At 41.2% G+C, this 121,460-nt stretch overlaps 10 protein-coding genes across 14 annotated transcripts in view; 1 reads left to right on the forward strand and 9 right to left on the reverse strand.

Moving 5' to 3' along the window:
• Positions 1-8,482, forward strand: part of arhgef12b (Rho guanine nucleotide exchange factor (GEF) 12b) — a 51,438-nt gene extending 42,956 nt beyond the window's left edge. For both annotated transcript variants that reach the window (XM_076274709.1, XM_076274710.1), the window contains 14 exons: positions 1-98; positions 851-965; positions 1,372-1,472; positions 2,115-2,192; positions 2,299-2,374; positions 2,840-3,007; positions 3,166-3,253; positions 3,442-3,519; positions 3,917-4,014; positions 4,247-4,513; positions 4,842-5,066; positions 5,529-5,713; positions 5,844-5,916; positions 6,098-8,482. The exon at positions 1-98 is cut by the window's left edge and continues 28 nt beyond it. In XM_076274709.1, coding sequence (XP_076130824.1) covers positions 1-98; positions 851-965; positions 1,372-1,472; positions 2,115-2,192; positions 2,299-2,374; positions 2,840-3,007; positions 3,166-3,253; positions 3,442-3,519; positions 3,917-4,014; positions 4,247-4,513; positions 4,842-5,066; positions 5,529-5,713; positions 5,844-5,916; positions 6,098-6,108 — 1,661 coding nt within the window. In that variant the 3' untranslated portion in view covers positions 6,109-8,482. The remainder of the gene's footprint in view (positions 99-850; positions 966-1,371; positions 1,473-2,114; positions 2,193-2,298; positions 2,375-2,839; positions 3,008-3,165; positions 3,254-3,441; positions 3,520-3,916; positions 4,015-4,246; positions 4,514-4,841; positions 5,067-5,528; positions 5,714-5,843; positions 5,917-6,097) is intronic.
• On the reverse strand, positions 8,476-11,599 carry cenatac (centrosomal AT-AC splicing factor). 2 transcript variants are annotated; one of them, XM_076274712.1, is made up of 11 exons: positions 11,398-11,599; positions 10,985-11,151; positions 10,789-10,887; positions 10,626-10,692; positions 10,461-10,523; positions 10,183-10,244; positions 9,892-10,006; positions 9,773-9,803; positions 9,275-9,373; positions 9,029-9,161; positions 8,476-8,940 (listed from the first exon to the last, which is right to left on the reverse strand). In XM_076274712.1, the coding sequence occupies exons 1-11, from the start codon at positions 11,512-11,514 to the stop codon at positions 8,823-8,825; spliced, it is 1,071 nt and encodes a 356-aa protein (XP_076130827.1). In that variant the 5' UTR covers positions 11,515-11,599; the 3' UTR covers positions 8,476-8,822. The 2 variants fall into 2 exon arrangements, with proteins under 2 accessions (XP_076130827.1, XP_076130826.1); XM_076274711.1 differs by having other exon boundaries at positions 9,892-10,009.
• Positions 11,600-22,541: 10,942 nt separating this feature from the next.
• upk2 (uroplakin 2) lies at positions 22,542-23,863 on the reverse strand. The gene is made up of 5 exons (XM_076273950.1): positions 23,682-23,863; positions 23,294-23,437; positions 23,024-23,147; positions 22,878-22,936; positions 22,542-22,727 (listed from the first exon to the last, which is right to left on the reverse strand). The coding sequence occupies exons 1-5, from the start codon at positions 23,731-23,733 to the stop codon at positions 22,585-22,587; spliced, it is 522 nt and encodes a 173-aa protein (XP_076130065.1). The 5' UTR covers positions 23,734-23,863; the 3' UTR covers positions 22,542-22,584.
• A 1,152-nt stretch (positions 23,864-25,015) lies between these two features.
• Positions 25,016-37,555, reverse strand: pou2f3 (POU class 2 homeobox 3). The gene is made up of 13 exons (XM_076274545.1): positions 37,119-37,555; positions 36,713-36,769; positions 35,167-35,201; positions 31,041-31,142; positions 30,798-30,903; positions 30,386-30,474; positions 29,320-29,502; positions 28,274-28,415; positions 27,855-27,988; positions 27,369-27,533; positions 27,055-27,097; positions 26,476-26,590; positions 25,016-26,344 (listed from the first exon to the last, which is right to left on the reverse strand). The coding sequence occupies exons 2-13, from the start codon at positions 36,759-36,761 to the stop codon at positions 26,302-26,304; spliced, it is 1,206 nt and encodes a 401-aa protein (XP_076130660.1). The 5' UTR covers positions 36,762-36,769; positions 37,119-37,555; the 3' UTR covers positions 25,016-26,301.
• Positions 37,556-40,680: 3,125 nt separating this feature from the next.
• On the reverse strand, positions 40,681-46,096 carry oafb (OAF homolog b (Drosophila)). The gene is made up of 4 exons (XM_076274392.1): positions 45,559-46,096; positions 43,361-43,495; positions 43,055-43,232; positions 40,681-42,345 (listed from the first exon to the last, which is right to left on the reverse strand). The coding sequence occupies exons 1-4, from the start codon at positions 45,814-45,816 to the stop codon at positions 42,083-42,085; spliced, it is 834 nt and encodes a 277-aa protein (XP_076130507.1). The 5' UTR covers positions 45,817-46,096; the 3' UTR covers positions 40,681-42,082.
• A 2,435-nt stretch (positions 46,097-48,531) lies between these two features.
• Positions 48,532-54,887, reverse strand: pde9ab (phosphodiesterase 9ab). The gene is made up of 19 exons (XM_076274391.1): positions 54,819-54,887; positions 54,481-54,551; positions 53,896-53,973; positions 53,516-53,559; positions 53,301-53,355; positions 53,087-53,157; positions 52,486-52,573; positions 52,090-52,171; positions 51,926-52,000; positions 51,643-51,729; positions 51,331-51,435; positions 51,150-51,232; positions 50,761-50,917; positions 50,494-50,607; positions 50,280-50,384; positions 49,998-50,126; positions 49,811-49,906; positions 49,601-49,675; positions 48,532-49,015 (listed from the first exon to the last, which is right to left on the reverse strand). The coding sequence occupies exons 1-18, from the start codon at positions 54,885-54,887 to the stop codon at positions 49,625-49,627; spliced, it is 1,560 nt and encodes a 519-aa protein (XP_076130506.1). The 3' UTR covers positions 48,532-49,015; positions 49,601-49,624.
• A 1,821-nt stretch (positions 54,888-56,708) lies between these two features.
• Positions 56,709-70,001, reverse strand: slc37a2 (solute carrier family 37 member 2). Of its 2 annotated transcripts, none has more exons than XM_076273704.1 (18): positions 69,335-70,001; positions 68,615-68,696; positions 68,321-68,411; positions 68,085-68,163; positions 67,807-67,942; positions 66,607-66,683; positions 65,946-66,112; positions 65,637-65,674; positions 65,333-65,482; positions 64,925-65,015; positions 64,512-64,574; positions 64,152-64,237; positions 61,086-61,134; positions 60,464-60,537; positions 60,253-60,331; positions 59,326-59,423; positions 59,153-59,217; positions 56,709-57,255 (listed from the first exon to the last, which is right to left on the reverse strand). In XM_076273704.1, exons 1-18 carry the CDS (start codon positions 69,391-69,393, stop codon positions 57,240-57,242), a joined length of 1,500 nt encoding a protein of 499 aa, XP_076129819.1. In that variant the 5' UTR covers positions 69,394-70,001; the 3' UTR covers positions 56,709-57,239. The 2 variants fall into 2 exon arrangements, with proteins under 2 accessions (XP_076129819.1, XP_076129818.1); XM_076273703.1 differs by having other exon boundaries at positions 65,333-65,485.
• Positions 70,002-71,186: 1,185 nt separating this feature from the next.
• On the reverse strand, positions 71,187-77,922 carry ccdc15 (coiled-coil domain containing 15). Its single transcript, XM_076274650.1, has 10 exons — positions 77,396-77,922; positions 77,009-77,158; positions 76,203-76,388; positions 75,948-76,064; positions 75,606-75,779; positions 75,251-75,370; positions 74,901-75,004; positions 73,009-73,203; positions 72,466-72,614; positions 71,187-71,946 (listed from the first exon to the last, which is right to left on the reverse strand). Exons 1-10 carry the CDS (start codon positions 77,579-77,581, stop codon positions 71,828-71,830), a joined length of 1,500 nt encoding a protein of 499 aa, XP_076130765.1. The 5' UTR covers positions 77,582-77,922; the 3' UTR covers positions 71,187-71,827.
• Positions 77,923-80,033: 2,111 nt separating this feature from the next.
• Positions 80,034-87,446, reverse strand: hepacamb (hepatic and glial cell adhesion molecule b). The gene is made up of 7 exons (XM_076275000.1): positions 87,359-87,446; positions 83,201-83,542; positions 82,580-82,861; positions 81,934-82,024; positions 81,718-81,803; positions 80,888-80,961; positions 80,034-80,354 (listed from the first exon to the last, which is right to left on the reverse strand). The coding sequence occupies exons 1-7, from the start codon at positions 87,444-87,446 to the stop codon at positions 80,034-80,036; spliced, it is 1,284 nt and encodes a 427-aa protein (XP_076131115.1).
• Positions 87,447-90,861: 3,415 nt separating this feature from the next.
• nrgna (neurogranin (protein kinase C substrate, RC3) a) lies at positions 90,862-99,779 on the reverse strand. Of its 2 annotated transcripts, XM_076274612.1 has the most exons (6): positions 99,668-99,779; positions 99,145-99,456; positions 98,824-98,865; positions 95,710-97,810; positions 92,773-92,919; positions 90,862-91,444 (listed from the first exon to the last, which is right to left on the reverse strand). In XM_076274612.1, the coding sequence occupies exons 4-6, from the start codon at positions 95,722-95,724 to the stop codon at positions 91,424-91,426; spliced, it is 183 nt and encodes a 60-aa protein (XP_076130727.1). In that variant the 5' UTR covers positions 95,725-97,810; positions 98,824-98,865; positions 99,145-99,456; positions 99,668-99,779; the 3' UTR covers positions 90,862-91,423. The 2 variants fall into 2 exon arrangements, with proteins under 2 accessions (XP_076130727.1, XP_076130726.1); XM_076274611.1 differs by lacking the exons at positions 90,862-91,444; positions 92,773-92,919 and having other exon boundaries at positions 95,967-97,810.
• Positions 99,780-121,460: the final 21,681 nt, after the last annotated feature.

Below are 121,460 nucleotides of genomic sequence, written 5' to 3' on the forward strand. Positions count from 1 at the left end.
AGCAGGCGGTGGGCACCTTCTGCAGTAATCAGCCCTTTGCTCTGGAGCTCATCAAAAGCAGGCAGAAGAAAGACCAGCGCTTCATCTCCTTCATGCAGGTGAGCAGGGAGCCATTCTCACCTGGAGGACAGCAGCGTAGAGATGTGGGAGTTGTAGTCTTTTAAAGTTAGAAGGAGAATCGCATCCTGTGACTCTTACAGGCGGCCTACACCAGGCACGTAACTCAAGCATTCCGTTCGCGGAGTGTAACAAATATTTTAGAAGACTGATCTAATTTTTCGAGTGTACACGCTGCTATCACGTCTGGCCAGTTTCATTGATTAAAGAGAAAGCTAATTATTGTAGCATACGCTCTGCAAACGGACGTTTTCTCCCTAGTGTAGCCTGCCTGTTATTCAGAACTTCTATGAGGCATATCTGGTAAAAAGCACTTGTTTTTTGTTAGTAAAGGTTATTCCGATGCTGCAACCAATCAATGTCTCTTTTGATTACATTTAGTCCTTACTGAAGGTGCACCTGTTGACCTGAATGGCCATAAATGGAATTGAAAATGGAAGGACAGGTTGTCTTCATCATTGTTGTGGGTTGTAGGGTGGCTGACATGAATGATTAGTAGATGGTGTTTCCTTTTTTAGTATATTTGTTTGCCTGTATTGATGGGGCAGTGGAGAGCCTGACAGGGAGCGAGTAGGAGAGAGAGATGGGGTGGGATGGGGAGATCTCCGGGGTCAGACTCCAGCCCAGCTCCGCCGTGGCCACTGCAGCCAGTGACGCCACAGTGGCCCCCACATGCTGTTTGTTGGTTGCTGTTTGATGGTGTGTGACCCGGGCGACTGCTTTGCGTCCACAGGAGGCCGAGAGTAACCAGCTGTGCCGTCGGCTCCAGCTCAAAGACATCATCCCCATGGAGATGATGCGGCTCACCAAGTACCCTCTGCTGCTGGAGAACATCGCCAGAAACACCGGTGCGGTACTGCCCCCACACACACACACACACACACACACACACACACACACGGCTCCTAACAGCAGGGCCACACTACACACAGAATGGAGACACTTTTTTTTCAAACCTCTAGGGTGCATACGCCATCACGTCCGGCTCATATGTCATGTCTGGTGTAGCCAGTTTGTGTTTGAGAAAGGGTGAAAGCGTAGTGTTGCAGAGTACGCTACGCAAAGCACTCCACATATGTTCCGTGTTCCGTGTTCTTATGCACCACAGAGTCAGCATTTCCATCCTTATTGATATTTACACCACTCCATATTTGCCCTGTTAGTTTAACACGTGACAATAAACACAAACCCCACTTAGCGTGTTTATCCAAAGCTGGGTCTTACTTACGCTTGTGTTGCCTGTGTGGTAAACAGAGGACCTGGAGGAGAAGGACAAAGTCAAGAGAGCTGCCGAGTGCTGCAGGAATATCCTGAACCACGTCAACCAGGCGGTGAAGGAGGCCGAGAACAAACAGGTTATTACTATGACTACTACTACTCCTACTATTATTATTACTACTACCACCACTACTACTACTCCTACTATTATTATTACTACTACCACCACTACTACTACTCCTACTATTATTATTACTACTACCTCCACTACTACTACTCCTACTATTATTATTACTACTACCACCACTACTACTACTCCTACTATTATTATTACTACTACTATTACTACTACCACCACTACTACTACTCCTACTATTATTATTATTACTACTACTATTACTACTACTATTACTACTACCACCACTATTACTACTCCTACTAATACGACTATTACAACTACTACTATTACTATTACTACTACCACCACTATTACTACTACTACTATTACGACTATTACGACTACTACTATTACTACTACTACCACTACCACTAGTACTACTGCTACTATTACGACTATTACAACTGCTACTACGACTACTACTACTATTATTATTATTACTACTACTACTATTGCTACTACTACTACTACTACTACTACTACTAGCACCACTACTACCACTAATACTATTATTATTACTACTACTATTACTACTATTACTACTACTACTACTTAGTAAGTTGGTCTTATCATAACTGCATGTCTGCCTTATTCATCCCAGAGACTGGAGGACTACCAGAGACGGCTGGATCTGTCCTCGTTTAAGCAGAGTGAGAATCCCATGATCTCCGAGTTCAAGGTAAGGAAATGGGGATGACGCAAGTTAAGACCAGGCTCTTTCCAGAATGCCATTTCACTGTGTGTCTGTTAACATCTGCTGTGCTCTGTTATTGTTCTCGGGGTAGAATCTGGACTTGACCAAGAGGAAGTTGGTGCACGAAGGGCCACTGTCATGGAAAGTCAACAAAGACAAGACAATAGGTATGACCCAAACCACTGGCAGCGGTGAATAAAATGTTTTTTAGTTGTGTCATGCTGTCAGACCTGGTATCTCTTGAAAGGAATAGTTCCTTCCTGCTGTTTCAAATTCCTTGCATGTGTGTAGGAGTAGGAGCAAATATATGAAGTATGAAACATCTATTTTTACACCAATTCTTTTCATTTACATTACATTGTTGTACATCCTATGTTAAATAAATCAACACATATAGAAAAGAACAGGAACCGACAAAAATATGGAGCAAAACAGTCTCATGCAGTGAATACTGAGGTGGGTCACTGCCTGTCCCTGTTACTGAGTGTGTGTGTGTGTCAATGTGTGTGTGTGTGTGTGTCTGTGTGTGTGTGTGTCTGTGTGTGTCCGTTTGTGTGTTCGTGTGTGTCCGCGTGTGCGTGCGTGCGTGTGTCCGTGTGTGTGTCTGTGTGTGTGTGTGTGTGTGTGTGCAGAGCTGTACACACTGCTGCTGGAGGACATCCTGGTGCTGCTGCAGAGGCAGGACGAGCGGCTCATCCTTAAGTGCCACAGCAAGAACCTGGCCGGCACGGCCGACACCAAGCACATCTTCAGCCCCATCATCAAGCTCAGCACCGTGCTGGTGCGCTCCGTCGCCACAGGTCACAGCAGCTCACGCCGCAACCACACAATTAGAATAAACACTAATGTACATGACAAGGTGGTGGGAAGGGGGAATCACATGGAGGTTTTTTTGTATTATTATTTGTTTCCGAAAGTTCTATTAAGTCAAATAATACTGTAACTTTTCATTTGACAGACAACAAGTCCTTCTTCGTGTTGTCCATGTCGGACAGCGGTGCCCAGATCTATGAGCTGATGGCACAGACCGTGTCTGAGCAGAGAACGTGAGTGTCAGTAGTACACCAGTAGTGCACCCATCCTACCTCTTCCTGTACGCGTCCCCATTCACTGCCCAAAGTGCGTTACCAAGATGGCCGCCAAATGGGGGGACTTGCATATCAGGACTTTGCTGATAGTACACGATCCTCAATCCTGTGAGTGCTCATCCTGCTGTGCTCTGCTCTACCTGCAGGTGGCAGTGTCTCATCACCCAGAGGGCAGACTCCATGAAGATGAAGCAGCACAACATCATACCTCTACCCCAGACCGAGTGAGTGTCTGCATCTACTAGTTGCTGTGGTGGTCCTCTCTAACTAATACATTATCTGATTTGGACTTCTATTGGTTGTGGCTGAGTCTTGCGTAGCAGGCAGTTTGACACATTAATCTCACGTGCACGTTTCAATATGGACTAATGAGTTCCCTTGTAGAAGACAAAAAGATGATTGACTGTCATGATTTTAATTGACATGATAATGCACCAGTGTGAAACAGACATTAACTGTGAATGCAGTCAATTTTAAGCATCTTTGCAGGACTCGATGCCTGGAAAAGGGTACTTTGTGTACCTAATAATCAATATGTCTATAACCATCTCTAACGCATACTGAAAATAAAATGATTGCATATGTAAAATTTGATGCGTGATTTTGTGACTGGTCCACCAGTGGTGACCGCGAGACTGTGGAGATTATCAACTCCGCTGGCGTTCAGAAACTCAACAAAGATTCCGACCGCATCTCGACTGGCAGCATCCAGTCCCCAGGTAAACCTCTCCATCTGCTGGCCTTGAGCCCTCTTCTGTTCTGCTGGCCTTGAGCCCTCTTCTGTTCTGCTTGTTTCATTTGTCTCATGAGAATACATTTAGTATGTATGTTGACATAGTTGTAATAGATGAAAGTGATTGGTCCTGTAAGTCTCTGTTACTGTCTGTCTTTGGCATAGTAGAGATTGTTAATGTTTCATGCCTGCCCACTCTTACTCCTCATGCGTCACAGAAAAAGACGTAGCATCCACCCAGGGGGTTCTGGACACGCCTCCTCCTGGGTCCAACCCCTTTGAGAGCAGTAAGTCAGAAGATGAGGAGGAGGAAGAGGAGTCACTAACAGTGCCACTGGAGGAAGAGGGGCCATTCCTAGACACTGACTTAGCTGACAAAGAGGCCTTCATCAAGCCCGGGTCATGTCCGCCGGTTGTTCTGGACGATGAAGAGCCTGAGGCCTTTGGCTTTCCCTCCTCCAGAGCTGATGAGGCCCTAAAAACATGTGAGTATGCCCCCTGCTGGTTGAGTTAGATAGCACAGCAAACACAAGCCATTATTTATCTCTGTGAGAAATAATACATTGGTCCTGAAAAAGGGACTAATGCCTTTTGTCTCCAATAGGTTTACATACATGTATATTTAGATTTACATTTATTAGTTCTTATCACAATATTTTATTAGAAGGAGTCATTATGTGCAGTTGCTGACCTAAGCTTCAGCGAAAACATTGCTATGAACACAGCAGAAGAAGAGCATGTGTTAGCGATCCCACACCTGTGTGTGCTGACGTGGCCGCTGGCCCTTCTGTCCATCCTCTGTCCATCCTGCAGTGGCAGCGCTGCGGCAGCTTCTCATCACCCACATGAGTGCTGAGGAGGGGGAGCGGGCCGAGGGGGCAGGGGAGCGCACGGACATGTCCGCACCTCCGCCAGGCCCCAAGGACAACGGGGGCCCGGCACCACCTGCAGAGAACAGCTCTGAGAGGACAGCGCCCTCGCAAGCAGCCGCAGAGTTGCCGTCTACCAACACAGCCCTATTTGAGACGCCCGAATACGGTGAGAGAATCTTTTATCTCTGTTCATACAGTATGTATATATTTGTTGGAGTCATGCTTTTATTAGGGTAGGCTGATCCGAACTGAACTCAGTGACCTGGGCATAGCCAGAGGCTGATTTCATCAGCTGAGCTTTAGGAACAAAAGCCGCCGTTTAATTGTGAAACTGTTTCAGTAAAGTGAGTTAAATCCAGAATCTAATTTAAACTCTAGCGAGTTGCTCTGTCATTGCAGCTTCAATGTGATTTTTATTCTAGTGTTAAATGCCCATAGCAGGCTCTTTTTGAAAAGATGTTCATGTATGTGCATTATTAAACTATGATGAGGCATTCTATACTGCGGTCATAAATTAAAGAGAGACAATAAAACCGTTAGCCCCAATTTTTTTATTACAATTAAGTCGTACAATTCAGATGACCAATAAATGCTCATCCAAATGACTAAAATGTCATGCTTGTGATAGCTCTTCTCCTAGAGGGATATGGGGGGTTTGAGGAGAGCAGCACTGACGATGACATCCAAGGGGTCGACTCGGATGTTGATGTGACGAAGCTCCTCTCATCGTCACAGACAACAGGCGTACCCAACCTCAGCCGGCAGGTCATGACCCACATCCGCCTGCTCCAGGCCAACCTGCAACACCTCAAGGTTTGGGCCACCCTGCATTTCCAGCTTTGAGGCTCTTGGAGTTTAATTGGTTCATCTGTCCATCAGTTGTTCTATCTGTTCCATTCCCTGCCTTTGCCCAACAAGCTTGTTTCTAAAACTTGTTTTGCAGGAGGTGGAGATAAAGTATCACGAACTTCGCCAAAGCCTCGTCGAAGCAGCTACTGACACAGTGGAGAGCAAAGGTACTTTTCTAAAAAAGTCAAATATTGGAGTGTGCAGACTTTTTAAGCATTTACCAAATTATTTTTTCCCTACCAAAGGGAGATTGTCTCTGTCATTTCTAAAGATGAGCTTATGTTTCAGTTCTGGCTGAGAGCATTGTTTTTTTACGCAAACCCGCTTTGTTCTTCTCTCCTCTTTTAGACCAGAGTTAGTGATTCAGGGAGACGCTCCTCTGCTCTTGGCTGGAAAGACAAGCGTGGGAGGTCGGGGGGGGTGTGTGGTGGACATTCCTCTCCAGTGTGCCCCCCCCCCCCCCTCTCCCCTGTGTTAACACACTGACATGGACACAGCCCGCTTGGAGGAGGTAGCCACGGAAGATGGCAGTGTAGTGCGTCACAGGTCCTCTCCAACTCCCCTCCGCTCTTCCTCCCAGATCCTCCACTCAAACGGAGGAGCGCATCCTGTGAGCATCTTATGTGCACATCTACCAATTCAACAAAGAACAACGTTACTCAGCGTAGCCTGCTTTCTCAGAGATCTTGGGGTTATATTTATTGGAATTGATGTGAATGTTGAGATTTCCTGATGCCTAAACTCACTGGTGATTTTCAGGAGACTTCTCCCATTTTATTTGAACCAGCTGTATTAGCACATAGGGAGAAGACTGTTGCGCTCCATGGTCTCTAGTCTATTCTGCCATTCCTTGGGCCTGTTCACATCGCTGATCCCTCTCTCCAATGGTGTAGAGAGTTTCAACAGGGCCTCTGTTGACATGAAAGGGAAATCTTCAGAAAGTTATGAATTCATCACTGATATAAAGACTTGTTACAAGGCCAAATCAGAAACAAAATGCTGAATAATGCTGTCCCAGATTTCATATTGAACTGAAAAAAAAAGAGGTCAGGAGTTAATTGTTTTTCAAATATGACCTCAGTTGTGTCTATATCACGTCTCGGTAGAATTGGGTAACTCCTTTAGTAGTCTGTCCTTTATAAGGACTACGTAACAACTTAATAAGCACAGCATAACACATTCATGAGGATTATGTTAACAATCTTTATCCATATTGTCATGCATGCTGCACTGTATGTATGGTGACCTAATCTGCCCTTTTCCACATGAAATACCTTGAATGTTAATGTTTTGTTAATGAGCACAATATCATGCCTAGGAAGAAAAGGTTTGGGTGTGAGTGGAGCTGTAATAAATGGCCTCTTTCCACCACAAAAAGCCTTTGATAGACACGATCATATATCTCCTCGGCCTCAATAACCATCAATCACTGAATTGTAAACACAGGAATTAAGGAAGACAATGTGCTCATTTGATGTGGTTGGGATGTCTGTTACAGCGGAGATGGTTGTTCAGGTAGGCCTAATGCATTTACAGCAGTGTTTCCCGCTCTTGGTCAGCATGTGTTCAAGCCTACCTTGCATAGGCTACTGTCTAAACTCATCTTGAATCAGGTAAAGGTAAAGGTAGGTAAAGGCGATTTTAGGCCAATACAATTTATGTCAAATTCAGCGCATGTTCCGCATGCTTCGCTAGCGATCTGTTCAATCCCGTCGCAACAATTGTGAAACAAACATGATCCAATCATTATGTGAGCGTTGTAATTTGATTGGCTGTTGACTTAAATGTCAGCCTTTCACCAAAATCGCAGACTCTGCTTTTAATGACCGAACATGTGGACTACTCTTATTTCAGTCAGATGTGCAGAACAGCATTCTGAATTGTTGGGTTTTCCCAAAGGTACACAACGTCTCAAGTAGTGCCCAATGAATAGAGGATAGTGACGCTCTATACTCCAGCTCCACACAGAGTTTCATGATTGATTTCTTCTTATTCTTAAAAAGGATATCCAAAATAGGCTAACAGCACAGAGTAGTCAGATTAGAATGTGACTGGCACCATTTCAACATTTTTCATCAGGTATGTTGAAAGTAATGTTCACCTTGTAGACGGACAGACAGATTCTGCTAACATGCTGTGGAGCAATGCATTTTTCTCTTTCTCAACACAAATGGCTTGTTAGCTGTGTTTTTGAGGCAACGAATCCTTCACCACAGCATCCTTTGGAATTGAAGCTACTGAAGATCTCTTCACCTTCACAGGCGAGGACAAACAAAAAATCTGTAAAAACGTGTACAAACATTGAAACGGTGTTGGCCGAACATGCAAAAGTCCCCATATTTGCAGGACCTGTTCAACCACGAGTTATTGGATTTCATATATGAAGAAACAAACACCAGAGCTTATGAAATGATGGTGTATGGTTTATTTTAAATGTAAAATTGTAATTATGAACACTGCCATCTCTCACCAGAAGAGTCCTTGAATATGGCTCTTCTGCTTTCTACACCTTATGTATTGTTTTAACATAAACTACTAAGATGAAAAAAAGACTGCAAGGTATTCCCTAAATATTAATGTTACCTGTATTTTTATTATTTTGTCTAGATGTTCATGAGGTATTATATTTTATGAAGAACACTATTATGATCTTTGGCTTTCTGTTGAAATCATTAATAACTTTTAGTTGAGAGATTCTATTAAATTTGAAACAGATACAATGTCAAACATAAACCAGACTTGTGTCCTCTTTTTCTTCACTTCATCTCAAGATTGATCTGAATGAACACTGCCACTGCATAACATTACATTCTTTAGAAAAAATACAATAAAACTGATGCCTAGACATCACTAACTAAAAAAAAACACTGCAGGTATGATACATGAAAAACATTTCATATGAATAATTTCAAAAAGTAATGAGTATCTAATAACCAAAACAATAATCCAGTAAGTAAGACAGATGAGGAATCTTGACCTCATATGCTTGGATCATAATCACACTATACACTATAAACAAATGGATTTTAAGCCACTGGGGGGGAGGGGCATACATTTACTGAACAACTACGCATTACTGGGAGTTAGTGTCAGTGTTGTTTGACTTCTTTGCCCTCTTTCCACCTTTCCCCCAAAGGCCGCCCTTTCTCTTTCGCCGGCCTGCCGTCCCCTCCTCCTCTCGAAACTGATGCCTGAGAGAAAAGACAAGCAGATCACTCAATCAATCACCATCACATTCCTTTAAAACAATACAGTGAGGAACTGGAAAGGTTTCCCAACCTGGACTGCCATCGTCTACCATTGTTCCACACGCGACCAAAAGATGGTAGCCAGTTAGGATCTGTGTGTGAACTGTGGTCAAAATTGGCTCCAACCCGATTTGGTGGAAGTTTCTTTAGCTTGTCTTGCTCTTCTAGAGAGGGCGAGAAAAGTTGTTGGTGGTGTAAGTATGACATTCAAAGAAGAAGGATGATTGGGTTAATCTGCCACGTAAACAGGGCATGAAATAAGTCAGTAAAGGTTTACTTTGCTTCAAGAAGTCTTGTAGCGATGGCCCGATGTCCTGAACTGTCGTCTCTGAGCGACCCTCCTGAGGATCCTCTTGCATCCACGGGGGAACGGCTCCTACAAGGAAAGCCAAAGTTGTATCAATTGATAAGATCTTTGACAGGATGGACCTTTCCGGTATATTATTGTGGTGCTTGTGAACTCGTTTCTATCATTCAATAACCAAAGTTATTATTAAGATTAGCATGCTTCTTTTACATGGCAAAAAACTGAAGTGTACTTCCGCTAGACAACTCTTGCATGTATGTGTGAGACTTGTAAAATGCTTTCAGTGTTTCATTGAATAGAAAAGCGCTATACAAATGCAGTCTACAGTATTTGTCATTCAGATATTGGCCAACTTTGTCCTGAAGATCTGTGTGCGTGCTACCTTCACGTATTGAAGGTTAGAATTTTATCAAATGATTTTTAACAGATCACACACAGTCTCCACAGCCTTTATGATGTCATCCTCACCTGTGTGGACATTTCCACTGCCCGAGGAGTCCTGGGAAAAAATAAGAAATAATGGCATTGACTTTTCTAATACACTTCTTAAATGCCTACGTAACACAAACTCACTAAGAGAGATCTACCTGATAGCCGATGAAAGTCAAGCTGCTCTCTGTACCGCTCCACCGACTCTCCACCACTGGACCAACCCAGCTGGGCCCTGGCTGGATGTTCTGCCCTTGAGACCTTGAACAAGAGCTTCTTGCCCAATCAAAACCCATGGGATTCAGAGGGTGTGCTTGTTCTGCCCATGAGGGCGTTGCAAATATGTGCATGTGACTTTGGAACGCCACTCATTTCATTTCATTACATTACATTATCATGAGGCTTAACACAAAGTATTGATAAAGTAACCTAGAGTCTTGTGTCCTTACCTTCCCAAGGTCTCAGAATCCTGTTGGGCTTGCTCAGTGGATTGCTCCAGTTCTGGGTCACACTAGGTTTTATTCAGGAAAAGTCAACAATGGTTTGCAAGATCCTACCATACTGCATTCTAGAAAACCTCTTTTCCAGATCCAGCATTCACAAAAGAATAATAGATCGATCTCACACTCACAGGGTTGATATTCTACAGATCGCATTCCATGACACATATGAACACACAACACCGCTTATGATGTGGATACTGTTGTGGAATCCTGGAAAAACAAACCTCTATGACCGCATGAAGAACCTCACAGCGATGTTGCTCCTGGGCTCTTATAATGGCTGCTTGCTGTGAAAGAACAGGGGTAAAAACACAATGTAAGCATCACCATAAGTAGCTCAAAAAATGCATACGACTCATTCATAAACCCCACATCAGTGCTCAGTTTACCTCTTTGATGTGAACATCCTCTTTCTCCTCAAAGTTTTCAAGAGCCTTGGCAACCTCTTCCTTAAACCTGAGAGAAACATTGATATATAAATATATCTGTCTGAGACCAGCAGTTACAGTAGTTTACTTATGAGGATCAAGCAGTCAGGCATCATGAATTTACCTATCAATGTCCTCTGAGGGAATGATACATTTCTCCCTGAGCTTCGAGTCAGCTTTATTCTGCCACCAAAACTTGAGTGTATTTTTTCGGTGCTCTGGACTGAGGAAAGACAAGGCAGCTTTATAATAACTTATATAAACTTCTCAATGCGATTTCCAATCTTAATAAAACATTTCAGATCAACAGATAGGCTTACGTGCTCATGTGCTCCAGCAAACCGCCGAACAACACGGTGATATTTCCATTAGTAACATGCTTTGGCACCTCGAGCTCACAGCAGTAACACCAGAAGTTGCAGTGGTGTTTAGTACTGGAAAACTTCTCCACTTGAGGGACCTTGATGGTCCGCCTCGCTTCTTTCACCTTCCGTTAGAAAACAAAGTGCATGACAAATATGTTCAGAGTAATTTCACAATTAAGAAACCTGACAGCCTATCATCAAAATGTAGCCTACTGCACTGACTGCTAACGGCATTAGGTGAATGATGCTTGCCGTGTTGCTATCACAAGACATACCAAAGCCTAAGACTGGTGTGGGTTCATTTCTTTTACCCAGCGAATCCATCATATGTGCATGACATTTTATTTAAGCCTAACTGACAACGTTACCTTTTCCAAGAACTTCACGAGGACCACTTTTAGTTTAGCTTGATGACTTTTCCCAAAGACGTGCCCTCTGCCAGTGAAATCGGTCTGTCTGCATACAGCACAATAAAATGCGCCCATTTTATCTGCCAACTCTAACGTTATCTGTTATTGCACATAATTTCAATGTGGCGACATCATTTGGTTTTGCAGCAGCCAGAGAATGTCTAGCAGCAACTTCTTCTTTTTTTCTTTGGCGGTTGGCAAACAGCTTTTAGGTGCATTACCGCCACCTTCTGAATAGGAGTGTGGGTCTGAATACTACATCCCTCTAACTAAATTCTATGGAATACACCTGTTGTTTTCAAGTATTGAAAAACACATCTAAAACATTGTTCCCCACAATTTCTTTGCAGTATATCTGTTATGTCCAGACTTATTTTTTCTTGTGCTAGCTGCTCTATAAGTGTCTGTCGTTCCTGTTGGAATTTAGGACACTGGACATGTTCTACGGTTTCTTGATTGCCACACTCACAGTAACCATCAGCATGCTTTCTCATTAAAACTAGTGTGCTGTTCAACCCTGTATGCCCATACCTCTTTTTTGACACAATATCCTCCTCCTGTTTGCTTCTGCTGGTACTCCTACTCCTACTCCATCCTACATTCTTTTGAATTGAATACAGATGCCTGCCTGTAACTTCATTATCCCATAAATATTGCCATATTTCCTTATTCTTAGCTTTAATCATGTTTTTAATTTCAGCTTTGCTATATTGTACCTTAATACCTATGCTATCATGTTGCCTGTTTAGCATACTTGTCTGCCACTTCATTCCCCACTACTCACATGGGCTGGAACCCACCCCAGAAGGACGCTGACTCCTGAATTGGTAAACCTATTTACCAAATGCACTCTCATAATATCCTGCCTGCATTCAGAATGTACATTCCTTATACTTAATAAAGTTGAACTTGAGTCAGACCATATTGCTACACTTTTAGATCTATACTCCTCCACCCATAATAACGCCAACCATATTGCAATTAATTCAGCTGTATATACAGCAAGATCATCACTAACTCTCTTAGCCTTTACCAACTGTAATTCGGGAATTGCATATGCAACTCCTACTCTCTTGTTTATTTTTGATGCATCTGTGTACACATGAATATTATTTCCATACTTTTCTCTGACATATTTCAAATGCATAATTATCAATAGTAACTCCACTCTCCCTTTCTTCCAATAATGCTAAATCTATTGCTACTTCTTTAAACATCCATGGAGGAACACTTGAATATGCTACTGTTGGACTTACACTTAGTATTGTAATTTCCATTTATCTTGCAACATTTCCTATTGTCCAACCAAAACATGAACTTTGTTTTTTTTCCTTCTCTTGACAGGGCATTAGAACCCTCTGACAAGGATGGTCATCTTTGTGGCCCTTCAGGTTTGCCCAGTAAACAAGGGCCAACTGCTCTCTTCTTAGCTTAAGAGGCATCTCTCCCATCTCTACCTGGATTGCAGCCACAGGAGTAGTCTTATATGCCCCACTACATAATCTCAAAGCCTGATATTGTATTGCATCCAGTTTACTTAACTGAGTTGCAGAAGCAGACCCATATATAAAACATCCATAATCCAACACTGACCTCATTAATCCTATATAAATAGTTTTCATAGCTGGTCTGCTTGCACCCCACTCTACTCCCCTCAAACAACGCATAACATTTAAGACCTTCTTACACTTTTACACTACTTTTTGGACATGAATTGCCCATGTAAGCGTCTTGTCATACCACAGACCTAAATACCTAAAGAAGTCTACTCTTTCTAATTCTGATCCATATAGCCTATCCTAAGTTTTAAATCTGGATTTATTTTCTTTCTTGTAAAAAACATGGTCTTTGATTTATCCACTGAGAATCTAAATCCCCATTCAAATGCCCATCTTTCAATATTACTAATTGCTTGTTGCATTTTATTAACAACATATTCAACATTTCTACTCTTCTTCCACATACACCATCATCTGCAAACAGAGCTACATCGACTGAGCATCCAACATCTTTAAACACATCATTAACCATTATTGAAAAAAAACAAAGGACTAATGATGCTCCCTTGAGGAGTGCCATTCTCTACTTCATAATAACTACTTAATACTTCATTAATTTTAACTGCTATTTTCCTTTCTGTTAAGAAATCCTTACACCAGCTAAAAACTCTTCCTTTTATTCCCATTAGTTTTAACTTGATAAGCAGCCCCTTCTTCATATCATAAGCCTTTTCAATATCAAAGAACACCACTAATACTGTCTCTTTATTTGTCTGAGCTCTCCTTACGTCATACTCTAAACACACCATAGGATCCATTGTTCCTCTTCCTCTTCTAAACCCACTCTGATAATTTTTTTATCAGACCTCTAGTCTAGTATACCATTCTATCATTGACCATCCTTTCCATTTTTTTTATATGGCGGTTGGCAACCAGCTTTTTGGTGCATTACCGCCACCATCTGTACTGGAGTGTGGATCAGATGGTCAACCTACACTTTCCTAAATTCTTTTCAATAAACCAGTTACCTTCAAAAAAGAAAACAAAATAGAAAAACAAACTTCATCTGATTCTCTTTGCAGTATATCATTCAAATTTAATGTCATCTGGATTTCACCAAGTTGTGAGATCAATCTTTTTTCTGGCTTGATGGTAGGCTACTCAGGACAATACATAATTACATGCTCTATGGTCTCTTGACTATTGCAATATTCACACATTCCATCAACATGCGTTTTCATGGTAAACAATGTTCTATTTAATCCTGTATGTCCTAGCCTCATTCTGGACACCACACCTTCTTGCTTACTTCTGCATGTATTCCTGCTCCTCCCCACCTTTCCTTGAATACTATGCAGGTGTCTCCCAGACTGTTCATTATCCCATACAAATTGCCATTTTTCATTTATTTTAACTTTAATTTTACTTTTGACTTTAGCTTTGCTGTATTTAATATTCATCTCTATATCAGACTTCCCTGCTGCTTTCTTCGCACATTTATCTGCTAATTCATTACCTCCTACACTTATATGAGCTGGTACCCATATAAATGTAGTACTAATACCAGACTTAAGCAGATTGTTGGCTAATTGCATTATTTCATATACTATGTCTAGACTCAAAGTGAAAACGTTTAAGGCTTATTAAAGCTGAGCTAGTCTGACGCAATCACAGCTTGCTTCTATTGCTCTCTACCACAATCCATATTCCTATCATTTCTGCTGTGTATACAGCTAAATCATCATTGATTCTCGTTCCAGATTCAATGTTTAATTGAGGGATAACATAAGCAACTCCCATTTTCTTATCAGTCTGCTTAGATGCATCAGTATATAAAATGACTGTTTCTTTATATTTGCTCGCAATGTAACTAACTCGACCCTGTAATCATCCACTTCAACCAGGGGGTCAGGATTTGAAGGGTTAGCTTCAGCCACTTAGTAGAGGTGGGTCGGTCGCGAACGAACTAGTTCCTTCGAACGGGTCTTTAAAATGAACGACCTGAACTAGTTCGCCTTTCCAGTTCTTGTTCGTTCTTTCGTTCGTCGCTGAATCACACTGACCTAGTGCTGCTGTGAATGCCTCTGGCCCAGCTTCCTAAGGCGAGAGCCAAACCAATCGTATGCTGTTGTCTGTATTGTTTCTAAAACGTTCTCATCGAATTAGCCAATGAGGGGCATGAAAGCATAGCAACCGTTTCCATGAAAAAAAACGAATGGGCTAGTGAGACTAGTGGGAGAGCATACGATAAAAAATAACGATAATGTACATTAACAATTCCATTTTGCATTTCAATATTGGCATTTACATTTAAATATCTGTCTAATGGTAAATGCATGCTGTCTTTGTATTTTCTGTGTCATGTCAGGTTAATAAATGTATCTTCAATCTGTCTCGTTCGTTCGTTCTCACGCCAAGACCTGTTTCACTTCGGTCTGTCGTTCTCGTTAAGTCAGTCACTCGTTCTTGGCAGAGTGAAGCAGAAGAAGCAGAGTGATTATGGCTCTGTAGCCTGGGCAAAATGGGGACTTGAAACCTTTTCATCAATATAATCTTTCTGCCAAGCCTTTAAACATGTTTGTCGGCATAGCCTACTGGGTCTTTGTTCCTTTATGAATGAACACATTTTTAAAAAAGAAATTAGCTGATCTAGCCGTAGTCTACTTCAATATGTCAATTTAATGTCAAGATGAATGAACACATTAGCTACTGCTGTTTTGTCTAAAAGTACACATAATCATTTAGTTGCAGCTATATTTGCCGCTACAATTACAGTGTTGTGTTGACCGTTTTCACAAACGAGGAGCTGAGAACCTGCATTCCATGATTCACCGCTGAACTACGTTGTAGGCTACCGGAAATGCGACTGAACGAAAGAACGAACGATTCAGAACGAATCATCTTGGCGAACTGAACGACGCGAACTGTGTCATGAGAACGAACGACAAAATCCACCTCTACCCATAGACAGTAAAAGAAATGGACGAACAGACTCCGTCGTTTTCAATGGGAGGGCACTGAGTCAAATAGAAAGATTTTTCAGTTGGTCCCCCCAGTACTGCGCAGACTCATACTTAACTTTGTGACGTTAGCCATATAACTGAATCTTGTAACTCATATGATAGATACACAGAAATTCTTCTCACACTTCCTTCGCCTTCAAAGTCATCAAAGTTAAACATTTATTTATGTATTATTATTAATATCATCCTCACCAAGTCGTGTTAATGTTGAAGCTACCATACATGATCATCTTCAAAAACAGTCATGAATGCTAAAACAAAACAAAAAAGTTATAGCCTTGAAGCTAATCTTCTTTCCACTTTTCCGACCTACGGTCAATCCATCGAAAACCTCTGAAATGATTAGTGCCGTTTATTTTTAAATTAGGTTTACTTTTTTATTATTATTAGGTTGCCTCTGTGTAAAGCTTTACCTTAACATACGGTCGTGTATGCTAGGTTTTGCTTATGAGTTACCGTCATAGACAGTAAGGTGGACTGAGCTTCTTATCCAAACAATACGGTTATCTCCCTACAGCGCGAAAGAGAGATTACGTCAAAGCTAGCTTCCATCCAACCGAACAAGCTAACCATTCTTCTTACGGGTAACCAACGTTACGGACGAGGTAGTGGAGTCTGTTTTGCCTTTGTAGTGTTTATGTGGATTACACAGAAGCTACAATATTGGCACAGGATATATGTTATATGAAGTTATGGTATTTCAAAAAAATCCTACAATGAATGGACTTCTATGGGAGTTAGCAGAGAGGTGGTCCCTCCAGCCTACGTCGATTCTTCTACTTCCGGGAATTCGCCTGCCCCCTTGCCTCTACCACTTAGCATGGCATTTGGCCGCCGACATTTTTGAAAACATGGCGTTACATGGTTGCAACTTCCGGCACCAGTTTTTACATGGTGATTGGTAGATGAAAGCTCATGCACGAGTTTAGTGTTGGGCACGAGCGTCCTCGCGCGTCCATGTTGGTTTGCATTTCTGGAAGACGACAAATAAAACAACTAACTACTTGGATTAAGCTACTGATACTTGACTTAATGCCTACATGGTTTAGGCTGTATTACCGGACTTTGTGGTAAATAAAAGAAAAATGTTAATGTTGTCATATTAGGCTATTATTTGCCGTATATGCGGGGTGCCAAGTAATTACCTTAAAGTAACTGACTATGACCATACACTTTGGCAGATGCATAGCAATGACCTATATCCAGTTATTAGCCTAGTCATTGCGTTGTGTATGAAGACTATTTTAAAACGCACAGGCTGTAGTTCTGTAGAACGCAACGTCTGGATCATATAACCTGTCTCCCCAAGTGATTTAAAACGAAGCTTTCTTGCAACATTGACATGATTAGGCTATGCATTTGATTTAAATGTTCAGGCTGCCAGTCGAGGCAAAAGCCAAATGTCCAACAACAGTTGCAGACTCTATGCCTGCTCGAACCACAATACCCGAGGGATGTGCGCTTCTATCGGAAGTTTAACTTGCGTTGGCTTCATTTCGTCTGCCTGCAAATGTAGCCTAGGCTTAACAAGCTGCAAATTCACACTGTGTGCAGCAAAAATCCCAGCTATCCACACGTTTCTTACATACCATGTCTACTTAATTAATAGTCATTTTCGTTGGATAGCCTATTGCGTAATAGGCCTACAACCTGTCCAAATAGTATTTAGGGATCATTATTTGTGAAGCCTAAAGTGACACAATATTGATTCGCATCGTTTATTATCACATATGAACATCACATTAAATAACCTAGGACTTCAGAGACAGGGCAAACTTTACCACCATTCCCAAAATGTTATCCCAACCAATTAAATGAATTTGCGCTTATAACGAGGTGAAGCGCGTTCCCGAACAACTTCTTTTCCTCTGAGGGAATGTCCAATCTTCATCAACGACATACCGTTGTACCTTACGTTGTCTCCGTCTGTAACGTGGAATCTAATAGGCTAATTCGAGCTGGTGCCGGAAACGAACACCCATGAAACGCCATTTTCGTAAAGACGGCTGCGGTCAATTTCATGTTTTTTTGGCTGAAGTAGCTAGCCTAGCATGGGCCATTGAAATGAATGGGGGCGGGACTTAGTCACTCTCTCCAGTTATATATAATACCTCCATGACTTCAACATCCTTCTTTTCCTCTAATAAGCCCAAGTCTACTGGAACCTCTGACATCAGCCAAGGAAGAAACAACACCTCTTGTTCCGGTTAATTCGTGACGTTGCGCGCAAGAGTGATAGTAAACTGAAATCTTCACTACCGCCATCGTCAGGCTTGGAAGTTGTTCTTATCAGCCAAGCTAACCATTTTGAGCCGAGTTCATTTTATGGAAACCCTGGGGTCCAGTTTACATTTATTTTAGACCTTCATTTAATTGCAGTAGGCCTATGAAAATGCACTGTAGCCTACTGTTATCACTAGGCTTCTTATTACAGTGCATGAAAAATGTTCTATTATCCAAATTGTATTTTTCATTTTTGTAAACTTTATAGGCCTACTTTTTTTTAATTTTATTTTTAGTCTTTTATGGGGCAGCCGTGGCCTACTGGTTAGCGCTTCGGACTAGAACCCCGACCAGTAGGTTGCCTACGGCTGAAGTGCCCTTGAGCAAGGCACCTAATCCCTCACTGCTCCCTGAGCGCCGCTGTTGTTGCAGGCAGCTCACTGCGCCGGGTGTGCTTCACCTTACTGTGTGCTGAGTGTGTTTCACTAAATGGGATAAATGCAGAGACCAAATTTCCCCCACGGGATCAAAAGAATTTATATACATATACTTATACTTATACTATACTTTTGAGATAGGCTATTAACTATAAACTGATGTGCACCTGTATCAATTGCCAGCTGCTCAACTAGGCCCCCCTCAAAGAGTTAATTAAACTGATTGCATTGCTGTATCAATTGCTTTCTGCTCATCTATGCCAATTATCTCTGTGTCTCTCCATTCTACAAGGATAAGGCACATTCTATCCAACTTTCTATCCATCCATCTTCTTCAAACCATTCACTCATCCACCCATTAATCTTGAATTTCCCCTGCATGGGATCAATAAAGTATCTAGCTATCTATCTATCTATCTATCTATCTATCTATCTATCTATCTATCTATCTATCTATCAACATCCATTAAATAATATGCCTATCAACATCCATTAAACTTTCTGTCTACATCCATTACACTATCTACATTCAACTTTTTTTCAACTATGTTTTAGCCATAGCCTACAATCTGGCTCTCTACAATCAGATCCTGTTCAACTGTTTCCTCTGCTCACAACTTTTTAAAAATAAAAGTCTTCACTACAATAATTCACAATTTTAACTATTTAAACTATCCAACTATTTAAATGTTCAGCCATTCCAACTGTAGTTGTCATCAGGGGTTTTATCATTTACTTGATTACTTTACTTATGATTTTTGAGTAGCCTATAGGGCCTATCTGTGGTTTACTTGAGTAGCCTATTAATATTTTTAGAAACTTGTGACTTTTACTCCACTATGTTTGAAAGACAAATACTGTACTTTTTACTCCACTACATTTGAAATATGAGCATGAAGTAGGCCTACTCTTTACTTTTAACCACATATGATTCTTTAAATGCAATAATGCGATAGACCATCAAGTTAGTTTTTTTCAGTAGTTTAATTTGAAAGTGGCTGAATTGGCTGTGATAATGATGGTGACAACAGATTCTTCATCAGAACATCCTTCATGTAGCCTGGGAGAACCCAGGCGAACCTGTTCGCAATTGAGTTTTGAGAAGTCATCTGGTTTTAACCAGGCTGTCATCCATAATTGTGAAATTGAAATTAAATTAAACAATCACTTGACACTCACCACATAGCTCTTTAGCTTACAATACATCATTAAACAATAAATAATCTGAGTTATCTGGTTTTATATTCGGTAGTGAAAATGTTTTAGATTTGTGAACAGAGAATGAATCATTATTTAAAATTATATTATTGCATATGTGCAGGCGCGTAGCAAGCGTGGGGGATGTGGGTGTTATAACGTACACACTTTTGCTGGAACACGATTCTATCCCCCACACTTTTTGTCAGATTAAAATTAAAGTAAAATATGGAAATAAACGCTCCCGTAAAGAGTTGGAACCGTATCTACTATAACGCACACACAGAGAGACACAAATAGGTCTGCTGATTTGATTGAACGGTCATCCAGCCAATCACATCAAGTTAGCCAGTGAAGAACCAGAGCCGCTCTGATCAAATTCAAAGTGTTCGTCTTTCAAGGCTGTGCTGCTGCTTTGGGTCTGCATTATAACCTCTGCAGTGGTCAGATTTCAGGTAGAATTGAAATGATAATTGTTACCGCATTATGCTAGTTTAGTAAACCAAAATCCACTGTCTGACTGACCGTTTTTGTCACAATGTAGAAATGCAGGGAGTCGAAGTGAAAGCGGGGGTGCGCGCACCAAGGCACTTGCTGTTTCTGCAGAAAGACCTTTGGCTACTGTTCTCAGAACATTATGCTTTCTCTGTCTATGATCTGCAGCTTTTCTCAAACTATGGGCCTCCTCAACAATTAACCTACATGGTCCACGTAGCCCGGTGCTTAACGTCTGATCATTTACAGCAAGATTGTATGGAACCGCGGACTGAAAAAAAATAAACTAGGCTAAGTTTCCCCAATCAGAAATACTTATTAATTTGGTGTCATCAACTATATAGACATAGCCCATTCAGCACACATACGTCTCCAAGACGCTTGGAAAAGATCTGAACAGCTTAATTACATCGCCATTTAGAACGTCTTATTTGACCTGATCTTTACAAACGTAGGCGGCATTCACTGTCAATGTGTGTAGTGCTACATCTACTGGAGATCGCATTCCATTTAGAACATCTTATTTTGATCTTACACGGCGGCGTCAAGACACATTTGAGTTCTACATCTGAGAAGTAATATTTCCAGCATGAACTCAAATAGAACGCTTATGAGCGCTCATGCAATGTGCCCCACTAACACAGAATGTGTGCGTCCCTGCAGCAAGTGAAACTGGAGGTAACGTGGGCTAGAAGCAACAATAGTTTAAACCAGTGTTTTTCAACCACTGTGCCGGGGCACACTAGTGTGCCGTGAGAGATCATCAGGTGTGCCGCAGAAAATCACCCAAATGTCACTCACTGGTCCAGAAAAGCAACTGTTGCATCAAAGAATTTATAACCACATGCTCTCATTAATTGTATGATTGCACTATTTGTGGTATGCAGGCATTGAACAACGGGGGCCCCAAATTCCAGTATTCACAGAATCATCACATATCCAGTTCATAACAACAATTAAATTAGATAGCCTAGTAGTCACCTAAAAATGAAACAGAGGGCGTTTGTTTTATTGAGCAGGTCTTGCATAGAAGCCATAATAAGGCCATATCTGTGTATTATTTGAAATTTTAGGCTATAGTATGGTTATTTTTTCTTCACACAGGATGTTAGTGTGCCGTGGGACATTTTACGTGTTAAAAGTGTGCCGTGGCACAAAAAAGGTTGTAAAACACTGGTTTAAACAACAACGTGGCTTCCTGTAACTATCAATGGAAAACCCATAGAAACTGCTAATCATAATCTTTAAATTGACATTAATTAAGCTGGCTATATGCAACACAATTTATTTATATTCCCTTTGCATATGTTTGGGTAGACTTCAAACGGTTTTGAATTTGAGCTTACAGTTCTGCCACTATTCTGTGTCCTTTACATTTATTTAATAGGTATTAGTGATACCACGAAATTAGGCTGTTTTCTGTTAGGCAATTTATTGTAGCCTGCTAACCCATATGCACAAAAAATTATTTCTGAAATAATTTCTTGATTTATAACATGAGATATGTCTCCATGTAGGGTAGTGTCAAATAGTGAAGTGATAGCAGGTAGATCATGTAGGCCTACATGTCACATGAGCCACGCATAGGCGCTGCTTCTTCTGTCCCTCCCAAACTGCATTAAAATGGTGTGTTAAGCAATCAGAATCTCAATTTTTTTCGGGGGAGAAACTCCCGGACACCAATATAGTCCGCACCCCTCTCAGAAAATACTTACAACGTCCCTGTCCCACAACCCCCACACTTTTAAAAAGCTTGATACGCCTCTGCATATGTGAACAGTTGCAAAGTTATAAAAATAGGTTAAATGTTTTTGTTGGATTTAAGGAACTAAAGGTCTGTTCAAGTCCTATTAAAGACCAAATAAACATTACATTAAAAAGGAAAAATACTTGTACTTCTGTACTTTAACTTAAAGGAAAAATCCGGCCATTTTAAACCCCAAAATCGTTTCCCTTAGGGTCACCCCGTGTTGGGGGAAGCAAAAAACCTGACAAAAATGAATTCGACCAAGCCAGAGATCAGCCTTGGCTGCCCTGGCTGCTATATCAACAGTAAAAGCTAGTCTCTCAACTCTACACATAATAACCTGCTGCATCAGATTATTATGTTGTTTTGCTTTATTGGGAACCAAAATTGAACCACTGACACTTAGACAATAAAGCATTCTGCCACCACAGACATATACACCTATTTTTAAGTTGGACAGGCACGCATGCATAGACAGAAAGAAAAGCATCAATGTTTAATGTTTATAAATTAATTGTTTTGCTTCAATCCTCATCATTTGATAAGACGATAGTGACGGTGAGGGCCACCATCAGAATGAACATGGCAACAGACAGTATCACAGTAATGACCACCATGGCTCCACTCCGGGCTGGAAGTCCGGTGTCTATTCCACTATAATGCTGTCCTGTAAATAAGATACCACATGGTTATCAAATAGTGCCAACTATTTGTGTTTAATGTTGCTGAGACTACCACACTATTAGAGTGTAATAGCCTACAGTGAGCCTAGGCCTACAATAACACAAATGATGGGAGTAAAACTGCATTAAATTACCTGCTTTTGTAGTAGCTAACACAGTATTGCTCTTGTTTGATCCAATCTGGAACTGAAATCTGGCAAAGAAGCAACATGGTACATCAACTTTTACCCATGTAATTAAAACATGAAATACAATTGGAATATTCCAGAGAAAATTGTACCTATATGTAGTTCCACTAGCCAGATCTGACACTTTGTATCCAATCCTCCTTGTGACCAAGGAGTTTCCCTCTGTCCCAGTTGTTTTCTCACATGGGGGTACAGTGAATATGTTTTTCAGGGTCCCTGTGGGATAATAAAAATACACTGCATATATTAAGCATAATACAGTACATTAATATTAATTTTACTTAATGCACATTGTACAGTAACTAAGCAATGCGCAATTTAGGCTACCTTTCAGGTTTTTTAAAGGGGATGTTTGTACTTACAGGTGTCCACGGTGTTGTTGATTGTGTATTGCAGGCTCACATTCTGACCTTGGAAACTGCATGGCGGCAGACGCAGCAGCACAGAGTCGCTCAGTATTCCTGATACAACCCCATGCTTTTCATTCAGGACATCTGTATCGAAATCTACATTTGGAAATGTAAATATTTTGAAGAGTATTCTAAAGTCAGATGAAAAGGGTTATGCCATTTTTGTGATAAGCTACAGATATGTGATAACAATATTAACTTGTGGATTGTTGTTAAAGCCTTAAGACTTTTTGAATTCATTTTAACAATTGAAATCAACACTTAAAGATATAACATGACAAAAAAACATGAAGGTATAATCCCTTTCATTACACTTTATCCAATTAAAAAACTCACAAACCTGCATTGGCGTGCATTAAAAGTGTTCCCACGAAGAGGAGTATGGTCAGCATAGTTGCCCAAGGTGAGCCAAACTGAGTATGTTGTTGGAAGATAACGGTGTAAAATGATATTGGAGCACAAATGGAACTGGAACAGCAGGAAGAGAGTCCTAGACACAGTGCACTGACACCGTCTATAGAGGTACACACTAAAACAGGTTTGGCAAGGTGCTGTGAGTTTTCATTTTTTTACACACCCGCCTTTGTCCACTGTTTGTTCAGTTAAACTGAATTTAGGAGACTTGGCTGGTTGAGATTGTTCCCTGTCAGTAAAGTTTTTGAGAGAGTTCTATTCCTGATGCGTTACTTGCACTGCCATTATCTTCTTGTCTTGGTCATGGTTATCGGATTTGGCAGACGCTGTCCAAAGCGACATACAAACACAAAACAAAATAACAGCCTACTTAAATTTAACAGGGAACAATTTAAAATGTTGGTCAGAATACATTAAGGAGATTAGCAATAATAAACAACAATATGAATTCAATCAATAGCCTAATGAAATAAACAATGAAAATGAAGAAAAATAGCAATAATAAACAATAATGGCCATTCAATCAATAATATAATAACAATAACAATATCATGGTAAGACTACATTAAGGAGAATATCAGTAATAAAAAACAATGTCAAATTAATCAACAGCCCAATGAAAATAAACAATACTATAATATACAAATAACGCATAAGAAGCGTTTAATAAACTAAGTGCATGTTGAATAGGTATGCCTTTAGACCCCTCTTGAAAAACCCAAAACTATCACAGGAACGGAGAGCACTGGGCAACTCATTCTCAACTCATGAAGTAAAGAGTCTTGAATTTGACTTAGCGTTTATGACTGGTCGACACAACAGACACTCATCAGAAGACCGCAGTGGGTGGTTGGGGATGTAGGCTACATCTTGATCATTGAATTAAAATAACAGGGAGCAGATCTAGTCAGTGTTCTATAGGCCAAAGTGAGAGATTTATAGAGACTATAGGGAGCCAGTGGAGAGTATAGGAGAGGAGTTACATGTGTCCTCTTTGGCTGATTGAAGACCAGGCGTGCTGCAGCATTCTAAATAAGCTGTAACGATCTTACTACACAAGCAGATAGGCCAGCTAATAGTTAATTACAATAGTCCAGCTTGGAGATGACCATGGCCTGAACAAGAAGTTGTGTTGTTGTGATGTGATTTTGCAATTGAGGCTACATGCTCAGAGAAGTTAGATCGGTCATCAATCTAGTTGGGGTCAGTGAAGATGAGTCAGGCTGGATGTTAATCTGTTAAATACACTTATCTCAAAGATAACAACAACAAATTAGAATTTTATTTAGTTTAAATAAAGAATGACAGTAGAGGTAAGCATTTTCACTCATTTCATGCAACATCAATGGCGTAGTAGCCTATACAGCATTTCTTTACAAACAATGAAAAGAGGACAGTTTATTGAATGGAAATTCCATATATGTCCGTTGCAAATGTACTAACATTCACTCAATGGTAACCTCTTTTGAGGCCCAATTTACTATCAACATTTTCTCTCTGGATTTAAAACCACAAGCAAAAAATAAAATAAATATATAAAAAAACATTTATTTTTCTGGAGATTTTTTATTGGTGGCACATTGCTCTACCATTGCTCATTTTCTCCAGTTTTAAAAGTCCTGCCATCTATATCTTGTTTTCCTTCATCTGATGTAAATATATTAAATCCTATATCTGTTGCTCTCATAACAATTCACCTGGAGTGGCTAACATGCTAACAGTGGAGAGAGGACAGTAGAGGAATAATTGTAATTGCAGACATTGGACAGACATGTTGTGTGTGTGGCTATGGAGCAGTTTCATTATACTGGAAACATGATAAGCAAACCTCAAATATGTGTCAAATATTCTGCTGAAATCAGGCATTACAATATAGTCATTTAAATGAATTACATCTTGTGCTACATGTGGATTTTCTTATGAGAGCACATTTTAATTTCAGGAAATGTTATGTCTACTTCTTAGATATAGCACATTCCTCCACATGTTAGTATGTCCACATCTATTTGGCATAAATATATACACAAATATGTGTCTGCAATGTATGGGGTCTATTTACCCCTGACAAACAAGCACAGGAGCAGGAACATAAACAAACAGCAAAAAATATCATGTAAACACACTGGTGTCAACGGACCTCCAAGGCAGCTATATATTTACATTTCTTTCCAAAGGGGTTGCTCATTCTTCTGTCCTCTTCTCGGTTGGCAAGACACCAAATGTCCTTGAGGAATTGGTTCTATTAAATGACATATGCTGATGTTGAACTCAAACTTGTTTACGTGGCACATTGTTTTACCACAAAATATAGGCCTACTGCGGAGAAGAGGAAACAGGAGACTTTCCAATGAGTGGAGAGCCGAGGGTGGTCCCTGCAAACCCCATTGTCAAAATCCATTTGACTTCAGTGAACAAAGGTCTTCATGATTGAGATTTAAAATGCATCGCCAAAATCCATTTGACTGCAGTGAAACAACGCAAAGGCCTCCATGTACGATGACAGGACCTGATCCACAAGTTCCAAAAGGTCCAGCTGGCTTGATCTTTTAGTGATGATAAGATGCATGACTCCACGAACGATACCAGGGCCTGAAAAGACAGCAAACACAGTGTCATAGGTGGCTGTATGGAGTCGCAACATGGCTTGATGTAGCTTGATGTAAATGTAAAATGGTATTGTGACTGCTAACGTTAAACGAAAGCCGATTGGGTGTGCATACCCTGCAGAGCTGAAGGACTGATTGACCCCCTGAGAGGTCAGAGGGTTGGACGCAGATGAGAGGCCGCTCGGAGACGACCCACGGCCCGGGCTGCCAGGAGACGAGCTTGAGGAAACTGAAATGATGAAATAAACAAACAAGTTAGTTTTCCAGAAAAGAGGGGAAAATATAACAAAAAATGATTCTGACATCAAAAATGCAGGTCCAGACACTCTGTTGGTTTGAAAATGAAAAGGCCTTTACTTTAATTGACTAGAAGCATTAAAAACCATCACCTGTATAAACAAAGGTCCCGGAAGACGAAATTCAGTTCCAAAACACTATATATTCCCCTTCATGAATTACATTCCATAATACAAATACTAGAGCAACACTCAGCAAACAGCACGCCTCAGTGAACAGGAACAACAGAAGGACATGAACATGAACGCACATATCAGCTCCACTGCATGAGACCAGAGTCTCTCTCAACTCTCTCCCTTCATCAGGCTGTTTGCCATCACATGTGTCCTGCTCCATGATAAACAGTTCTATGTTTTGGTGCAAAATGCATAAATTGCAATGATGGACAAGACTCACCTCCCCCTGTTGCTAGAGGACTGTAAGGCCGGGAAGTGGTGGGCTGAAATAGGAACAAGATGAAGAGGTTGGTGTCATGGTGGAAAAGCCCAACTTCAGAAAGTAAACGTCTTACCACATACAGTAGCCTATCTGTGCCAACCGTTCACTTAAACCAGCTGATTCTAATTAGCACAACTATTCAGCCAGGTGGAGCAGCTAATTGGTGAGATCACCTGTGTTAAGTGTAGAACATGGTTGGACTTGTACTCTTTGAAGCTGGACGCAGCTGCAGCTGTAGTACTGACTGACATTGAAGGTTCAGAGAGACTCACCACTCTAGAGTTGAAGTTGTGTGGTTTTATGGGTGAGGTGGACACTGGGAGGTAAATTCTCTTCTCTTTCTGCCGGCGGTTGCAGAACCAGACACGCACCACCTCCTTCTCCATGGACAGCTGCTCGGAGATCAGTGAAATCTCCTCAGAGTTAGGCTTAGGGTTCTGCAAGGTCAGCGGCACGTTAGCTTGGTAATATTTACATGGTCAGACAGTGACAACCTCTTAAACAGAAAACAAAGAAATCCCTTGAGTAAAAAGAAAGAAAGAAAACAGCGGTAGTCCTGCAGTAAGTGTCTAAAGTCCTTATGTAACACTGGCCATAATAAATAAAGGCTTTTTAAAGCCTACTTGCTACAGGAAGTGCCTACGCATGTTTTGAATTTGTTTTTTTTATTCAAATGATGTTTAGAGGCCCAATCTAGTGATCACACACAAAACAAAACAAAACAAACAAACAAAAAAGAATCAGTAGATTTCACCTACATCTAAAAAGCGCTTCTCCAGGGTGAGTTTGATGTTGGTCTCGATACTCGTCCTCTTTTTCCTCTTCCTCCCGTAGCCCTCCATGAGCTGGGGCAGCGTGGTGGGGTTGGGGATGGAGTCGGAGGGGGAGTTCTCTGAGCAAAGACAACACAGTTGAGGGAGTTTCATGCAGACACAGAGGGGACTGTCAATCAGTCTATTTCTACGTCATTGATAGGTGAAGATGATTTTTTTTCTGCAGTAAAACATGCCATTAAACAAACGCTTTATGACATTAGGGGAAAAAAGCACAAATAGGGCAAAAATAGTGACTGCTCTTCAATCTCTCTTGATCTGCCAGCATTTACTGTAGAATGCCTTGAAGAAAAATAAAGATTTGCCACTGAGGGGCTTTATCTGAGGTACACATTCAGACTCACCTGCATCACTCAGCCACTTCTCCAGCAGCGGCTTCAGCTTGCACATGTTTTTGAAGCTCAGGTTGAGCGCCTCGAAGCGTGAGATGGTGGTCTGGCTGAAGTCATTCCCATACAGTTTCCCCATGGCCAGCCCCACGTCACCCTACAGGTGGAGAGAGAGAGAAACCCCACGAGTCAGCCCCAACACACAAAACTACAGACATTCCCCACGCGTCAGCCCCAACACACAAAACTACAGACATTCCCCACGCGTCAGCCCCAACACACAAAACTACAGACATTCCCCACGAGTCAGCCCCAACACACAAAACTACAGACATTCCCCACGAGTCAGCCCCAACACACAAAGCTACAGACATTCCCCACGAGTCAGCCCTTAGACACAAAACTACTGACATTCACATTTACAGCATGCATCTAATTTCATCATAAATAACGGTCTAATAACAACAGCGTCCCCATACATTCTGAGAAGAGTCCAGATGAAACACTCGAGTGCAATGCAAATGCTCATACTGAATCATGATGAGGTCATAAAGGTCAGGGTATCACAGGGTGATTTAAAGCGTATGTAAAGTAGGCTTCCTCCTGTGCTTTACATATTTCACTCCAGTAGAATACGGCGGAATTTCAGTATCTGTGATTTAAATGCATATTTGAAAGACCTCAAATGAGTTGTGATGAGATGAAAGAAAACCGACTATACCTGTTTCGGTTTAATCAAAATTGCCTATTTATGTTGTTTCAGCTAGTTTTAAATGAGAAGGGATTGATCCGTACTACATTATTTAGCACTAAGCATCAAGATGACCAAGAACCATGACCAATGGTAATCTGAAAAGTTGTGGGTTCAATACCCAACTTCCACCGTGGTGCCCTTGAGCAAGGCACTTAACCCTGAGTTGCTCTGGCCACTGTAATATAATTGACATATTATATTATGTGGGTAAAAGCGTCTGCTAAATGAATAAATGTAAATGTAATCTGTGTAATCTGTCCAAAGGTGTTTGTCTTTAGGTGACCAATAGCCCCTGGTGCCTGCTGACCTGCGTGAAGCCCAGTTTGATCCTCCTCTGCTTGAAGGACTTGGCAAACTGCTCCAGCTCCTCGAGGTCATTGGGTTCATCCTGCGGCGAAGGGCCCACGTGCGTGTGCTTGGGGACCTGCAGGTGAGACATCTCAAGGTGGCCATCTACTGCCGGCCCCGCCAGGCCTGCACGACTCATGCCCTGAGGGAGGCAGCAGAACATTACCATTACTTGGCTCAAGGCAACATCTCAGATGTAAATTAAGATTCTGCATGAACATTTGACTGCTTTGCAGTTACAACTGTTCTCTGACACACAATTTGATTAAGAAATCCATCTCACAGAAAGAAAATGTTGGTTTGATGCTCCTACACTTGTTTTTGTCCCCATGCAATTTAACACTAATGTTATGCAGTCATTGAGACCATTCTTCTATTTTGTTGCTGTTTTGTGTTACTTTAACACGCTAAAGCATACGATCAAAGGGTGAACAAAACAAAAGGATGTGTTCAATGACTGTAAAATAGTGTGATTATAATGTTGAAGGTTTCATTTAATTACTGAAGTGGCTGTTTTGAATGGCAGTTAATGAAAATTCCCAAACTGTACAGTGTCCTTCCGGAATGACTTGCAAAAAACCACCTCCGTCAAAAATGAGATAACGATGGTGAGTAAATGCTCTCCACACATAGTACAAATTCGTCTAGTAAAAAATAGTACAATCTTCAAATTGATGCATGCGTTCATTTTTTGAACGTTTTTTTCTGTGTTAGAGAGAGTGTGATCACATGAGGGAACATTGCAGGTCTACATTGACTACGTATGTGTGCATGTGTGTCAAAGTTATACATTCAGGTCCAAAGGGACTTCCAAAGAGCAGAGCGTGTGGGTGTTGTGGTGCACCTGTACCTGAGGAGTGAGTGGGTGTTGTGGTGCACCTGTACCTGAGGAGTGAGTGGGTGTTGTGGTGCACCTGTACCTGAGGCGTGAGTGGGTGTTGTGGTGCACCTGTACCTGAGGAGTGAGTGGGTGTTGTGGTGCACCTGTACCTGAGGAGTGAGTGGGTGTTGTGGTGCACCTGTACCTGAGGAGTGAGTGCGAGGCCAGGCTGGTGGGGCAGCAGGCCTGCCTGGGACTGGGACGGTAAGGACAGCAGGTTGGGCTGCAGCAGTGCTGCGGGGACAATCACAGCTTTAGCACACACACAGTAAACAACAGATCTGCTGACAAAAGGCTTTGGGATTCCAACAAAACCCCGCTAGTGTAGACATAGCCCAAGTCAAGTCATCTTGTTGCTGTGACTAGTGACTGTGAGTTAAGGTATGCGTAGTGTAATGTAAACACACTGGCATCACTAAACTCAGTCTAAGCAGCAAGATGCATTTTCGAGAGTGTTCTGTCATCAAAAAATGATGAAGACAGTGTCAGGAATTCTACGGAATAGCCTCATCCCCACAAAGTGTGACATGTCTTTCTGCGCATAGCTGTTCACTGACCCTGATGTGAAGACTGAGGCTGAGAGAGGAGGAAGGAAGGGGGCGAGGAGAGATGAGAGCCCTGCATCAAAACCAGCTGTGGAAGACTATGTAGAGAGTGGACGTCCTGCAGAGGGACAGACAACAACTTAACAACTCACAAAGCCAAGATTATTTATATTCATAACATAACATTAATAATTCATATTTTTATTTTGTCAGGGGATTGTATGTGTTGGATTGCTAAGAGTAGTAGTTCCTTACTCCAGCAAGTGACCCCCCAGGCAGGTAGGAGCCTTGCGTCAGGTGGCATGTCTTGTGTGATACAGCTGAATGAGGAGAATCATTCAGGTCCTCTGTTTTGATCTGGACACGGGAAGATGACTCAGGTTAATAAGATGATGAGATTGATGTAAGATAATATGAGCCGCTGACAAACAAACAGATAGGCATGCACTGAAAGAATAGTCTATAGCAGTGGCATACCCCAACACTCCCGTTTTCCCCGGGTTTCTCCCGTATTTCAAGGTCATCTCCCAGCACCCTCCCGTTTTGTTATTTCTCCCGGAAAACTCCCGTAATTTGCATGGCCATCAAACTTCATTTTAAAATCATTGATCCATTCAGGTTGCCAGATTGTGTATGAAATACACCCTACACATACACGATCACTTAGTTTCAATTTCAACCGTTTTGTTATAGGCTAAAACCTGGCAACCAGTGTTGGGGAAGTTACTTTTTAAAAAGTAGTGTTTGCTCGTTCCTTGTTACTTCTCAAAAAAGTAACCTGTTACTTCACTTACCCTCTATGGAAAGTAACTTTTTATGTTACTCGTTACTTTTACGTTACTTTTATGTTGCTCAACTTTGGGCAAAACCCAATATCTGTTCCTAAATGTGTAGGCCTACATAAAGTTCTACCATGGAGGACATAACAGGTATCTCTTTTGTGCTATTTATTATAAAACAAATTCCACAAACAGAGCACTTGACAAGAAAACATTGGGCTTATAGGCTTCAACACCACAACTAAAGCCCTATGAAACAATATCAAATAGCATAGCCTCGATTCATCTTGGGCATATAGGTGAACACAAAATATATGAGGGCTTATTTTATAGCCTTATACTCTTTCATTAAACAGGCGCTCCTCCGAAATTTTTTTTAAGAATGGAATGAAGTTGAAAAGAGCTTTAAATTACATAAAGTATATGATGTTATCAACCAGCAAAACCAAAATTAGACAATATAAGATTTGGAGTGCAGCGACAAATGGGAAAACTTTTGACAGCTGTAACCATATAGACTGTACAGCAGTTGTAACCATAGACTGTACATATAGAGCAGTATATGGTTGTAAAGCTATGACACTCAGATTTTTGGCGAATACCTATTTTAACTAGATGTACCGCATAGCGGTACAAAATATAACCGCCGCTCAGTCCTGTACATCCGTTCCGCGAAAATAAATCACACTTCAATTTGTCTCCGTATTTTACTCCATCCCCCACTCTTGAAACTTTTGTGTATGCTTGTTTGGCATGCCTGAGTGTGTGTGTGCGGCTGCACAGAAAGTAGCCTACTGGTGCTGAAAAGGTGAATAGATTGTAGAATTGCCAAAGAAGATGTAGCATTGTTATAAAACCTTTAAAATCTCTAAACAATCACAAGTAGGGCAGTTCATCACAGTTCATCCATTGCAACTGGATTGATGAAAGGTCACTTACACCTGTAGGCTACATTGTATTTGGGAAAAGCAAAAGGTATCAGCATAATGTTATTTATTTATTTATTTATTTACAAAAACATCTCTGTCAGTTCCATGCCGTTTTCAACAGCTATCAAAAACAAAGGTCATTTTTGGATGGATGGATTTTTTTGTGAATGTTTCTTCTTCTACATAAGATTTTAGTCATCTTTAGTTCATGTAATACTTTATTGTCAATGCACAAATTAAGTAACAGTAGTCTGAAACGTTATTGTTAATGCACAAATTAAGTAACAGTAGTCTGAAACGAAATGCTGTTTTACACCTAGTGGTGCAAATAACTGACATGTCCAAATGGGCATTGATGAAATGCGTCGCTAGACTGTTCATACACATTTTAACGGGCCAAAGTTGAAGAGCTGTTGTCCGTTATTGTTCGTGCAAATATAGGCTGATTCATGTTCCCTTGCATTGTGTAACTGAGGTCCATGGCTAGTCTGGCTTTCACCAGACCAAGCTCAATCTTTTAAGAAATCAAAAAATAAATAGCGGGCAGATCAGGCTGCGTTCACCAAGCCTAGTCCATAGGCACCCGATATTGTTCACGCTCTGGCTATTCTAAATGCAAAAATGCATCAGGGAGTTATGACAAAACTGTAACTAACTAGATCCTAATAGAAAGCTGTTAGCTTCCCTAAGCTATACAGGTAGGCTTATAAGGTAGGCCTATTTACAACATAAATTGTCAATAGGCTACGCTGGCGACACAAATAAAATCTCCTTTGGAAACCAATGGCTTACGCCTTACAGTATCAAGCGGACTTAAATTGCCATATCGTGGCGAAAAGTTGTAATAAAATTCACGCAGCTCCATGAGTCAAGGAAAGCGCGAATGAAGTAGCCACTTCTAAATGGGACCCACTACACCATAGACTATATATACAGTCTATGCACTACACAGCTTAAGGTGTGTTGCTAAAGCAGCCATAATGAAATTAAGGTGTCATTGTTTGGATACTTCACACACACGTGCTTTTTAATTTCACAGACTACAACTACCAAGCTGGAATCAAAGCACATCGATTCCCCTCTCACACCCTGCACGCACTTAAAACAAAATAAAAAGGCGTCTCAGTCTCACGCATGTATAGGCAAAACTGTATCAGACCGGTGTAACGTTGGTAAATCTTCCATTGCACAGAATGATTTTTGTAGCACGTGCAACAAATGACATTCGAAAGATACAATTACAGTGCTGCTATCAATTTGCTTGGTATAACCGCATTTATAGTTTTCTACAAATGCAATCAATCAAATTGGCCTCCATCACTCAACCAACGCTAACGGTAACATTACCTAGGTCCTTATTAAAAACCAAGCATGTCCGATAAACATCCTCAGATTTATTTCGGCTTCAAGAATAAATGGGAATTACATTTCATGTGAACATCATCCTATCCTTATTAGATGTTCTCTGCGGTAAACTATAGTCCTTGTAGTAGGAAGCGTCCATTGTTATTCCAACCCACGTTTAACTTTCAACAAAATTACGTCTCACTGCAACGATGCGCCATCTAGTGGACAAATGACTACTTATCGCCAATACTGGAAATGCAGCCATGATGATGATGATGAATATTTATTTTGGCTTTCTTTTAATCCTACTGAATTTGTAATTATGTATCGGCCGTTCTAATACCGATAGTATGTGGGTGCCTGTGTGTGTGTGCATGTGTATATGTGTGCATCGCCATCTACAGGCCAATGAGTGTACAGTCACTAAATTTACACATAATCTAATTTTTTTAAGACCCCCCCATGGATGAAATTCTACGAAACTTGGCATACCCCCAGAGAATGCCAGGTAAATCATACACATGGTATGTCTAGTGGGGCTACATACCCACCAAATGTCATGTGCCCCGGTGGTTCGGTGTCCCGGGTATCGTTGACCAAAAATTCAGGAAGTAGATGACGAAAAAAAAAACGAAAAAAAAAAAAAAAAAACTTTGAAAATCCCTATATGACCGCTTCGATGGCTTCGCTAGCGGCGGTCATAATAATGTAATAGCCCAAGAGAAGTTTGAAGAAAAAGAAACATGAAATTCATTTACGGACGTGGTACCACTCTTGACATGGAATGTCTCAAAGGTTTGTTCCATTTCTGAGGGATGCATTGGTGGGAAATCAATATCAGGTGGGCAGAGTGGTGTGATAGCCCTCAGGTGTGTGTGTGTGGACTGCTCGATCAGTTGGCAGCTAGACTCGTTAAACGAGATAGAAGCTTTGACAAACACACACACCTTCCCTGTCCCCCGGCAGCCCAGTATGCAAATGTTTCCCTAGGCCTGGGGCCCTTTCCTGTACGCTGGGATTATCCTCCCGCCTAGGAGCCCTTTTCAAAGTTACATACAAGTGCTGTAGTATGCTTCTGATGTGCAGATAGTGGAAAAACAGCTAAAAGTATTGTGTCCTTTTCATAAAGAAAGTGTTTTTTTTATAAAGATAAGTCAATAGCATTCACCAACCACTAGATCTATAAAAGGATAACCAGTATCTACTACACCTTTCTGGGAAGCAGTATCTTAGAATCTGGATGTAAATATGATAGCCCTCAGGCTAACTCGGTGAAGCTCAGAGGAAAACAGCTGAAGGAGAGCAGTTAAATATGGCTGGACTTACTTGTCTGGTGAAATCAATTCCATTTTGTTCAATGTCTGAAATGTAAAAAAAGAAGATAAAAAAGATGGAAAAAATGAATGTATTGGATATACAAATGCGTTTTCAATGGATAGAAGGATAATACTAATTGCCGAAGCATACAATGAAGTCATCAAAAATATATACACACATCAAAAAAGTTTAACAAATTATACAATGATGAAATATAAAACAGAGGAATTCAAGAGTCGGCCTAGCCAGGTAATCTTTCCTCATTTGGCATTCAAATGAAGGGCCAGTGAGTTTGCGGTGAGCACTGTGCTTGTTCATCCCACAATATGGAAATCCTTCTCCTCTGGAGCCCAACTTCCAGTATGGAAATGAGCTCTGCATGCAAATGAGCAGGTCTCCTTGGCAACCCTTGAAGGGCTGGGCATTTGAAGGCTTGTAGACCCCCTAGTCTTTCACCATTCAACATTATGACCTATATTTGTCATTACTTAATTTGTTTGACATGACGTTAATTTGTGTAACACTGTACATTTAAATATCTTAGACTAGTGTGTCAACCCTTACTTCATATCACCCAATAACCTAATATCTGAAGTTGAAGTTTTTGTTTCTTTTTGCTATTTAAAAAAGAACACAAAACTTTCTTAGGTGTGTTATGTTTCTGTGGATGACTTTCCAAGAAATGTTCAGTATGTCAACAAATGTAATAGAACAGTTTTGGGTACAACTGGCAAGTTTCAGTATAGCTGTTGGCTCAATACAAACACAGACAGGGACATCCTGTTAGACTGAGACGGTAGAAAGAAAAGAAAAAGAAGACAAAAACAATAACAGCCCCAAGTTCTCCGCTCCTCATACTTTTCTGCCCTTTCCCTGCCCTGGGGCCAGCTGTTGTAACGTCATGTCAGATCTATTCTTAAGATCTTTTCCAAGTTCATTGGAGCACCTGTCAAATTGATTGTCTTGTGATCTATGGCTGATGAGTCAAGAGCCAGTGTCATGGAGAAACAAGCCTGGACTTGGCTTTTGCCAAAACCATACAAAGAAAAAGTTCAGAAACAACTTTACCCAAGCCAGTGTTCCAGCTCAGAAATGATTTACAGCAATCAAGTTGTGGTTAAATTTTTACAGTTCTTATTTCTTTTTTTTTACAAAACTGTCAAGATTTGAGAATTAACATTGAGGACCACTATTCAAAAATGCCTTGAGTGAAAAATATATATGTTTTAGCAATAGAGATGTTTTCTTTTCCCAGTTTATTTTTATAGTTTCAATTAAATTCAATTCATACATGCCATTACATTAGTGCCTACTAACACATGGCTAATAACAATGTCCAACAATTCAACTTTGACCAAAGTATTTTTGAGCAAAAGCACTGCTTATCCTTGAGTGGGATACGGGCACCCTGCATCAGATGCATCAGATGAGAAAAGCTGTTTGAAATTGGTGGCAGAATCAGGACCGACAGAAGAGCAGAAAAACACATGAATTCAACAGAGAGCAGCGTGGCTCTCAGGCGTGACAGTAAAACAAGGAGTTGTGTCTGCCTTACCAGCTCGTTCATTCTGAGTTTCTGCTGCCTCCACATGCTCTGTGCTCATCTTAATATCTGTAATGATAAATACAGCTGATTTTCCTACTGGATCACAACTTTAATGCGGGCACAGGGCAATTCAGCCAGCGCTCACAGGAAAATGATCTTGAGGTTATTCTAATGTGTCCAACTTTCAAATCAACTCCCTCATATAATCACTGTTGTAATATTCATAAGTTTGGAGGATATCCCCACTCAGTGAGCGCCACAGTCTGACCTCACCTCTCTGGCCACTCACACACACGGGCATGGAGGCATAATCAACCAGTAACTTGCTGAGAACATCAATAGTAACATATGGAAGACCAGAAGGGCATAGATGTATTACATGCATTAGAAGTATTTCTGAAAGAATGCCACTTACCTGGACTTAAATCTGCTGTAAAGTCACAGAGATGATTGTGACTAGTTGTTTCCAGGCTTTCCTTGATCCTCTCTGTGATAATGAACGTGTGTATTTCCACTTTATCTTGTACATCTACAGAGAAACTTTGACATTTCCCAAACTAGGTTAGTGGAGAGGCATTCACCTTTTGAGTATACTCCAGCACCAGATAGATAGGCCATTTGCATAAGTCCCCTGGTTTGTCCTATCCAGACTGTGATGTTTTGCATAAGACAACAATGGACACTGTCGGCAGCAAACTTCGAAAAAGCTTCTCTGACTGTGTGACAGCATGCCTATGAGAGAGTCTGTGCTGGACTGCTCTTGTCTGTGTGGATCTTGTGCTAATCTTGGAAATGCTCATAGATAGATGTGAGTCTATGGGGGAATTTAGGGAGTGGATCCAATCTAGCTACCTCTAGGTGTGTTCCTATCCTGCTCTGGCTCTCTGCACAGGGACTGAGTGCGCCTGACGCTGGGTGCATGCTCCATGGCCACCTGATGTATCAGTTGACTCACATGGCTTGTATTTGCATTATCAGAGAGATTATTGTGTACAGATGCAGCTCTCATTCCTAGGCTTGTTTACAGCCACATTATGTTGCAAATTGAATCTAAAGTACACAGTTGTTCTTAAAAAAACAATTAAGAAAAACTGCACTTTATCCTAGCACATTATCACTATTATTGAAAACTAGGTGATTTTCATAATAAATTGTACAGTTAAGCACACTAAGATTACTATAGATTACTGCATGTCATAACACACACACAGTAAAATAGTGGTGGTAGTAGTAATGAGTAGTATAACATAAGATAACATCCTGATCAATCATCATTCTTGAATTTTATTCAAAACCAAAGCAATGCTCAGGGACACTGTCAGTATAACACTGTAGCCTCTACATGATGTTTTCTTTACCTCTAGTATCAGTTGAAGTCTTTTCGGTTTTCCTATCTGACAAATAGCAGGCTTAATGTACCAGCCTGTCATTGTTTTCTGGTGACTTGAATATCCTTCTGCAGAAATAGGCCCATAACCAGCACACCAGAGTGTGTGGGTTACTCATCTCCCAAAGTGATCTTTGTCATGCTGAATATGAATGGTGGGCTATAAAACCAAGTTGGTGGCTGTTACCTACCTAAAAATAATCCTTATATCATTATTCAAAACTAAAGCTCAGGGATATTGTGAAAATAACTTTGTATCTTCTATGTGGTTTTCCTTACTTCCAGTATCAGTTCAAGGCTGTTATTATTTACTGGTTGTGACAGTCTTCCTATTTGTGTCATTGTGTTTTGGTGACATCAATATTCTTTTTCAGAGATAAAGCCCATAAACAGCACACCAAGGATGTGGGTTATTCATCTCCAAAGGGGTCCCTCATTGTTATGTGAAATATCAATGGTGCTATGAAACTGTGATGAGGTTGGTGGACATTACCTGTGCTTTCTGGGCATTTAAGAGGGCTACAGCTACTTTCTTGACACTCCTATCTGCACACCTGTACCCACTGCATGTCACAGAATGCTTCATATCATGCCACCCTCCTCAGTAGTGGAATGCACCACATTTCAGCATCATCCCAGATGTCAGTGACAGCACTAACACCTTCAGTGTTCAGATGACTGGAAAGCACAAATGGTTTTACATCACGGGAGATCCTGTCACTTGTTATTCATAAACTTTGATGCATGTCTCTCTTGGAATAACAACATACAGTATAGATTTTTATTATTTACTAGTTGTGACAGTTGAATACACTTATTTGCATATAGTATGCAGGTGGGTCTCAAAAAATTTGAATATCATGGAAAAGTTCATTTTGTCCCCCTAATTTAGTTCAAAAACTGTATCTTTCATATATTCTAGATTGTGGAAGTGAAATACTGCACCACATTTGTGCAAAAGCAGCCCGACAAGTATTGAGTGTATAAATGAACTATTTCAGATGAGTCAGATTAGCTCATTCTTTTCAAAAGGTAGACTTTTCTGTATAACCTCTTTATTGATACTCATTTTTGGTTTTCATTAGCTGTAAGCCGTAATCAAGATCAAAACAAAAAATGGCTTGAAATCTAGAATATATGAAATATCTTGAACTAAATAAGGGGGGGGGGGGGGGTGAACTTTTCCACAATATTTAAATTATTTGAGACCCACCTGTATTTGAGAGTAAAATGTTTCAGTAGAGAAGTAACAGTGATTTTAATGAACACACCGTCAATTTTAGATGACTGTAGTCATTTGCATACATTTGTTACGCAATTCAATTTATGTGAAATAACAGCAAATGGCTGTTCTGCTGATGCAACATAATGGCTTTGTATTGGTGTGCAGGCCATAGTACAGGCATTATCATTAATGATGAAAAACAGAGAAAAGGAAGTGAAAATAACACCTCCACTTACAATGTAAGAACCAGTTTTGTTCTTAAGTGTTTATGCATGTCTAGCTGGTCTCTGTGCTGGGTATTTGCCATATAGGCTATAGCTTAGTGCTTTTGGGACTGTAGCACAGTGATTTATTTAAGATAGCGTGAATACCATGGATCTGCCCCTTTCACTGAGATACAGTGTAGCTCTCATGTTCATTGGAGTGAATAAAAGTTTGTAGGCCTACTTTTATCCTTGTTACACTAAATAGGCAAGGCAAGTTTATTTATATAGGGCATTTCATACACAAAGGCAATTCAATGTGCTTTACACCATCAGAGAATAGGAAGCAGTATTGTGTAAAAGCATGGTGGACAAAATAAAAAATAAAAATAAACATAAAATAAAACAGAATAAGAAGAAATAAGAATATGCTAAAAAGGCTTAAAAATACAAAGTTCTAAAACACATCATAAGAGTTGTAAAAAGATTGTTAGAAACCATAAGAACACAGGTGTAGTGAGTGTTTGTTTACATAAGGAATAAAAACCTATGAATGTCTGTAATCCTTTTGGTAGTCAAAGAAACACACAAATGTCCAAAGCGCTATATAAATAAAGTTGACTTGACTTGACAAGTGTGCATACAACCAACAAAAATAAGGAGTTATGATCTAAAACTAGCGAGGTAGCTATATTGAAAAGGCATGCAACAAACCCAGCAGGAACAATAGCGCAGTTGGCAAGCATGCCGAGTTGTGTGTTGTGGTCATATGGTTGGTGATTTGCTGTGAGAGCTTTTCTCACATTTTTGTGGAGGGTTCCGATCTAGAGCACTGAACTAGCCTGCACGGGCCTAGTGCATACCCTGTACAGCTAGAGGAAACGACAGGTGTGTCTATCTGTTTCACATGGCTATTAACCATCAAAATTAATCTGAAGAGGAGTCCAAGGCTAACTGCCTACAAAAACCTACACAATGCCAATTAATGCAGATTGTTGTTACAAGTGCATATTGTCCATGGTCTCAAATACAAATTACAACATTGAACCACCAGAGGGCAGTATTCAGCTATAAATCAGAAACACAAACAACAGCCCCTGGCCCTCACTGCAGACATATGGGAGTAGTGTAGTGTGTTGAGACATCACTTGTGTGGGTGAGAAGTATGCCTACTTAGTGTAATACAGCAATTTCTCAAATAAGCCAGAACAATCTTTGTAAGAACAGCATTTTATTTAACCATCACAAATGCAGGTAATACCCTTAGATTTAGTTGTAAAAAAATAGTTAAAGATTTATATCTCAATATTCTACATACACGTATGTTGCAACTTGGACCATATTTGGCTTGTGTCAGTTCACAGTAATATTAGCATCACGTTCATGTCATTAATGGTGAATATGATCACCAGTAGTGATGACAATAGGGCATACAAACAATGTAGAGAAACCCCTGGACATCTACTACACGTCCCATTACCATCCAACAGGGACATTCTGTCTGTGAGTGTCAACAGATGCGTGCAACATGTCTACATATGAAAAAAACATCTTTAAATCAAAGGATACGGTGCAAAAACGGACACCCTTTGAGGGACGGTTACCTGAACATAGACACCTAGGTCTAATACCCAAGTCTGGGGTATGTAGCATTTTCAACTGGCGTGAATAATCTCAGTCAATAATAACCTTTACAAAGGACAACATTTTATCAACCTCAATATAACACATTGAATTAACATTTAACACCAGAGACACATCTAGCACAGAATGCCTCACTACCCAAGCATAACAAGATCAGCTGGTGGCAAAACAGCTCAAGCACCTCTGTAAAAACAAGTGAGGGCCCTAGGACAAAGGCACTGAGAATACATTTCATATACTGTGAGGCTTAAAGCCCAGCATGCCATAGTGGGCCAGCATACTTAAGGCAGGGCAGTGTGTGTAATTGTAAATGTCAATTATGATCATTATGAAACTGAACAAAAAAAAGACACTTGTATGAGGTACAGGTTCACTGCGAGTGCTACGACCAAGTTGTGATCTGAAGTTTCCAATCAGATAATCTAATCCAAACTTGTTTATTTTAGTGCTATAAAGATATTTTTAGCTTCATGGATATCTAACCAGCTACTGTTGTTCATAAATAATACAATAACAATAATAATAATAATAATAACAATAATTAAAAAAAAACTGCATATGTAAGAAAGTCAAACTAAGAGACCGGCAGGTCCTCGGGGGTCAAGGCATCCAGCATGGGACTTTGGGACCACTGGTCACTAGATCATGACACCACTGCACAGCATACTAATTATCCCTTAACACAGTGAGTGGGACGGGTCCCCGTGACACCGTCTTCCACATACTCTGGCTCTGGAGCACGCACACACAGCGTGTCAGAAAGGCACACATCTTTTGACGTTCACAGATTCAGAGAAAAAAAATATATCTCGACTGTTGGTGAGGAGGAGAACATCTCGAGCTTTGCACACTTGGCATGTGAACATATGGGCATACGGCTGGGCACTGTTCCTCCGCAGGCTGGGCGCGGGCACAGCTTCCTACGCCTCCTCGTCCCAGAGGCAGAGCTGTCTGTGTGGCGTGTGGAAGCTGAAACGGAAGCTCTTGCTGCAGCTCCGGATGCCGCACTTGTAGGGGCTGGGGCCTCTGCCGCGGCAGTACTTGAGCAGGCAGGGGTACCACTCCAGACTCAGGCGGTACGAGCACAGGCAGGGCTCCCACAGGCCTGTGGCCACTGAGCAGGCCGGTGGAGTGGGCACATCTGGATCGGAGGGCTGGACCTCAAACATGGATCTCTGCAGTCCTGCAGGGAATAACAAAACATACTTGCTTAAAGGTGTAGTCTGTGATTCTCATTTAATACACAATTTTAAATATGTATATATATATTTTGGGGCTTTTTTGCCTCTATAGGACAGGACAGCGAAGAGACAGGTAGTGAGTGGGAGAGAGAGATGGTGTGGGATCGAGAAATGAAATGAAATGTGTGCCCTTTTTAAAACAATACGGTGTTAATACACAATCCTGACTCCAAATGGGAAACAAATAAAGTAGCGGGGGGCGTAAGAAACTCTCAGACTGAACAATACAGTCTTCCAGCCAATCAAGATGTCAGACTGAGCCATACAGTATTCCAGCCAATCAAGATGTCAGACTGAACAATACAGTATTCCAGCCAATCAAGATGTCAGACTGAACAATACAGTATTCCAGCCAATCAAGATGTCAGACTGAGCCATACAGGATGCAAGCCATTGCAAGCTGTTGCTTTAGAGGCAGAGAAGGGAAGGGTGTGGTTTGATAGGCTATTGTGCTCACCTATACTTCCTTCAAACCTTTGAGCAAAATGATGGTCACTATTTAATAGGGAGAGATTCATATCTAAAGGCCAAACTTACTGCACTGCAACAACAACTACTACACACTGAACTCTGTGCATGTGTCAACAAAGCCCATACTCCTGGAACTAGAAGGACTGTATTCATCCCAAGGCAAATGGAGGCACTACCCACCTCTCCCAGTCCAGCGGGTCACATCTGCCTGGCTGGTGTAGGCCTGCTGGGCCTCGCCACAGACGTTGCGGATGTGGGCGCTCAGTTGCCAGGCCTGGGTCAGGTTGACGGCCACATCCATGCTGAGCTGCTCTGGACCCCGGCTCTCGTCGGCCGAGCGCACCACGTGGGAGTTTTTCTAGACGACAGGAAAAGAATGGAAGGGATTTTACAGGTGTTGATTATAAGGGTGTGGGGATTAAGTCCGTGCTCCATGCCCCACCCATGTCTAGAGCAAGATTTCACTCCTCAGGTGAGGTGACTCACTTGTCGGAGCCTGGCCATGGATTCAGTGGGGATGAACTCGCGAGGGTCGAGGTGTGTGATGAAGCAGAGGGCTTGGTACTGCGTCTGGCCCCGCTCCGGTTCCCCAAGAACAAGGGCACGGAAGATCTTCACATGCTATGAAGAACATAGAATGATGATAGGAATGAAGGATGAGAGGAGAATAGACTAACAAGCAATGCAGGCCTTGCCAGCCATCTCTCCTTAACCTCAGAATGAGTCACTGAACACAGTAAACACTATATCATAACCTAGACAGTAGGTTATTGTTACCAAATAGACCATTACAACATGGTCGGTAAGTAAAAAGTCCTAAAAGGATCTACAGTATTCTTTAATAATGACCAACTGGTTGGACCTAATCCAATTTATTCCATGGATGCTAACTAAACATATCAACAATTTCACTACCGCAATTCAGAAGTATATTTTTTACTGTTTTGTTGTTAGTTTAGATTCTAAATAATCTAAAATAACTCCGAAGCTGGCAAAGTAATAGACACCGGTCATCTGTGGTAGCAGGCGGTTAGGAAATACCCTTTAAACTTAATAGACCAAAGTTAACCTGCTAACTCATAGAGTAGATTATTGTGAAAAGGTTTAACCTCAAATTGCTCATAACATGGCAGGCATTCAACAGCTTTGAGTTTCACAATAAAAGTGCAATCTGACCTACTCAGCTAAAATGGGTTGTTCGTGACGCAGGACAAGACCCAGAAATGTGAACCTGCTGTCTGACCGCTCCGCCTCCAGCAGAGGTCTGCATCAATCAGCTGATCCCCTAACTAACCCACTGACCCACACGCATACCACACATATGCAAGCCCAAGCGCCTTGAAAAGGGAACAAATGCTCAAATGTTCCAACAGAGCTTCTTTATTGGCCAATAGTAGTCTTTTCATTTCAGTCGCCTAATGATCAGCGTCATAACATGTTGAATTTCTGGCATTAGTAGCAGCAGCAGGCATCAAGAAGTGATCATGTCCACTGTCCAGACTGGAAGATATTCCAAAATGTAAATTGTATAAAGAAAGACATGAATGTACATATAAGTACATGGACCTATGACACGATGGCCTAATAACACTCGAGACGCTGAGTCAGGCACAGGCATGGGTAACCTCAGGGAAAGTGAGAAATATAATGCTTGTGTATTTGTTGGGGAATGTGCGGTGGGGAGGTTTGGGGGTCAAATCTAACCTGACCTGCACGGCACAAGCTCCCTAGTGTTTCACAGCGCCCGACGTTGCATCGTAAATCACACTTGCTGACAGATAATGTGAAAATAATAGGCCTACAAAGACTCGGAGGGTTCAACGTGGAAGGATGTAGTGCAACTTATTTGCCCTGTTTCATACCCAGGTGAGTAAGCTGCGCATACAGCAACCATGTTGTTGATAGGGCATTCGAAATATTGTTAGCAAGTTGTTCATCAAGTAATTTGTCTTCATAATTGGCCATTTGCAATTTTTTGCACAAGTGAATGCTGCCTTACTTGCCACTTGGTGGTGGCCCATATGCCTACTCCTTTATCTATTTTTCCACAGAAAAAAAAAGTGGAAAGCGGAAAAAAGTGGAAAAAAGTGGAAAGCGGTGATTGGAAGCACATGGAAAGAGGCAGGCCCCTAAATTGAGTTGACGAGCTCTGGCAGAAGACAAGATGCTCTTCATGCATACAGTAGGCCTGGTATTTGAGAGAGCCTCACTCTTCTTCCCAGTGGAGACTAATAGATTCTAGGCTATATCACATACAATTTAGAGCTTGGTTGTATTCGCAGATGAATAGCTATGTAACTTATAAGTTAGTATTTTACGAACTGAGTCATTTCTGTGTCGGCATTGCATTTGATGCTGCTTATTAAAGTTATCACAAAATGTCTTTCACGAGCTATTAAGAGCGCTATTACGCAGCTCAATTCCTTGGAGAAGTGAAAGAAAACACTCAACCTGAATATAAAATAACCTGTCCACACAACCTTAGATTATTCATAATTATTAAGATAATGAATTGCAGTCTACGTTGAGTTGCGCTATTTCACGCCAAAAACCACTAAATATACTGCGATTCAGTGGAAGCTAGAAACCATATAAAACTATGATGAACTATGAAGTATTCACAAGGTATGGGGTACAATCTAAAATGTAGGCTATTATTAAACGAAGACGATATCAACACTCACCCGTTTAAAGTCAGCCAAGACTGTTATGAGAGTGCCATCTCCTTGCTTGAATTCCACAGTGATAACATCCCTCTCACTGTCTGCCTCCAGAGTTTCCTCTGTAATTTGCCCATCACTTAAACGAACTAATACTTTAAGGTCTGTGCAAATACCTACCGTTAAAAATAATGTAAAAATAAGGAACAAAATCGTAAGTAGGGCTGACAAATTCTGTCGTGCGTACATTCCAAAACCTCTGGGGAATTCCAGCAAACTCATTTAACGCAGCTACAAAACATATCTCCGCAACGTGTGTTCTCTTTAATAGCAAAACACAAAGGTAAAATGGAAATCTTAAAGAGGTCTGCCACAGCCACAGCCGTTCCTGTCGTTTAAGTGTTGAATATCACTCCGTTGTTTAGAGTTCCGACTCAATCCAAAATTAAAAATCCAAGTGTTCAAAAATCTAAGACGCGAGATGATGCGATATGAGACGACATGTAACAATAATATACTTGTTTTATCAAGTCAGCTTTCCCCCCATTGTCCCCTTCTTGAAGTCCCATTACTTCCTCGGAAGTTCAAACCAACTTTCCTGACTGCCGAGACTCAAGTGCTTGAGTGGGGGGCTACTTCTTAAAGGAACATCGCCCTGGGAAATATTTCCCCATGAAAAACACAGATGTAAGAGAATACCACAGAATGTAAATTAACTAATTATATGATGGACATACAAAAAAAAAAAAACGAATCACTTTAATGTCCATTTTTACCAAACCTATCTTATCTTTGGCTTATTTAAGCTGCGTGATTCAGTCTGTGCCAGTAGGTTTGGCGTTCGCTCCGCCTGGGGCAATTGTGTGGCTTTTTCATCTTTCTTGTGATAATTTCCTTACATTCACCAAAATGCTTTTCTTGGCAACATAGGACTACAAATCATACATACTGTCGCCACATTTTGTTTTCTGCAAAGGCGTTTGCTTTCATTTTGGCAAAATGCTAGGTACAACTGAAATTAAAGGCGGTTTGCAATGATGCTGTTTTTCGCAGCTAGAGGGCTGCCTTACATCAATGTTTTCTATGCGCACTGATTTATCTATGTCCTACAACATGATCACTCCATTGACAGATGGAAACAGCATTTGGGGAATTGTATAGCTGAACACAAAATGCACATGAATTTCAAATTACTTTTTTGATGGTGCATGCAAAACTTGAGTGATAGCTTATTTGTGTTTTGTCAAAGATACTGCCTGCTCTTGTTGATGAACACCATCCAGAAATGTTATGGTTATCTGGAGATGTTGACAAAGACTACACTAAAAAAATGAAATCAGACATCATACTGCCAAGATTGTCATGATTGAAAGTTTGCATGGGGATTGCCATGGATGGCCCTCGCATCCTGAAAGCCCTTTTCATTTGGGCAAGAGAGGGGCCCCTCTCTACAGTGGCTAGGGTCAGAAGTGACACACAACCCCAAACCAGCCCCCTTTGTAAAGCAACACATGCAAACGCCAAAGGTCTGGAAATCACTGTTATGTTATCTTACACATCCAGACATGCAAATATGGATCTATCTTTCAGACATTGTTTCAGACATTCAGAGATATACACATAGTGTTTGTTAACTGAAAACCGGCCTCTACTTTCAATGCTACTGCAATTGTGTTATCTTGGCTTCAAAATAAAACGCCTAAACCAGTCATGCTTGCGGAACAAAGCCGTGGTATACTTGGCAGTGCTCAGCACCTCTTGGCTTTGAGAGGGGGCGTTGGGATGGGTGCTGCGACTGAACCACTTGTATCTGACCCCAGTGGGCTGCTGTGGGTGACCTTGAGGATATATGAGCTGGTGTCATGTGTCTATTTCAAACCCCAGACTCTCTGGAGGTTCTGAAAATGTGCTCCTCGTGGAGGTGAAACACCAGAGAATGTGTATGTGTGTGTGTGTGTGTGTGTTGTGCATAAATGAACAGCAGCAAACACATGTTGTTTGTAGGTAAACAACAAGTACCGTAGGCATATAGATCTGACATTCTTCTCTTCCTCATGCTATATTATACACACTGGGGAGAATCATTTACAAAACATAGGAAACAAATTCAAAGTCTGTTTACATAAATGACATAATAATAAACATAATGACATAAATGACAATCTTTTCTTTTCTTCCTTTCTTTTCTTTTTTTTCTCTGATTGTCTACATTCTGTAAAGCGCCATGATACATGTGTAATGTTTTGGCGCTCTATAAGCACAATAAATTGAAATTGATATTTTTGAGAAGTAGATCTTAAATATCACAACACTGTCCCCCATGTAACCACTATGCAATTTGTAGCATGAAAGTTCTCATCTTCTGTATAGAGACATGCAATGAATTTCTAACACATTAAATCTGAAATATGGAAATATGTGCAGTGGTAATGACACTGGTGAAAACACGGAGACCAACGCAGAGCACACATCCCTCTTTTGAAAGAGAATCATTTGAGACATGTCCCTATTCCTCCATCTGTGCACACAACACAACAGGGACAGAAATAAAGTGCCTCCATAGCAGCGCTGCTTTGTGACTTTAGTCCCCCCCTGCACCTTGGGCCATCAGATTAAAATCCACTGCCAATAGCAGGCCCTCTAAAGTGGAGGTGTCGCTCTCACCTGTGACCAAGAGGAACACTTCCAGATCACACACACACACACACTCACACACACTCACTCACACACACACACACACACAGCGGAACAGGTGCCTCTGACACTTGGTCTCAGGGACACGCTGAGCTGTGCTGACAGGAGAGGATGTGAGGATGTTAGGCGACGCTCTGATCTGAGTGTGTCCTCTATGAGATAATGCACAACCTTCATTTAATCGCTTATCAGCACTTGTATGGTTTCTGAAAGGAAATAGGGTTGCTATGCTTTCATAAGAAAGTAGGTGTCAAATGAAGCATAAATGAAAAGTCAGCTGCTATTTAATGAATTCTCCTAATACAGAATTACAAATGTGTTTATTTGTTGCCATACAGGCACGGATGCCATGGTGCTTAGTAGAAATCAAAATGGTGTATTTCATCTACACCATACTGTGATAACAACATTGTATATATCAAACATTTGACACTGTACAATGATCACAAGGATTTAAGTTTGGTATTACTGAGTATGTGTAGCTGTAGTTTTTCTTGGTAACAGTTTGTGAAAGTATAAATTACAAGTATGCAGCAAAAAAAAAAAACTAAACAGAATCAAAAGTCACAGTCAAACATTCTAACATCTATACTGGAATGTATACATCTATACTCGACTCGAAGTCAAACTGCCACGTTGGATCCTGTAGACAACTGGAAGGCCTCTACTGAATAGAATAAGGTTGTGTGAACAATTCACATGTTTTGCAAGATCGGTCTCAGTGGCTATAGCTGACGTGGACAGGTCAGTTAAGACTGTAGTCTGGATCCTCAGTGAAGCACAGCCCCTACAGAGCAAGAAAATCCAAGCGTTGGAGGTTAACGGGAGGTGCCACAGTGGCTGGCCAAAGGTAGAACCACACAAAGTACAGGCCTAGCACAAGCTATGATAATGTTGTGGTTGTGGAGAGAGAGGAACCACAGGAATGTGACCTAAACGGTTCCAAACAAGAGCATGTGACCTGAAGAGAATCTTATCTAGCGTGCAAGGGTCAGGGGAGAGGAGGGACTCAAGGACAAAAGGTTGTGCAGTCAGATGCACGGCAGCAGGAAACAAGTAAATCAGAAGATGAAATAACTAAAATAACTATGTTATGAAGATATAATAGGTTATAAAGACTAAAGAATAAATAACTTACTAGAAAAAGTAATCCACAGGAAATAAAGGGCATTACTCTCACATCTAATATCAGCACATTATATTCAAATAAACACATATTAGATCTATAGATTAGTTGCATCAATTAAATCTCGTAACATTCTTATGGGTCGAGAGGGCATCTATATTTTACCTGATATTGCTGTGAAAATGCTTAGTTTGTACTGAGATTGTATATACTAATACATTCAGGACACATTTTCTCACTACTTACTTAAACACAAGTAGAAGATAGTTTTTATTTTTTCTTTCCTCCCAGGGGCATACTGTCGGACTTTTTCTTCTGTGCCTAGAGAAAAAAGAGAAAAGAGAAAAGAAAGAACCATTAGCAGAAAATGTAGCAACCTCCTCTATCACACATGCACATAAACAGAGCAACCTGTCACTGAAATCAGCTGAGAGTTTGGAAATAATGTGTTGCCACCTCAGTCATGGCGTCGTCAATCGTTTTCAGTTCTTCATAATGGTCACGGGAGTCCCGTAAAGGTTGCACCATAATTTCCTCAATCTGAGGGAAGAGCTGGGACAAAGAGAGGAAGCAGTAGTATGTGACCACAAAACACCCACTAGCACCGCAAATTCAGCACATCTGAGACAGCAGACCTCCATACCTTCATGACTGTCTCGAACATGGGTATCAAGACAAACTTGATGAAACCGATCTGCGCGGTGGGTTTGGTCACCTTGTCCCGGTCCATGAAGGGAGCAACTGGAAGCCCTTCAGATTTCTCTCTGTCACTCTGGTGAAGAAAACACACACGACTGAACATGCGATATCAGTGCTTCCTGCCCCCCAGCCCAATGAACCTACTCATCACAGCTGTAGCCTACATATAACACATTGGTAGAAATGTGGAGGTAACCCTTTGTAGGAACGATATACATGAAGTTACCTGCATAAAGTATTCTTCAAGCAAACAGTCCACCCATGGCTCAGCTACTTCAGTTGGCCTGACTTCATTTGAGATGTCACAGCACTTTATCAAAACCATCTTCAGCTGCAGAAGGAAACGCAAAAAGACCTATGTTGAGATTGTTGTAGGGAGTGGCTGTAAGAAATTGTAATTGGGCAACGTGTAGTGAACATACACCTATATGAATACATACACATTTGACATGCTCCTCATTGGTGAAATCAAAGTTATCCACTTTCTTTTTAAACGAATCAAGTATCTCCCCATGCCTCGCCATATCAGTGGCCAATATGAGAGTAATTATAGCCTGTAAAACAATGAATGAGCACAGCATTATTAGGTTAGAATAATGGCATAAAATATTGGAAAAAGATCAGAAAATTGGCAAGACACTATTGATCGCTTGGTAGATTGTTTCTGTTAACAGTTGAGTAAGTTAATACTGTTTGTAGACACAGACCTGTCGTATCTGCTTGAAAGCCTCTGGCTCGGTGTTGGAAAATATGTTGCACTCGGGCAGTGAGAGGATCTGGAAAGCCACTGCACAGTGATGGTTCTCCAGAGGGGAGATGTCATTGTAGCGCACAGCCAGCTCAGTGTGTGCATTGATCTGATATCTGATTAAAGAAAGAATTCAGGTATGAACATCCTAACATTAAACTAAATACATGCATTTCAACTAATCATTATTCTTCAGCTAAGTACAAGGGCACTCGTTTTAATTGACAGGCAAAGTCTAAAGTCTAACATGTCAAATATATACACAGACTATACAAATGAAGTCAAAAGACAGCCCCTGATGTTAGGGTATATATAATATATAGGGTATATATAGGGTTGGTGACATACGTGTTATTATATCCTGGGTGGTCTAGATCATGGCAGACTGCTGCTGTCATGAGGATGCACATGTCTGTCATTGTGAGTGTTTCCTAAATAACAAATGGCACACAGTTTATAGAGATTTAACAGGCCAGTCAAATCATTATGTGTATATCAGGACTGCATAATAATGTTTACATTGGCTCACCAGAAGGTTAGTGAGATGAATCATTCCATACATCATCTGGCTAACGCAGAAACAGTGGCGGAAGTTATGAAAGGGGTTTTCACGATAATGCTCCTGAATACTCAGCTGTAAACAGAGAAGACATAAAAGTAAGATTGGGTTTAACAGCAAGCAATGGGCTGACAGAGTGCATGGAGACTGTTCTAACAGTCAGTGTATCCACAGAAACAGTCCAATTTTCAATGCTAGGTTTGTATGATGGAAGTGTGACACAATTAATGCCATATGTGGAGTAAACAGTAAAGTTGATTTTTTTCATAATGAATATTTTACCAGCCATCTTTTCAGTGTGATTGGATTCATGTTAAACTCTTTCACCAGCCCCAGGTCATGGTACATGTACTCTAGACAGCTTAGCATCTACAAACAGCAACAACAACAACAACAACATCATTAATGAACAGAACAGAACATTTACTGTCATTTTTGGAGTACATTTGCAGTCTCTTGCTGTCTCTGTGGGGTTCACATTTAAAGATTTCGCTAAAAGATAATGTGTCCCAACCCCGAACAATTCTTGCAAACACACAGAGACAATTCATGCTGAGTAAAAGACCTCATTATGCTCCCAGTGCCAGACGTCAAATGTGGGTTTCTTCAGAGCCTCAATAGTCTCTTGAGATAGCGTGTACTGTGAACAAAAGAAGGAAATGACACCATGAGATCTTGTCTCTTTATGACAAATTTCACGTCCAAGTTCACTTTCACGCTTTCATTTACCTTTGGATAGCTCGGAACGTCACGCCTGGGAGACAGTTTTTTGGCATCATCGGAGAAGTTGTATTTACAGGCACAATTCATTCTGAGAGAAGAGATGAGACATTACACAGAGTACGCACAAATACGCACACTAATGAAGTATATTCACACATTTCATTACACCATTTGCCAGTGTGGATTCAGGCTTAGATTGGATTAAACTTACCTGATACATATCTATATTAGCAAGGGCATATTGAAAGCTAAGATGCTGCAATTTTATTTCGCTTTGAATAAAAGCGAGAAAAAATACCATAACTATAACTATATGTTGAGGGATAACCACTTTGCATTAAATCATGTCTGTCAATTAAGTGTGTGTAAATTGTGGATTTTGTTTGCCCATCAACATTTTACCTTCCCCCTCCCCTTGAAGTCATTTCATCTCGTAGCCTTCTGAGGTCATTCTTGCATTTCTCAATCTCAAGCACCTTTAGGCCTTCCACTGAAAGAAACAGGCAAGACATAGTGGGGCCTAATTGAAATGCTCGGCAAAGTGTCTAGAGTCTAACTAAAACTGGCTTAATAACTTTACAAATTGAATACAATGAGATTGTAAGCACAAACAGAGGTGGGTCAGCTCAAAGCTGTCTCACGCTACATGATGTTAGTTCAGGCAAGAGAACTTTGCTCATAGACTGACTTTGCTCTTTGCCTTTAAGCTAGGACCCGTATCTCTGCTTAAGAAACTAATTTTGCACCTTTGCACAGCTTAACTATTAGCTGCTATTTGTCTAGTTATCACAGGTGACACTATTAGCTGCTATAGGTCTAGTTATCACAGGTGACACTATTAGCTGCTATGGGTCTAGTTATCACAGGTGACACTATTAGCTGCTATAGGTCTACTTATCACAGGTGACACTATTAGCTGCTATAGGTCTACTTATCACAGGTGACACTATTAGCTGCTATAGATCTAGTTATCACAGGTGACACCTAGCAGAGAGAAACTCACACTCAACTCTCTTCTCAAGCATGGCCAATCGGTTTGTGACTTCTGCTTTCAGTTCATTGATCCTGAAGGCCCTGACACATTCCCACACAAAAGAAGGAAGAAAAATAACATAACAATCAAAATATTTATCAGCAGTGATACAAGCATACAGTTATCTGTTGAATACATTTAGCATTTTGCATTAATGATTCCCTGGAAAAAGTAGCTTTTTTACCTGCTGAATTGCTCTGCCACCTGAGCCAAGACGTTCTGGAACATATCTTCTTTCTCTGGAGAGAAGTACAAGACATTGGTCATGTTGAATAAACGGTGAATATGTTGAATGAAATGTAGAAATAAAAATACAATAGACATATAGGCTTAACAATCTATTGAACTAAAGAGCATATACAGTAACCACAGTGAATAGAGTAAAGAGTCTAATCTTACCTCCGACTTGACTTGTGGCCTGTGGCACTACTTTATATAAACAACTGAGAAAGGAGAAGCATTCAGTGTATTGTGAGCAGAGAACTCTATGATGTTGAATGTAGCTTTCATATGTGATGCGATCAGCGAAATCAATCATGGTGCAATTTTGCCAACTTATGATTCTGATACCATCCTAGCAACATCCAAGATTTTGGGAGGATGGTATCCAGGATTTTGCTAGGGGACAGTGTCCAGAATGTTGCCAGGATGGTATCAGAATCTTAAGTTGGTGAAATTTCACCAGAGAGGGTTGAAACGGAGCAAAAATCAAGGATTTTTGAGTGCACCATGTGAAGGATCGCATTACATATGTGGAAAAAAAAGAAATAGCTGCTCACTTGGGAGAGTTGGTTGGCATGGTGGGATAGATAGAAATCATGGCCCCTTCTGGATCAACTAGTGATATGGCTGTGTTCCTACACGGATGTAAAAGAAGCTACTATTAGAATGTATTTACTAAAAACGAGGCAGTTTGTTATTGAAGTGATAAATACTATTATTCATAGAATAAGTCATGATGAAGAACCACATTGTTTGTGAGCCAACATTTGAGTGTGCTTATAGTAAATGATATGTAATGTTATATTGTAACTTTTCAGGAAGGATGAAAAATAGTTGCTATAATTCTGCAGTTGGTATTCCATTTTCAATCTTTTTACTGTTTCATTGAGCATTAATGATTTATCACTAACTCTGTTGCATTATTTCCCATCGCAGCCTATGTCAGCACTTGCCCAGAACTGTTGATTGCTGGCTAAATATATTTTAGACATTAATTATTGTTTACAAATTATATTTACAACAATAATCAGTTATTTGAAGGTTTGAAGCATATTCAAACCAAACAAGTTTGTGTATGTCTAATGTGAAGGATGTGCATCATTACTATTAGTCTGGTATTGTAATGAGGAGAGTGCAGTTACCTTGCAATGTTTGATGAAGTACAAAGAAGTTCTCTGATATCATAAGGGCTGCAATGTTGACTAAAAATCACCTAAAAGTACCGTGAACAGTAATATCACAAACTCACTACATCTACAGAAAAAACTGGTACAGAAATAAAATAAGACAAATGACAGAGTTCTTATTTCAGTCTGTTTTACTAAGATTCTTATTAAGTACTTTGAAGGGAAGTTCCAGGTTGTTAGTATGTTGTCTGCATACCATATGCAAGTGATTAACCATAATAAAAATAGTAGAGAATGTGTAATTCTTGAGTAAGTATGACTGAGCTGCTGGTCATTTATGCAGCTGGACTTGCCTTCTGCATTTTGCCATCTACGTCAAGGTAGAGAGCTCGTGGACGATATGATGAGGAAGCGGAGCCCATGGTGGTGTTCTCCAGTGACTGTGCTATACCAGCTTGCGTGTGTCAGGGCAGACAACTCTGTGAATACAAATAGTCAATAGTCATGAATAAAAAGTCATTTGAGAGGGCATTTATGTATAAGAGGTAGAAGCCAAATCATAGACCAGTCGGAGACAGAACATTAATCTCAATGATATTGAGTGTTTGTTTACAGTTTGAAATTTGTATTGTTCATCTTAAACAAAATGTAGGCTGTTAGTGAATAATTACACAGAAGGATCATTACCTCCATAAGTATGCATCTTCACTACAGGGAAAGCTTTGTATCTCAAATGAATCCACCTCCCAGTAAACTTGCATATAGGTCAACACAGATTAAAACTAACAATACACAAATGTTAATGCATAATTTCCTTCTTGCCATGCCTGCCATGGAATCAATGATAAACCTGTGCAAGAAATGATAATAAGAAAACTTACCACAGCAATGGCCGTGCATGCATCCTTAGTACAGATGGGGATGGAGGTACAGCAGGCAACTAGGTAAAGGTGTGTTACACATCACTGCCAGACCCTTAAATATGAGCCCACTCCTTGAGGTTGCTAAGGAACCGTTTCTATAGTAAGGCAAGCTTTGGCTTGGGTTGGAGGTGAGGTCATTGATCCATCTCTGATATGTTCATTTTCATCTCAGTAAATCTCAAAGGGACAATTCAGATCTGCTAATTATTTAAGAAATACATGGTAGTACATCAAAGTCCATTTGGCAATCAAGTAATCATGCTACCATTTAGTAATTTAAAACTTAAAATGCATGTTTTCCAAAAGAATATTCACCAGTTACAGTAGCCTGTATGTTGTGAGATATGAGTAGCTTGTCAGCAGCACCTTAGCTTTGTCCACAGATGGGTCTGTCAGCTTCTGACCTCTCACTGCATTCACTTCCTGGACCTCCTGTAAGGCTTTTTATGCTGATAGCTAGCATGATGGCTTTACCTCACTCAGGTCTACTCTGATGCAGCAGCTGGTAGATGTGTTTAGATGTGTAAGTTAAGTTTGATTTGTATTTCATATCACAGAGAGTGCATTCAGAGTCATTTGAAATTATGTTTGGGCCATAAAACACCAATTATGAACAATTTGTTAGTAGTCGGTGGAAATAAATAGTTCAGTTTGATTTATTCAATTTTCTTAATCATGGAAAATAATGACTGGAGTGACGACAACCTTTTTCCATTACCGTCACACCCACCTAACATTAATCATCACATGGTGATCCATGCAATGTCCACATGCATGGGCACATAATGTACAGACATAAACACCGCTGGAAGTAGGCCTACAATTACTGAAAAAAATGTTGATGGGTTCAATACTTATTTGGCCCGCTGTATTTTGACCACAAATACGATGTCATGAAGCACTACTTTAAATAATTTCATGCATTATGGAAGGTAGCCAACATGTTCAGCTATAAACCATAAGCACCAACGTAATTATTAAAGCAAGCCAATTAAGCAATTATGATTTTTCAGCACCTTCCTTTGCCTCATAATCAATATGAAGGTAAGTGCACCACTTAGCATTCACACTGAGCCTTTACAAAAATAATTGCCATGAAAGCTAGATCTGGCTATCTAGCTCTGTTTAGCACAAAACATGTTGTCTCTTCGGTTTTAATGACTTGTCTAAATCATGGGCTTTTATGCAGTCATGTACAGTATTACATATAGCTAGGGGGTAGGGAGTAGCCCAAATAGTTAAGAGTGCTGTCAATACAGGTGAAAAAATAATTAATTGATAGCATAACTTGGATTGAAAAGAGAAAAACAGACACCAGAGTTTAAGGAAACGCACAAAAAGGCAATTTTAATGACAAAAGTACAGCTGGATTTGAGTCAGGTAGAGAGAGGGAGGCAGTTCAAGAGAGATAAATTACTTTGTAAAAACACTCATTAATAAAAACATTAATAAAAAACCTTTTGTCCCCCTTTTCTTAAAGTCTTTCAGGATGTTGACGACTTAAAATCTTCTAAACCCCCCCTCACCTGATTGTACCAAATGAATTTGTTCCAACACCAATTTGAAGTATGAAAGTCTCGAACATATTGCTAACAAGGACCTGCAGTGTTACAGATATGAAGCACCGTGGTTGCGTAACATCCCCCAGTCCCCTGCCAGAGTCAAGCTCCACAGTTTAGCTCAAGGGCCAGGATGTGGGAATGAGTAAGTGAGAGTTGCAAGAGAGCTGTATGAGGTATTTGGTATTCACAAATGGCCTGCTGGTGCTTTAAAATGTGGTCCCTTCGTCTGTTCTGCTGGTGATAGGTAGTCCTGTGCTGAAGTGAAGGCCTCTGTTGTTTGCTTAGTGCCTCAGATTTCTTTAAACCTGTAACACAGGAGACAGGAATGTGAATTACTATGCCCCTGTTGCATTCCCCGCGTTTACAGAGCGGATAGCCATTTTTAACCCACAAACATTAACAATTTTCTTCCTCCTCTTTGAAAATAATAACCCAAACAAGTAGAGACAGCTGGACAAACAAATCAAAATTCCCAGCAGCATCCTTCTAATCTCCTTTGGTAGCTTACAAACACGCTCACGCTAACTTCCAACTCAGCAAGAAAATTTTCCACTTTTTAATTGTTTGTTCAAAGTAGTCAGCAATGCTTCCAGGCAGTGGCCGGGATCGTGCAAGTTGTGCAGCATAATTGCGAGTATGGTGGGAGAAGATTGATAGTGGGTGGGGCTGGAGAGACAGGATACTGAGGATAACTCCATATATTTACTGTCTGCCTTAGTCCTTCTGGCCGGCCAGGTGGCTACACATAATGATATGAATGAATTAGCTTTTTATTAGGACTTTAACCAAGTCCATCAAGACCCACATTCAGTTCAAATAATAGCCATGCCTGCATCGGCCATTGTCTGAAAGGCACTCTTGTATGCTGTGTGCACAGGCCATTATTCCACTGGTTCAAAATGCACAGCAATGAGTGACATTGTGCATTAGGGCTAGAATGGCTCTGCATGGGTTTGTTTCTACATGCTCATGCATGCCAAATGAACAGGGGTCATTACCCTCCAGCAACAGTGACAGCTGACTTTTGAGGCATTTTTAGGAAACTGACAGCTTTATGATAAAACATCTATCTGTACACTTCTCCTTTGTGTGCAGAGACACCACTTGTGAGGATCTCTCAGAATTGTATGTTGATGGTCATAAATATAACTGTATGATAGAGGAATGAATTAACAGTGCTTGATCAAAAAGGCAGGCCATTTTAAACAATGGTAATATCAGGCATTGGCTAATTGGAGCCTATACAAGCCTAGTCCACAGGATAATGGGCCAATTACTAGTTACAACATAATGAACACACACTTATCATAATAGAGGAACAAGGCTATTTTGGGGCTAACAGGAGGACTCTCAATCATCCCAGTACTGGCTCCTCATTGAGTGTTTCATTACCAGGCATCACCTATGCTGTTGCTTGAGATGTGACTATTAATGGGTTGGGGGCTCTACCCATCTAGTTCATGATCAAAATTAGACACACACTTCAGGACTTGTTTATCGGACCCTCACCTAGGTGAAGTAAATGGCACCCTGAAATGCATCCCCTGCAAATGTGTTTTGATATCTGAATAGCCTGATTAAAATAGTTACAGTAGGCTTGTGTAACATTAGATATTGGGGTTCTGCAGAATGGTATGTGCTAGTGGCTAAAGGGGTCTGTGCTAGTTGGCTGCCTCTTTTCAGGAGAACATAGAGAGGCTGGTCTCTATCCACAAGCCACTGCTACAGTAACTCCAAAGACCTACTGTACAGAATGGTTCTTAGTTTATTGAATGAATGCATGTGAGTGATATTAACACTTTTCTTTCCCGCCAGTGAAGACTGCCTGATGACTATCTGATGTGTCTTTGTGACAGATGTTACATTGACTGTTCAAAGGCCCCTTGGCCCTCACAGAACTACTCAGTGAAATGGACTTTGCACTTAGGTTAGGCTTTCGTTAACACAGTGCTGCCTTGGAAAAGTATTGGATCACACTACATCCATGCGTTCATCTCATGTGGACGCTCATGACTGCACTTTCCTGTGCAGTTCAACTGGGTCTATTCAGTCAGGTTTTGGTCAACCACACACCTTCTAGACAGGAATCTCCCATGGGGTTTGGGCAGACGGCCCTACTGTTTCCACTACTCAAGTCATGATGTCCACATCTGCTATGGCAGCTCTATTGAGGAGATAAGTGAAGGAGGCGGAAGTGCTTACCCTCTCATCCTTGTGTGATATCCACACCATCCCCTTATCTCCTTATAAACCAGGCGCGAGAGCAGCTGAAACATACACACAGCCAGAGTTACATGCATTTCAGCAATTTCAGACACAGACACAGACACACACAAATACAAATGAAGAGAGAACATTTTCAAATGGTCCCTCACCAAACAGGCCAGGATGTCGGAGGTGATGAGCATGTAGAAAACGTTGTTCCAGCCCGTAGGTGAGATGACGCCGGCCAACAGAGGGCCGAGGGCAGCACCTGGTGGACATTCAGGAAACAAGGAGAGTCGAAGTGAAGACGTTGCACAAGGGGAAAAGTCTTGGCACATTACAACCAGTGAACTAGGTGTGGTGCTCAAACACCATATTGTCACAATACAAGACACTGCATCAAATATAGTCACTGTTCCTGCCGAGCAATTATTAAGCATGAACAGGATTTGTGCAGAAAACTAGAAATGTATCTAACTATGTGTCAGTAAATGGACATCATAGTAATGGGTAGAACCAAGACACAGCTCAAGGCCAAGAAAGTCTATATGGGCTTTAGGACGTGCAAGCATGAATGCTTGAAAAGAAGTTTTGTAAAACAAATAAAACAACAATACAAGAAGATCACTATAACAAGCCTGTGTTCTCCATGCAATCCATGAAATGAGTGAAAGAGAGAGAAGAGAAAAAGAAAAAGAGAGAGAGAGAAAGAGAGAGAGAGAGAGAGATGGCCGTGGGTTGGATTTGAACCCGGGTCACTGTGGGCAGTTGGACCTGAATGTGGAGCCACTTGTGCCAAAGCTCTGTCATTGATATAGATCTTTTTTTATCAATATATGAAAGCAAACTTTCCTGCTTCCTTTTCTTTTAAATACAATCTGAGGTGCGTCTAGGTGCGTCTAGACCAATTATGTGAACTGAACTGCGTAACCCTATGGTGGCTCAAATGGGAAACTGGGATAACTGTGAAATTAGTAGACAAACGGACAAACATATTAATTGGTGTATTAAGAACCCTCTTGGGTTTCATGTCCCAAGCTCAAGATTGGAGCAGGGAACAGGAAACAGACCTGAGTGACCCATTCTGTCCCTCTTACCTATGGATCCCGTTCCGTCAATAATAGCCGTTACTGTTGATAAAGCTCTGGAGTTTCCTCTCAGACACTCGTGGGTTCCCTGCAGATGAGGGAGGGGAAAAAAGAGAGACCCTTAATCTGAGTCCAGTTCAAACAGCCCAAACATTAGACATGAGCTGACCTATCGGGTCCTGCTCAGGCGTTCACATGGGACTCAGGCGGCGGAGCTTACCAGGTCAGCTGACACGGCCGTGGTGATCAGGGCGTAAGGGCCATTGACCAGCGCTCCACACACAAGCAACATGCCTGACACAGAGAGAGAAGAGCAGTTGCCATTAGACCAGAGCTTGGAGTGGAGAAAAGATCATTCACATGCATTGTGTGGTGTATCCATATCAGCCAATGGATCAGCTGGTATCCAGACATCAAATAGGCCATTGTATTCTTAATTTTCTCAGTGAATAAAAGATACTAAGAGATATTGGTGATGCAGGTGCAGGTACGCTTAAGAGTCAAATGTAGAAGTGCTGGTACTGTGTAGCGGCCCACTTGGAGCACATTAGACACCAGTCAGTAAGCACATGGGTCAAGCATGCGGTGGGGTCATTAACAACACATCATTACAAACACTAATACCTATACACATCACTTAGGGATGTCACTCAGGGAATGCATGACCAATCAATAGCAACATTATTGTTATGTTGCTGTTACATAGCAAAACTATTGCTATGTAACAGCAACATAACCCTTGACTGTTACAAATGGGTCGGTGGAGCATAGTTGATTTGACTGATAAACAGTTGATGGACTAACATATTTTTAATACCAATACAAAAAAAGAGAGAATTTACCGATTGTGGTTGGCACACCGTTCTGGCCGACGTGGTTGTACAGAAAGAGCTGGAGTGGGGAGAACAGAAGGTGTTAGAGATCTCTCGGCCTGACACAAGCCCACACATCCTCCTCTCAGTTGTGTGCACAGAGCGGCTGGTAAACTGAGGCGTGCGTTCAGACCGGCGTGCCACTCTGCAGCTGGGCTCTAATCCCAAGGCAAACTTGAAGCGGAGGTGAAGAGTGTCTGGCGCGCTCCTGCGGGGCCTTGACACCTGCCCTTGAAACTGGGCCTGCTGCTGCTGACACTAGTCTTTTTCTTCTTCTCTCTCATTCATGCCATTCAGCTAGTCAGTAGTACATCCCTCACGTTCACCACAGACCATAAAAGAGTTTGCTTTCCATGTGTCAAATATTTTGCAGTAAAAGTATAAAAGGCTTTTTGATGCTAGACCATAATGATCCATGAGATCACATGCTCCTTCATGATATCACATTACTACTAACAATTTTTGGCAACTGGACTTTTGTTTTATATCAATATGAACATGTGACTGATACATTTTCAGTAGGGTGCATCAAATTTGAATGGGAAATTTTAATTTCAAAATATCGATTTGGCTGGCATTGCATTTTGTTCCAATTAACATAAAAATGACTTTTGCACCGTTTTGAGTAATTCCATTGAGATTTAGGGGTGCCACCTAACACATGAACTTTGGCGAAATTTCGAAAAATGTGCAATTTTTAGTCTAATTGCCAAGAGTTGACCTGGAAATGTTTAGTACAGTGAACTTTTATACAGTAACATGTTCTATAGGGTTATCAAAGTAAAAGTTGTTTGTTTGCCCTTTGGGTAACTTGGGCATTTCTCAGAATTCAACTTTCAAGATTCTCCATTCACTGTCCTATAGACAAAATGAATGGAGGTCAATGGGACATGTGGCCTTACCCTGAATTCTGTGCAGCAGTGATGAATGTCGGACACACATATAAAATTTAATTGACTTTATTGTGGCTATATATAACTCACTGACTAACAGGGCCTAATGGTAAGAGCTGACACTCCAAACTTAACTGCTCAGTCTGTGCCAGAGTCTCTGCTCCACTGAGCAACATCACCAGGGAGAAAGAGAGAGGGAATGGAACCTGAACTCTGAACCTAGCCAGTGTGTCTCCCCCCAGATATGTCTCCCCCACCCGCCACCCAAGAGTAACTGTCCTATTCAGGGATTAGCTTGGGTTTGCAGCGGCAAAGGTTTGGCTGTTGGTTGCGGTCATGTTCAACTCACACACACACACACACACAAAAACACACACACACACACACACACACACACAGACACACACACACACACACAGAGACATACACACAAAGACTCAGACACACACACACACACAGACACACACAGACACAGACACACAAAGACACAGACACACACACACACACACACACACAGAGAGACATACACACAAAGACACACACACACACACACACAAAGACACACACACACACACACACACACAAAGACACACACACACACACACAAACACAAAGACACATACACACACACACAGACACACACACAGAGAGAGACATACACACAAAGACACAGACACACACACACAAACAGACACACACACAAAGACACACACACACACACACACACACACACACACACACACACACACACACACACAGACAGACATACACACACACACACACACACAGACATACACACACACACACACACACAGACACACACACACACACAAACACACACACAAACAAACACACACACACACACACACACACGTTCTCCACAGCCAAAAAGATAAATAGAGAGAGAGAGAATAAGGGATACAAAGGAGAGAAGAAAGACACACCCAGAGACAGCGGATGAAAAAAGGAGAAACAGGGCCAGATGTATGTTTTTGTGTCCACGTCAGACATATTTCATTCGCAAAGTGCACGTAAAAGCATGGCGAGGTATGTACAAACAGGCCGTACTGAGAAAAAAAGCATATACTGCCTGTCGTGGGAGCTGCAAATGGCTATTTGTGTTTTTCCGTGTCATGCATATGCATTCATAGGAGGGTCAGGGGAAAGTGGGAGTATCGCGCAAACACAGGAGACGACAAGAGCTAATAGCATTGATTAGGTATTCCGCCATATGTATGAAAACAGCGCATGTCTGTTTTGCGGTGAAAAACTTGCGCCTGTTAAAAGCAGGTGTAATCAAAATTGGTTGAATGCGTCAATTAGAGAAACTTTTAGAGACAGCTGAATAAGTATTCAGAGCATCAGTTTTCTTCATTGTGCAATAAATAGTTCAAGTATTTTTAAGTAGATTAGTAGAACTACTAGGCCTACTCTGTATGTCGCTGCTCGTTGACATCTTATTATCATGTATGATCGCTAAAGTTTGTTTCTTTTTAATGTCACAATTGGTTAACTATTCAACTGCGCTTGTGGTTCAGCTGTGGGCACGCAATTAGCTTTGCAGAGGGGGCGGGGAAACAACTACAGATATGATAGTAATATGTAATAACACATCCAACACAGATCAAGATCACCTCAAATAGAAAGATCACCTCAGTTTTCTTGAGCTGTAGTATTGTTTACCTCAGATCTCCATGGCGACCATTAAGCACTGTTAACCACTTTATCCAACAAAAACAGATGTGCGGTGGCACCCCTAAATCATAATGTACTGGAAAAATATTTTGCATGTGTTGTTTCTACATATATTGGAACACTTTTAGCACCCGGCCATATCAAAATTCAAGAATTGTGTTTTTTGATGGACCCTAATGTTCAGTGTTCTAACAGCAGAACAGCTCAGCAGAACATGCTTCATTTCCTTCTCACACTCTTTTGTGCAATAAAATACTTCCCAATCCTAACAATGCATGAAGCAGGGACATTGACACATGCAAAACCAGCACTGCAATCTGACGTGTGGGCAAAGGAAATGAAAGGAAATGTATTGATTTAGTGAATGACATCATTATTAGTAGAATATCCCAAACGGTCTAAATGCATGCTATTAACCTGTTGGACTTGGTCAAGTGAGCACACTCACCATTGGGGCAGCAAAGATCAGCATCACCCAGCAGGTGGAGGCTCTTCCTCCAGTGTAATCTGACACCAAGCCAGCCATGATCCCCCCTTAACACACACAGGACACAACACATTAAGCATCCAGATAAGGTGGCACATTCCACCTGAAATACTGCCTCTATAAGGGACATTCCTAATATGCATATTTCAATACAGGTAAAGATCAAGGTTTAATAAAGATAAAGATCATTCAACAAGTGGCTGTTGCCATAATCAGTGACTGTGTCTGGCTACATCCCAAGTTGAAAACTAGCGCACACACACACACACACACGGCATGCCATTAACTCAATTTAGGTCAAAGGTGAAGTGACAAACTTACCTACAATTCCTCCAACATCAAATAATGTTGACATGTCTCCTGCTGCTCTGGGGTCAAACTGAGCTACAAGGAGAAATGTTTTAAATGTTTAAATCTGAGGCACTCATTAAGGGGTTATATGTAACATCTAACATTCTGTAAAGCGCCATGAGACATGTGTAATGTTTTGGGGCTCTATAAGTGAAATAATAATAATAATGAGCATGAGCAAGGAAAAGCCTTTGGGCTGTTGCTTCTACATTGTAACAGGTGATCACATGACTAGTAGGTCATGCTACAAGGACAGTAAATGCTTGTGTTACTTTATTGTTGCCATCACTGTTATTGACACGACTATGCTGTGCCATCTGAGTTCAAGTAGAAGTGGGGCATCTAAGGACATGAAGAGAGAAGATGGAGTGAGAAGCTCTTACCGACATTTGCGATATACAGAGGTAGCCAATACAGGAAGGTGTAGCTGACCAGCTTGGCAAACAGAAGACACAGGGAGAATTCAACGACACCCTGAGGTGGGATAAGACACAGGCTCATTTAGTTGCATACTACATACTACACACACACACACACACACACACACACACACACACACACACCCCTAAATGGACTTAATTTCACATGCCTGGATGACTGGTTACATCTAGGGTTAATGGAATAACACTGCGTAAATAGGATCTTCCCCTAGAGTATTCAGCCCTGTCTGAGTACAGTACAGTAACGCAATACAGGTGTAGACCAGACAGGACAGTGTACAGACACAACAAACGCTGCTGTTTGTTGCACATGCGCTTGGTCACTGATAGCAACACGTTGGGCAAACTCACAGGAATTCTCAGGGCCCTGCAGAAGCTGATGGCCTCGGCGTGGTCATCAGAACGCTCCACCACACTGGGCGACGTGCCGGGCTGAGGACTGCTGAAGATCTCCTCGTTGCTGGACGAGTTGCGCAGCAGAGGCTCCTGCTCCGCATTCTCCTGCTTTGAGCACGCACACACACACACACACACACGTAGACAGGCAGACATACACACACAGGCAGAAAGAAACACAGGTCTAAATGTTCAGTTGAAAAGGCATTCCAAAGAGATCATGTGTAGCCTGAGAGATTCTGGGGCTTATCATACTCACATGATGCTGTGGGAGTGTACAGTTGACATCCTCAGGGTCTGTGTAAATAACAATAATAATAATAATAATAAAAACACATGTGTGTGGTTATTGGGCAGTTCAACTTTCTTCATATTATGTCAAATAAGATGGAGATATGTCTGCTAGGGTTTTAACTACATTGAAGAAAAGGGCCTTGTGCATGATGGGTGTTTGTACCAATGGCACAATGGCTGTGGAAAAGGGAGGGTCTGATCACTTTATCAAGCTCAGTCCACAAACATTTAGAGATGTTTCATCAACTCAATGCATGACCAGCTGCCCACTTACGTTCAACCAGGAAGAAGAAGCATAGCACTCCTGTGGCGCCAATAATGATACCAGGTACAATGAAGGACAAGCCCCAGGCAGACGACACAAACACACCAGCAATCAGCGACCCCAAGATGTTCCCCACAGATGTGTGGGAGTTCCATACGCCCATGATGAACCCACGCCTGGAACGTCAAAAACCAGGCACTGAGAACGTCATCCATATTTCTATTCATTTATCTCACAGACAGCATCATCCACAGTAGCTCCTAGTACAGGAAACCATGCAGCTGCAAGCCTAAATCGTGATAACTGGCACTGACCTTTGTGGTAGAACTAGTTTACTCATCTACACTAGTGGATTGATGGAAGCAACAATAGCAACAGTTTGTGTAAAGACCCTCATTTGAACAGTGTTCAATCGTTTGCTCCATTACATGGTCACAATTGCCCTTGTTTTAGCAGAATTGTTTCAAGTCACAAGGTGCAATCCCTGACACTTGGTATAATAACTCACAGTTGTGGTTTTGAAAAATACAGGTTCTGATACTGCAAGATCAGCAGGACTTATGTCAGGTGACAGATGGTTTGAGAGAGAGAGAGAGAGAGAGAGAGAGAGAGAGAGAGAGAGAGAGAAGGAGATAGAGAAAGCAAGCAAGCGAAATATAGATACACTCACTTCCCCTTTCCGAACCAGTTTCCAACGCAAGCTACCACTGCAGGCCAGCCTGTCGTCTGCACCAGTCCATTCATAGCCTATGGGAGAGGAGATAGAGAGAGACAGTCACAACAAGTGGGACCTGGCCTCACATGGCCTTGAAAACCACCTCTGCCCATATGACCTCGCTCACAGTCATGTGATATGTGTTCCTTGTGACAAGTATTTCATCTTTCTATCAAACATGATCACAAGAACTGTGTGGTCATGGTCATGGAGAGAACATGACTGTATTTTAAAGAGTAGACTAAACAAAAGTCATGGAGTCAGCAATGGTGAAAAACACAACCTAAAAATCACCCATATATTTTTTAACCAGCAGCAAAAGTTAGTTATCTTGTGGGACAACATTCAGCCGCTAATGTGATTGGGCCAGCCAAAATCCAGAAGTGGCTAATTAAATATGGTCAGGCCTATTTACATCTCCAATCCCCAGATGTAAATAGCAGTAGGCCACTTCACCAGTAAGAACATTACTTGCAGCATGGCCCCTATTAGAAGACCCGATAGGAACAGGCCTGTCAGGGAAAGGGCTGATGGAGCTCTAGCAACAGTTACCATGCCTACTAAAATGGGCAGCCGTGGCCTACTGGTTAGCGCTTCGGACTTGTAAACGGGGGGTTGCTGGTTCGAACCCCGACCAGTAGGAATGGCTGAAGTGCCCTTGAGCAAGGCACCTAACCCCTCACTGCTCCTCGAGTGCCGCTGTTGTAGCAGGCAGCTCACTGAGTGTGTTTCACTAATTCACAGATTGGGATAAATGCAGAGACACCAAATTTCCCTCACAGGATCAAAAGAGTATATACTTATACTTAAAAGCCTGTCAGACCAAAAAACAAAAAGCTACTACTAATTAGCTTGTCAACTAGATTTTTAAACTATATAAAATAATGACAATTGAGTAACTCTGGTCTGATTCTTTAGTAGGAAGGTGGAGTTTCTTTTGTTCACATAGCCACCGCTGGTGGTTCATTTGCACAGGATGTGGTGGCAAGTGAAGTATGAGAAGCATAAAAGCTTTCCGTTCTGGCTTACCTTGTGCGATCATGATTTCTTCCTGTCACTGAGTTTAAAAGCTTCCTACTCAGCATTACAATAAAAAAATCCCTTGGACAAAACTGGCATTTCAAATGCATTCCAAAGGCGAGGAGCACAGCTGACCTGGACGAAGGCGTAGTACCAGATAGAGTGGATGTTCCAGTAGTAGCCCAAGCCGAAGAGTGACGTGAAGATTCCACTGAGGACCATCCCTGTGCTGAGGTAGTATCGCAGGGGCAAGCGCTCTCCAAAGATGCCACTGTTGGGGTAAAGCACATCTCAACAACAACAACAACACCACCTTACATTTATATACCTCACTAACCACCACCAATGTTTAGCTCCCACCTGGCCTCAAGGGCACTAACGTCAAGTGTCGTCTGACTGTAGAACCACCATACCTGAAAAACATGCCAATGGCATAGGCGACAAGGAAGGAGTTGTCAACTGCTCCAAAAAGTGTTTGATAATTGTCCTGGTCTGGAGAAGAAAAAAAATCATAACGCACAGAGGATCATGACCTGATGCTCAGTCATAAGCATTTGCAGTGTGTAAACTAGCCGCTGGGAGAAGAAGAAAGGATTTTATGTAGGCCTATTGTAGAAAGTGTTTCTGTTGGAATGACTCGAAAACTTACCAAATGGAGCCCAGTCACACCAGGTGTCATTGTTGGTGACATTCAAGTCAGCAGGCCGAATGACATTGGAACAGTTTCTGTGCAGTTGACTCTGACAACATACAAGACAAAATGATCAATCTTCAAAAAGTGCTTTTCTGACAAAATTGCAATAGCCACACATGTGCAGGTTTGTCATGACATGCTTACAAGACTCCATCACTTTTGTTTACCAGCTGGTAAAGTAACATAGTGGCACGGCCACTATCAATAGCACAGACATTTCTAAAGGGGACAGTGTGCCACATCTCTTACCTTGACCACACTGATAGGTTTCCGTGACAGATGATAACTGGTGTAGAACAGGAATGTCAGGAAGAGAATGAAGCCTCTGTACCTAAATAAAATAAAAACGCATGCGAAGGAGATTAAAATAAATTTACTCCAATAATTATTTGAGAGGTGCATAAGGCAGTAAGGTAATTCTGAGGCAAGGTAGCCAATGTAGTCCTGAGGCTTGGACATTATGAAAAACACATGAGATGCATGAGAAGCAGTTACAGGGGACATAATGCAGGCTCTGTAGGCTACTACCTATTTACATAAATTAAGGCTAGTGCGGCTACGGGAGGCCCATGGCAAGAACATACATCTGCAAACAGAGCTGAAATTCATCAGCAGACTGATTGCACTAGTGCTGAACTGAGCAACTGTCATAAGCAATGTAGCAGCTAAAAGAAACGTCATTGACTTTGAGACTTCATTGCTTCTCCAACGCAGGAATACGCCAATATAGCTAAAGGGCTATTCCACTGTCATACGCAACTCTTGTTTTGGGAACAAAGAACACATCTCGCAACAATCTCAGCCGGCAAATCACTCGCAAAAGCATTTACGTTACTGCCATGACATTCACGTTAGTTAAAGCGAAACACATTCCCCTCTCCCGTTTACAATGGAAATCAGCCCTTGGGCTATTCAACTATTGATAGTGATAAGCTGTATCGTTTGATCAGATAGTTAGACTATACTTACCAGCTGTCTCTTGAGAAGGAGGTAATGACTCTAATGCCTGGAGCCAACGAAGACCTCATCTTCAGTGGAATTCGCTAGCCTCTATGTCTGAATTAAACTCACTTAAAATTGCCTTTTTTAACGTTATAAACTCATAGTTGCAATAATATATAGGCTACCGATAAAAGTAAAGGTAGCTCCTAAAATGTTCACTCCGCCATGTCTGAAAATAGCCCATCCAGCTAAAATCGATACGATAGCTGAGACTCAAAACTAAAACTTAGGCTACTGTAGGGCGGATAACAAGCTTTTTTCAAAAAATAAGACTGTTCAACAAGCAAAGCGCCTGTCTAAAATATTGGTTTAAAAAATAACAAAACTCCAAAATCGTTTAAAAGATGTTTAAGTTTAAAGCTGCTCCATTTGCTTATGTTTTAATATCCTAGAGCAAGCATCTTCTTCCGAGTACACTGAATTTCCAAGAATATCCATGTTCACACGCAGTGGTCGATTGACAGAATTTAAAGCCGGCTCCTATTAATATTAACAGTCTGAAGTCATCATGTGACTCTTAAGTGTTCCTTCATTCATGGAATATAACAATAATTGTTTCAAAGTAGCCATTCCTGTTTTCGAAATCCAGATCCTGCACCACGCATAGAGCAATCTGGCGACTTGAGCATGTGATCCCAGCGTGACGTCACACTGTAAAGGAACAGGGAGCTTAACCCGTTCGGGACTGGACTGATGACGGAAACTCCACGGTGAATGCTATTGACAGAATAAAGTCCTGGGTAAGACATGCTGCTTAATTCAGTGTTTTAGAGGGCTTGACAGTATTAAAATTAGATTAGATTAGATTAGATTAGATTAGATTCATCGTTATTGTCATGTGCAGAGTACAAGTACAAAGACAATGTAAGTGTTGTTGAGTCTAATTTCTGCTAATATAAAATGGTCAAATGGCATGACAAAATTCACATTTGGACTCATTAACTCACTCTTAATTTATCAGTAGCACTGTTATGGAACTTGCATTCAAAATTTCTATATGCATGTACTTGTGATATAACCTATTCAAATCTTTACCATTGAAGATTGTGACAAATTGAACTGATTGAGATGTAACTGACTAAATAACTTATTTAAAGTTGCTTTAAAGTCAGTCCTGAATTGAACTCAGTTGCCTCACCAGTTGCAGAAACGACTTTGTGATTAAGAGGACTGGTTATTCATGTCATGTCAGAAAAAAAGCAGGCAGGCAGTGGAGACTGCATAGTTGAGAACTATACTAGAATATGACACACATATGTTACCCACTTCAGAATCAGAGGGACTGGACTACTTGGTATATATAGCTTTGTAAATAAGCCTTTGTCTTTATTACAGCAAATTGAATAACTGTTATAGGTTATCAGAACCATGAAATGGGTTAAAAAGAGTCTAATTCATCCTCACACCTCTTTGAGTAATCACTGTTTACACATTCATCAATTGAAAATAGACTTTGAGTTATGGAAAGGAGGCAGTCATCATGGTCTGGGTTAAAAGGCAACTTCCTCATTCTCCCAGACACTCAATATCTCCTGAAGATTTCTAGGCCAACAGACTTTTCCCTGAAGGAACTATTGACACTGACAGGGCATACTAAGGGCTCAGAATCACAATGCAGGTGCATTGATCTAGATAAGTCGAGCAAAGGTTATCAGTCGGAGCCTGACAGAATGACATTCCTGACATACAAGATTTATTCTGGCATATTCAGTGGATATGAATTGTGCTAGCTATGCAGAGTCCAATAGCTTTTGTGTACATGTGTGTATGTCAACAAACTCCTGAAGACACCAAACATACAGGTAGAGGGAAACATTTATTTCACAATAATGACACACATAAAATGACACTTGACAAACAGGAAACATGACAAAAGTACTCCTTAAAGAAAGACCTTGTGCATCTGAGTAGCACAGGAGTGACCCCTGAATGTAGCAATGGCTTTGTGTCATCAACATGTAAACAATCTACCCTTCAACACAGCACAACTAAAAATGATTGGTTTGTCAGGTTACATACGTACTGTAACCCTCAGTGCCACACATCAGCTTCTGCTGATAAGATTTGGGTTTGTTTACATCAGACAGTGTGCCAAGTACAGGTTTGTCACATGTTTGCTGGGTTTGAATGTGACCTCACAGTACAACAAACTCATTGAGAGGAACAATTTGGAATATATTCATACAGGTAATCAAATCTGTATGCCCTGATGCAGCAAAAGCATTTCACACCTTACCTTCACATACTTACAGAAAAGGTGCTCTCATACATCATACACATACAAACCAAAATCAAATGTGTGTGTTCAAGAAGTCTCTTTTCTTACAAAGAAAACAAATCCAGTGTCTTCCTCATAGTGTTTCACTTCACTTCACTTCACTTCACAACCCATCTGAAATGGCCTGGCTTCATGTATGAATGGCTTCATCTGGTTTATTCATGAACAGAGGTTAAATCCCATCACTTCTTCGGGGACTGGGCGTACCTGGTGGCCACCCGGCGGGTGGAAGCGTGGTGGCTGGCGTTGCCCTCCCTCTGGTCACAGCTCAGCAGCACGGACTGCAGGGCCTGAGCATAGGCTAGAGAGGGTCAAAGGACAACTAGTTAGGCTGGAGAATAGCATGGAGCATTCACAAACATACACACAGTGCATGCTGGACTTCGCTCTGCAGTAGATGACCATGGCCATGGAGCGAGGGAGTAGTATACTGGTATATGAATGCAAATGTGTCTGCATATATTGAACCATCTTATCTGCACTCGGAGGAGGCGCAACTCAAACTCTTCACAAATGAGTCATGTTGGACAGGTCGTTATGACAACAACAGTACACTCTAATAATGCATCAAAAATGTCAGTAACTAATGGTTAAGTCTTTATGATATAATTATACATTCTATTATATGAATACCCAAACACAGAGTACAGTATTAAAAGCTCATAGAAATATTTTCTGAAACACTAAAATTAACTAGCCAATATTCTATGAATCATACTGTTTGTCAGACATTTTAAATTTAGATCAGCATCTTTTATTTATTTTTTTCTGTGACATATTCGACACGTTTCCTTGACCCTCTGTGTTATGGAAACGCTACCTTTAGGGTTTTTGTAGAAAACACAGTTGTTAGCGCAGTTGTCTGGGTGGGAGTCCCAGAAGCTGTCTCCGCAGCAGCACAGGGCAGGCAGGTCCACTTTCTCCTGCGTTATCCTCTCCCTCATCTGCGCCCTCAGGGCCTCAATGTACCTGCCACATGGATACATATTACATACATAACCTGAGTGTCATGCAGGACTTAAAGCAATTAACATTTATGTGCCTGGAGCTATCAGACATTTATGAAGACGTTATATATACTGTAGTCTACTTAGCATATTTTGAAATCTAAAGCATACCGACTCATGCCTGAATTCAGGCGCAGTGCCTGAACATTTTATGCCATGGTCATGGCGTTGGCTAGTGCATTTATCAGCATTGATTTTACACATGCATCTTTGTAGGTACAGTATACAGTATATGTACCCATACAATGTTAGGCATTGGCATTAACATGTTAATTTGAATTCCTTCGCAGCTTTTACTGGTTTCTAGTAAGTGCTGAGAGAAATCTGAGAGAGTGAAGAGGGAAGATTGGTTTCACCTTGTGGCCTCTCTGCTTTTCTGTGCCTTTTCTTTGCTCTTCACAGTCTTGGCCCTCTCCTCTTCCTCCAGTCTGAGACGCTCCAGAATCAGGTGTTCTCTTTCAGCAAGTGCATCTCTTTCCTCCTCTTGCTGCTTGAGTCTCTCCAGCTTCTGTTCTTCCTCTTGTCTTTGTCGCTCTTTATCAGCTTTTATTCTGCCAACAGCAGGTTATTAAGGAGAGAGAACACAGAATAAGAACATTCTGGGTATTGGGCAATAATCATTAAAGCAAACAGATGAACTGTAACAATCGCCAATGGCCGAGTGCAATAACAGAAGCCTAAACTATAAAATGTGAGATATTAGGTTAAAGTTAAAGTCAAAGTTGACTGGTACAGTATTTAGCAGACGCTTTTATCCAAAGCAGACACAGACTCGCAACGGCAGGAATCAAACCCGGGTGGACCGATTGTGAGTTGGCTGCTCCATCACGCTCACCCCCAGGGATGGGCAAAACTACCAGAATGTATTTTAAAATAAACACCCAGCCACTGTCCTGTGACTGTCCTGTTAATAGTGTCCCGTGACACCCAGACACTGTCCCAAGACACCGAGCCACTGTCCTCGAGGCACAGCGAGGCACAGCACAACTCATGCGAGTGAGCACTAGGAAAGGTGTTTTAAACCAAAGACATTACAGCGAGTGCATGCGACAACGCATTTTCCGCAATAGAGTGCTGCGAGATACAGCACAGCTTCCGCAATACAGTACTGCAAGTGGCACAGGACAGCGACAAGAGTACAGTACAGTTTCTGCTCTAACCACCTCTGTCTCGGGACACTACTTACAGGACAGTGGCTGGTGTCACAGGACACTACTAACAGGACAGGACAGTAGCTGGGTGTCACAGGACACTACTAACAGGACAGGACAGTGACTGGGTGTCACGGGTCACTACTAACAGGACAGGACAGTAGCTGGGTGTCTCGGGACAGTGGCTGGGTGTCACAGGACAGTGGCTGGGTGTCACGGGACAATACTAACAGGACAGGACAGTGGCTGGCTGTCTAGGGACCATTAGACATTACCACGGGACATTACCAACAGGACAGATTTGGCTGCTACTGCCTGTCCACTTCATGCCAGTGGTTCTGTGCAGAAACACATTGAAAAGCCAGTTGATAGTCATAATTTAATTTTAAAAAGGGGAAGTACTGTAGAGGCTACATGTGTGCTCTAACATAGCAGAAATAGTGTGACCACCAACCAGACTTTGAAAAGGAGGACAAGTTATGCCTATAAAGTGAGGACAAATTGGCCAAAATGAGGACACCCCCAATGTCTGCTTATAGGCCTATTCCGATTGTGTAACCGTAGCTAACTGGTACATAGGTGGCAGTATGTCCATTGTGTAAACTTCTTTTTCGGTTGTGTAACAGTAGCTAGCTGGTACATAGCTGTGCAGTATGTCCATTGTTTAAACACATAGCTGTGCAGTATGTCCATTGTGTAAACACATAGCTGTGCAGTATGTCCACTGTCTACACACGTAGCTGTGCAGTATGTCCATTGTGTAAACACATAGCTGTGCAGTATCCATTGTGTACAGTAAACACATAGCTGTGCAGTATGTCCATTGTGTAAACACATAGCTGTGCAGTATGTCCATTGTGTAAACACATAGCTGTGCAGTATGTCCATTGTGTAAACTTCTTTCCTGACGCCTTTTAGGAGTTGTGCTAGTAAGAGAGCTAGCAGCCTGCAGCCAGCCAATAAAATACAAATGACAAAACAGTATTTTGTTTTCGAAATACATGTACATCAGAACCACTGCCCATCCCTACCCACCACTACTAATTAGGTAATTGGGTAGGTATGGGTAGTGTTGTTGTTTAGTGGGATTGGGTCACCTTGCTATTCTTCTTAAATGTTTCCGGTGGCGCTGGTGCTCCTTTACTTGTTCCCTCTCGATGTCCATGAAGAGGCGGCGATACGTTAGGAACTGGGACTGCCTCTACAAATGACAACATGGATGTTGGAAATGCTGGAATTCAACAGGGTACCCAATCAAGAGGTTCTGACAGAATTGAAGTGAAATAACCCGTCCTAAACTAGTGGAATCATAAGTGTCTAAAGTTGTTGCTTTTACATTTAGTAAATTCTGTATTTGCTTGAAATGCATTGCAAGTTCAATATACAAAGATGAGAACTGATCAGACAGAAGACAGCTTTTTCAGGCGGGTGTGGCTGAAGTGCCAACCTGTTTTTTAAGTTCCTCCTGGTCTTGGTAAGGCCACAGCACTTTTGAAGCTCGGTAGTCTGTGCTGAAGCCAGGGTGTGGACCAGTCGGGTATGCTCCTCTCAGCAATCTCTCACACGCCTGGGACAATGACAGGAGAAGAAGAGATATGAAGCTAATTAAGATAAAGTAGGAGGTAACATTATGAATCCCTGATCAATGTTCAATCAGGTTAGGCCAATGATTTCAAAATTAACATTTGGGAAAGAATTCCCAATGGAAAGTATTCAGACTCTCTTCACAACGTGAGTGAGTCTGGTGATACCAGATCAACTCCAGCTTGTATTGGCTATAGAAAACACTGAAGCGTCCTAACCTCTGTATTCTGGAAACTGACGCTCTTGACTTTATTTTCCTTGGATGAGGAAAGATTCTTCAAACAAAGTGGGTGATCATGTTGTCCCATCAGTGAGATCTCCTCGTCCTCCTCTGAATTAGTATTGTTTTCTTCATCCTCCTCCTCTGCTCTTGAGTTATGTGGTCTCTGCTTCTATATCAGTTATGAAAAAATGGCATTCAGAAAGATACCATTAGCAAGGGAGAAGCCAGACCTGTAAGCAAATTTGAATTTGCGGTCTGGTGTCAACCAGGCTAAGTTACCAAACAACTCACAAATAGCACATAAATGCCTACAGTGAGCAACACCTAACAGACCCACATCTCTTGTAGGAGACACTTTCCATAGCCCCCCAGGTAGTTCAGACACCTCATCACCCTCTTTGACCGTCTGACAAGCAGCTAGTCTGTGCCGGACCAGCTTCACCACTTTGCTGACCTACAAAACAATGACACAGTAGAAAAGTAAAGTAAGACAAAGTCACCACCTGATTAATTAACAAAATAATCTCAATCAATATGTATGCACACACACACACACACACACACACACACACACACACAGGCTGAGTCTTACTTGCGGACTTTGCTGGTTGGTGTGGACATCACCGCTTGCATCCACTTCCTGTGCCCTTACCCAGCGGGCTCTGGGGGAGCAGATGGCCAACTCTCCAGGCTGGCAGGGAAGCTGTGGGCCTCTCCTGGGGCTGAGACGCTGGGCAGCGGCGCTACTTTGCTGCAGCACTCGCCCATCCTGCACAACCTGAAAGCCCAAGGTCAGATCAGTCACCCCTACATGCATCACTACTACAGTGTATGCGACTGAAATGTTAGTGGTCTAGTGCAGTGTTTCTCAAACTTTTTCAGACCAAGGACCACTTAACCAATAAAAAAAAAACTCACGGACCACCTAGCTAAAACAAAAAAGTAGACCTACTTCAACTGTATATTACACAATAGGCCTGATCACTGAACCACCTTGCTAATTGTCTTTGCACCTTGCTTATTGTGTCAGAGGAATCATATGATTTCAACCGGAGTAGCTTACATTGGTTCAAGTTGGTTCAATATTGCAAACAACTCATCTATATTATATTTTACCACGTCTGCTCACGGACCACTTGGGATAGCTTGCGGACCACCAGTGGTCCCCGGACCACACTTTGAGAAACACTGGTCTAGTGTCACATTCCAGTTACTGGTGATAATGATGAAAAGGATATTAGCAGCTCCACAGAGAATAAGATCACAGTCATCTCTTCATCAGCATTACACCACAGGATGACGAAAGGGAATCATTTGGCCGACATTTTTGAGCACTCTTAGGGAGAGATGATAAATGTTCTAATTTTTGTTAAAGACAGCGTACTTGTTCTCCCTCACCGTTTCATAGGACCTCTGCAGCTGTTGTTTCTGACGGATTTGAGCTTGTTGGGACACACGTCGGCGCACAACATCTTGAAATTTGAGCAAATCAAGTTCCTTCTTCCGGAGAATCTCAGTCTGTAACTCCTCTGTGTGTACAGCAAGGTCCTGGAAATACAAATATTAATTGCAATCGCACATAGGGTTTTTTGTCGCGTATGCTATATCATCTGAAACTATAAAAACAACCAACAATGAGCCCAAACCAACTGAAGCATTTCACCTCGATGTAATCTCCTTGGAATTTGGAACAGCTGTCATTTGAAACGTATTGCCCACTATAAAAACATAGTCGATTGGCTACAACAACATTCAGCAAAGTCAGGTAAGAATTTCAGTGCTTACGTTCGGATGTTCCTGCCATTCGTGCACACTTTCCACCCATGCTCCTACTGTCATTGTTGATGGATTCCTCTCAGCAAGGATTCTGAAGTCGATGTGCTTCCTCTGGACCCCATGACTTGCTTGTTTGGTATCTTTAGAAGTATGGCGTTTATTTGATATCCCTTTTTTCTTGGCTGATAGACTCATTTTTATTCTGTCGAACTCTGCTCGTCAAGTAGGCTACACTAATTCTAGCTGTCAACCTTCGTAAGTTTTAGCCTACTGCTAATTTAGCTAATTTAGCAAGCTCATTTTGGGTTTACACAGAGACATCGAATGGCTCCTAAGAGTGTTCCCAATTGAATGATAATAGACTAAAGTTACTAGCTTGGAAAATAAAACGGCAGTTAAAAAGCAAGCTAACTATCACGCTTGGAAATGCCGGTTGAACAATCAGTTGTTGATAGCGACCATGGGGGACAACGACACCCAAACATTAAAACCATTTCAACTCCACCCGCCAGACGCTCATTGGCTGACTAGCGAAAACAAACCATACCCACAGTGCATTCATTAAATTGTGCCGTCGAAAAAGCTAACACACCAAACTATGGTTCCTCGTCACCTCCTACCAATTTAATTCTGCTGTTCCCACCTTAGGTCCTTCAAATGGTATAATTATGAATGTGAAAAACATGTGTAGGCCTACTACTTCACGTCCTGACCTGGCAATGTAGCAGGCTGGAATCTTGGGGACCATCCAAAGTCAGGTTCGGCAACAGACAAAGCGGGGCTCTTGGCAAGATTTTCTTCAGGGACCCTGTTTGTAGGATCCCTGCCTGGAGCTGGGAACTATGAAATGTAAAACTGTACAGAGGGCTTTTTTTGGCAGTAACCTTCAATCTATTTCCTATTTTTTAATTTTTAGAAATTTCAGACATCTGCTCACCAGAAGGAAGTGGCTTTTGAGGTTAGAATCAAAGTAAGAGGCTACACAGCAAACATTCCCTAAAGGTTCCCTAATAGTTGCAGGTTACACAAAACAATACCTTTAGAGAGCGTTCCCAGAACATCATTTAAAGGTTAATTTTTTGTGATCTTCAGGGAACTTTATACTCTGTTAGGCCTACCTGCTTCATTGGAATCTTGTTTTCTGAAGGAACAACACAGCAAATAGGCTGCAGTGTTGATTAGGATATGTGATAGAAAGGTCAGGAGTATCAGCAGTTGAAGAAAGAATAGAGTGCACAGATTTCTGCACTGGAAATCAAACACAGCAGTAGGCAAATACATGTGTAGGCCATACACACACAACAATTTATTTTTATGGAGAACAGATTACTTAAGTCACCCAGCTATTTGCTGACCTTGCCTTTGGGAGTGGTCACCTTGCACATTTTAAAGTTTTCAAATAGTAACCATATCTAAATAAAGAATAATATAGCATTTTGTGATTTCCTCAAGTTTGGCCATGTTTGTCTTGTGCAAATACACAATGTGCAAATGGTGTCTGTGAGGATTTCTTCTACGATTTGGTACACAGTGTACATGTGGCCAGCCCACAGATTGTTGTTCAGACATGTTGTTCCTGTGTGCAAGTCCAGTACTATTCCTTAGTGTCTCCGGCTCTGTCTTGTACATTAATGTATATGCATGAATTTCGAGAAGAATTGCAGGCTTTCTTGACAATGCCTGCACTCAAAATCTGTGTCCAGCCAGAACAAAGAACCTACTCACTCTTTTGTGTGAATCAGCAAACACATTCTCTCTGTGTGAGAAGAACAGTATGCACTGTAACTAATGGAAAGAGACACAATCTTCGCAAACACGAAGAAAGTGGCTATTATTTGTGTAAAATAATAGAACAAACCAGTATTAATATAATAAAATATAAAGAAATCCAAGACAATATGAGTATGTACATATATAATCATATATATATAATCATATTTTACATATGCTTTAAATACATGTGCTTACAGAGAGGAAAATACTGTAATCTGTGTATCTCCACTCTGTAGCCTACATGGCTGAACATGACATTTTCACACACAATGTGGACAAGCCTCTGGAAGGGACCTGGCGCAGAAATAACAGAACTGCTATCATGTATTCTTCATCTGGTCTTTTGTTCTTATAAATTGTATTTGGTGCTGTCTAAAGGTGCTGATACATTGGGCATCTTTTTTAACAATGTTGCTTCAGCTTAATAATGAAATAACAGACCTTCTTTAATTCATATGATTACCTCCTTTAGAATCACAGTCAGAATCCCTTCAGATTGCTTAATGTTTCCAGATTAACATTTTAACACCAACAGCCTCAAATATTTTGACAGTAGCCTAAACATGTGCATGTCTGGTTGTGCTCATAGAAACATTACTGTAAATGCCATCACATGAGCTCAAGTTGTTGCATATGAATTCTTTCATAATAACATTTATATGTAGAATTTTGTCATGTAAAGTCTTTAACCCCTTCATCATAGTCTTTCTTTCCACAATGCAGTATTTCAATTTGATGTTGGCAGAAGTGAAATCAAACTGCGCTCACAGCAAAACACCTACAGTATATACATAAATAACACTTTGTACAGCTTCCTGTTGAGATATGTTGAAGTAGTTCCCCAGCAGCATGACGTGGACCAGACTGTGGCCATTCAGGTGGTTGTGGAGGTGTTGGGCTCTGATGCAGGTTCGGCGTTATCCTCGGGCTGGTGGGAGGCAAGAGGCCTCCTCTGGGAGCGACTGGAGCTGCGGCTCCGTGCAGGGGAGGGGGCGGCTGCAGGGGGGCTCTGGCCCTGCCTCTTGCGGTGATGCGCGGGGGGCGAGTTAGTCGGGGTGCGGGGGTAACTGCGAGAGGAGCGGGCTGGGCGCTCTGGAGAACGGGAGATGGGAGGCCCCGAGCCGTTGTAGCTGGAGGGGCTTCCATTGGAGGTACAGGCTGTGCATGTAGACCCTGGATCACCGGTAACGGAATCCTGGAGAGACATGAGAGTAGGTTTAGAGGTGCACGTCTCTCTTTGTTGTTCTTTGTTGTTATCATTTTAAAACAGTATTCCTAGTAGAACCCTCCATGTAGCAAGCCTGAGGTTCGCAGTCACCATTTCTTGACAGAGAATTTCTAAGTCAGACGTGAGCTGAGACACTTCTGAAATATAAACACAAGCTTAAACTTTCACTTTCTCCTAAATGTTTTCCTTGTAATGCGTCACACAGATGAATGTGTTGTGACTGTGAGTGAGATTTTACATGTTACGTGCAACGTCTTCACATACTTTTTTACATTTTTGTTATTAAATTATATCTGTCGGTGTCCAGTGCTCTTCAAGTTCAGGTCAAGATGTAGATTTCTTATTCCTTTCCATTCTGGCATGCATCTTGCCAGCATTCCGCTATAAAATCCATTATGCAATTGATGTGTCTGTAAACATGTTGTCACTTGTATTTGTTCTCAAGCCCTCCTATACATACCCATTCCATAGGCATTGCAGAAGTATGAGACATCAGTTACCTTCTCTTTCAGGATGTAGAGTGCCACTGGGTTTCTGCGCTCATGATTGGTTATTTTTTTCGGAATGATCTCATCTGCAGGTAAGAGATACAAAGGTCAGAGAGTTTGGGCTCTATTTTGGCGATCTAAAATGCATGGTCAGTAGCGAAAAGCTTAAATACATTTAGGGGTGTGTCCAGTCCACATTCGGGGTGGTTTTGTTATCAAACGTCGGGTGCTTGGCAGAAAAAGTTTGTTCTTATGTTTCTTAATCAGTCATGGGTGTGTTTTGGGCGTAACATCCTTTAAACCAATGAGAATGACATCTGTCACTCCATTTAACAGCAAGCAGCACAACTTCATTACTACATTACTACATTATTCTACAGGTATTACTAAAACCTAGCAGAGTATAGCCTACGTGCATCTGCACTCATCTATTATTTGAACTCCTTGGCAAAGTGAAACTTCACCATGGTCTCATAGTCAACGACAGTTAATTACTTTCACTATTGACAAGGGGTTACCATCGAAAACATAGCCTGAAAAAAGCAACACTTACCCCAGTAATGTTCGAATGACTGAATAAAAATCTTAAGGCTATTTATCCTGCAGAGAAGTTGTTTGGGACTGCTTGCTAACGGCTGCTTACATCTTGTGACAGTGCATCTTCAGCTGTGCTTTGTTTTGCTATATAGACCAGGTTTTTCGTAATGATTTTTAGAGGGTGTAAGATAGGTGTAAGATAGCGATTTTTGTATCATGCCCAGACCACACCTTCTGCCACAGCCCTGGGTGCAAGGCTTAATAAAGGGGGGTTCACATGTTGATTTTAAATGAGATTCACCTACTTTCAGTCTTGTCTTCATCATGATCAATAAGATGGTTCTCATGGTCCTGTGCCCTTTTCTTCATTTTTTTTCTTTTTCGTTCAGATCTGAAATGATGGAAAGAATCAAAAGAAAAATTGATCATGCAATAAAATTCACCATAGCTCAAGAACATTGATAGAAGATTAAAACGATGATAATATGTAAGGTATGAGATGACACTGAAATAAAACCTACTTGGTAGGCTTCCAGCAGGCACACACAGTCACAAGGGTTATGAGGAGAAAAATCCCCCCTGTGGACAGAATTATGTAGAGGGAACTCCTTTCTGGAACAAAGAGAATGATCACTGATTTTGATCTTAGAAAAGCTTCAGTGCTCATAATTGGTTTAATTATATGATGTTTAACTACCTCAGACTACTATGTTTCATACCAAACTACAGCACAAAAATATGTGTATCCATATTTTAAAAGTAAGTATATATACTCTTTTGATCCCGTGAGGGAAATTTGGTCTCTGCATTTATCCCAATCCGTGAATTAGTGAAACACACTCAGCACACAGAACACACAGTGAGGTGAAAGCACACACTAACCCGGAGCAGTGAGCTGCCAGCTACAGCATCGCTCGGGGAGCAGTGAGGGGTTAGGTGCCTTGCTCAAGGGCACTTCAGCTGTGGATGTGGGCATAGGAGAGCAGTGCTCAACCACTTTCCCACCCACATTTTTCCTACTGGTCGGGGATCGAACCGGCAATCATTTGGTTACAAGCCCGAAGCCCTAACCAGTAGGCCACGGCTGTCCCCAGTAAGGACAGCATTTAACAAAACAAATGCATAGCAACAGTGCTTTTCTTGTGTATCATTTTCTTGTGCACCTACTATAGACTGTGAGTTTGATTGGCATGCTTTTCATGCTGCCAAGAGGATTCTCAACATGGCAACTGTAGATGTCATCATCCGCCATCAGCACCCGGGTGATGGTCAGGATCTTCTGGTCAGGTGACAGCACAAGGCGTGTCTCATTGGTAAGTGGTTTGTCCCCTTTGAACCAGCTGTAAATAGTTTTGGTGCCTGTATCATGGCTGCAGTTGAGCGTGAATTGTTCTGTCAACTCCAGAACAGTGGAGGATTCCACGTGTACATAGGGCCTGGAGATCGGCTCTGCCATCAAACAAACAGACAGTGCAGTTTCAGCTCACTTCACATCCAATAGCCCTGTCCTCAAACAGCCTTACTGATGTCAAGCGCCTTTGAGGATATGCATATGTATGCATTTAATCTAAAATTCAATACAGAAAGTTTAAGACCAAATCAAGTGACTTCATTTGACTTGTAGGATCACATCTCAGTTGTAAAACAATTCTATGAACCATTTCCCAACCTGCCAATTTTATGCATATTCCTTCTTCATTTTGGTGTGTTCCTCGAAGAACTTTTTTGTCACACACATTTGTCACACACATTACATCACTACCCCACCCACCACATCTCTCATCTCACCGTCCACCGTGAGGTCGATGCTCCCCTCTCCGGTGAAAGTGTCGTCCGTGATGGAGATCTCGACCTCGTAGGTTCCCTCGTCGGACAGCCTAAGGTTATGCAGGAGGAGCGTGCCATTCTCGAACACCAGGATGCGGTCGCGGTACTCGGGCCGCAGGTTGCCGATGATCTCCGTGCCGATGGACTGCACCACCGTGATGGGCTTGTCCTTCTTCAGCTGCCACTTGATGACGGGAGGGTCCTGGCTGGCGCTGGCGTAGCGGACCGACAGCAGGGCCTCTCCTCCCGTCGTGCCCCGGATGAGGGCGCCCAGGGTGGTGATGTTTACCGCCCCAACTCCCCCTGTGCAGACGCAGACGGCAGAAGGAGACTGTAGACAAGGCTGTTCCACATGAAACAGTGCACATGGTACACACATAGCACAACAAACAGGGGCACTGCAAAGATGGGGAACGTTTGGATGATTCCCAGGGCCATGCAATGACAGGAGGCATAATGACTACATTCGTTCTATTGCAGGGATTATAATCTTATAATTTCATTGGGCCCAAAATGCTTGGCTTCACCCAGGGCCGTAGTCACCATAGACATTGGGGGGGGGACGTGTCCCCCCCCCCCCCAATATTCAGATGTGACCAAAATGTCGTCCCCCCCCCAATATTCGGACATAGAAAAATAAATAAAGAAAAAAACGCTATAGGCTACTACAGGAAACCAACAAGTCCCACCATCTGAAATGCAATCAAACGTAAATAACGCACAAATTAGTGAGCTATTGATGGTTTCAGAGAGAGTAGCCTACACTGTGAGTGGTTTGTCCTGGTGGTTTTGCGTTTTTCGTTAGAGGCGTGTGCTATCAAAAGCTTCCTGCACCCTACTGCAGTGCGGGCTGTCAACAATATCGCAAAATATACCGGTACAATTCTCACAAAACTTGTTGGAAAGGTGTAGCACTGTCTAAGGAAACCCCATTCATTTTTGAAGCTGATCAGACTCAAAGGGAACTTTGAAGCGTTTTCCATATTGTAGCCTATTTTCTCGCATAATAGCAAAAGTGAAACGTAGTGTCCTTTTATTTGAATTTGTGCGTGCCTGTCATTCATTTCTTTCACATGTCTTACAACATAAATAATGCATTCATATGCTAGTAGTAATGTCAGAAATGAACCGGTTTATAAGCCTCTTAGAAATGGTTGTTGCATCTTGCATGTTACATTTAGATGCACACTCAATCGCTCATCCATGCAGGCAAAACATAGCACTCAAATGTGGCGACGGCACAAAAGTTGAAAAAACTTTTACAATGGCGGTGATAGCCTACAGTTAATGTGAATCGCGGACAATAACCAAAGAAAGGAATTTCCACCTCCATTCACCAAATAAAGGTTGTGTTTCTACATGTTAACACAAAACGTAATTTCTGTCAGAAACCAGCCTATAATGCATAGGGTAACTTGAGGTGAGTCAGACAGAAGAGGGACCTGTCTTAGTAGCCTATCTTGAATCCCATCCCTTTCAAACTACCTTAAAATTGTACGATTAGCCACCAGAATAATAAAATCAAAATACAAAATATGATTGGGATATAGGTCCAAACCTATGAGTAAGCATTCAGTGCATAGACTGTATATATAGTTCTATATATACAGTCTATGATTCAGTGTAATAGAGGTTATCAAAGATACTCTAGTTTGTATTTTCTTTTAAAATATATATTTAGGAGACAAATGGAGTCATACCACAGGTCTATGTCCAGGGATGGATTATTGAATGAATAATACTGGGCCCAAGAGCTCAGGGGGCCCTGAAGCCTAAGACTGTGTGAAGTTGCTTCTCCGCCCTTCTCTTCTATTTCCACAAAACTCACAACTCATCATAATATAAAGGGTCATTTTTTTTTTTTTAATCTTACGGGGGAGTATGCCCTCGGGCCCCCCTATCTTAACTGGGGAGGGTTTTTTGCATCTATGCCCAGGGGTTCATAATCCATCCGTGCCTATGTCCGTCAAACGTTTGGTAGGCCTATATCCTAACTGACTTAACTAATGACTTGTTTGTGATTTTAATAATATTTTTGCATGGCAGGAAATGTAGGCCTATTGAAATTCTGTTATTGAAATTCAGAGCGCACCACAGATTTGGTCCCCCCCAATGTTGATATCATGGCTACGGCCTTGGCTTCACCCCTTTTACCTACATTTTATCACACCAAAACAAGAGTGCCCCCAGCAAATTATTGTTGAGCCTTATTCCACAATACAAGCTGAGGGGTTTCAAAACAGCCGTTGACTGTTGATGCCTGGTGTATTTGCCTGATTGGCTGTGATGTAGGTCATAAACTATAATGTCAGTATGCAGTAATTATTTTTGATAAAATGTCTGTCATATTTAAAAAATAAACGCACTGTCATACAACCCTGTCGGAGAAACATTTCAGTGGTAGCCTCCTGCCAGTAAACACGTTATTAATTCAAACAGTGTGCCAGGGGACTCCATCAACTGATCTCCTCTAAAGTAACGAGCATCAGGATACTTCCTCAGGAGTGGTTGAGGTGGTTAAGAAAAGCTAAACTGAGCTGAGCCCTTGAATATTAAAGAAATTATGACTTGGGAGTGAGAGCAATAAATATTAATTGTATTTGCATTGGAAAATTCCTTTTATCAGAAAGTATTATGTATAAATGTACTAAATACATTTTCCCAATTCACTATATTCTGAAGGGTTTATGCATTTTATGAATGTACACAATGTGTAGCCTTTATGTGAGGCAATGCATCATTTAATCCCGTATAAACAGTATGTTAATATAACACAACATTGTAATTCTCTCTGAGTTTGTGCACACAGTGTGTACTGTATGGTAGGAGAGCTGATCAAGGAAGCTCCTGCGTGCATTTCTCAAAGGACAAACTTGACAGCCACATTTCCAGAGGAATGGGGCCAGTGGCCAGTGGCCATGCTGTCATATGTGCCCCCTCCCACGGATGCCCAGGCGATGGGCATCCAGGCTGGCCTGCATGGAGGCTCTTCATTGCCCTAGCAACCATTCTCCGTCCCCTGGGCTGGTCAGGATGTGAAGACAAAGGCTGGGATTGTTCTGACCAATTTCCTCCCTGGCAGCCCATGAAAAGTCCCCTCAGAGGCACACAATCAATGTGATTGGATGGACAGGGGCACACAGAGGCCCGAGTGATTCCAGCGATGACAGCACAGCCAAGCGATACAACGCAACACACGCGGGATCTGTCACGGTACATAATCTAACACAAGACCCTCCAAATCTGCCATGGTGCAGTGGCAAACATTGTCCACGTAACCACAACTCTTTTCTTCTGCTCGTGACATACAGACGGACAATGACAACTGTTTGGACTTTCCTCTTTTAACAACTCTGATCCTCATCATCTCACTGCTCCATCCATTGTATCAATTCCAGGCTGCCCTCTGTCCCACAAGTAACTCCGTTGTACTGTGCGGAACTTCTCAATTAACAATAGAAGTCCCTTCGAGTTTTTGAAACTTTGTTATCTAACATATTACCAAAAATGAGACTTGTCAATTTATTATTATCTTTAGCCACAACAAGAAATGCTCATAACCATGAGCATAAGTCAACATATATTAATCATTATGTTGAATTATACATTTACGTTAAAAGTTCTAGTTCCAGCACTTTCAAATTCTATATTTGAATCTGTATTAAAATGTATAAATAATGAATTCCCTCTGGGTCACATTGTGTGAAATATGTAGAACCATACAAATAGTTTTTAAAGTGAATTACAGAGGAAGATGTGGCCACAGGAATGAACAGACATGATTGTAAAGTCAGTTGGAATATAATTCTGTTCTGAATATATCAATGTCTCAATATTTGCCATTTGTTTTGGATTTTGAATATACATAGTTATTCAAAGAGTATTTGTATAGAAGAGAAGACAGAGAAATGATAAAAAAAAAAACCATTAAGTAACTGAAAACCTTTACCAATGCAACAAAAGCAAGTAAACAGAACATCTTGCTTTACAAAACATACTAAAACAAACACATAAACATCTCAATAAAGTCCCTGCCACTCCCACTAGACTGGCGCTGAGGATTCATCCAGCACAGCGCGGAGGTCCTCAACTGCAGAAAGTTGGCGAGGATTTTCTTACCTGCTTGGAAAGTGACAAGCACACAGCAGATGAGCAAAAGCGAAGGGGCAGCTAATGCTTTGGAGAATGCCTCTCTCTCTGTCTTCATCTTGGGTGTAAGGCTCGGTCTTTCTCCAAAACGATTAGCATGATTTGACCACTCCAAGCACGTCCCCTGAATGAGCGCACTGCTATTCCCTCAAGGCAGGGCTGTGCCAAGGCTGGACACAAACAAATCAATGCACCGAGACAGAGGGGTGTGTGTGTGTGTGTGTGTGTCTGTGTGTGTGAGCGGGCGTGCATTTGTGTGGTGTGGGGGTTGGTTAATGGTGGGACAAGACAGAAGAAAACTTCAACACAAAAGAAAACTTCACAAGACCATGAAGCATGAAGACTGATTTATCTTTAGCTGATAATAAAATAAAAGCAAGCCATTGTGCAGTGCGTTGAATTGCACTGAACAAGAAAAATATCCTTTCATAGAGTAGGGGACAATAGAACCAGTGAGTATGCAAAACACACCTGCCATGATGACTGTTAGTCTCTCTCAGGGACCTACTCTTTTCCCACACCCCAGAAGGGCCTGAAGCATAATGAATTTCAAGAACATCACAACAATAGACAAGTGTCTCTTAGCACTGTGCTTGGAGCCCATCAAGCTATGCGTTTGTGCCAATGGTCTGAATTAGCAGATGATGGCATGTGAAGTCTCATAGCAGTGAAGTAGCACTCAGCCTATGTGCTAATCAGTGTCTGCTTGGTGATAACCTCACTTACAAGTCTAGGGAACAAGCCTTCTCCAACAGGCAGTTTTAGTTATATTGGTGGGTGGCTTTTGGTATAGTCACTAAATGAACTTAAACTCTGTAAAAACTGTTGATGAAGTCAAATGTAAATTTCTGAGAAAACAGTTAAATGTCGATGTTTAGGATATTTTGAGATATTTATATCACAGAGTAGGCCTAACCTATGATAGGCTATGCCATTTGTGTAGCCTATCATCAGTAGCAGGCCATGTGCTTTTCATTCTTTTGAAATTTGAGGTGATATGACACATGATCCAGCTTTGAATCATTAGAAATCATTTGGTTATATAATCCTTTTTCTAATTCTTTTCAAAGGCTCTGGAGGCCTTATCTTTGTGATCATACAACACCCTCTTCTGGTAATTGTTGAAAGTGCTTGTAGGGCATTATGGTGCGCACAGCCTCATCAGCTGCAGGGAGGCACTGACAGAATTGTGTATGAGGCTGATATCTGTCAGAAGTATTTCTCCAGTAGCCTAACTGGATAACTGCAAAGTTAATAATAGCAAGTTATAAAGGTATGTGTGACATTTTGACTTTACAAACCTTGCTGCGTAATCAAACCTCTATCAAATGTTGGTGTGTAATCGCCAATAATCCATACCTGTCAACATTACGCATGCCAGTTATGTATCCGCCAGCTGTCTGCCTGCAGTCTTCCAAAACTCCAAAGCTGCTTGCTGTCAGATTTGGTTCCGAGGGCACAAGTTCAGTGTATCAACAACACTCAATAACAGTTTATGTGATGTGTTAATCAATTAAATTCCCAACAATTTCACAACAGCTAGTTCTGGAGTAGGCCATTCAACTAGCCCGCTTGCTTACGACGAGACTCAGGCTGCACAGTCGGCACCCGCTTGCTTATTTGGGTTTTGGGTTGCCAGGTTTTAGCCTATGACAAAACGGTTGAAATTGAAACTAAGTGATCGTGTATGTGTAGGGTGTATTTCATACACAATCTGGCAACCTGAATGGATCAATGATTTTAAAATGAAGTTTGATGGCCATGCAAATTACGGGAGTTTTCCGGGAGAAATAACAAAACGGGAGGGTGCTGGGAGATGACCTTGAAATACGGGAGAAACCCGGGAAAAACGGGAGTGTTGACAAGTATGCAATAATCCACACATTTTTGACAGTTGTGTGGGTGTGATGGCGTGCATCTTTGAACCTCATGCTACCATGTGTTAGTGGTAAACATGAGCCATTTATCTGTGATATAAAAGAGATAAAAGCTTCGCGCTAAAACCTCGCGAAGCGGGATAGCCATGATTTGTTGCCATTGGAAACCTCGGAGAAATTCATATTTCATAACTCCCACCCCCGGCTGATTCCCTGGACGTGTCAGAGTGAGTGGGTGCGGGCGTAGGTGGCAAGTAGGCTCAGATGCTCCAACTTGAGGCCCCGTTTCCACAGCAAGGGTGAGCACAACTTGAGGGTGAATAACAGACGCGGTTCTTTACCACGTCACGTGGATTTGAGGGCTATTTTTAGGCATTGTTCAAGCTTTCTGTGAATAACGTTTACCATTGGGTTGCAGTTATTTTCTTTATTTATTTTTTTCATAGGGAAAACAGGCAGTTTTGGTTTATTTAGCATTCACTGCTTTGTTCTTGACTACAAATGCATTATTTTGACAGACTGAACTGATGTAGGCCTACATGTAAAATTCACCATTGGCTTGCTATGTTTCAGGTGTCTGAATCACACTACCTTAATGGCACCTGTATTACAAATTCCACGTTGCCTTCATGTCTCACGCATTTCCTGTTTTGCCCAATGCACTGCACTAACTGCATCCTGCTGGGCCTTAAGTATGCATGCATCTCCCCCACATAGCGTGTCTTGGCTTCCAACCTTTTCAGCTGAAGTTAAATATGACTGAGGGGGGGAATCAAGTGGATGTGATAAGTCACTACCAAGGGAGATCTAGAGAGAGATAATTACCACATGCTCTACTTTCCCCTGCCCATTGTGATTTGAACATTGTAATTAATACATGAGCAAAGCTGTAGATAGGAGAGTTCCTTCGGAGTGGAGTCTATACAAGGCCTAAATGAGCCTAATAGATGGAGGGATACAACTTTAATTGTTCCTTGTGAACAATTGTTGTTGTTATTGTTGATTCTACCCAGAACTTATGGCTGTAACTAGGCTACTAACCCCAAGAATGGAAAACACTTTTGGAATGATGTGGTGGGTGCTTGTGTGTGTATTTCGTGTGTACCCATGGCTAAGTGACTTGCCTTGTTCCGCCACGATCAGACATGATCTGAGATGATGGTTACAAACATGTCCATGCAGCATAACAATATTTCAACTTGCTCCACTGCACGCAGCTACTACATTTTACTAGATTCATTTTTAATGACCATCTGTGCTATTTGGGAATGTGAGTCTCACAGTTTGAAAGATTAATCATCTGTGTCCCAGAGAAGAAAAATTACACACCAGTAATGTGAAAATCTTCCATATTATTAACAGTAGTCTGTAACGAAAGTGACAGGATTGTAACAGAAAATATTCCCAGTTTAGTGTTGTCAGTTAAAATATCAATTAGAATTGAATTGGTTATAGGCTAAAATAGTTTTATAAACCATTGTGGCACTTTGAGACCTATTTTGGTAAAACAATTACCGGTATTAACAAAGATAAAATGTTAATAAAAACTGTTAAGAGTGATTGTGTAAATCAAATAAACAGCAGAGGCCAGGGTAATAGCATCCAAATCCAAGCACTTGACTGCAGATTTATTTAACAGGCAAAAGAAAAGCACATTAGAAAAGGAACTGTCATGAATTGAACTGTCATATAATAAAAATGCATGTTGTCATTTGTATGTTGAGACTAACTATAGCAAAGAGGTAAAGAGCTAGAATAAAAACAACCTCACAATCTTCACAGATTGTACTCTGCTTATAATATATTATGCAATAAAGTAGTAGGCTATATGTTGCAAACCTGCAGCCAAAAAGAAACATTCCACTTAAAAACAGTACATTTCCAAACTGACTAGAGCTTTCACTGGTATGATAAATAGTCATGCTGTGTGTGAGGTTCACTTGTGTGTCATTGAACAGCCATCCTGACTTTATGGGACGAGAAGGAGAGGGGGAGTTCTCGGTTTTGTGGGGACAAGCTCCAAACCTAGATCTACGGTCACTTTTACATGGGCAGGGTTTGCCTTGGAGAGAGAAGCTCTGGTTATTGCAGTGATGTGTTTGTGTTCCCCCAGTCTGATCACTGTGTGGTCTTCGTGGAGCCGGCCTGTCTTCGTCTTTTACTTGTGATCCCGTTGTTTCTGGAACAGGAAGTTTATGTAGAGGTCAAGACTGGGTGACTGGATCATGTGCTGCATAATATAAGAGTCTGAGTAGATTGTTGGTTGTACACATATAATTTGATATACAGTGCTTTGGGCACATTGAAGTTTTAAGTTTTGGGTGCATATTAAATAAAAAAAATACAAATCTATTCACTGTCTTTTCTTCTTTATTAAGACAAACTTAAACAGTCCATGTTTTCTGATATCTCAGTTACAATTCCATCCAAAATTTCAGGAAAGAAGAGTTAAACATATAAACATATCATGGATAATTTGGAGAAGATTATGCTGGCTGATTGTCTGCAAGCAGCAATTTGCCTATGCACAAAGAACCGACTCCAACTGAAAGAATCACTTTACTGCCCCACCCCAAAGTTGAAACAAAACCCACGCAGCTGGTAGAGCCATTTGAATGTGACTCATAGTTACATTCCACAGATCTCTGCTTTTGTGATGGCATGTTTTGTAAACTGAGAGATTTGATTACATCCTGTCCGGTTCGTTTCGCATCTTATTGAAGTAGCCTGTTGAATGCTTTAAGCTCATCAATTGCCATTCGTGGCAAGACTACATGTGATGACGGCACTCAAAGCCAGTCTGATGGAAACTGACCGATAGGAAGAGACTCCCCAACCCATCTGCATGAGCCCTTTGCTTCTCACCTCCTGCGGTGTAGACTGCTTTAACATTAGGAGCCAAATTAATGTACAGTATATCTGACCACAATGTACTGTACAAGACAGCAAAGCAGAGAAATAAACATCAAAGTCTCCTTCTGACTTTATGCTATCTGAATAAAGCGAACACTGCTATTTACTGCGCCGTGCATAACCAATGCAGTTGAGAGAGTGCTCCCTTGACATTCACTGGGCACCATCTGTATTATTGCCTAGCAACCAGTAATTAAGGCTTCATCGCTAGGATACCATTTTAACCATTCTGAAGTTGATGGAGACAACACTGATTCCTAAAGGAGAGGGCAACATTTCTTTTCCAATTCCTTTGGATTTGGATCTTGGGTTTCAAATTTAGTTACAATTCTATATTCTATTCAGAATATATACTGTCTTCTTTAAGATGAGGGAAAAATATTCTTTCTCCTACTCATGCTGAATTAATTACCTGCACACTAGGCTACTATGTATTCTATCAGAGTATTAAGTACTATCAGTATCAATAAGGGCCAAGATCAGAAGTAAGTGTGTTCATTCCAACATCTACTGCCTTGGACACCACTGTTGTCCTCTGCTCATACTGAGACAGACAGACAGACACAATACGTTTTGTCATGAGCTTCTGCTCACCTCTTCTCTGGGTTTCTCATCCTTCATTTTCTTCCTGGTCATGTGACCGCGGAAGCCTGCTTGGATCTTGGCTGCGGCCTTGTTTGCGGCCGGGTCATCCAGTGGGATGTCCATGATGTCCTCGTCTGGCGGCTGGCTGCACCCTTGCTAATGGTTGAGAGAAAATGGCACATGATGAACCTGAACAAAGCCCATATAGCAGCCTCATCTCTCTGGCTAATGTCCTGCTCCCTGTGTGAATACATTCACTGTAGCCATATGAGTAATCTACACTGAGTGTTGGATTTTATCACTTCAAAGGTGACTCACAGTGATTTGCAGTTGCCATGGAAATGTAGTTAAAAAAAAACCTCCCGTGGCCCTCACTTGGGATCTATGGTAATGTTGTGTCGGATCTGTCTGATGTGGTGTGTGAACAATAGTGTTTTATCAGCAGAGTGATCAAAAAATCGTTCCTGCTTTGTGCTCTGAGTACGGAACTTACGCTGCTGCTCTACCTCTTCCTTTGGGTGGAAGGTGGCAACAGTTCCCTCCCGAGGCCCGAGTTTCCGAGAGCTCATCTAATTTGCCTTCCCCGCCGGGGGAGTGACGTTAAGCGGGGAGCAGGCGCAGGGAGGACTGTGCATCACTGGCTGCCAGTGAAAGGCACCAGCTGAGCCAAAAGGAAACAACATGTTCCTAAGGGCTTTCCATAGCCTAACTCAGGGATAAACAATAAACTATTGCACAACAAACATGACAACTTAAGTGCATTATATAACTCTTTGTTGTAGATTTTCCTACAACAGTTAGGATCAGAGTAATCCAAGTTATCTCATCTTAGTAGTTAGCTAATACCATCATGATGTGTGGAAATGATTATCATGATTATTCTGGTTCTAAGTCTGCATTTGCTTGTCAGGTTAGAAGATTCGAATACTTTATTTCTTGCTCTGAAAGGCCCGCAGGTTACTGGCATGGCCATGCACTCCAGAAAGTGGTTATATCTGTGGCCTTTGACTGTCAGGAACATGCAAATGACCATCTGTCAAACGAGTCGCAAGTCATGTCCTCAAATTATACAGAGTTAATTGCTCTCTCCTGTTCTCAACAAGTTTTGGGGCCATACTGTGGGCTAGAAGCTGTGAAGCACTAGCGCTTATGCCAGCTATTTACGTAAGAACATGCTCAAGATCTCCTTAGCCTACTTCTTGAAGTAGATACTGGAGAACGGCAAGTATGCAGGTGACTTATACAAGAAAATAATTCAACATGCTTAATAACTTAGACGTTTTTTGTTTTTACAGTCTATGGTTTTCACCAGCTACGAGTGTGATTTTTCTAGTGGTGAAATGATTGATGATTGGATATTCCTGACGAAGATCCAGGGTGATCGAAACGTTGCTATGTTTTTAAAGTAATAAAGTTTTTATTTTTGGAGCAATTGCAGTGTGCAGACCACACTTCTTCCACTGATGATTGGATATTAAAATAATCCTATGCAGACTCTTTGGGGCCCATCAGTGCCCACTTCCTGACCACATAGGGCCATTAGAGGACTATAGAGGGCCATTTCTACATGTATTCACATATCTGACACTTTCATCCGACGTGACATACACTATCGTACAGCTGCACATTGCAATCAGTACACCGCAATCAGTAGCTCCTTGTTATAACAATTGAATATGAGAAATGACAACATGTTTTTAGTCGCTAGGATTTGCTGATGTCGAATAAATTCATATTTTCTGGTATTTTAAATAGGCCCTCCTCTTGGCATTTCACCAGGATATAGCACTCACATCATTACAGGTCATATGTTTTAATCAAGTGGAGGAGAATAGAATTCATGCAATTAGACATGTTGCTGTATCAACTGTGATGTCTGTGTGATTGTTTTGGCTCTCTGTTGGTAAATGGCTTTGCATCGGTCTGTTCCTTGACAATCTTAATGGGATATTCTGGTCAGTAACAATTAACAACAAAAAAGCTTTCAACAACATAAACATCACAATTATGCATGCATTCCTGATGTATACACTCAGCATCACCTATTAGTTGCCATTGCACATACAATATAGAAAGATTCCAGAGAACAGCACGGACGGACAGCCAATTGGAGTCCACTGGGAGGTTGTGGTTACATAACAGATTTTTACCAATTACTTTGACCATAATAACATTCCATAGCAATCAGTCTTCAGCTATGGGTTCAAGATGAGCCAGTGTATTATTAGACTTCAGATTCATTTTTTCCTTCATTTTGATTTAAATAAAATGCACTGTGTACCTCTTTATCTAAATCATTATTTTGCTAGATTACACAATGTTATGAAAACAATGCAAAAATGATTAAACATTTGTTATGACCATTCACTCAGGACAAACAACACATGCCAAACTCCTTTCTCAGATTAATTATTCCCTTATAAATGGGGTCTAAATAATAACTTAAAACAGTCAACTTTCCAGATAATTTATACTTTTGCAAACTTGTTCCTTAGAAATGAAAGCATTGTTGTAATACATTTGCATTCATTTGAATGTGGAAAATACTTTCACTTGTAGATTGCATGCAACCACAAGTGTCACATCTCAGTCTATTCACTGGCTCAGCCCAGAGCGCTTTTGTTTTGAAGCAGCCTAAATACGCTCTGTAAACGGAGTTACAATCGCATATGAATTCAAAACAACTAAGTGTCTTCATCAGTTATGATAGTTTTGTGATTCGTAAGAAAGTTACGCACAATTTAACGCAGTAACAGTTTGGAGACGTCAAATCACTTCAAACTCAAAGATAAGGTTGATTGCTATTTGATTCAACCGTCCTCTTGTTGGTTTAAATTGACGATGTGGCGAAGTCGCTCACATAAAAGTTGATCTATGGCCACAAACTTCAATTCCGCATAGATTTGAACACCAAAAAGTCAGATAGATATCCAAAAATTTACTTACGTTCCGACAATCCATTGCAATGGGATGATCCTAACAGCTGCGGTCCGAATGTAAGCCTGTCTGCCAACGTTACTGTAATTCTCTCTCTCTTGTTCTCTCGCTCACAGTTCTATCTCTCCCTTCCTCTCTCGCCCATTCGCTCTTTCCCCTCATCCGTGAGGACAATCTGAGGCACCAATCACAACGACAGGCAGTAATTTCACCATTCCACATTTGCACGAAAATGTATCACGAAGATTGAAACGCTGCAAACACTATTCAGGTGACAAATAAGAGGTTTAATCAATAATATATTCTAGGATATTTTGATTTAGAGATGCTTCAGTTTGGTTGCTGGTGTAAATGTAGCCTATACACATCCTGCTAGGCCTACATTTTTAGCAAAACAAGTTTTGGTCTTTGTAAAAAGAGTGGAAAGAGTAAGCTATAATTGATAATGAAGTTTTTGATTGGTATCTGATGAAAATACTGCTGTTTAGGCCTACATACTACACCAACATATCAACATGCAATACTTCACCACTACTTTAACAATAATGTTTGTGTTCACATGAACCATATAGTCCAACAACTTGTCAGACATGACATGAGCACAGAGATGGTACCTGAATAGTTTAAACCTTCTTTAAATCTTCTCACAGGTATGATCACAACATACACTTTCGCCCTCAGAACAGGGAAGAGGGTAGCCTATTGTAATCAGATCAGTCCATTTATCCATCAATCTGTGTGTGTGTGAGTGTGTGTGTGTGTGTGTGTGTCCAGTCTCTTCAAATTTTCATACAAGGTGGAGGGTCACTATACTGTATTTCGGTCCGTCATGCACAAATGTTTTTCTTTTTTCACCTTATCTGACAGGGCAAGTATCGCATAACACATTCACGACTGATTTAATCAGGCCTATTTACAGTTAACTCTGGTCAAACAATGTGAAAATATGGTGCCCATGTCATTTAAGCCCCACCATACTTTTGTCTATACTGTACCCAGCCAACATCTGATCATTAATTTAACTTGTTGTTCGCAGTTGTGATCTTGACCTGGACCTGGTGTTACATTGAAACGTTCCTTCCAAATGTCCCGGAGAAGTGCTGTTAGCACCAGAAGGGTTGGTCTTTCAACTGAGAAGGTTTGAATACTCAAATAAGTCGTCCGTCGATAGCAAATTCTAAATTGCTTTCCTATGAAACGCCCGACTGAGTGTCAGATTGAGGGAGTCAGTGTGTGGAACTGGATGTCTTAATAAACCCTTCATTCACAAATACATTCAAGCATAACACAATAGTATAATGTATGTGAGGTGCGTAAGTGACACAGTGCATCTTTCAGTCTGTTTCAGGACAAACCCAACCCAGCATATGCAGAGATGTGTTTGCAGCCACCTAGTGGTATTCTGAAGAAAGGCCTGATAAAGCCTACTGGTGACATTTAAATCAGAAGATATCAACTATCACCAAATCAGCATCATCAACCAACCCCATTCACATAATAACATTATCATTATAATGTGAAGAGTTTGGTTCCAAAACGCTATATCCAAAACGCTATATCCTCCATCATAATGAATCATTTGTTTACATTTTGTTTTACTAGTAATTTCAGTAGAACTGTAATTAACTATTATTATTTGATTTATCTTTACTCAATCAAAAAAACACTTTGACAATTTGATTGACATTACCTCAAATGCACAATGAAATAACATGACTTTTTAATGTTTTTATGGAGATATAGCGTTTTGGAACAATGTATAATGAACACAAGCATGTTTTCTGTAGAATTATTTGTGCACTAAATTGAAAAGTTAATACATGTACACAAGTAACTGAAGCCAACAATCTCATTTGAACATAAATTCTTTTGGAAGTCAAAACACTTATTTTAAACACAAATTCCTCTGGAAGTGAAAACACAACATTCACCCAAGGGGCCTACTTGTCATGCAATTTATAAAAAAAGTATTGCTGAACATAAAACAGCAGAAATAATATGAACAATAATTAAAGGCACTAGGGATCTCACTGTGTTTATGGACTGTGACATCTGCACTGCCAGATGATCACAATCAAACAGAGGAGAGAGGAGAGAGGATGTGCATGACCTACAGCAAGGGGAGGAGAGAGAACAAAGGGACTTAGTTATGCCATTTTGTCATCATTATAGTTTAAGTATTACACACGTTGAAATTGAATCTTGATTATTTGTGTTTATAAGATGGGTCTAAAGACATCTGTTCAGCATATTTAATTAATTAAGTGGTTCTTCTGAGTTGGTTTGTATGGGCTACAAAGTGATCAAGTGATCATATCATACTGTCTAATTGTGTACGAATTAACGTCTGTATGTAGTCATACAATCACAACAAATACTCAAAAGAACAAATCACAAAAGATCATACTAAGGTTAACTGCTTAGTGTCCGCATCAACGGGACCTAAGCATTTGTTAGTAAAGCCTATATATTTCTGATATGTATTCTTCTCTATTATTGTGTTACATGTTCTTATCTATATTTTTGACATGTTGCTGATTGGATCATAAACGGCCACAGCAACAAAGAGGAATGACTGCTTCTTCTCTATTATTGTGTTACATGCTCCAACTGTAAAGCACTTTGAACTGCATTCTGTGTATGAAAGGTGCTATACAAAGAAAGCTTATTATTATTATTATTATTATTATTATTATTATTATTATTATCATTAGTATTATTATTATTATTATACATATACTTTATATATATATACTGTAGATAAATATACTTTATCACCCATAGTAGGACAACAATGAGGTCATATGTAAACAAGCTAACTGTCCATGCTATCGCTGTTAGGGCCAAAGAAAGTTGTACAACAAACTGAACAAGTCGGGTTCTTTTTAAATGGAACCGCTTGTTTCCTTTGCGTGCTATAATAAAGGCATGGCTATTGTCTATAGCGGCAACCGGGTGATAAGCGGGATAACGGCCTTCGAGGTATCCTGTTATACGGAATTAATGGACTCGGGTGGAGTCTTAGCTTAAAAGAAGATGAAAAAGATAAGTGGATATTGTAGGCCTAATGGTTGCTTTGACTTGGCAGCAAAATTCATTGTAACAGAAGAGCCTACACATTACCTGAATCACATCCACTGCCCACTGAAGAATTTGAAGATGATTCTAAACAGACAAAAATATATTATGCTACATAAGCTTTGTTACTTGCACTGAAGATGCCTCACATGCTCATACATACTGTACACACACACACACACACACACACACACACACACACACACAGTATTTATCAATATTGTTATATATTTGTCCATAGTATATTTGGTCAATGTGATTCACATGTTTCATTCACATGACTTAAGCCTGTGGTGTGCACTGGTGGCCCCAGATGACAGCCTAGCACTCTAGAATGTTTGGTTGTGGCTTAGTGACCACACTCACCAGACTTCAAGATGAGATCTATGCTGAAGTCGGAGAACTCGTGGCTCTTGCTGACAGAGCACACATGGGTCCCGAAGTCTGTCCGCCTCACCGTCCTAATGGTCAGAGTGACGTTGTTGGGGCTGTACTCCAGCGAGTAACCCGGGGTGCACTTCTGATAGGCCTTGTGCTTGATGAAGTGGCAGAGGAGCTCGTTACTGGGGCTCTTCCACTGAAGGGAAAGCTGCTTGAGGTCCTCCAGGATCTCAAACTCATACTTACAGGGAAGCCTAGCCATCAGTCCGAGAGGAGAGTAGACCCTTACTGCAGTGACTAGAGGTGCAAACACATGAACATACATTAGTACTGACATGTGAAGCCAACTGAAGTCGAAAAGCAGCTGTAATATTTTGTATATGCATCAAATATTTAGCGATACAACATTGTGTAGCCTATTTCCTTTTTGCACGTCTGTGATTTCAATATGTTAAGGTTTCAGGCATCAGACATCATTAGCCGAACATGGACAGCCTTAAGCTCTTACCTTCCACAACGAAGAAAAGTAGCACAAATTTGGGATTTGCCATTTTTCAGCCCCTCTTATGTGTTTGTGTCCAGGGCCTCATCTCTAAGGTGAAGTTAGACAGAGAGAAGCAGCTGACTGCTCCGAGCACTTTCGGTTTTGGAGAATCTGTGCTGACATGACTTCTGCTTACCCATTCAGTTTTGACTTGGCTTGGCTGGAAGGTACCTACTGTTTGGTTCTGCTATATGTATTCTGTAGGAGGATGTGATGATAAATGCTGTCAATAAAAGCCATTACCTCCCACATCTCCACTAAATCACCTTCACCCCACTCACCCCTGTCTGTCTCTGATGGGCACACACACATACACACACACACACATACACATACACATACACACACACACATACACATACACATACACATACACATACACATACACACATACACATACACATACACATACACATACACATACACACACACACATACAGTGCAAACACAAACACATACAGTACACACACACACATACACAGACACACACTCATATTCCCTTTTTTTTCAAAATTACAGACATACATACAATGCATACACTGCACAAAGAGACCCCCCACTCATTCTCTCTCGCCCCCCTAATCTCTCTCTCACACAGGCTACAAAAATATACACCACATACTCACATTCCCTCTCTCAAACACACACACACACACGAGATATGAGGCATTTCAGTGAAAAGGTCCTGGCATTCTGTATGTGTTTCGTTGCTGTTTGGGCTTAACAGTCTGGTACTGTTGGAATCCCTTATTTCACTTTCTCAGAGTGTGCGAGGGCATGTGGGGTCTCAGCATGTTTATAAAGCCCTTTTGGAGTAGGCACAGCACAGGCTGAAATGAGTCACACACTGTTTCTATGCTAAATAGCCTCCCAGAAATAAAGCGATCCATTTCAAACTCTCAGGTGCAATAAAAACTCCCTTGCCGTACAATATCAGCACAACTTGAGTAGTTACAAAAGACATCTGGGAGGCCTCCCAAAAAGGTAAATTGTATTATCTTCAAAACAATGCAGTAATGGCACAACAGCCTGGGAGAGAGCCTCCAGCAGTGGTAATAGTAGACTATTGTCAGTACCGGTAGCTCAAACACAAAAGCCAGTGCTACTGCTAGGCTAGGGCTGTGGAGCACTACTGCAGTAATGGGAGAGGTGGTGTGACAGTGATGCTTTATGAGCCATCATGTGCACAGTGGCTTGAGCATTGAGTTAGATTAATGACAGAGCTTCACACAAGCGTAGAAGCCATGGTAATAAATATATGCAACCAATGGAAATATACATCTATGGAATGCAATATATCTTCACAATTACAAATGACATTTACAACCAAAATCATTGGACAATACTCTGTGTTAAACACACTGCTATGCGGGGTTAAATGTGATCCCAGTGATATTTAAATGATGTTCAACACAAACAATTTCATCATTAACATGACATTGCAGGAACGAGGCACTCTCTTCACAGTGCCCTTCCAGCATCAAGGGAAAACCCTCTGCTTTGAACCAGCTGATGCCAAGCTCTACTGAATTCATGCTTTGAGTCTTTTTGTCCGTGCCAAGACCCCTCACGCCTGACCTTTCCCCAGGCCCTGGGCTTCTGGGACCTCTCTCATCAGCCACGGCTGCCCTCCATCACTTCCTGTGCGGGGCAGGCAGCGGCAGCTCTCCTGACAACACGCCTGAAGCCAAGTGTGGCGTGATATGGACGCCTCCGGGGAGACATTGGCATGGCGACGCGAAGTGCAGCTCAAACGCCAACTCTACTGTAAACACAAGCAGCCTCTCGGGGGAGCAGCACTTCACATGCCACTGCAACTCAGCCTCTTTTCCACCAGGGGGCAGAATACACACAAAATTTTGTTATTTTGTAAATTGTTTGTTTATGTCTTGATGTCACGGGTACGCTGGCGACTACACTGCTCCGTCCAGCATTGTTTGTCTTTATGTGTCAATGTCTTGTGTGTGGAGCGCTTTGGATTATACTATGTACATGTTAAATGCGCTTTATAAATAAAAATGACTTGACTTGGGGCGCTGTGGCGCAGCAGGCTACAGCATCTGTACCGTACACGGGTCCGAGTGCCCACGGGGACCCAGGTTCGAGTCCGACCTGTGGTCATGTCCTGATCCCACCCCATCTCTCTCTCCCATTCACTTCCTGTCTGTCTTCACTGTCCTATCATAATAAAGGCAAAAAGCCCAAAAAATATACTTAAAAAAAAAAAATGACTTGACACAAACTGATATTATGTGGCGGTCATTTCATTGGAGAGACTCAGTCTGCATGTGTGTATTGTGTCTTGTTGTGATACACAGAGCCAAGTGTGTTTGCACCCGTGTGAGCTCGTTTGTCCTTTCATTACTTTGCTCTGTCTTTGTTGAGCAGCAGATTTCCATGAGGACTGCACGGGCCTCCCCAGCACTGTGAAGGTCTCCGCAGAGCAAATGAGCCATGATGGGACAAACAGATTTACAGGGCTGTGAGCTCCAGCTTTCAATAGCACTCAGTGAACGAATGCGTCCACATTAGCATTTAGTGAATGGTTGTTCCACAGACATCTAAGGACCAAAACATTCTCTAGACATTCTCTCAGCGGAAAGATAGTCATCATAATCGCTAATGGAGACGCCTCTTCTTGTGTAATGGTGATGATGCAAACAAGGAAAGCGAGAAACTGAGAGTCATCAGATGAACTGTTATGAGGAGATACGCTCATCGGAAGCTGATGGCCCACCTGCGTACAGTTAACCCAGAAGCATCTGGAATCTGTCTGGCCCAGTGATACCTGCTATGGTACTTGCTGTAGGCCTGCCTTGGAGTGATCCTGTGCACGCAATGAAGACATCTACAGTATGTATCATTTCTTGAATCACGCCTGTCTGAATGTCCTTGACTGCTCCTCACATACAGTAGACAGAAATAATGGCCATACCTCCACGGCAACAGTCTGAAGGCGTTGTGTTCACCTCCACAACGGTGTGCACTGTTCCATTTGAAAGCATGTAATCAGTAGAGAGAGTGGTTGGTTGGTTGAAAATGCTTGGATGTATGGTAATGATTCTACTGATTGAGACATGCCATGATAACAGTTTCCACACCGCTGTATGTGTGAGTGGCTTGACTTTCTTTTAGGATGCTCAACAAACAAAACAGCTCTGTGAGGAGTGGGTGGACACTGACAGTGTTAGGAGTTGCACTCATATACCCTGCTTTTTTTCACTGCTTTTGTTCAGCTTCTGGTAACATAACACAGAATAGATTTGAGGTAAAGGATATAAGAACATACCTTATATATAAAACATACCTTAAAATCTTTAAACTACCTAGATAATTGCCTAATGTTACTTTATTGTAGCCTATTCATTTAGAGATTTCATTTTGGTCAGGTGTGTTGGATTGGAGGAGGCAGGATATGATCACTACATCCATCTTGACACACTTCATTTCACCCCATCCAATGACATGCCCTCCTCCTCTCTCCTCCCTCCTCTCTCACGGAGGCTGAGGATGTCATGCCAGCTTTGTGTGAGGCACCTGAGAAAAGGTTGTAAGAATAGCTGTAACCAGATCTACCTTGTTTATCTGAACGGCCATGGGGAACAGCAACTAAAATGGGAACAGATGTTTAAAACCGCTTTAAAGCATCTAATTGTTTTTTTTTTGGCACTGAGGCTTTTTTCCAGCGTAAACGTTAGGAAAGGCAAAGTGCCTAGGCACTCAACATATGTCATATCCTGTTTGTTAAATGGTTGACCTGCTTATAGGATTAGTGGATTGTTCTGTAATCGAGGCAGATCTTAACTAAGAGTGGGTCAATTCAGGTGAAATTGCACTAGTGGGACACATTCATATTGAGCGCATTTTAATTAAAGGAGTTGAATCAAAGACAGCTGTACCTTGGGGACTCATCTGATGTGCCTGAGACAGGTCTGTTGACAATAAACAAATTGACAAATACACAATGATCTTAATGGCAGGCTATGCATGTTAACATGTTAGATTTGTGATATGAATCTTTTCCTTGAACATTGTGTTTTAACATGATATGACTATGAGTACACTCTTAATAAAATTAATGTGTTACGTTGTTCCTATCTGGGCACAGAGATGTGTTAAAAAACAACGCAAGTTGTGTTATTTTCAACACATATTGGGTAACAAATAAAAAAGGAAAGGATTTACCTTTCACTCGTTCATCAGCTGGCTGTCTGAGAGGGGAAAGAGAAGGAGTCTCTACCCTTTTGTCCTCAGGTCTTTTCCATAACAAGGCAACAAGCCCATCATATTCAGAATGGCCCTCAAACAAGGAGGGTCACATTTCTAAAAATCTGTAAAATGTTATGAGGATTGATGAGATGAAACTGCACATTTAAAAGAAAATGCAAACAGAACAAATAGGGAATAAATGGACATGTACCACAGGCTTATGAACACAAGCATCCTGAGCTGTAAGCACCTCTTAATACAATGACAAACAGTACCTGTTGTTTAGAATCTATGTCATCTAATGATTTTGTTAGTGCTAAGCAGTTTATGGATATAAATAGGAGCTAGCCTATGCAAGGCCTAAACAGAGATCAATAAAATCTTAAAATCAATTTTGACTGGCTGAATTGGCAGAGATAATGTGTGATGAGGTCTTCACCTTTTGTAGATCGACTGGACCAAAGCTGAGAAATGGCAAACTTGAGTGGAGACTTTATCATAATAGCCTACTCAAAGATATGAAAATGTGTCCATATCAACAGACAGAGAGCAGACCACACCTTAGCCATTTTCTCAGTCGTTTGAGTGGCTCAAAATCATTTTGGATGTGAACTGTATGTGACAATAGTGTATATATTGTTCTGTTTCTAACTAATCCCATTTGCAAAAATATTTCAATTGAGCAGATTTCCCATACAAATGTGTATGCTTATTCAATGTGTCAGTGGTGATGAAATTAAGCACAATAGTACAAATACTGCCATTTCACCATTTTTCAAAGCCATCTGATTTTGCCCAAACCGTTTAAAGCAACACCAAAGAACTTTCCCTCTGTTGCACGCACGCTATTTGTTTATCTAGCACAGACTTTGCAAATAACAATGTCCACAGACAAGGTAGAATATTTTGCATGACTGTATTGCGACATCAGATGCAAGTCAAATTTGTAGTTTATGTCTCATTCCATCCGCTACCCGATCTGGCAAACTTACATAATGCGGTTATAGTCGATAGATATAATGCAGAATTGCCGTTCACCCTGTTACGAGTTGATGAACCACTGAAACGATTTTGGAAACATTATTTTAAGGTATAGAAAACTCTTTGGTGTTGCTTTAATGAAATTTGAGTCATTTTTAGGAACTGTGATGTTTTTAATATTAATCATCCTTTTTTATGACAACAGAGTTTATGATTGATTTGACATACACTGCACTATTAAACAATACTTTATGCCCCTTCAGTAAGCACTTTTTAACAATACTTTATGCCCCTTCAGATGAGGGCATTATCTTTAACGGGATCATCTTCTATGAACCTCAGTCAATTTCATCTCCTGCACTCATTTGAAAGGCTTAGAGTGTGAAGAACTGCTGTCTGCATATCTCTCTTCCCGCATGGCCATCGGAAAAACTATGTGATATTATCTCTGCTAGTAATAAGACTTTTGATGCCCCCTTCAATGCATGCGCTCACACACACGCACACAGACACGCACAGAGACACACAGACACACACACACACACACACACACACACACACACACACACACACACACACACACACACACACACACACACACACAGTGTATTGTTGTCCAACAACACCTCATCATATGGTCATACGGTTATATACGGATATACTTGGACATATGTCCTGCTTCTGCCAACATTTTACCACATTTATGTTCTGGAAAGCATAGCAACTAACTAAAAGTCTAAAAAATGTGTTATTACTGTAAGTATACGATCTTAGGAAAAACAAGGATGGGAGAAGGCCTTACTCAACGTATTACCCAGGGGTAGGTAATAGGGGCAGCCATGGCCTACTGGTTAGCACTTCGGACTTGTAACCGGAAGGTTGCTGGTTCGAACCCCGACCAGTAGGCAAGTGCCCTTCAGCAAGGCACCTAACCCCTCACTGCTCCCCAAGCGCCGCTATTGTTGCAGGCAGCTCACTGCGCCAGGATTAGTGTGTGTTTCACTAATTCATGGATTGGGATAAATGCAGAGACCAAATTTCCCCTCACGGGATCAAAAGAGTATATATACTTATACCCTGAAAGAAAATCAAATAAAAAATGTAAATGTAAAATGCAAAGTGCAGTCTTTTCTTGTTTTCAATACATGAATCAAAAATCACATTATTCCATTCATGTATGTCATCTTTATGTTGCTTACAACAACGTAATGTAGCTGTGTCTGTACCACTAGGAAGCTCTGGGAAATCCAAGGCCTATATGCAAAAGGAAACATAGAATAATCAGCTGTGAGCTTTGCATTTGACTATGTAGTAGACTTCACAAGTAGCCTTCCCCACAGAGTAAAAGGAGACTGAACCGTAAATAGCCATTTCAGTCAATGTCACGCTGCACCTACTGCACGAGTGGCCACCACTCGGTCCCAACCTTGCCAATGGCAAAACAGAAGTCATTTGTGAATGTAAAAGTGTGTTTTCCATGACCACACAATGGAGAGGAGCATACAGGGACAAGGTCAGCACTATAAATGTCAAAAACCATTACCCTTCACATGCAAGAACACAACTTGTTCATCCTCATTGTGCCACACAGATACCCAGCAGGCTTCAGTTGGTCATGGCACTTCTGAAGGAGCAAAGAAACATTACCATATGGCCAGGTAGAGCATGTAGATTTTTGTCTCAAAAAAATATAATCGGATAAAATCGCACTATATTCTTCTCTTTTAAGTCTTTTAAGTTTCTATGAATAAAAAAACATCATAAAGTAAAACACATAATCACAGAGTGTGATGTATTATTTAGTCCCTTGATTTTCAATCCTTGTGTATTATTTTGAATGCCTTTTCATTTTCATCATACAGTACATCTCCGTTTCTCTCTGTTTTGTTGGCCCAGAGGCAGTTCTGTTTGTCTTGCAGCACATCCTACTGGGCCTTTAACAAGTGCTGTTTCTAGTGCGGTGGACTGTCATGTAAAAGGTAAGGCTGTGAAGGCTGTGGTCAGTGAACTCGTCTCAGATTGAAGCTTGTCTGTCTGTCTGTCCTTCAGCAGCATCCCATTGAATGTATGTGGCTCCAGCTACAGTGGGTCAGCGTCTGTTTTGATGTGAAGGACTTTGAGTGCTGCTGCTGCTGCCTGGTGAGCTCTGTGCATACAGAGTGAAAGCTTAAACAAAAAGAGCATTAATGAGCCTCCATCTGAGAGCCGTGCCGAGGCTGCGGCGCTAATTATGCATGTTGAGAAAGCTAAATGGTCTAGAGGACCCTGTGACGCAAGGGCTATTGTTAAATAAATGAACACCTGGATATCTCCACAGTGATAATCCCACAACACAGGGGAAAAAAAGCAATGGCTCAAGGGGCAGGGGATAGCAATTTTGTTGACATGTTTAATCGTCCGACAACACAGCATGCGGTGTGTGTGTGCAACATGTACAATGACAGAGAAGGCATTGTCACATACAAGTGGTTTGTGAGTCAGAAATTGATGTTACTTTCATAAATGCGTTTGGAACACCATTAATGATTATGGTGGAAACCTAATTGTCTGAAAATGTTTCAAATTAATTTAGAAAAAAGGTGAAGCCCAGGGGATCCACATTCCCTAGAAATAAATAGATGCATACCTCTGCTAAACAGATTTTTATTTAACCTATTCTGGAAAGGAATAGTATTATTTCCTAGCCTGGTGATACCAGATGAACCTGTTAGCTAATTTGAATTTGCTCTGCTTCTCGTTTTATGACTTCCACGGGCGTAACCTGCAGTGAAATTAAATTAAATTTGTGCACACATTCCTGGATTTTTAGTGATTTGGAAAAGGACACCAATGGGCTCCTTTCCAGACCGACCTGCAGAGCAAATTCATATTTGTCAACAGGTTTGTCTGGGTTCACCCAGGCTAATTATTTCCAGTGCCATAAATAATAACTTCACAGTCAATACCCATTTCCAACTACGTGTCTGACCTAAAATTACAGTCATGAAGGTTAAATATGCGTACAACTGTGAAACCTATTAAAATAAGGCCTAGTGCCAATCAGAGGTCTTTTTTGCAAATAATATTGAAATGATATGGTCCTTGTGCTTACATGCCTTTACAGATAGATACTTGTACTCTCGTCCAATCAGATACTCTATATACTCTTGTCCAATCAGATATTGATAAATAGTTCGACCGGACCTAACTGTTGGAATATATACTGCATGTTGTGACAATGTATCAATATCTGATTGGACAAGAGGCATTCCAGGAGTGATATTATCCCAGGACATCCCCACTTGAACTGCTGGTAATAATTCTGTGATGACCTGCATTGTTTCACAATCCATTTTAAATGGAACATTCTTCACCTGAAAGATGAGTTTATGCTAAAGATACAGTAAGTTAAATCACGCTGGATAAGCATTAAATCAAATTACACACCGAATCATAGCGGCTGATTTATGTTGCCTCTCTGCCTGCAAACATGCTATCTTGATTGGTTAGATCCTAGGGTCTGCCTCATTCCTAGTTGCAGATCTTATGAGATATTATGAGACCAGAGATTGTCACTCAGGGCATCACCTGTATTGACAGAGACTCTTGACTAGATCAGAATTTTGCTAAATATTACAATGTTCTGATAGATACACCACCGATGCCTGGCCCCACAGTCAAGATGTTGTATTTTTGGCCATCTGATATGTTGCTAAAAAGATATTGAAACCATTTCTGTCAGTAAACCTTGTCTGGCGCATGTCAGTCAGTGCTCCAGTAATGTTGTGAAAAGCTTTGAGGGCAATATTGTGTAGAAACACACCATAATATTTCTTGTTCAGTGTTACAGCCCGGCATCACTATGGAAGCAGCTGGATGCCAGAAAATACAGTTGTTCCATGACGTCCTCTAACTATAAATATTTTGAGTGATGTGCAAGTCACAAGATCCAGTGTTGGATGTGACTAAGCAGTGTTGCTGTGTTTTGTTTTGTTTGCCCCTATTTTAGAATGTCATTTCGTTTGCCATTCAAGAGTCCACAGATAATGATGTTCACAGTGTGCATATGTGCACAAGACAACACAATGTCTTGTATTTGATTATAATTTCATGAAACGTAAACTGTAGAACTGTAGATGAACATATTGGAGTGAATTTCTATTCATTTGACCACATAAATGCATGTCATTGTCATCTTCCCAGTGCAAGAAAAAACCCCCCTCTCCAGCAGGTTGTACTTATCCAGAAACAGCATTTATATTCTACGGACATTCTTTTCTGCATAATGTGGTTAGACATTAGCATGGACACATCAGGTGCAACACTGTGATGAGAGCTGGGCTGAGCTTTCTTCACACGTGACGTGACTACATTTGTTTGCCATTTAATTCAATTTGCGTTCCTACTTCTAACACCTCATGTTTCTTTTACTGACAATCCCACCTCATTGTAGCCTGACGTCGTCATACTCTAATTCTAGTAAGAATATTAGGGCCTTCATGCCACCTCGGATATTCGAAAATTCTGATCTCCGATAGAGGAGAAATGACTTGAAGACTCGTGCGGAAGTCTTGTGCCCCGAGGTATCCGACTTGACGTCACTATCATATTCTGCAACCACAGCGGCCTCCCTTGCAACAACACAAGAGGCAAATTTCACTCTCATTGCAAATAGGCAAGTCATTTATCACTAAATTAACACTACAGATAGAAACACTCACCCGATACATTTTCCGCTTGCTAAACCATAGTAATCAGTTTTAATAACTTGTTTATGCATTTCTTGTTTTCCGAGCTGATGTCATGAACACTCTCTTTTCGGAGGTCGGGATTTTTAAGTCGGGTCCTCCGAGCTTACGAATGGCATGAAGGCCAGTTTGAGTGTGATACTGCTCCATTGGGATGTGATTATGAGGGCATGTTTTAACCTATACAGGGGGTGAATCCTGTAGGAAGAATCCTTCTTCTCCACAATTGCCTTAACATCTGGTCATTTTTAAAGTTATTGCACTGTCAATATCTTCTCAGATGCAATGGCGAAATATTAATATACCATAGCAACAGCGTTTTTGTTAGGGAGAACCGGGATGAATGAAACACTTTGTAATTAAACGTAATTTACAAAGACATCGTACCATACTGAAAGCTAATATTTTATAACTAGCAACCTACATCTGTCCTCTGTCAAACACATTTGCATTTTCCGCTCTGAACAAAACCGTTCAGGAGTTCTTCTGGTCTGAACCCCTCTGGTTCGGGCATAGTTGCTCCACAACGGAACAAGTCCAGACCGAACTTCCCGATCTCAAATGTTGTGGGTGGGGCGAGGTTCGGCTGGCATCCAGACTAGCCTCATTGGCTATGCAGGGGAAAGTCGTGGATGAAAGAAGCCCTGCAATGCCATGCTTCCACTTTAGGCTTTGTTCTGGAAGCTTGATTGGCTCATAAACTGAAGCCTCCGGTTAGAAGGGCCTCTAAAAAGAGATCTTGGGAACCCCCCACTGTTAAACTGGATTAAAAGATTTTTTATCGAGGAAAATTTCAAAGAGCCATTTGTGCATAAAAATGAGATTCTTTCCAGATGGTTCACACTGCCATAACCATTAAAACACACTATGAAACTACTATCAACACGTCTTTTCCATGTCTTGCCTACACAAATGTATTACTGTGAATGAAGTAAATATGAACTAAATTGTTGCAGGTATACAATGTAATCCCCATAGATGTATATAACCATAATGTTGACTTTGATTTGGTCTAACTTGAGGAAAGCATGATGGTTTGAGAATGCCAATATGGGGCTTTGGTTGTAAACAGCTTGGTCTACCCTCAGAGACTCACTCTCAGAGAGAGCAGACATAGAGAGAGGCTTATCTCTGTTCCCAACAGACTGAAAAACATACGGGTATCTCTGTGACATTCCCTTCTCAGATAAACTCCATTGCTGCAGCACCATTCCACATGTGGTGAGAGAGGTTTCTGACACATGAAGAGAGTGCAGGTGACGAGGTGGGCAGACATGATAAATCTGTCTCCCCTGCTGACTGGCTGTGGTCGTTGTCCTCGCTCGAGGGGTTTTGTGGCGTCTTAATCTGGGTCCTTACTTCTGTGATAACAAAAAGCCAGGAAGCATTTGCCTCTTCCTGCAGAGAGAAAAATCCATGGAAAAGGTTCCTCCTTTCAGCCATGCAATATTGGGATCCCGCCATAACAGTGCTTCATGAGCTGGTCTGTGATGGAATGACATGGGCATTCCAACCATCTATGTCTTCTCGTCCAAATGCATCATTGCACATATATTTTGACAACTTAAAAGATAATTCTGGTGTTTAGAAACCAGAAAAGGGACTCAAAGTGCTAAATACTGGAATTATTCTTTAAAGGTGAAGGGGATAGGTGGTTAGACCTCTTAGCCTCTATTGCCCTGAAACTTGTATCATATTTATAGGGATTTCATTATTGCACTTGAATACTTCAAAGAAAGTAATTCAGCCTTTGTTTCACCATGTGAAGAAGTGGTCTCATTGAAAATAGTTGTATGTTGTTTCCCATTATCCAGTCCCTCCAGGATTTCGCGAGGATTTTTTGAGATTGTTGCAATCTAAAATGCCTGATTTCGCGACAACTTTTATAAAAAAATGCGAGATGCGATGCGGTGTTTTTAGCTGTTTGTTGCGAAGAAATTGCGGGAGGAAGTGAAAATTGCAAAAATAGTTGCGATTTTTAAAAAACTATATTTTTTAATTGAGGGGAATTAAGGTTAGTAAGACCAAAATCACACTGATCATCACTGATCATATGATCATCACACTGATCATAGGATAAGTAAAGGTAAATAGTAAGGGTTACAGAAAATCAAAGTAGGCCTACTTTGCTAACCTGGCCCTAGCCAGATGAATGTCGCTCCGCTTAGCTCCGCCTAGCTTCACTCATATCCATCTGGAACCTCTTCCATTGAGAGTGATTTCTCCAACCAACTTTATGGTTTAGCCAATCAGTTTCACAGATGTGACATAGCGTAGAAGCGACTGTGAGACTGTTATCAGCGTCACGGGTTGGCTTCGATGAGAGTGGTTGAAGTAGCACGTCAATAGATGACGGACAAGTGGCTTATTCAATCATATGCAAGCATTTTTTGATTAGGTCCAGCCTTCTAAAGCAACACTTCAATGGATCGGTTCCAGATGGATGAGTGGAGCTAGGCGGAGCGAAATTCATCTGGCTAGGGCCAGGTTACTACTTTGCACCTTGACTCTGAAAAGCTCCACTTTGATGCTATATTCTCATAATAGTCTAAGATCAAAGAAAATACATGCTGCAACCATATGGGAGGTTAAAACGGTCAGAGAAATAGAGAACTTGCCCAAATGTGATTAGCCTGAAAGAGCAATACGTTGATGCACTGTAGCTCAGCTGATTGGGCTCCTTTCAATCCCACATTGGCGTCCAAATGCCTACACAGCTGAATCAGTTCTCTGGACGCTGAGGGCATCTGCCCCTAAGCACTGGGTAATGAACTGTGTGACCCGGAGAGCCTGTCAGTTAAACAGTTCACAAAACACCATCACCTCCTGACCCTGCCGCCACTGGGACTTTATGGCGCAATCCAAAATGAACAAATAGAGCTTTAATACAGTTCTGAATCAATGTTTGTACAACCTTCCTTTATGGGATTGTCACAGGTTCATAGGTATAATGTGTCCACAATAGAGTGGCATTACCGATCTATTTTCTAAAGTGTACACCCAGGCACATAAAATCCTCCATTCACATCCAACTGTGTCGATAGCAAAGCTGTGTGTGTTGCCTTGGGGCTGTGCTTCTGAAGATGAGCATTATCTCATTGAGAGCATGCTTTTCAGTGACATCAAAGTGGAGAAGATATTTCGTATCAAAGAAATAAAGTAGTGAAGGGGAAACCAATCATTCTTCTACCAAGAAAAGAAATAGAGTTAATTGAATAAACAATACTTATGTTGACTGGACCATTTCCAAGATTATTTACCAACCCACGTAACACTGTCGTTTCTGATATATAAAATAATGAAACAATCTAATCTCGTGCTGGATTGCTGTTGTCAGAATCCTCTTGAGACAAAGGCCTCTGTTTCCATTATGATCAAACTGCTCTGAGACCAGTCTAATCCCTTCAGAGTGAGCTGTTTGCATGCAGATTATATACAGTTAAGCCTCAACACCTTGAGTGCCACTATAACAGTTTATTTGATTGTTTGTCTTATCCCATCTTTTTGTGTGCGAATCAATAACTTTTCAGACATCAATACAATAAAAAGACAAATCCAATTATACAAACAAAATGTAATCTTCAGTAAGTAATTTGTACATATTCATTTTTTTGTTAGAAAGAAAAACAGGCTTGTCACCAACATGGCCTTGCTGTAACCAAACATGCTTCATTTGCATGCACTGAATAGTCACTTGACAGATGTGAAGGTAGTTAAAACGAGGCTGGTTCAGCATCGTGATATATCCTGTTTGACAGGTCACGTTGCCTCAGCTGTTTCCATCATGCTATACAGTAGGTCTAGTATACGTTTTTAATAGTTTCATTTTTTATTTATCTTTTATTTAAAGCAGCACCAAAGAACTTTCCCTCTGTCGCACACAAGCTATTTGTTTATCCAGCACCGGCTTTACAAATAACAATGTCCACAGACAAGGTAGAATATGTTGCATGATTTATGAAAGTACGATGTAGGCCTATTGCGACATCAAACGCAAGTCAAATTTGTAGTTTCTTATGTCTCATTCCATCGAACTACAGATCCGCTAACCGATCTGGCAAACTTACATAGTGCGGTTATAGCCGATAGAGGGCTGCGAAGCAAATGCAGAAGTGCCGTTCACCCTGTTACAAGTTGATGAACCACTGAAACGATTTTGGAAACATTATTTTAAGGTACAAAAAGCTCTTTTGTGTTGCTTTAACCAGGAGAGTCCCATTGAGATCTTGCATCTCTTTGTCAAGGGAGCCCTGGATTAATTTAAATAAAATTAATTAATTAATTAATTAATTAATTGCACCATCTATAGATTTTGTTTTTTCAAGAGCAGTCATTATGTACATATTGTCCATTGTAAAAAAACAACAGAGAAGAATGGTGTGTCCAGAGGTGATATTAGTAGGCCTACTGGCTTGGTTACAGTATATTTTTAGTTGGAGCAAGTCTATTTGAACTTCCTGTGAACTGCTGCCCTGAATAAAACATAACCAAGAACCAGACCAAATATAGTCAACACTTGGCACAGCACAGTAATCCACAACAAATGCCCTGGAGAGCACCTATAAGGTTTTCTCTCTACACTGAATACCATACACTTGCAAACACTGATGTTAATATGCCAAGATCTAGTTTAAACACATGATATACAGTATAGAGGGCACATCTTTAAACCTTCTTATGTATGTAGTGTATGTGCCAAGGTGTGATCTCTGTATTTGCTTTGTGTGGATGTGTTTGATAATGTTGTGGATCTGAGTGTGTCTCTGGCTTGTTTGACTGTGTCAGTGGAGATTGTCTGGTGAGAGAACAGTACAACACTTCAGCATATCTAGGTCCCTCATGGAACTCACCTAAAGTCAAACAATCGCTGGGACATTCATCATAGTGACAGAGTCGACAGCAACAAACATGGAACAGCAACCTGCCTCAGTACGCACCATTCATTAGCATAGAAATTGAATGAAATGTGTAGAGGTAAGTTGCTGAATAGGCCTTTGAGTCACATACCTCTGTACATAATGAATAGTCATGGGCATTCTCATGTTTTTTAAAAAGAAATCTGTAGCATTGGATGTTTTCCTATTTCTAAGCATTCTAACCAAAACAGAAATAACTCCCTTTTTGTCTCACGTTTTCCCCTTAGGTTATGAGAACAGATCATTGTCCAACAATTACACTCTTTTTTGTAACTGGCCGTGATATTATTATGGCCTCCCAGATCTTGTCCCTAACTGAGTGTTGGGGTCATAAACAGCCAGAGAATGAACCTTAATGGTCCTTATGCAATTTTCATTTTGCCCGTGGTCAGTTTGGACTGTGTGTGCTACCATCAGATTCTGCTATGACCTTGCTGATGGCCTTTTGAAACATACCAACGCAGTCAGCAATGAAGTACAATAGAAACAACTTGCTTGTTTGCCATTGCTCATGTTACAAGTATTTTTACATTACATTACATTTAGCACACTTCTTGACCAAAGTGACTTACATATGTCAGCTATATTACAAGGGATCACATTGTCCCAGAGCAACTTGGGGTTTAGTGCCTTGCTCAAGGGCACAAGGGTGGAAGCTGGGAATTGAACCGACAACTTTCAGGCTACTGCACGCTAGCCCAGCTCCTTAACCACTACACTACCACCGCCCACACCACTGAGTATTTATATCTAAATCACATAATATCAAACATTTCAGAGGCACGAGTTTGAGAGAAGTACATACTGGTTTGTGTACTGCTGTACCTGAAAACCCTCCAGGATTACATTCATCAAATATATACACTTCTTAGCCTCCAGTTATAAGTTACATATAACTCTAATTCTCAAAAAAGGGCTAAAGGCACAGTTTTTGATTTAGCACGCATCCAGATGATGCTCAAAAATAGGACAGCGTGATGCACCAATTTCCAAGTATTGATGTGTCATTATTTCCTAAGAGGACACACATGGCATTCTAAATGGCCTCAATTGCTTGTTTTAGACCACAAATGTAGGGGGGTGTTTGACTTAAGAATTGACACTTTCAACAGATGACTCAAATTTGCACTGGTAATACTTTTTGTATTACCAGTGCAAGAGCGAAAACAAGGAAGCCACCACCACATAAACCACAAAAGAGTTATGGAGACAGTTTATTGACCCACTGGGTCAAACAATTTCTGAGACACTAATTCCAACTGCATACTGATTTTAAGTGCTAAGCCAATTAATGTTTAGCACTGTCATCTGGTGTTAAACGTCAGTCTTGACTACACTGATCACAAGGCTACACTTACAGATGGCTCCTTCAGGAATAATGTTGCCACTGCTCTTGTGCAAACATGCAGGGACGGATTAAACAAATATGGGCCCCTGTGCACAATATCAAAAAAGCCCCCCCCTCCCCCTGACCGCGACGGGCGCGTTTGCGCATGCGCGTGCAAGTGACGTGCGCGTGCAGCCAGCGCTTCTCTCTTTGCTGTCGCTGTGCAGGCTGGTGCACAATTTCACACAATGAAAATGTAGTACATTATGTCATATATTATAACTCAGGCCCACACAGAAATGAATTCCAGCAGCTGTTTTTATTATTAGGCTGTAATCTCTCTTTGCTGTCCAAGCAGTCTACAGCAACATTTTTCACTTAACGGACCGGACAACAGTTGTCATATTTCTGACGGACCGGTAGCAGGGACGTTGATAGTATTTTGTGAGAGGTGGTGCTGATCGTTCGGGTTGTCTCCCCCGGGACATTTTTGAAATTCTGGCTGTTTAATATACCCTTTTAACGCAGTTTGGAAGGGGCATACAAACTTTAACAGAGCAAGTATGGGCTAGAGGTCTGCACTCCCGCGGTAGACCCGCGGCACCCGCGGGTCCGTGCGGCGCGGGACAACTTTTTAAATCTCTTTGCGGGAGCGGGCGGGATGAGAGAGGTGCGTTCGCGGGTGCGGGACAAACCGATGATTCACTGCACTCCCGCAAATTAAATATGTGCGCAAAATTATATATGGAAATGATTAAAGTAGTGTTCATAACTATAGTTCAGCTGGATGTTCTGTTAGGCAGCATTAAAAAACGGGGTTTAAGCATAACTGACGGATAGCAGGCCTATAGCCTATATTGTCGTTTACGTGGGTTCAATTTGTTCCTGCTGCTCATTGTCAAAACTCGAATTCGAAAGCATGACGGAGGAAGAGGGCACCAGACTAGGCCTAGCCTACTTCAGTTGTTAGCCTACATTCAGAACCAAGAAACTGACATCTGGCGTCTTTCTCAGGTGTGTGTGCTCCTTTCGTGAGACAGAAAGAAAAACTGAATAGGCTATCCTTGCTGCATGCGGGCTTTAGCGGGCGGGAGCGGGACATCATGTTACAGATGCGGGCGGGAGCGGGACTAAAAATGACACATTAATGCGGGAGCGGGCGGGAGCGGGACAGAATATTGCGGGAGCGGGCGGGCGCGGGACTGAAAAATCAGTCCCGCGCAGACCTCTAGTATGGGCCCGTTTTCTGTCTGACTCAGGTGACGTGAACATTGGCTACCTGCATGATAAGGTTTTCACTTCACTGCTGCTTGACACTACCTTGCATGGAGACATATTTCACGTTAACAGTGGAGATGTTAGCAAAACTATAGCGTTTGGTAAATGGAGATGCAGATCATCTCCCTAATTAATTTCTTTGCGCAACAGCCAACATTATGCGCTCACTCCAGCGAGACGAGTGAAATAAGTTTAGGCCTATCTGTCATCGGCATCGCCATAGGCTATTTGCTACGATATAAGCTACTGTTAGGCCCACAACAAGTCTCGATTTATTAGGCTATCCAATCGCTATGCTGTTTTCATGAACATTGCAGGAATCCACTTCATTCACCTACCCACGAGTGGGTCAGTTTCACTTTCGCAAACACGCATACACATTGAATGAGCACTCATAGCCTACCACTTCCACCTAATGTTATGCCTCTATATTTTATGAATTAAGAAGTATTTATTGATCAGGAAAACATTTAGTTTATTTTTCTTTCGGTCCGCGGTTCCATAACACCAAATTGCCGCAAATTAACAGACAGAAGCACCGGGCATAATCTAGCCTAAATTCATGGCAATTTTTTTTTTTAAATCCGAGGGCCCCTGTGCACGTGCACACTTGGCACAAGCCATGATCCGTCCCTGTTTAGCGGCTTTGACAGGTGTTGTGCTGTGTTGGCAAATTCAGCGACCTTGTGACCCACATAGAAAGGAAGGAGAGGAAATAAGTCATTGCAGCTGAAGGAGCAAAATACAAAGATGGTGAATGAGGCACTCTATGCTTTTATTTCCGTCCAAATTATTTAATGTGAATTATGAATATTGAAACAAGAAATTCTGAGGGGAGATGCTTCAAAATGTATTTGCTGGGAGTGGGTTGATTAACTCTCAATTTGCATTGGGTACTAGGCTAATGTGTGATTTAGGTTGATGGAAATGGGTTTATTTGTATGAAAATGAGGGTTGTTATTATTTCATTACATGCTTCCATCAAAGCTGATCTAAATAACCTCAGGATTTGAACAAACAGCTGTTCATACTGTAACTTCTCTTGTGATGGGGAGAGGGTCCATTTTCATCTGGCATAATATGGCCTGTAGAATTGTGCCCAAACTTGGGTTTACTTTGACAGAAGTTTCATGAATGTGTTTAAAATGTTGTGCTTATTTTTATTCAATTTAAATGAGTTGGATGGACACCCAGTTTTTACTGTTAGGAAGAGCATTGGTTAAGGACTGATTAAACAGTCCTGTCGGGGCTCAGGTCTTTTACCTGTGTGTGGCTTATGAAATGGCACACCTTTTCATGGTGGGTGGGCTTATCTAATTAAACAAACCTAAGCAGGTTCAGTTTTTGTGGCGTGAGGCTGCTAATCCGTCTCTCATTTCACCTTTCATCAGCTCCACGCTTCTTAGTTGGATTCAGTGTTACAGATTACCTACATATTTGTTTGAAGGTGTCAGGTGTTCTGTTGTTAAGGGGACATCACATTACACGCGGCATGGGCTGTGCTCACCACTAGGTTGCTCTTGGTTGAGGTAATGTCCCAAAGATTGTTGTGCTTGCCACCGGGCTTAGCGCAAAATACCTACACTCTTACAACGAATGTGTTGAAAACAACACAACTTGCAATGTTTTTTTAACACATCTAGGTCCAGATAGGGACAATTCAGTTTGTGTTGTTTCCAAAACATAACTTTTGTTATTCGTTTCAAGAGTGTACACAGTATGTGTTGAAAATAAGACAACTTGCATTGTTTTTAACACATGTCTATATTGGGATGACACAGTTTGTGTTGTTTCCAACACATTCGTTTTAAGAATGTTCTTTGCATACAAAAGGACATTGCAACACCCCCCCCCCCCCCCAAAGCTATACTGTATGTTGGTGATAAAAGATTTGAGAGCTGGCTCTGTAAATGCATTTATATTTGCATATGACTTATAAATATGCATAGCATAACTAGCATCACATCTGTAGATACAACACATAACAGCAATACCTATAGAATATTTGCAACCCCCCACCCTCCTCATTCACATAGGTAGAACCATTATTGCAAAGGAACAGTAACAAAATTATGCTTCTCAATATCCCAGTGCAATCACATCCATTGTTCCCTTTTTATTCTTTTGTGGTATGATTGCCATTCTGTTCCGTATTTCTATTTCCCATCCTACAGCCATTTATTGCAATATCTCCAAGACGATTACTTAGCTGCATATGATTTTTTTGTCTGGGAATAGAAGCTCTATATCCCTAACACTTTGATGGATATCTTCACATGATAACCCATTGTTGTCTGAGTTGTGTCAGTCAGTCTGTCTATCTCCCTCTCAAACTGGCTCTATACTGACCACTCCAACAGCTTGTTTGTATGACATATGCAAATGCAGATAGAACACTAGCAAAAAACATGGCAAAATGGTAATTACTCACACAAGTCCACACATTAGCATTGCTATTGTTAGTGCTTGTTATGATGTAATAGCAGGAATGCCTCTTACCTGTGCCTTATGTACTATCTTCGTCGACATCTAATATGTGTTGGGGGAAAATGGCTTTAGTCAATGCTTTTTTGCATTAAGGTTATTTAAATTCAGGACTGAACAGAGAAAATGTCAGCTCTCCTTGGAAGCCAGGGATAAATATAGACAGACTCACATCTTGGCATGAAATAATTCAACAGGGAAACAAACAGGGAACAAAAGAATGGGAAATTAATTTATTTTTAGATATTCAAATTTCTGCACCATTTCCTAGCATTACTATGTAACTTGCCAAAGAACATAAGCAAATCGGTCATGGCTATGTTGACAATTGAATCTCCTCTTAGAATCCATAAACCTTATCCTATACCTAATACTACACTGTCTCCACCCTTTAAAACCACATAACTTTCAGTGTCCCGCCGGCGGGACAGTTACCCCCCCTCCCCCACCTCCCCCCAACATTCTAAATTAATTGTATGCACCATATAGCTATGTAGCATAGTAATGTTATACACCATTTCAAAGCTTTGACTCTTGGGAATCCAAAAATGACAACTTTTTTCATGTACAATCTGTATAGTGCTTTACATTCTTAGATTAATCTTATTATGTCTCAATTAAATTTGATCCAAAATGCCCCCCTCCCCCCCTTCCGCTTTTGGTGCTACCCTGACTGGCTGCAGCACAATAAGTAGATGCAACATATTGGGTACTGAAATATTCACAAGAATCCATAGAAATTCAATCTTCATGTTGTGTTGTGTTGTCCAATATTAGTTGTACAGATGTATAGTCTATCTTAAACACACTCATTGAACCAACAAAGTAAATGCAAAAATAGAGACATTTTTGTAATCATTCCATATTTAGTGTAGTCATTCCATATCAGAACCCCTGAAGTATAATCCAAATACAAGCATGAAACCTCAAAGTTTCATTTGAGACCAGGATTATGCTTCTACACAAAGGGGTTCATGTGCAGTAAGCATTTGATTGTCAGTATGCATTTTGGATAACAAAAAGTCCTATGGGGAGTATCCATAGGCATTTTACAAAACGCATGGGCATACCTTGGCAAATAATAGTCTAAAGCACTCATATTTTCATTCTATATTGATCTACTTTTGCACACAACTTCACAAGACCTGGTGCTAGGGCTCAGTTGTGTTTCTAAGGGATATCAAGAGACCTAGAGGGCTGAAATGTGGTCAGTTCAGAGATGCTTGTAATCTGGCAGAAAGAGCCTCTTTAACTCTTTGTGAGTACATCACACATTTATTTTGACTGTTGCCTACGAAAACTAGAGGTTCTCAGCTTTCTATAGAGGTCCAACATTTGATGGTAGGCCCCAGAAGAGGTGGGAACAATGCCCTTGTAAATTAGCCTCGTGAGACCATCCTGATCTCGCGAGCTTCAGGGTTTCACTCCATCTGGCGGAGTCAGGTTACTTGTAAATAGGCACAGTGCAATTTCAGGCAAAAACTTGAAATTCTTTTTGAGAGTTATGCTGTTAAAACAAGGAGCCCTTGCAGACATAAAAAGGGATTTACTGTTAATAGCTATTCTCAGCTAAAACATAATTTAAAAAGAGCTATAGTTGGAAACACTATAGATGATTAATTGTTTTAGAGAAATTCTGATCTAAATCTAATCTGAGTTTAAAAAATCTTGACCTTTGCACTCAAATGGTCTGCTTTTATACATGCATTACATGGGTCTAAGTACAAATGCCAAATTGCAGTGCCGAATGTTCATATCTGTAATATAAAGAATTAAGGTGAATGAAAACAGTCATGGAAGGAAGTAGAAGGTAACCGTCAGGAAATCACTCCATA

The sequence above is a fragment of the Alosa pseudoharengus genome, unplaced genomic scaffold, assembly GCF_046254945.1.
Source record: "Alosa pseudoharengus isolate Yale_2024_CS ecotype anadromous, Long Island Sound unplaced genomic scaffold, YU_APseudo_1.1 YU_APseudo_1.1_scf_8, whole genome shotgun sequence".
Taxonomy (NCBI): domain Eukaryota; kingdom Metazoa; phylum Chordata; class Actinopteri; order Clupeiformes; family Clupeidae; genus Alosa; species Alosa pseudoharengus.

Excerpts from the sequence above, each read along its gene's own strand:
- cenatac (XM_076274711.1), bottom strand. The coding sequence starts at position 11,514 with ATGGGCGCATTTTATTGTGCTGTATGCAGACAGACCGATTTCACTGGC. Across the intron at positions 10,693-10,788 it reads CCCTCAGAGGACATTGATAG|GTTTAAGGAAGAGGTTGCCA; the intron begins GTAAATTCATGA and ends TGTTTCTCTCAG. Across the intron at positions 9,162-9,274 it reads ACAAGACTTCTTGAAGCAAA|AAGAGCAAGACAAGCTAAAG; the intron begins GTAAACCTTTAC and ends CGCCCTCTCTAG.
- upk2 (XM_076273950.1), bottom strand. The coding sequence starts at position 23,733 with ATGCTGACCATACTCCTCTTCGTGGGAACACTTTTAATGCACGCCAAT. Across the intron at positions 23,438-23,681 it reads TTTAATGCACGCCAATGCAG|ATTTCGATACAGATGTCCTG; the intron begins GTTTGTGAGTTT and ends TTCCAAATGTAG. Across the intron at positions 22,937-23,023 it reads GCTAGTGGAACTACATATAG|ATTTCAGTTCCAGATTGGAT; the intron begins GTACAATTTTCT and ends CTTCTTTGCCAG.
- pou2f3 (XM_076274545.1), bottom strand. The coding sequence starts at position 36,761 with ATGAGCACAGAGCATGTGGAGGCAGCAGAAACTCAGAATGAACGAGCT. Across the intron at positions 30,475-30,797 it reads GCCTCAGTCTTCACATCAGG|CACTGCTGCAGCCCAACCTG; the intron begins GTCAGTGAACAG and ends TTGTCCCCGCAG. Across the intron at positions 27,989-28,273 it reads GAAGTGGCTGAGTGATGCAG|AGAACTCCCCCTCCGACTCC; the intron begins GTGAGTCTGAAT and ends GTCTTTGCTCAG.
- oafb (XM_076274392.1), bottom strand. The coding sequence starts at position 45,816 with ATGAGTTTGCTGGAATTCCCCAGAGGTTTTGGAATGTACGCACGACAG. Across the intron at positions 43,233-43,360 it reads CCATGGCCAGGCTCCGACAA|AAAAACTCCCACGTGGTGCG; the intron begins GTGAGTCACCTC and ends CCTGTCGTCTAG. Across the intron at positions 42,346-43,054 it reads GACCCGCTGGACTGGGAGAG|GACTGCAGAGATCCATGTTT; the intron begins GTGGGTAGTGCC and ends TATTCCCTGCAG.
- pde9ab (XM_076274391.1), bottom strand. The coding sequence starts at position 54,887 with ATGGGCTCCGCTTCCTCATCATATCGTCCACGAGCTCTCTACCTTGAC. Across the intron at positions 54,552-54,818 it reads TAGATGGCAAAATGCAGAAG|GTGATTTTTAGTCAACATTG; the intron begins GCAAGTCCAGCT and ends CGGTACTTTTAG. Across the intron at positions 50,608-50,760 it reads CTTTCAAGCAGATACGACAG|GCTATAATTACTCTCATATT; the intron begins GTCTGTGTCTAC and ends ATTGTTTTACAG.
- slc37a2 (XM_076273703.1), bottom strand. The coding sequence starts at position 69,393 with ATGAGGTCTTCGTTGGCTCCAGGCATTAGAGTCATTACCTCCTTCTCA. Across the intron at positions 64,238-64,511 it reads TGATGTTGGAGGAATTGTAG|GGGGGATCATGGCTGGCTTG; the intron begins GTAAGTTTGTCA and ends GTGTGTGTTAAG. Across the intron at positions 59,424-60,252 it reads TGACGGAACGGGATCCATAG|GTGCTGCCCTCGGCCCTCTG; the intron begins GTAAGAGGGACA and ends AATGTCCACCAG.
- ccdc15 (XM_076274650.1), bottom strand. The coding sequence starts at position 77,581 with ATGAGTCTATCAGCCAAGAAAAAAGGGATATCAAATAAACGCCATACT. Across the intron at positions 77,159-77,395 it reads AATGGCAGGAACATCCGAAC|GACCTTGCTGTACACACAGA; the intron begins GTAAGCACTGAA and ends TTGTATTTCCAG. Across the intron at positions 71,947-72,465 it reads TTTCTACAAAAACCCTAAAG|CCTATGCTCAGGCCCTGCAG; the intron begins GTAGCGTTTCCA and ends GACCCTCTCTAG.
- hepacamb (XM_076275000.1), bottom strand. The coding sequence starts at position 87,446 with ATGAAGACAGAGAGAGAGGCATTCTCCAAAGCATTAGCTGCCCCTTCG. Across the intron at positions 83,543-87,358 it reads GCTTGTCACTTTCCAAGCAG|GGGGAGTTGGGGCGGTAAAC; the intron begins GTAAGAAAATCC and ends GCGTCTGCACAG. Across the intron at positions 82,025-82,579 it reads AATCAAACTCACAGTCTATA|AAAGGAGTTCCCTCTACATA; the intron begins GTAGGTGCACAA and ends TCTTTGTTCCAG.
- nrgna (XM_076274611.1), bottom strand. The coding sequence starts at position 99,710 with ATGGCAAATCCCAAATTTGTGCTACTTTTCTTCGTTGTGGAAG. Across the intron at positions 99,457-99,667 it reads ACTTTTCTTCGTTGTGGAAG|TCACTGCAGTAAGGGTCTAC; the intron begins GTAAGAGCTTAA and ends TTGCACCTCTAG. Across the intron at positions 97,811-98,823 it reads GGGCAGTGGATGTGATTCAG|GTCATGCACATCCTCTCTCC; the intron begins GTAATGTGTAGG and ends CCCTTGCTGTAG.